The sequence below is a fragment of the Heteronotia binoei genome, chromosome 1 (genome assembly GCF_032191835.1).
Source record: "Heteronotia binoei isolate CCM8104 ecotype False Entrance Well chromosome 1, APGP_CSIRO_Hbin_v1, whole genome shotgun sequence".
Classification (NCBI taxonomy): domain Eukaryota; kingdom Metazoa; phylum Chordata; class Lepidosauria; order Squamata; family Gekkonidae; genus Heteronotia; species Heteronotia binoei.
Genome location: NC_083223.1, coordinates 175,506,633 through 175,629,725, shown reverse-complemented (window position 1 = coordinate 175,629,725; position 123,093 = coordinate 175,506,633). Strand labels below are relative to the sequence as shown.

At 43.3% G+C, this 123,093-nt stretch overlaps 2 protein-coding genes across 7 annotated transcripts; one reads left to right on the top strand and one right to left on the bottom strand.

Moving 5' to 3' along the window:
* The first annotated feature begins 12,423 nt into the window (after positions 1 to 12,423).
* On the top strand, positions 12,424 to 58,718 carry DLK2 (delta like non-canonical Notch ligand 2). Of its 4 annotated transcripts, none has more exons than XM_060244392.1 (6): positions 12,424 to 12,443; positions 25,233 to 25,334; positions 43,537 to 43,600; positions 51,553 to 51,683; positions 55,732 to 55,876; positions 57,228 to 58,718. In XM_060244392.1, exons 2-6 carry the CDS (start codon positions 25,262 to 25,264, stop codon positions 57,982 to 57,984), a joined length of 1,170 nt encoding a protein of 389 aa, XP_060100375.1. In that variant the 5' UTR covers positions 12,424 to 12,443; positions 25,233 to 25,261; the 3' UTR covers positions 57,985 to 58,718. The 4 variants fall into 4 exon arrangements, with proteins under 4 accessions (XP_060100375.1, XP_060100372.1, XP_060100373.1 ...); XM_060244389.1 differs by lacking the exon at positions 12,424 to 12,443 and adding an exon at positions 12,483 to 12,877; XM_060244390.1 differs by lacking the exon at positions 12,424 to 12,443 and adding an exon at positions 24,479 to 24,520.
* Positions 58,719 to 63,055: 4,337 nt separating this feature from the next.
* Positions 63,056 to 110,236, bottom strand: ABCC10 (ATP binding cassette subfamily C member 10). Of its 3 annotated transcripts, XM_060244386.1 has the most exons (22): positions 110,163 to 110,236; positions 107,964 to 108,159; positions 105,602 to 106,970; positions 104,706 to 104,933; positions 100,810 to 100,966; positions 99,972 to 100,111; positions 99,749 to 99,828; positions 97,899 to 98,070; positions 95,094 to 95,192; positions 94,700 to 94,889; positions 92,923 to 93,000; positions 88,163 to 88,345; positions 81,584 to 81,716; positions 80,687 to 80,870; positions 77,745 to 78,088; positions 77,427 to 77,596; positions 76,610 to 76,770; positions 74,681 to 74,934; positions 73,408 to 73,553; positions 72,877 to 72,974; positions 70,890 to 71,002; positions 63,056 to 63,799 (listed from the first exon to the last, which is right to left on the bottom strand). In XM_060244386.1, the coding sequence occupies exons 2-22, from the start codon at positions 108,122 to 108,124 to the stop codon at positions 63,664 to 63,666; spliced, it is 4,596 nt and encodes a 1,531-aa protein (XP_060100369.1). In that variant the 5' UTR covers positions 108,125 to 108,159; positions 110,163 to 110,236; the 3' UTR covers positions 63,056 to 63,663. The 3 variants fall into 3 exon arrangements, with proteins under 3 accessions (XP_060100369.1, XP_060100370.1, XP_060100371.1); XM_060244387.1 differs by lacking the exons at positions 100,810 to 100,966; positions 107,964 to 108,159; positions 110,163 to 110,236 and having other exon boundaries at positions 105,602 to 105,794; XM_060244388.1 differs by lacking the exons at positions 80,687 to 80,870; positions 81,584 to 81,716; positions 88,163 to 88,345; ... (9 more) ...; positions 107,964 to 108,159; positions 110,163 to 110,236 and having other exon boundaries at positions 77,427 to 77,601; positions 77,745 to 77,916.
* Positions 110,237 to 123,093: the final 12,857 nt, after the last annotated feature.

Here is a 123,093-nt window from a genome sequence, read left to right as displayed (position 1 = left end):
TGAGGCCTCATGAAGGTGCTAAGAGATTTGGAAGTCTGTGGCCTACCACATCTAGTTATGCCCCTTGCCCCTCATGGCTAATATTATCATGCCAGGTGGGGTCCAGGAGGTAATAAATACCTTTCTGTGGAAGGATGTAGTTTTGACTGCTAAAGAAGGTATCTTGAAGAAGGTATCCTTGGACCCAAATTGCCTAAACAGTTACTGCCCAGTGACTAATAGTCCATTATTGGTCTTAAGAGCTTGGAGGAGATGCATTGAAGGAGATTTATTATCTAGATCCATTTCGATCTGGATTCAGGCCTGGCTTTGAGACAGAAACAGTCAGTCACCTTGACTGACCTTTGCCAAGAGAGTGATAGGAAGAGTGTGTCCCTGTTGGTTCAGTGGTGTAGGAATCATGCTCTGAGAAGCTGCTTGGTTCTCAGGTCTCACAAAGACCACAGACAGGAACGTGGGTGCGACCATGTGCCTGGCATACCAGCCTGGAGCCCCGCATTCCTCATTTTGTCTGAAGAGTCAAAAGGGCACAGGCATCTCACATCCATGTTCAACCACATTCTCACTCTTTATGCTGACCTTTGCAGTATTGACAGATTGATGACTGTATTGATCCTGTAAACAATGGTCTGTCCCCCTTGAACAGATGCATCCTGTTGTTTGTTTAAACACTATGTACTAAGCAAATACATAGCTTCAAGACAGGATGTATAAATGAAATAAGGGTTGGCTGAAAAGTGAGACCTTTCTGCTACCACAAGATACATGGGTCGAGTGATCATTCCTTCAAGTGGTGCCCAAACAGGGACAGCTCACCGAAGCAGGGACAGCTCAGCTCCCGGGACAAGGGAGAGCTCCTGCTTTCATTTATCACCTTGCATAGCCCAGCAGCTCAGCTCCTACTTATCAAACACCTGGCAGAGGCCCTGAAGTGCGCACTCCATCGTTCTAAACAACCCCTTTCATTTGGTAAGTATGGGTGGAAAGTTCTCTCAGGCTGAGCAGAAACATTTAGGTGAGTTAAAGTTTTTGATCCAAAAGTCCAGTGGGTCCATGACTTCTGGCCAACTTAAGACTCTGTTACAAGAGATCAGTAAACAATGCCCCTGGTACCCAAAGGGAGGTTCTCTTAAACTTCAGGACTGGGAGAAGATAGGGAAGATCTTTCACACAGAGCCCTGAGCTTCTATTAAAATTCTGCAAGCCTGGCATCAATGCAGGTATGCAGTAGAGAAATTTATGCCTGTTTCTAACCCAAGCCAGCTCTCCAAAGATTGTCCCCTAAAAGGCACTGGTGTCCAACTTGTGCCCCCTGCCCCTCCTCTTCTTCCTCCTCCTTCTCCCCCTCCTCCACCAACAGATCCACCTGTGGGCCCACCATCTAACACCCCAGGACGCATGGTCTGTGAAGTTTTGGAGAAGGAACTTGATCAGGCTGAATTGGAAGATGTCCCAGAATTGGCAGAAATGTTGTCTATTTGCCCTGTACATTTGACAGGGGAAGAGTTGCCTGACCTTTTATCAGTATGCTCAGTAACATATGCACAGAATGAGAATCGGCAACAGGTTGTTAACTGTACTGTGTTGCCCCACTCTGTCTTGAGTGAAATTCAAAAGGCTATCAGAGATATGGGCATAGGGGGAACCAATGTGCAAAGTCTTTTAGAAGGAATCTCTAATGGATACACTGTGATTACTTAAGACTGGAAAAATACGATAAGGATGATGTTAACTCCTGAACAGTATGTGGTATGGGATAGTGAATATTGTAATTTGGCTGATGCTCAAGGGTGTGGCTCCAATGGGTCTTATACTGCTGAACAACTATATGGATCTGGACAGTTCAGTACTATTGAAGCGCAAGCTGTGCTCCTTGTTGCAACTGTCTGTCTGTCAAAAGCCCTACTTAGACCTTATCAATTGTCTTCAGGCAGCAATCAGAAGACAGATTGATAATCCTGATGCAGCAGGAGAACTGATGATGAAATTGGCCAAGGAAAATGCTAATTTGGATTCAAAAAGAGCCCCGTGGTGCAGAGTGTTAAAGCTGCAGTACTGCAGTCTTGAGCTCTGTTTATGGCCTGAGTTTGATCCTGGAGGAAGCTGGATTCAGGTAGCTGCCTCAGGGTTACTCAGCCCTCCACTCTTCTGAGATTGGTCAAAAGAGTACTCAGTTTGCTGGGGGGGGGGAGTGTAAAAGACACACTTTAATTTGCAACAGTGCTTAGTGCAGCAGGCTGAAATTGTTACTATTCACACAGGCTTTCAATAAGACACCTTATATGCACTTAAATTGATTCATCAACTTCCTGGTGCATGTATCTCTCCAAATTGACCTTGATTTGATTGACTATATTTTTAATCTTGCAGTTTTTAATTTTTTGTTGTGAGTTACCTATTTTCTGTTACTCATAGTGAAAGCAATTTTAATCTTCCTGGTGTGATTGCTCAGGGTAATGCATTTGCTGATAAGATTTTGAAAGATGTTATTTCTCTATTTACACTGTTAAACTGTGTAGTTTGCAAACTAACATAAGAGAAACTGCATTGGATCAGGCCAACAGCCCATCCAGCCCAGTATTCTGTGTCATCCAGTGACCAATATATGTGTCAGTTTGGTGTAGTGATTAAGTGTGCAGACTCTTATCTGAAAGAGCCAGGTTTGATTCCCCATTCCTCCATTGCATCTGCTGGAACAGCCTTGGATTAGCCATAGCTCTGGCAAAGGTTGTCCTTGAAAGTACAGCTACTGTGAGAATTCTCTCAGCCCCACCTATCTCACAGGGTGTCTGTTGTGAGGGAGGGCAGAATATAGATCCAATGTCTTCTTCTATGCACACACATGCACATATATATGTATATATATACTGTGGCTAATAGCAACTAATGGACCTCTGTTCTATATTTTTATCTAGTCCCCTCTTGGGACTGGCTATGCTTGTAGCTGTCACCACCTCCTGTAGCAGTGAATTCCACATGTTAATCACCCTTCGGGTGAAGAAGTACTTCCTTTTATCTATTTTAGCCTGACTGCTCAGCAATTTTATTGAATGCTTAGTAGGAACCAAAAGCAATCGGCACACCTACCCATTTTTTTTCCTCATCACTAACAACTCTGCTCTGAACTTGCACGCCAGCCCTGCAAGGCAGGCCAAGTACAAACAACAGGCTTGTGCAATAAAGACAGAATACCAGCATGGCATAAAGACATGTGCTTAGAGCCATTTTCCTCATTCTCTCTCTGCCTTTAGAGAAGAAAAAGGAAATAAGCGGCGTTTCACTAGAACAATAAATAGCTTAGTGCTTCTTTGCATGGAGCTAAGGAATGTAACCCTTTGTGTTACAAATTGCCCTGAAAAGCAAAGGGCAACCTCATTTTTTAACCCTAGCTTTTTTTTTCATGAAAAAAACAAACACAAAAACAACACATTCTTGATCAGCCATGTGATATAGAATTAATTTTGTTTTTCTCTTGATAGAATCTCAAGTGTGTTCTAATATTTTCCAAAATTAAGATATGGTCTCACATGCACACACGCCAGCAGTAAAAATGGCCCTGGTGACTTCAAATTGCCCATAAAAGCATGCATCTGAAAAACTGCCCTCTCTGGAAACAGTAGCAACAAACGATGGTTCCAGACATACATCCTCCCTGCTGCAAGAACAAAAGGGGGGTTGATAACAGATTTTACTATGTGCCTGTTAGTTTTGTACATGCTAGGCAAGGCCTCTGTCTATATTTCTGTATTTCTTTTGCTGAATCCCATTTTACTTCACCTATTTTTCTGAATTTGTAGATTTTTGTACACAATGAAACATTTAATTCCAGCATGGCATTTCATGTAATTCCACAGGTCAAGCTATTGTGGAACATGCTAATCAGACATTGAAAGCCACTCTTCAAAAACAATTAAAAGGAGTGAAAATGAAAGTTCCTACCCAAATGTAGGTTCAGGAACAATTGAATTTGATCTTTGGGCTTATTAACTTGGCATGGTCCAGCTCCCCTTACAGGGGTGCAGGCATGCTGCTGTGTTTTCTCTTGCAGGTCTTTTGTGGGTTCTGGCATGTTGTATTCACCCAGCTAAAGATGGCATGGCATCAGGGTCTCCCAAATCTGATTCCCAATTTCAATCTCAGCTTCAAAGGAGAGATTGTGCAATGCCCACACACCCAGACAGCTCATGATATCACACGGGGAGATGTGAAGCGTCTAATCAAGCTCCACAAATGCTGGAAGAGGCTGGGCAAGAGCCATGTCCAGAGCATTTGGTGGTTGCTGTTTTTGCAACTCACAATGAAATCCATGACTAGTCTCTATTGTTTGTATTTATGTCTTTTGTCTCCTGTCAAGGCTATTAGTTTTACATTTAACATAGTTTTCTATCTTACTTTGAATTTTCCCAATTTTTCATTCATTTAAATCTGAAAATTCTTTTTGTTGTTGGTATTGAATTTTTATTTTCTGAAAAGAACAGTGTTTTACAATTCTACCTCACAATTTTTTGTTCCTACAAGACCTCTTTTCATTTGAAATTATAGCATGTGTTATAAAAGAACATCTGTACTCTTCCTTGGCTAAAACTACCCTCTCCGTGTGCATCTTCTCTCTTAAATCTTGAAAAACTAATACTTTGTTTTACCAGTGACCTAATTATTTTGTGTCGTGTTTCTCATAGAAATACCTTTTCTAGATTTTTTGGTAATTCATTAGGCAGAATTCCTGAAAACTCTTGGTCTTCATTAGAAATCTGGACTTTAATAATGTTCTGCATTCCTCAAATGTATATCTTCATTTGCTCTCTTAATGTCATTTAATAATTATGTTCCATCTATGAACTGTACAAATCAATCTTCCTATTTAGCTATTTGGTGAACCTCTTACCTGTGGAAAGAGGCATCTATATGCTTATCTATTTTATTTTATGAAGTTTCAGCCTCTCCATTATTTCAACCTTCTTCATCAAGGTGCATGTTTTAGCACCCTGCTTTATGCGTCAGTTTTGAATTATATCTTTGCACTGCCCCACACATCTCCTTGGCTGTGCAAGCTCCTTACTAGGTTTTCTCCTAAGTTTATATATATATTGCATACTTATTATAAATAGATTTAAGAATTATTTTGTGTGTTTGTCAAGGTGTATTAACCAGAATTTGCTTTTAGGATTTTGTTGTTAAAGTTTGTTGAAACCCATTCTCACACCTATGTGAGACCCACAGAACAAATTTTGGATGAGCTGGCACAGAGAAAAATTCTCTGATCCAGTTCTCTAATCATTTTGAGTCTGATCCCTCGTATACGTGTATGTTAAAGCTGGCAGTGTTCTATTGAGGCCTCAGTTTTGTTTTGTTTGTTTTTGAAGTTCTTCTTATTTTTGACAATTTCATATGTTCCAAAGCTATAGCAAAAGTTTTCTTCCCTTTTTGTGACCATTTTCATAATCCGGGGGTAATTCCAACTCTGGTAATCTCTTTTTGGAGCTCCAATCTTGTGTACAATTTCATGTTTTCTTTTTTAAAATTCGTATCTGTTGCAACAAAGTAAAAAGCCTCTCATGAATCTCTAGGTGCATGCTTTCTATATGGGTGTACACTAGCTTGAATCATGAGAAGTGATACATAGGTTTATATTGTGGATTTGTATTCTGCATAATGTATGGTGTACGAAGTTTGCCCTTTAACGATGGAAGGATAGAGACCTTGTCAAACTAAGACTCCATATGAGAAGGAGGAAGTCTACAGTCCAAAACAAGTGTGGTAATTTATCTAATGTGTGCAACCCTATCTCAACAGGGTTGAGCTCAAGTTATGGTAATTTGTGGATAGCCAAGAAAAGCTTTGAAAAGGAAAAAGTACCTATTATTGTTGCTTTGTTTGTTTCTCCAAGTATGTTTTCCAGACTCTTCCATATCTACCCAGAGGTCCTGAAAATTTCCTGGTCATGCCTCATTGATGTTGGAAGGAAGGCCTCCCCCAAAACCCCATCCAAACTGAGTTATGGAGAAAACGTATTTCCAGGGAAATTCCTCTGCCTAGCAAAAAGCTGGTTGACCCAGCTGATCACAATAGCAGCCCCACTGCCACTTCCAAGTTGTACTTCCAAATAAAAAGAATTCCTTTTGGCTGCAATAGAAACAGATTTTCCTGTGAAAAGATTGTCATGCATAGAGCACGCAAACTCTCCATGAATTCAAGAAAGAAGACCTTTTGTTAGACTAAGGGAGGAGGGGAACAAGGAATTATTCAGGAAATGGTTTTTGTATTGTAATAATGTAGCCAGTATGGACTGCCCATCTCTGGCCATGCTCTTACCTATGTCTGAATGTGTGCATCTTAATCACCTAGGCCACAATAAGTTGCTTGCCATAAAGTCACATGAATTGATTCAGTCTATAGCATGTCGCTTACATACGTCCCTTGCATATCTAATTAGGGCTAGTCCTTTAAAGGGTCTTGAGGTTATAAAACAGATGGTGTTATATCATAAATACTTAGCTATGATCAGGCTGTAAAAACGCCTTACTATATTATCACCTATTATCTATGGATAAAGTAGTTGGGGTGAACACGAGTGTGTAGATAGCCTGAAAGAAAATAAAAAAGAGTGGCATGTAGGAATCATGCCCTGAGAAGCTGCTTGGTTCTCAGGTCTCACAGAGACCACAGACAGGAATGTGGGTGCGACCATGCGCCTGGCATACCAGCCAGGAGCCCCGCATTCCACATTTTGTCTGAAGAGTCAAAAGGGCACAGGCATGTCACATCCGTGTTCAACCACATTCTCACTCTTTATGCTGACCCTTGCAGTATTGACAAATTGATGACTTTATTGAATCCTGTAAACAATAGTCTGTCCCCCTTGAACAGATGCATCCTGTTGTTTGTTTAAACACTATGTACTAAGCAAATATGTAGCTTCAAGACAGGATGTATAAATAAAATAAGGGTTGGCTGAAAAGTCAGACCTCTCTGCTTCCACAAGATACATGGGTCGAGTGATCATTCCTTCAAGTGGCTTTTGATACAATTGAACATAGTATCCTTCTGAAGAGGCTGGCTGGGTTGGGAGTAGGAGGCACCATCCTTCAGTGGTTTTGTTGTTACTTGACCAATTCCAGATTATGTTGGGGGACTGCTGTTAAACCCATGGCCAGGCTACTGTCAGAGGTTGGTTACAGGGACTGAATCAGCCCCTAGTGCTGAAAGATCCACACTGGTTATCCACTTGTTTCCAGGCACAATTAAAGACTCTGGGTTTTACTGCTAGGCCCCTAAATGGCTTGCTGCCATGGTACCTGAAGAACTGTCTCCTACCATAATATTCACAACCCGACCACTTAAGAGCTGCCTCATAAGCCCTGCTCTCTGAGACCCCACCTTCAGAGGTGAGGTGGGTGGTGAACAGAGACACGGCATTTCCTGTAGTAGCACCTCACCTTTGGAACACCTTCCCCCTTGAGGTTCACCTGGCATGTATTTTATTTTAGGTGCCAGGCTAAAACACAGGTTTTTTAAAACTCAGACTTTTAATTAGGGGTTTTAGCTTATCAGCTCTGTTTTATGGATGGTTTTCTGCTGCTTATGTCTAATAGTTTATTAGATTCCTGCCAAGGAATTGTTGATAAGAGCAAGGAATTGTTCTTAAGATTCCTGCCAAGAAATTGCTCCTATGAGTGAACACCTATAGCAATGCAATGTGTAAATGCATGATATGCTTACCAACCTTAGCACTATCTTAAAGAAGCTTATTCAGAAACAGGTCCCACCTGCTACCTAGTAAATGCATTTAGGATTGCTGCAGAATAGTTCATAGGGAAGCAGGGAATAATGCATTCTAACATTATCATTCCAACAGCACCTATGTAAGGGGAGTCCTGGCAAATCATTAGTACAGTTCCATACAATTGCACCAGTCTAAGCCCACTGACTCACTGGAGCAGCTTTGCATAGGACTGCACTGTAAGTGACTAGCCTCTCACTGTTGACTGATGTTTGTTCACCACTATGAATGGGAAGGGCCCCTGCTGTTTCATTTACAACTAAAGGCTGAAGCTATTTAGTCAGTATTGAGTCAGCATGCTAATTATAATATTTATCTTCCTTTATAATAATGGCACGATGAAATCCAACCAGCATCCCTCTAGAATCCAATTTATTATAGCCTTAGGGGACTCTTCTTCAACTAAGCTAGGTTAAAAAAAACCTGTAGAGCATTTAACACTCCTTTTAGCTTTCAGGAAACATGTCTAGAATGATGGCTGCTTGCTGCCCCCAACCTAGAGTAAGCAAAAGTCCATTTCTCACCCTTGATTTACAGCTATTCTACACAGTGGATGGGTGGTGCTTCCCCCCACCCCCTTGCTCTGGTATGGTGACTGAGATTGATCTCCAGCAAAGTTTCTTTGTGGCCTTGGTCACAGTTTAGGGAGCTTCAATATAACATAATATTTCAATTAGGTTTTCATCCTACTCTTCCATCACGAAGCTTGAGGTATTAATTTAATTTATTAATTTATGTTATTTATAGCCTTCCTTTCTCATAGGGATTTAAGGTGAATTACACATAGTGAGTCAATACAATCAGCAAAGTGGGACATTCACATGTCCAATGATTTAGGATTTTAGAAGTCTAGAACCATGAGAAAGAACTGAAGCATAGCATAAGTATTATAATGACTGGTTAAGTAGTACAGAGATTACATAATAGGATCCTACTACAATAAGCTATTCACAGCACTGTAGACCACCATCCCAATCATTTATCCAGATGAGTCTGTGAACCAATTTGTACAGTGCAACCCTATTATATACAACTCCTCCATTTTATTCACACAACAACCTTGTGAGGTGGGTTACGTTGTGTGAGAGAGGGAGAGAATAATCAGTCCAAGGTCACACTGTGAGCAAAGGAGAAATTTGAATCTAGGGCTCCTAGGCTCTTAACAACTATTCTAACCACCACAAGCACAATAACTCCTGTGGCCATAGTTGCAACTAGTATTACAGGAGATTTTAAGGACCTGCACATAGAACTGGGATTGAAAGATCTGAGGTGGGATGTGCAGAACCCCGGAACACATCTCTCCACTGCCTTGTGGACACCCTGGGGGAAATGTCACTAGTCTTTAGGCTCCTCAGAGGCAGAGCCCCATTTTAAAAACACGCCATACACACACATTTGAGAGGTTCTGGAGGGTTACTGACTAAAATATGCTACAATTTTAAAGTGTGTGTGTGTGTATAAATTAATTACTTTAAAAAGGCAATCTTAATGAAGGAAAGGACACAAGGAATTGGCCACAACCAAAGAGCAGTAGTTCTGTGCCCCTCTTATGACTTTTTGTGCCCACCCTTTCTCTTTCCCTTACCCTGTCCTGCCACACTGTCAAGCCAGATGTGGATAAACCTAAATTTTCTAGGAGTCTCTTTTCTCAAATTCAGTAACACAGGTGGGGTAGCCAACTATCTAGCAGTTAGTCAGGAGGCCAGGAAATGTGACTGCAATGGCCATAGGTCCATAGGTGTCTTCATGTGTAGAAGCAGCGATGACAGGGGTCCGTCAGCTGGCTGCTTCCTGCAGAGTTTGTGCATAGTGCAAAGATTCCATTCACTCTGTGGTAGGCTCACCCTATATGCAGGTTGAGGCTGGATAGCCAGTGTGTATGGAATTAAGGGTTTTGCTTTGCAGGTACTTTTATGCCATGTGGCTGCACTCCGCATGTGACACATCATGATCTGGATTACCTTGGTTGATCAGTGTAGGCGCTGGTGGTGTGTGCCTTTAAGCAAAAGCTTGAGCACAGTAACTTATTTGCAAGTCTACTGAATCAATTAACAAAATCATCCACCACAATCCAGCATACAGTGATAAACACCTCAATTCCCTCCCTTCTAACATGTATTAATTTACATAATCCTGACCACATTGTGCCAGACAACAGATTACACAGCACCATAATCTCATCTGTAATTCTTCCTATTTGAAAGAGAGAGCCAGTTTTAGCAGGCAGTCTTTGGGTCCAGGGTGACAGACAACAATAGGAGAGGGTTGCTGTTATGCTAGGCGGCAACACGTGCAAAGTTATATTTGAATAAAGCCAGCCTCTACAGGTTGACTGATGGCTGGAAAGGTGAAAATTATAAATGAAGAGCCAAAAGCTGTTCCATCTTTCCCTACATTCTCTCTCTCTTCTCCCCTCTTGCACATACACACACCTACTGCCCAGGGAAGCTATTTGTAAGCAATCCAGGGCATCTGGGGAATGAAGTACTGAACAAATACCAAAGCAAGCACATGCATGTGCTCACACTCTCACACACACACACACAAACAGTGTAGCAGCAGAGTCAAATATAGACCACGAGGAAGGAGAAACAATGGCAGGGCATTGGGTTACATTGCTGCAGGGCCAGCAGGCTGCTTGTGTTTGTTGCGGCCCTGGATGGAATGGGAAAAGAAGAGGGAGGGCATGGAACGGGGGTGGTAGGGAGAACATTTGTTTCAATTCATAAAGCCCAACTTGGCATTGGCTCTGCCTCTGTGTGTGTGTCTGCATGCACGCGCTCAAGACTGACCTGGAGTGTATGCCAATTTATGAGACGCTAATTTGAGTTGGCAGCTTAGTGTGGTTTGTGGTCTTTCTCCAGCTGGTTTCCGCTGCCCCCCCTTTCAGGATTAGTAGAGTAGGCAGAGAGTTTTTCACAAAGTTCCTGAGCAGCAAAGTGCTTTTCTTTTTGTACTGTGGAGTGTGTCTTAATGGAAGGGATGCCATGGTATCATACTGACTCCTTCCCTTTGCATTTGCGATGTACCACTGGCCCCTGGAGCAGGCTGCATCCCCCAAGAGAAAGGGAAGTGACATCAGCTGATTTCAGCATGTAATCTTTGTGCCTTGTAAGTGTAAATGGTGACAGCAGTTTGTAACGGTAGCCTGACAAGAAAGCAAGAAAGGACTATATCTTTGAACATGTTGTTGTGGCTGCAGCAACAAAGCTCTTCCTAATTATGACCCAACAGCATGTTAGTCTGAAAAGCCTTGATGGAGATATGACAGCAGTTAGAAAAAGCCACTAAGCACCAGAGGATCTTTCTAAGGCTCTTTGCTGTCTTCTGGGGGAAAGACCAGGGGTTCAAGAAATCTGTTCTTCTCTGTGTGAAACCTATCTGGTGTAAGAAAATTTCTGGAAACTTGGGTTAATGTACAGCTGTTCAACCTGTTAAAAGTTTCTCCCCCCCCCCACTTTCTCACTGCAATTTTAACGTAAGTTTTCAGGGCTAGACAAGAAGTACAGGTATTCATTTGTTCTTTCAGTAGCTGTTTACTTCTGATAAAATTAGCTGACCTTCAAGATCCAATGATGAACCAGATTCAAGAAAGAGCAGTAGAGACAACCCTTCACTCTTTTTTTAAAGACAAGTCCAGAGAGGAGACACAAGTCCCATTCTTTGTAGATGGTATGATACCAACTGAAATGGTTCTTCTGTAGCTATTTAAATTGCCACTGTATTCAAGGTGTACAGTTAATACTTTGTATTCAGTTAATACTATGTCTTCTGCTTCCATAATAAAAATAACAAGTTTTTACACTTTCTAAGATGTTGGTTCTAATCCTATTTTTCGTACAGAATTATTTATCTTTCGATTGGAAAAAAAAAGATAATTTAGGAGGTTTCTGAGATGAAACAATAACACAGGGATCTTTTGCTCTGTGTAACAAAAGAGGTCCCCCTCCCCACAGCTTTTAAGTACATATGATTCACTAAAGTGTAAAACTAAGGGTTTATGCAGGGCAGCATCCTGTCTTTCTAGTGGCTGTCAAACAGATGCCTTTGAGGAGTTCACAGGTGAGGAACAATGCTATTACCTATTGTCAATCCTACCTGTCTCTGAAAACAGAGACTGCATTTCCGTCTGCCATAAGTAGTAGACTTGGCAGACTTTTTTCTTTGCTCAATCTTTTAATAAAAGCTGTTGACACTCATTGTGATCACAATATCTTGTGGCAGTGAGTTCTGCAGGGTAACTGCATGTTAAGTAGCACTGCCTGTTGTTTGAGTCAGACCAGATACCTGTGCACTTCAGGGGGCAACTGGTATATTGAGGGTAGGTTGACCCTATTCATTCTGCCTGCATCGTTCACTATTTTATTAGCCTCCCTCACACTTGCCCCTCAGTTCTTTTTTCCTCCCAGAAGTCCTTGACACAGCAATCTCTTCCAGGATGGGCAGCCCTGAATTCTATCCCTAGCAGCAGCAGTGCGGAAATTACCAGGCCGAAACATGGGGCCAATTCAAGGCCAGATAAGAAAAAGGGAAAGGAGCTCCTGGCCTGATTGGAAGGAGGCGCCAATCCTGTTCCAGGTCCATGGAGAGGCGTCTCTCCTCCTGTCTCTGCCCCCCCACCCCACGCCCGTCCCCCGAGTCTGGGCTGAAGGCGTCGCAGGTGAGAGCCGAGCAGGGCTGAGCGCGCGCGGCAGGGGGTGGGGGGAAGAGGGCTGGTCCTGCTGCGGTTTTGGAGCCCTGGGTTTCCTGGCTCCCTCCTTCTCGCAGCAGTCGGGCTGCGGGAGGCGGAATGTCCCGGGGAGGGAGCAGGGATGTGTAGCCACACGCAGCCCCTGGCAGCCGGCCTGAGCGTGCACGGCAGCAGCAGCAGCAGCAAGAGAAGCAGCCGGAGGAGCGGGGAGGCTCGCAGGCAGCTCCGCCGCGCCTCCCGAACCCCCCGTGCCCGGGCAGGGTTGGGCAGCATGGCAGTCCCATTCTTCCTCCTCCTCCGCTCCCCACGCTAGACTGGGGGCAGCCCCCCCCCCGAGACCCCAGGCTGGCAGGCACGCCCCCAGGGGAGAGAAAGGAGCCATCGCCGCCGCCGCGATCGCCGAGGTGAGGACGAGGGAAGTTCTTTTGGGGGGAGGGGGGATACGAGATGGGAAGGATGTGCGCTCGGAAGGGAGGGCGTTCGGGGGAACCTGGGGAAAAGCGGTGGGGAAAGAGAGGGGGGTGCTGGAGTGGGAGGGAAGGTGGATTGGAAGGGAGGATCCAAAGCACGCGGAGGAGGACAGCTTGCGAAGCGCGGCGGCGGGAAGGGGGCAAGCCCATCTGCCCTACTGATGACCCTCTTGGGGCGCTCACCGGCTTTTTAGGGGAGGGGGTCTTAGCCCGGTGCCACCCCCACCCCCGCGCCTTCATTTTTGTGCTAGGTGGCAGGGGCTGCTGGCGGCTGCTCCGGGCTCGCCCTCGCACGAGGCTCGTGCGCTGCGGAAGGGAGCCGCTCCGTACCTGGAAGGGGGCAGCGATTGTGTGGGTGGGTGTGCAAAGTCAACGGGGGTCTGCCCTACCTTGGGGTGGGGCTCTCGGCGAGGAGGATGTCACTGATGTCTGGCGGCTGCGGCGGGAGCACGTGGGGTTGCGCCAAGCGAAGATTGGGGGGGGGGGGCGGGAGTGGCTTGCTCCCCCCCCCCCCCCACCGCCTCCTGCTTTAAAACACCTTAGTCGAGGGCTGGACTGGAGGCGATGTTTCTGGGCCAGGAATCTCCAGCCCTGGCTGGGATCTGCCTTCCTCGCTCAGGACTGGAACAGAATGCACAACAGTCGGGTTCGGGCAGGCGTGCGGGTTAGGTAATTCTAGGAGAGGAGGTAGGGGAGAGGCCTGGGGCCTTTCACAAGTCCTTCTCTGCATCTGCCTCTAAATAAAAGAGGGTGGGCCCTCTCCAAATTTAAGGGGCCAAAAACAAATAACTTTATAGAAACAGCAACCTATTTATTTGCTTACATCATTTATACCCTGCCTTCCTCCTCATTGTTCTCTGCTGCTCCTCCATTTTATCCTCACAACAACCCTATGAGGTAGGTTAAGCTGAGAGTGTGTGACTGGCCCAAGCTCACTCAGCAAGCTTCCATGGCAGAGGGGATTTGAATCTGAGTCTTCCAGATCATAATACAATACTCCTAGATCAGGGGTGTCAAACTCATTTGTTTTGTGGGCCAAATCTGACATAAATGAGACCTTGTCAAGCTGGGCAATGCGTGTCATAAAAAGTAATGCCAGGTAGCAGAGATATAAACTTCATAAAGGGCCCAGACAAACACAGTTAAAGGTTTTTTAAAAACTTTAAAAAAAATTAAAACATTAGCACTCTTTGGTTTTAAAGGTGCTTTCTTTGTATCTCTCCCATAGGATCTAGGGAGTCAGGCAAAGGAAGCTCTAGCTGTTTCCTTCCTTCCCCAGGGGACCAGGAAGGGCAGGAGGCTCAGCCAATAGAAGGAAGAGCTACTGAGCCAAGCTTGGCAAAGCAAGCTATTCTTCCTCCCCAAGGGAGCAGCCTCAGCAAATGGAGAAAATAGAGGCTGTAGCAAGCCTGGCAAAGCAAGCTATGAATCACAGAATCAGAGTTGGAAGGCACTTCCAGGGTCATCTAGTCCAGGGAAGTCAAACATGTGGCCCAGGGGCCGAATCCAGCCCCTGGAGGGATCCTAATTGGCCCCCGAGCAAGTAGCTGTCATCTGCTTCCTTCTCTCTTTCTCTTGCTTTCTTCAGCATCACAGCTTGCTTTGCAAGGCTTGCTCAATCACATAGGAGCTACAGAGCAAAACCTCTTTTTCTCCATTGGCTGAGGCTCCTCCCTTGGGGAGGAAGGGGGGGAAGGTAGAGCTTGTTTTTCTAGGCTTTCTCAATCGCACAGCACAGCTACTGAGCCAAGCCTCTCTCCCTTCTATTGGCTGAGGCTCCTCCCTCCCCTGTCCCCTGGGGAAGGAAATAAAGATCCACAGCTTCCTTTGCCCAGTTCCCTGGATCCCATGGGAGAAATACAAAGAAAGCACCTTTAAGATCAACGAGTGCTAACATTTTAATCTTGTTTTAAGTTTTTAAAAAAATATTTAATTGTATTTGTGTCCTTCATAAAGTTTATCTCTCTGCTACCTAATCTTAAATAGGTATACACATGGCCTAGCCCAACATGACCGGCCCAGCCCAACATGGCCTGACCCAACAAAATCTCATTTATGTCAGATCTGGCCCTCATAACAAATGAGTTTGACACCCCTGATCTAGTCCAACCTCCTGCACAATGCAGGAAATTCACAAATACCGCCCCCCCACCTCCAAATTTACAGGATCTGCATTGCTCTCAGATGGCCATCCAGACTCTATTTAAAAACCTCCAAAGAAGGAGGGCCCACCACCTCCCAAGGAAGCCTGTTCCACTGAGGAATCGCTCTAACAGGAAGTTCTTCCTAATGTTGAACTGGAAACTCTTGATTTAATTTCAGCCCATTGGTTCTGGTCCTACCTTCTGGGGCCACAAAAAAACAATGATGCAAAAGGAATCAGGAGAGAGGGAGAAGGAAGCAGATGGCAGCCAGTGTTTTGGAGGCCTGATAGGAGCCCCCCGAGGGCCTGATTCGGCCCCCAGGCCACATGTTTGACACCCCTTACATCCTAGACTGACACACTGACCTAGTTCTGATCACTACCCCACACTGGCTGTCTTATTTGCTTTGTAATTCATGGACAGCCATTTCACACATCATGGTATTGGTTATACATCAGTCATAAGTCCCTGGCATAAATCAGTCAGAATGCTGTATATTATACATGCAGTATAATATACAGCATTAGCCAATTCACACTACATTTTGTCAGACCAAGCCTAAAATGCCTAAAAATATAACATGTCAAGTGGTCTGCATGGTCAGGGTCAACAAGGTGCCATGACAATAACCCTGTTGGCTTGTTTTTTACCATTATGGTTAGTCAGATGTTCTTCTACAGTCACATAGTATTCCCCCGCACTTTTTTGTTGTTGTAGAGTCAGAAATTATGAGTATGAAATTATGGATACAGATTTGGTCATCATTGGAAGGTTAACCGCAGAAAGTTCTTCAGAAATTGGAATAACATCCACATTTGGGGATAAAGAATAGATTTTCCCTCTGTTCCCAAATACAACATCTTAATCAGTAATCAATTTGATCTTGTCTCTGTAGGTTTTCAATTTAATTATTCTAACCTTCTAATTCAGTATTATATCTACACATTTCTCCAATGTAGAAACATCCACAGATCCTCCTTAGCACTCACAATCACCTCTCTATTCATCCTCCAGTTTAAAAAGTAGAAAATTCCATTCACAGATTCTTGATTCTATAAATTTTTAAATTGAATATGCTGACTATTCCAGTCACAGATCTCCCATGACCTCAAATTCAGTTAGTTGACCAATAGCACAACCATATGATAACTCATGCATCCATATTCAACCTCACCTGCTGATTTCCAGTCTATTTGACCCAAGGAGATGATTAACTCACCTCCCATCCAGTAATTCAGAATCCCATTCAATGTCTTTAAAAAACAATAGACTCCATCATAATCTAATATCCCTTAAACAGTTAATAAGATTATTTCTATTGCAATATTGAAAATCTATTGCAAAATTGAAATGCTTGGGACTCTTTAGCTTGGAGAAACGTCGACTGCGGGGTGACATGATAGAGGTTTACAAGATAATGCATGGGATGGAGAAAGTAGAGAAAGAAGTACTTTTCTCCCTTTCTCACAATACAAGAACTCGTGGGCATTCGATGAAATTGCTGAGCAGACAGGTTAAAACGGATAAAAGGAAGTACTTCTTCACCCAAAGGTGATTAACATGTGGAATTCACTGCCACAGGAGGTGGTGGCGGCCACAAGCATAGCCAGCTTCAAGAGGGGTTTAGATAAAAATATGGAGCAGAGGTCCATCAGTGGCTATTAGCCACAGTGTGTGTGTGTATATATATAAAAATTTTTTTGACCACTGTGTGACACAGAGTGTTGGACTGGATGGGCCATTGGCCTGATCTAACATGGCTTCTCTTATGTTCTTCTGTTCTCCACTCGTGCTTAAGTAATAAAAGTAACTCTGAAGCATCCTTCAGTATGTATTGAGGTACTGAAATTGTTGCTTTAAGTACATTGTTTTGAGAGAAATAATTAGAACAAAATATTTGTATTATGATGGCATTGAACTCAAGAGGTCATGCCTCTGCTTTGGAGACTGTATTGGGAATGGAAGGAAGAAATAACCTTTTCAATGACATGTGATATTCAGCCAAGGTCTTAAGTTAGGACTCCTAACAGCTCCAGAGAGGTTGGCTGCCAACTGTTCATCCCTAATCCATAAATTATTTTATAAGATTCACAGGAATCACTTGGCCATTCCCTGATATGCAGCAGCTGTTCAGCTGCACAGAGCATCACAGCGCAACACTTCAGGGCAGGAAGTGAAAAAGAATCTTCCAACTCATTGGAACAACATTGGGAATTTGGGGAAGTTACAGAGTGTACTTAACTAAAGCACACTAACCAGCATACCTGAGACTAATGAAAACAATAGCCTTTAATAATCACATATAATTGAAAACTTGCCTGATATACCTTTGTAAATTGAATACATTCTGACTTTATCTCAGTCATTCACATCTCTACCTGCCTCTTCTTGGTGTATCTGCACTATAAACTTGTATCGACTGTGCAACTGCTATGAGTCTGACTTCTCTCAACGATTCTTGGAAACTGTAGTTTGATGAGAGTGCAGAGGACTCTAGTATAGATCCTTGGATGAGCTGCTGTTCCCAGGGTTCTTTGTAGAGAGGGAATGACTGTCAAGGCTGTATATGAGTAGGTAAGAGGCATAATATAGTTATGTCTTGCATGGGTGCTTTGAAAATCTTTCATTCATGTAAAGCAAAATTTCTGCTACATTACTTTAAAGCTCTTGAAACAGCAAGGTGTATTTGATTCTCCCTTGGTTAGGAGAAAACTTTTATTCACTTTGTCTTTAATTCTTAATTGATTGCCTCAACTTTATCTTTCATTATGGTCACAGACATATTGACTAACTGTCAATATTGTTAATCCTGCATAGCCAGATGTTGTGAGTAATTCATGAAAAGGATCCACAAGTTGTGTTCCAGTAATGTTGGAGCCTTCCACCACCACAGAGAGGCTTCTACTGGCAGAACACGCTACTTCTGCCAAAACAAAGCTCCTCATACAGGTGGGTGAAAGGCTACTTGCACTCCACCAGCCAAACAAAATGTTTAGATCCCACAGAACATCATTAAATTAGCTTACAATTATTCTGTGATGGATTTGAAGGCTTCAGTCATCTTCTAATATTTATTTCAGAATTATGATTGTCAGAAGCTTTGGCGGTTAAGAAAGCCAGTTTCTCCCCCCCCCCCTTTCACTTTGGCCAGAGCTCTAAAAAAATAAAACAGAAGATTAATGAGTCAATCCAGTGATGTCTTTACCTATGTGATGAGTCCCAATATATACTGCAAGGCTGCAACTCAGTGGGTAGACTTAGGCTTTCCCCAGTCTAACCTACCTACTATGTGTTTTGCCTTCTTTGGAAGAAGGGGAGGGACCATTGCTGAGTGGTAGAACATGTATTTAGCATGCAAACAAAGGTACAAGATTCAATTTCTGACATCTCCGTGAAAAATGATTTTAGGTTGCAGAGCTGAGAAATACCCGTGTCTAGTTCCTTGGAGAGCTGCTGCTAACTGGAGTAGGAAGGTTCCATGTTTTTATTCCACCCTCTGTCCAAGTTGGTCAGGTCAGCATACACAATTCTCTAATCCGCTATTTTATCCTCAGAACAACCCCATAAGATATGTTAGGCTGAAGAATGTGACTTGCCCAAGGTCACCCAGTGAGCATGAAGGCAGATTTAAACCCAGGCTTTTCTACTTTTAATCTGACATGTTGCTGCACCCAATTGGATCTTGATTCATTGTTAGATAAATCCATTGTCTGATTCCATAACAAATGACTTCATACTTCATCAGGGTAGGATACAAATGCAACAAATAAGCCAAAGCATCTTAAGAACCTGTTTTAGAAGGATAGATTATAGTGTCCCCCCCTCCCCCCCTCAAGGTGCAGCCAGTTTATGGCAACCCTGTAGAATTTTAAAGGCAGGAAACATTCATAAGTGGTTTGCCATTGCCTGCCTCTGCATCAGAACCCTGGACTTTCTTGGTGGTCTCCCATCCAAATACTAACCAGGGCCAACTCTGCTTAGCTTCCAAGGTCTGATGCAATCAGGCCAGCCTGGGCATCCAGGTCAGGGCAGAAGGATAGGTGGTGGATGGAAATGCAGAAACACTTCAGTTTGCTCTTCAGGGTGACAAGCTGCAACTCATCCACAATGTTTGGAGTTGTCAAGCGCCAATATTTCTCAATAAGCAGTCTTTTGTTTTAAATCAAAGCTGTTTTATTGTTAGAAATTCAGAAGCTGTACCAAGGACACAAGCCTTGGGAGTAATGACGTATACAGGGTTACACAGTTGCTATATAGCATATCTTCAAAGGTTAGATTACAGATGCATAATTGAGTCACGGGTTCAAAGATTGCTAAACACTGGTGACCTGCTCTATGAGCTTTTTCACACAGCCTATGTATTCTGGTATGGAAGCTGGTCAGTTACTGAACAGTAATGGGTTTCTGCTGGCATTTCAGACAGACCCGACTCAGTAACTGGCTGCTACCGGAATACTCTCACCTTTTCACACAGTCCCGCGGCTGTCCCGGTAGTGAGGCATGCCTGAGTCGTTATTAACAAAGAGCAGCTTTTTCCAGTTTTCAACCCCTTCTTCCGGGTTGAAATCGGTATGGGGCGCTGTGTGAAATGTCCAGTATCTAATCCAGGAGCAGATCTCTGGCTTTTTTTTTTTTTTGGAATGTCGCTGGGATCCACGTGTTGGAAGAATAGTTGAGCTAGTCTTTTAGCCATGGGTATTTGAGAGCATGGAATGAAGTGGGCTTGCTTAGAGAAAGTGTCCACTACTACAAGAATTACAGTCTTCCCCTGACAGGGGGAAGCTCTACGATAAAATCCAATGAGACTATTGACCACGGTCTGGTTGCTGTTTCCAGTGGTTGTAACAACCCTGGAGGCTTTCCCCCACGTCTCTTAGCCATCAAGCATATTGGGCACGAAGCAACATAATTAGAGATGTCTTTTTTCATAAATGGTCACCAAAATTGTCTAGTCACTAGATGCAGAGTTTTTACATATCCGAAGTGCCCAGATAGCTTGCTGTCATGACACAATTGGAGCACCTCTTTTTGGAGGCTCTCTGGTACGTAAAGTTTACTGTCCTTGTACCAGAAACCCCCCTCCCCTTTCTTTACCCCCTCGGGTATTGCATCTCCTTCCTTTTCCACTTCAGCAATCATCTTTCTCACCCCCCCCCCATTTCTCTTCCATTTTTTTGCACTTTGCTTATGAGTGGGTAGTTACCACTCCTCCTAATTGGCTGAGGGAGATGAGTGAATCGATCACCTCCTCCCTTTGGCTGTTATGTTGGGGACATCTGGATAATGCATCGGCAAGAAAATTCTTAGATCCCGGGATGTGCTTCAGTTTAAAATCGAATTTAGCAAAGAATCCCGTCCACCGGATCTGTTTCTCAGTCAGTTTCCTGCGACCAGTAAGGGCTTCCAGATTCTTATGGTCTGTTCATATTTCAAACAGGACCCTCGCCCCTTCTAGCCAAGAAAGTGTCTTTAGTGCGAACGTTACAGCAAAAGCCTCTTTATCCCACACTGACCAATTCCTCTGATCTTGAGAGAATTTTTTAGAGATGTAAGTGCACAGTTTTAGGAACCCCCCCCCCTCGTCTGGTTGCATGAGAATTGCCCCCACAGCGACTTCGCAGGCATCACATTGGACCACGAAGGGTTTTAATTCATTGGGGTGAATCAGGATAGGTTCGCTGGTGAACAACCTTTTTAATTTGTTGAAGGTTTTCTGACAATTTTCTGTCCAATTTAATTTTGCTCTTGGCCTCTGGACCTTTCCCCTTTGTTTTGAGAAGGTCCGTCAAGGGGAGCATGGTATGTGCAAACCCTTGTATAAAATTACGATAAAAATTTGCGAACCCGATGAAGGATTGGAGCTGTTTACGTGTCCTCAGGGGTTCCTAATCTAGTATTGCTTGTATTTTGGCGGGGTCCATTGCCAAACACCTCCCCAACACTCTGTAACCTAAGTAATCCAATTCGGTCTTATGGAATTCACACTTGGATAATTTTGCATACAGTTGATTTTCATAGAGGATTGCTAAGCCTTCCCTCACTAATTTCACATGGGAGGGGAGGTCGTTTGAATAAATAATTGTATTGTCCAGGTACACCACTACCCCTTGGTACCAATGTTTTCACAGGACCTCATTTATAAAGTTCATTAAAACTCCCAGGGCCCCTTGTAGCCCGAATGGCATGACTAAGTATTTGAATTGTCTCATCGGTGTGTTAAATGCCATCTTCCATTCATTCCCCTCTTTTATGCGTACCCGGAAGTAAGTGTCTCTTAGATCCAGCTTGGTGAAAATCTTTTCCTCTGACATGGTGCTTAATAAATCCTTTATTAGGAGTATGGGGTACGCATTCGAGGTCTAAATCGCATTGATCCCCCTAAAATCCGTACATAGCCTGAGCCCCCCCCCGTCTTTCTTCTTCCTAAACAGCACAGGGGCAGCGTGGGGGGCTGTAGCCGGTCTGATGAACCCCCGCTTTAAGTTCTTGTCCAGGAACTTGCGAAGTTCTGCTTTTTCAGCCCACTCCATGGAGTATAGTTTAGCTCGAGGGAGGCTCTGCCCTGGAATTAGTTCTATAGCACAGTTCGTATCTTGATGGTGGGGAAGCTCATTCGCTTCTTCTTCACTAAACACTTATTTAAGTCTCTGTACTCATGGGGAATTGATTTCACCTCTTCTATATTGAGGCATAGTTTTTAATTTGGGGGTGGTGGTTCCGGACCCCACTCCATGTTCCATTGGTGGGACTCACATCTCCCATCTCTAAAGTCTATGATTTGGTCCTCCTATTTTACGTTGGGCTCATGTTTGGCCAACCATCCTACTCCCAGGACAATGTCAAATGACGAAGAAGGGGCCACAACAAAAATTTCTGTATCCCAGTGGTCTTCTGTTCCCATTGGCATCCCTTGGGTTTGCTCCGTACAGAGTTGCCCCTTCATCCATTTACTCAAATTGTATGGGGTGTGGGAGTGGACTCGAAGGGAGTCCAAGAGCTTCTACTAGTTTGGGTGTGATTATGTCTCTGGTACACCCAGAATCTAGTAGTGCTCGGGCATGTATAAAAAGTTTGAGGCTAGAATTCAGTAAAGTCAGTGTGATGAAAAACAAGGTCCCAGTAATTCTCACCCTCAGCAGTGCCGTTAATTCCATGACCTGCTGCTCAGCACCTCTCAGTGCAGGTCACCCTCATTTCCTGCCGGCTCGTCTTCCCAGGCGTCTTCTCCCAGCTCATCAACAACAATGATTTCTTTCTCCCATGGGGTTGCCGACGCCAAGCTGCCCTTAGCGGGTTCTTTCGCTCTTCCCTCCACCTTTTTTGCCTTGGGTGCGCTGGTCTTTGGAGTGGGTGCCGCTCAGGGCAGTTGGCCGCCATATGGTTGGGGTCACCACACTGAAAGCAACATCTAGGGGTGGATGGTTTAGTTGTTCCCCCAGACTGACTTGCTTTCCACCCTTCTGCTTTTGCCCCCAGCCGAGACTCACATCCCCCCTTATCCCCTTGCTGTTGTTGACGCTGGAGAGCCACTCTCTTCATGTTGGTTTTCACCTCACCCACCAGTTGCAGCCACCCTACCAGTGTGGTAGGGCGAGCCTGTTGAAGCACTCGATCCAGTACGCTGGCATTCAGGCCCCTCTGGAATTGCTCTATCTTCCCCATGGGAGAAAGAAATCATTGTTGTTGATGAGCTGGGAGAAGACGCCTGGGAAGACGAGCCGGCAGGAAATGAGGGTGACCTGCACTGAGAGGTGCTGAGCAGCAGGTCATGGAATTCCACCCTTGCACCTTGGCCGCGTTGGCTCGGAATTCGGCTGCATACTCTTTCACAGCTTTGGGCCCCTGTTGTAGGTCCCTCAGGTCTGTGCTCGGGTCTCTTGCAAAGGATCTTCATACTGCATCAGAAGGGCTCGTAGGAACACTGCTACCATGTCTAGTTCAGGGCTCCTGGTCTCGTACAGGCTTATGTACCATCTCTTGGCAGCCCCCCTCAATTTCGAGCCTAAGTAATCCACTCTGTTAAATTCATCGGGGAAGGTGTGCCCCCAGTAGAACATAAAGCTATTGGCTTGTATTGAAAAGTATTCCACCTCTTTGGGGTCTCTATCAAAGGTGGCATCCAACTCACGGCCTCGCCCGTAATCTCACGGCGGTGGCTGTACCAGCGGCTGAGGTTGCTGGAGCAGCTGCGGCAGTGGTGGGGGGGTTGTGGTTGCCCCCCTCTGTGTGCCTGGTCTAGTTGCTTCCTCACCTCTTGGGCCATAAATGCATTGCTGGCTCACATTTCTTCTCTTAAGCCTTTGGCCATCTCTGCCATTTCTAACCTCATCATTTGGAGGAAGTCCCGTGGGTCAGGGTTTTGTTCTTCCTCCTCATCTGGGATCGGATCGGGGCATCACTCTTCCCGACCATCTCCACCACTTGCCTCCGAGGTGCCCTGGTCACTGTCATCTCCCATCCATTTGCGTAGGGGGGGCAGCGCCAAGATCGCCTCTCTCCGAGCAGATGCTTTGTCCATTAGGCTGGTGGACCTCCTGGGGCCCCAATCCGTTGGGGTTATAAACAGTCACTGTATGTGCAGCAGAGACCCTCGCCCTGCCGGCCTCCTAGCGTCGAGTACGTGTCACGGAGGTTGTCTCGGGGCTGTGTCGGGTCCTTGATCTTCGCCAATTGGTCATTCTGGGTTTTTGAGGGCTTCTCCGTTATCTGGAGCTCTCCGCCATTTGGGTAGAAAGTTTCCAAGTCAGTTACATCCCCAAGTGGGATTACTCCCAAAATGTCAAGCGCCAATATTTCTCAATAAGCTGTCTTTTGTTTTAAATCAAAACTGTTTTATTGTTAGAAATTCAGAAGCTGTACCAAGGACACAAGCCTTGGGAGTAATGATGTATACAGGGTTACACAGTTGCTATATAGGATATCTTCAAAAGTTACATTACAGATGCATACTTGAATCACGGGTTCAAAGATTGCTAAACACTATCTTTTTTTATTACTAAGGAATTTAGGCTATTAAAAACATCTTCCTTTCTCACACTTCTCTAGCAGAAGATAAGAGTTGTCTGTGTGAACCTGTGGGAGAGGTGACTTGAAAGTGGTACCAGCCACACTGTAGCATAAACATCCTTGGGCCAGATGGATTTATAACTTGCCCAATGGTTGTAAATAAGGGGGTAGCAGTAGAGAACTGGTGACCTGTTCTATGTCTAAGAAACAACCATGTTACAGAAATAGGCGCGCTTGACAGGAGTGCTTTAAATTTCAGATGGATGATATTCCAGTCCACCCCCAAATTTCAACCCACAGTAGCAAAGTATACTTCTGGTAGTATTCAGTACCTACCACATTCAAAGAAGTTGATCTTCTGCTCTCCCTTCCCTCTTGAGTATACCAAAGACACAAGGAACAACTTTATCAGAGGCTAGCAAATATTGTAAGGTTTCATTCTACAGCTTGTCCCCTACTAATAAATGCCAATTTATCAGCTGTGGCAGATGCATCTTCTGAACTGTAGCTTTTAATGCCCAGCAACAGACCCTGCAAATTCACAGTTCTAGCTCATTGGGCTTCTGTGTCAAGGAGAACAGGACAGGAACCTGAAAGCACCTGAAAAAGAAAATGATATCTGTATAAACTTTTGTTACTGTATTTTCAAGAAGAATGCTAACTCATTATATGAATTATTGTGTTTAGCATATGAAATTCTGTGAAAGCACTAAGGTAAGGAAGTCCCCCGTGCAAACACCAGTTGTTTCCGACTCTGGGGTGATGTTGCATCACGATGTTTTCATGGCAGACTTTTTTTACGGGGTGGTATGCCATTGCCTTTCCCAGTTATCTACACTTTCCCCTTAGCAAGCTGGGTGCTCATTTTACCGACCTCTGAAGGATGGAAGGCTGCGTCAACCTGGAGTCGGCTGCCTGAACCCAGCTTTCGCCAGGTAGCCGTCTCCAGGTTGACTCAGCCTTCCACCCTTCCGAGGTCAGTAAAATGAGTACCCAGCTTGCTGGGGGGAAAGTGTAGATGACTGGGGAAGGCAACGGCAAACCACCCCATAAAAAAGTCTGCCATGAAAACGTCATGATGCAGCATTACAGAAGTATTAATAAAGTACTGGTCTGACTTTGCCTTCCTGTTCTTCTAGGTGACTATCTCGGTGGGGCCACACTGACCATGCTCAGGAGCTTTTGTCTTCAGCTCATGTCCTTGCTTTGGATCCTAGTGGCCCATCACCATTTTGCCCAAGGTGAGGATCTCTTAAATGTTCCTTTGACTTCACTGATATGTAAGGTCCTACACCAAAGAGGAAGTAATGTGCTAATTGTCAGTAATTTCTTTGATTTCAGCCAGAAAGCATTATTGTCTGAGAGAAATGGGACTTATTTAGAACTGTGACAGGAAAATACCTAGGATTAAACAGAACCTGAGGGTGTAGGTGGCATGACTAGATTATCCATATGCTAGAGAATATGGAATAAAGACAACTGGGTTCATTATGCAGAGTGATTACAAGGATACCTTGTGCTTTAGAACAGATGTGTCCTACACCCTATGCTGCCCATCAGACAGGTGCATTGCTAGCACATAAGATGAGATGAATGGCCTCTAGTCTGTTTCCCCAGCTGGAGGAAATTTTAAAAAAACTATTTGGGGCAGGAGCATTTATTTAAAACATTTACATTCCACCTTATCTCCTCAGACTCAAGGTGGTCTGCATATGACATCAGTATGATTGGACTTTATATATTGTAGTATAAGGTCAGCAGGTCCAGAGGCTATTGTTTGCCAGTGGGTTTTTGTATATGTGTCTGTATTATTGACTGTGTCCCAATGTGAATTAAGGCTGAAATTTTAATTATGACATCAGGCAGGCTGCTAGCATGAAGGATTTTCTTTGATAGCAAATACTATAAGAATACCTATACAAATCATAAGGCTATAGCTCTTTCCTTATGCTAATGAATGCCTGTTCTTTATGATAAGAATTTAAAAGGCCAGGACGTATCATCTGAAGGGAAAATTCATTGCTGTTCTCACAGTTTTGCCTAGTGATGGTGCAGTCTTCTATGGAATTCTGCTGAGGGCCTAAGTAATATGTAACTGGCAGGAAACACTAGTATTATTTGTTGTTTGTCTAATCCAAAAACAACTTCAATAGGGGGTGAATCTGTGGAAACATGGTGTAGGGAGAGGTTGTTTAACTATTTGCCTATCTAATAAAGGAAGGAGACTATGACATAATACGCCTTTCTGAAACTTGGTGGGATGACACTCACAACTGGAATATTAGGATTCAGGGGTACAACTTATTTAAAAGGGACAGGCAAATGAGAAAGGGCGGAGGCATAGCAGTAAATGTGAAGAAGGTATATAGTGAGGAAATACGTGAATCGGAGCATGGCAGCTCAGTTGAGAGTCTCTGGGTAAAAATAAAAGGAGTAAGAAATAACAGTGATATTATTGTGGGGGTCTGCTGTAGACCATCAAGTCTGTCAGAGGGCTTGGATGAGATACTTCTACAGTAGATTGCAAAGTTCTCCAAGAGAAGGGATACAGTGATCATGGGAGATTTCAGTTACCCAGACATCTGTTGGAAGTCCAACTCTGCTAAAAATGAAAAGTCAAATAGATTCCTGACTTGCCTTGCTGACAACTTCCTTTTCCAGAAAGTGAAGAAGGAAACAAGGGGATCTGCTATCTTGGATTTGATTCTCACCAACAAGGAAGAATTGATTGAAGTGGAAATAGTGGGCACCCTGGGCAGTAGTGACCATGTGATTTTGGAATTTACAGTCTTAGGGAAGGGAAAAGCTATACATAGTCAGACTTATAGGTTGGACTTCAGAAAGGCAAACTTTGATAAACATAAAACTATGTTGGGTAAAATCCCATGGTCAGAGATACTTAGGAGGAAGGGGGTTCAGGAGGGGTGGAAGTTTCTTAAAAGCGAAATACTGAAAGCGCAAAAACAAACTATTCCTATGAGAAGAAAAAATGGAAAAAGCCTAAAGAAGCTGGAGTGGCTCCATAAAGACTTGAGAAATAAAAAAGACTCCTTTAGGAATTTGAGGGAGGGCCTTATAACCAAGGATGAATATAAACAAATCACCAGTGCTTGTAGAGAAAAAGTTAGGAAAGCTAAAGCTCAGTATGAACTTAGGCTGGCTAAAGATGCTAAAAACAGCAAAAAAGGGTTCTTTTCTTATGTTCAGAGTAAGAAAAAGAGCAAGGACATGGTAGGCCCATTGCGAGGGCAAGAAAGTGAAATTGTAACAGGTAATGAAGAGAGGGCGGAACTGCTCAGTTCCTACTTTTCCTCAGTCTTCTCTTCTGAGGGAAACGGTGCTCAACATGGCAAAATCTGAACATGTAAGGAGGGTATGAAGTTCCAACCTAAGATCAGCATAGGGGTAGTACATAAACACCAAGTTTCTTTAAATGAAACTAAGTCCTCAGGGCCAGATGAATTTCATCCAAGGGTTCTAAAAGAGCTTGTGGATGTAATTTCTGAACCTATGGCTATTATTTTTGAGAATTCTTGGAGAACAGGAGAGGTGCCAGAAGATTGGAGGCGGGCGAATGTTGTCCCCATCTTCAAGAAGGCGAAAAAAGATGATCCGGGTAACTACTGACCCATCAGCTTGGCGTCTATACCTGGAAAAGTTTTAGAACAAATCATCAAACAGTCAGTCCTGGAACATTTAGAAAGAATGGATGTGATTACTAAGAGCCAGCATGGTTTTCTCAAGAACAAGTCATGTCAGACTAACCTGATCTCTTTTTTTGAGAAACTGACTACCTTGCTGGATCAGGGGAATGCTGTAGACATTGTTTATCTTGATTTCAGTAAAGCTTTTTGATAAAGTTCCACATACTATCCTTGTTGACAAGTTGGTAAAATGTGGTTTGGATCCTGTTATCGTTAGGTGGATCTGTAACTGGTTGACAGATCGCACCCAAAGAGTGCTTGTGAATGGTTCCTCATCCTCTTGGAGAGGAGTGACAAGTGGAGTGCCTCAAGGATCTGTCCTGGGACCTGTATTGTTCAACATCTTTATAAACGATTTGCATGAAGGAATCGAGGGAATGCTTATTAAATTTGCAGATGATACTAAATTGAGAGGGGTTGTAAACACAGAAGAAGACAGAAACAGGATACAGGATGACCTTGACAGGCTGGAAAACTGGGCTAAAATCAATAAAATGAATTTTAACGAGGATAAATGTAAAGTTCTAAATTTAGATAGGAATAATCCAATGCATGGTTATAGGACGGGGGAGACTTGTCTTAGCAGTAGTCTGTGAGAAAAGGATCTAGGGGTCTTAGTGGATCATACGCTGAACATGAGTCAACAGTGTGATGCGGCGGCTAAAAAGGCAAATGCAATTTTGGGCTGTATCAACAGAAGTATAGTGTCCAGATCATGTGATGTGATGGTATCACTTTGCTCTGCTCTGCTAAGAACTCACCTGGAGTATTGTGTTCAGTTTTGGGCACCATATTTTAAGAAGGATATAGACAAGCTGGAACAGGTCCAGAGGATGGCGACGAAGATGGTGAGGGGTCTGGAGACCAAGTCCTATGAGGAAAGGCTGAAGGAGCTGGGGATGTTTAGCCTGGAGAAGAGGCGGCTGAGAAGAAGAAGAAGATGAAGAAGAAGATATTGGATTTATATCCCGCCCTCCACTCCGAAGAGTCTCAGAGCGGCTCACAATCTCCTTTACCTTCCTCCCCCACAACAGACACCCTGTGAGGTGGGTGGGGCTGGAGAGGGCTCTCCCAGCAGCTGCCTTTTCAAGGACAATCTCTGCCAGAGCTATGGCTGACCCAAGGCCATTCCAGCAGGTGCAAGTGGAGGAGTAGGGAATCAAACCCGGTTCTCCCAGATAAGAGTCCGCACACTTAACCACTACACCAAACTGAGAGGTGATATGATCACCATCTTCAAGTACTTGAAGGGCTGTCATATAGAGGATGGTGTGGAATTGTTTTCTGTGGCCCCAGAAGGTAGGACCAGAACCAATGAGTTGAAATTAAATTAAAAGAGTTTCCGGCTCAACATCAGGAAGAACTTCCTGACCGTTAGTGGAACAGGCTTCCTCGGGAGGTGGTGGGCTCTCCTTCCTTGGAGGTTTTTAAACAGAGGATAGATGGCCATCTGACAGCAATGAAGATCCTGTGAATTTAGGGGGAAGTGTTTGTGAGTTTCCTGCATTGTGCAGGGGGTTGGACTTGATGACCCTAGAGGTCCCTTCCAACTCTATGATTCTATCTGTTTCCCTCTTCCAAACTCCCCCTGCTATCTGCTTTTCCTCTGAAGAAGGAGGAAAGGAAAAGAAGGATATTTTCCACCATAGTTAGAGGGGTTAGAAGGGGAATTTGAATAGGAAAATGACTGGAGAGGAAACAGTTAATAATCTTCTCCTCCCTGGTTGTCCCTTTGTTTGTCTTTTGAGCCCTTTTGCTTTGGGTTAAGAAATTCTGTAGGAAAGAGTACCATGCAGCTAGGATATGACATGTTGTACCCTACAGTGCTGACGCTTAATTCGTTTGTTCTTTGGCAGTTGTCTCAGTTGTCCAATATTTTGGCTTTATTCTCCCTCCTGCCCCAGTTTTAAGGCCTGCAGTGACACCTGCTGGACACTCTAAGAAAGGCTGTGAGTCACATGCTCACATGTAAAAACAAAGGCTAGTAGAGGCTCCAGTAAAACCTATACCTCAGGGAATAAACTAATCTACACGTAGATTTGCTCAAATTTAATAGACTTAATCCTCCTCCTCACCTCAGAGCCATAGTCTGTGGGGTACCTAGAGACTAAAAGAGAATTTTCAGCACCCACCTAAGGGAAGCCAGGCCTAAAACAACAGCACCACCAACAAAACCCATCCAAGTGGATAATGTCGATATGCCATATGACAATGTGAGCCAACAAGCTTGCTTGAGACCTGAGTCATTATTCTCTGGGCAGCACACTGTGAAGAAACAAACAAATAAGGAGACAAAGAGAAAGAAGCCAGAAAGACTTCAGATGTTCATGGAGAGGGCAGTGGAAGATTCAGTCAGGTAGCCAGTTTTTAAACTGTTCCCTCTAACGGTCTGGTTAATAGTAGTTTGATCTGCAGCAGTTAACTCCTTGCCATGAAAAGCTTAAAAGGCCTATTTCTGCATATTAAATCTATATTAGAGTGACAGGCTGTCCCCTCTCCCTGACCAGTTGGCAACCATATGGAAAAGTGAAAGGGAGACACCATGGTGGAAAACAAAACAAGGGGGGGGGGAGGAAAGGTCCCCTGTGCAAGCACCAGTTGTTTCTGACTCTGGGGTGATGTCGCATCATGACGTTTTCACGGCAGACTTTTTACGGGGTGGCTTGCCATTGCCTTCCCCAGTCATCTACACTTTCCCCCCAGCAAGCTGGGTACTTATTTTACCGACCCCGGAAGGATGGAAGGCCGAGTCAACATCGAGCGTCTGCCTTAACCAGCTTTCGCTGGGATCAAACTTAGGTCGTGAGCAGAGAGCTCCGACTGCAGTACTGCAGCTTTACCACTCTGCACCACGGGACTCTTAAAACAAAACAAACCAGTCTAGTAATGAGAAAAAGAAGGGCAGGTTGGCCTGCAGTATGGCTCACTTACAGCCTTGGAGACATTTAAATAAATAAACAGAAATTAATACCTTGGAAAGGCTGTAATTCTCATCTCAGGTGGAGGAACTGAAGGTTGGTAGCTTCCAAGTGAAAGGGTAGAAGAACCCACTCATGTTTCTAGATTGCTTCTCTGCTGTAGCCTCTTTGAGAATATATGCTTTGCTCTGGTATACTAAGTGGCAAGGGATTCTCCTGTCTCTTTTCCTCCAGATTATGCCTATCTCTTTAGGCTGGGCGGGGGGGCAGTGTCTCAGCAGGGCATGCTTTCATGAACCCAACAACAGTCATTCTTGTGTGTAGTCACAGTCCAGGCATGGGTTACTCCATGGGTTACTCACAAGCTCCATGGTGACAGATCGCAGGCTCTGTGTGTCGCTCACTCTTGCATCACTGCCATGATTTTTTATTGCATTTTGTTGCTGCTGTTCAGTTTGGTTTTATATTTTTATTGTTTTATGGTTTTGATGACATAAACAACTTTTAATAGTCCTTGGGGCAGAAAAGTGGCATGCACATTTTCAGAAATAAATGCCAGCACCTCTTAACTAGAAATTAAAGTTGAGAAGGAGAAATTAAAATTTTTATGAGCTTGCATGCCTACTTGATTTACAATCTTATTTCTTTAGGAGTTAACACATTCCTCAACTCCTTAGTGTAATGGTGTTGCTAGGATGTAGCAACTTTGCTGAAGTGCAGGTAGCATTGTAGTGGAGAAAATACCTGTTTGTGGAGGGAAGGGGATTAATTCAGGTGTTCTATGTTCTTGTAGTGGAGAAGGGGAGTGTGTATCCCTGACAAATAAGTTGATCACTTTTCACTTACTTTTTCTTTTTAAAGGGTTACAAATTATCACTCAGAAGATAAAATGTCTAAGGCTTCAGTCCTAAGGCCATTTTCCTGGGAGCCACATTGACATGGGATTTACTTCTGAGTATGAGTACTCAGCTTGCTGGGGGTAAAGTGTAGATGACCAGAGAAGGGGGACACGATATCTGTCTTCAGTATCCCGAGTTGCCCTATTTGCCCCATGAAAGATTATCTAAAGATACAAAGTGCAACTTTGCGGGCCGTCTATTATCTCGTATGGCTAGGGTCTTGGACCTAAAAATTTTAAATGGTTCCCATACTAACGACCACCCTGGGGAATACACTTACTGGTCTGGAACAAGGTTAAGCGTAATTGATTACATCCTTGTTTCAGGGAACCTAGTGCCATGTGTTGAATCATTCAAGGTGGCTACCTACTGTGGCAGCGATCACATTCCTCTTACCCTGAATATTGTAATCCCCAGTCTTCACCCCCGCATTGAGGATCGTTTCCTGAGGAATAACGAATTTGGGGGGCAACATGTTAGGATTAAATGGGACGATCAAAAGAAGAAATATATGCAGGAATTTCTTGAGGAAGAGCACATATCTAAATTAGCAAATGGCATCAGGCTTTCGGAGGAGGGGGGAGAGATCATCAAATTATATGAGGATCTCATTCGGCATTTCCAATCCCCATTAGAAGGGCAAATATCTAGTTCAGTAAGGAGGGGAGGGAAGAACAACGGTTGGTTTGATAATGAATGCTTGATGGCAAAGAAGGAGCTTAGTAAAATCTATTTGAAATATAGGGCGGATCCAGAGGCAGTTAACAGAGAACAATTAAAACAACAGAAATCTAGATATAAAAGGTTAATTGTTAGGAAGAAGAAAGAGGCAAAAGAATTAGCGTGGCTACAACTGGGACAGGCCGTCAAATTCAAAAATCCGTCATTATTCTGGAAGTTGGTAAATAGCGGTTCTGGTAGACTCTCCTCACAGGTTACTAATACCATTCTTCCAGAAGTATGGGAGAACTATTATATGGCACTGTATGGGACATCAGATGAGGTGGTTTCCTCCCCGGAGGATTGTCAGGAACTGCCAGAGTGGCCTCCGGTTGAGCCTTCAGAAATAAAATCTTTAATTGGAGCCCTGAAGCCTAATAAAGCTCCAGGACTTGACTTAATCCTGGCTGAATTAATTAAAGAAAATGCTGACTGGTGGGCTCCAGTACTTGCCAAATTATTCACTGAAATAGACAGGACAGCGAGGGTACCTACGGGCTGGGATACTGGAATTATTGTACCTATTCATAAGAAAGGAGATAGAAATGACCCAAATAACTATAGACCCATCAGTCTCTTAAGTATCCTAAACAAATTATATGCCAGCCATCTTAAAGAGAAACTGTGGGAGTGGATTGAGTGTAATAACATCCTGAGAGAAGAACAGGCTGGGTTTAGACCGGGTTGTTCCACTCTGGATCATTGTGTAGTATTAGACCATCTTATTTCCAAATATTCCTCTAACAGCACCTCTGCCCTATACGCTGCCTTTATAGACTTTAAATCTGCCTTTGATATGGTTCAGAGGGACATACTGTGGGAAAAATTGAGAGGGATGGGAATTGATCAGAGGCTACTGGCATTGATAAAAGCATTATATAGGAATACCAAGATCAGGACAAGGATAAATCCGAAGGGACATCTCACGAAAGCCATTAAAGTAGGGAAGGGAGTTAAGCAAGGTTGCATCTTGGCGCCACTATTGTTTAACCTCTTTATAAATGATCTGGGGGAACATTTAAGTGGTCCAGAGCTGCATGCGCCAAAGATTGCAGATAGGCATATCCCGCTCCCTCTATATGCGGATGATGCAGTGCTGGTCTCTAGGACCCCAATTGGGCTAAAGAGAGCAATGAAAATTCTTGCACTTTACTGCCAAGCTAATCAGGTTGAAATAAATTATTCAAAATCCAAAATTTTAGCCTTTGCAAATAGACCCAAGGTACATCATTGGGAAGATAAACGATAGGGCTATTGAACAGACACGCTGCTTTAAGTACCTAGGGGTAGTCTTTCAGGCCTCAGGGGCCAGGAAGGCACATGTGGAATATGTTACAACAAGTGCAGCAAAAAGTTCAGGAGCCATAGAGAAATTCTATTGGACCTCCAGGGGGCAGAACGTGGCGGCTGCAGTTAAGGTCTTTAAGGCCAAGGCCCTCGCCCAAATTCTATATGGGGCACCCTTGAGTATAACACCATATCAGCATCTCTGGTATTTAGCGGAGAAAGTGCAATCAAAGTTCCTTAGGCATATACTACAAGTCCCTCCATGTGCTCCCAACTCATTTATCAGAGTAGAAACGGGTATGGTCACTGTGAAAGCAAGACTGTGGATTGCTGCTATTCTTTACTGGTATAAACTAATGACTCAGCCCACCAGTTTGGCGGGGCTGATAGCAAGAGACGCGTTTGCGCCTCCGTGGATTAGAGAAATGGAGTCCAAGTTGGGTTATTATGGACTATCTAAACAATATTTGCTCAACATGGAGTACAATCTGGTTAAACCCTTTCTTAAACAGAGAATCTTGGATGTCGAAAGACAGCATGATTTGAATCAGCTTAAAGGTTATTTACCAGGAATAGAGGAGCTACATAAAATAACACTGATGCCATACTTGCATAATCTTGATAAAGTTGAGTATAGGAGAGCATTTACCCTTCTCAGACTTGATATGTTACCGTCAGCTATTATTGAAGGCAGATACACAGGACAACCATACGAGGAAAGATTGTGTATTTGTGGGGACAAGAAACCGGAAGATAGGGAACATGTATTATTCCAATGTAAATTATATCAGTGTATTAGGGCTGACTATATACTCCCGATCTGTTCCAGTGTCCCTGGGAGAAATATTAGATATCAGCTAGACAAATTATTGGCGGATAGGAATAAAAGAACCACTTTATGTGTGGCAAAATTTGCTTCACGAGCTATAAGTCTCCGGAAGCAATTCCTAAAGGAAATAACCAACTGAATGCCTTGGCTATGGAACCTAACTAGTATTCTGGAGGGAAATTATATCATACTGTGTATGTTTTATTCTGATTATTGTTTTACCTGATTGTATTTTATTAAGTTATTTGTATTTAATTTGACTGGTCTATGACCGTATTAAACTTGATCAGACCAGAGAAGGCAATGGCAAACCACCCCTAACAAAACATCTGGCAAGAAAATGTGATGCGACATCACCCCATGCATCAGTAACAATTCAATGCTTGCACAGGGGGACTATTTTTACCTTTTATACTTGCTTAGGGTTTCTTTCTTATTCATTTCTTTTATGAAGAAAAATCTAAAAGGTTACACTTATGAAATTCTGCAGGTCTGGGGTGTAATAGGGTGGAAATTTTGTCACGTCATCAGCAATGTTATGTGTATTATTTAGTAAAAATGTCCCATAAGTGCTCTTTTGACCCATCCTGTATCATTTGCTATATATTAACACAATTTTTAAAAACTTTGTTTCCTTCATACTGACAGTGCTTAATGGGGATAGCTCCTCAAAGCAGTTTAAAATTTGGGGTGTATCTATGCCACCCTTTAACCTCCCATATTAACACAATTGACTTACTCATTTTCATTTATTTAGAATCTAGTTGATATCCTTCTCAAACTGTTGCATTCCTTTGGTTTCCCGTTGGTGTCCCATTTTTAAGGTGTTAATTCATAGCAATGTTCAGTGCTGCCATTGCAGTAGTAGTACAGAGCTTTGACATATTGTCTTACCTGGTCAGTAGGTGTGCTTTTTGACATGCCTGGTGATGGCGTGTAATCTACTAATCTCTGCCTTCCCCTTTCTCCATTTGTTTCCTTCAGTGTCCACCTTTCTCTTGCTCTCTTCTAGCTTGAAGTTCTTTTTAAAATCCATTGTTGGTTTCTTGTCTCCAGTGAGCGGCTTCTCAGTTCTCACCACAGAAGTTAAGGAAAATTCCTGTCAATATTGACCCTTTTTGGATTGTTATGGTTCATCTTTTTGCTAGTGACAGCTACCTTGGAGAGTGGACAGCAGAAAGATAGGACTCTGAAACACTGTAAAAATAGCTGGCAGATGTGACGAGAGGCCACATAATCCAGTTAAATATACACAAATACCATATAGCAAATTATCAAAGCTTTCTAAAGAAAGCAAGAATAAAATTAACTGCCTGCCAGAAAACAGTTTAAAAATCTGCCCCTTATATAGGTTTCACTTGAAAAGTACAACCTTGGAAGCCTTCTAAAAGGCCAACATTGTTGGCACTGTCTGCACTGACAAGTGTGGTCTAATTCACACATTACAGACTTCACAAAGGCTTTTACAAAACTTCTGAGTTCGTGTGAAGGGCTGAAGGTGAAGGTGATTGTTCCTGATTGATTAGAGCGGCTGTGTTCCCCACCCTCTTTGCATTATTAAGCTGTGCCTTGCCAGAGGCGCGAGTCGAAGGGCGCAAGCTAAAGGGCTCCTAGCCTGGGGGCTGTGTAAGGACCAGGAACCCAGATTCCTTATGTTCCCAATAAGGTAAGTTGACTCTCCAGGTGGGGAGCCACATAAACAAACAGGGTTTAAAGGGGGACTGCATATTTTTAAAAAGCTATCATGAAGGTAGAATGCCAGGAGGGGGGTGGGGGCTTTCCAGTGTTTTGCATTGAGTTTCACATGTATGACTATCTGCCCGCAGGACAGAAGTCTTGGGTGTGTGCTCGATGCAAGGAGCTCCTGGTCCTCAGGGAATGAGTTCGTACCCTTGAGGCTGAGGTGACTGACCTGGAGAAGCAGAGACAATCAGTTAGGCACTCACAGAATCTCTGCATCATTCTATCTCCATTCAACCGTGAATCTATATTAAAGGACCATGACCTGCTCTTGTTCTGGATTGCCACCCCACCTCAATTCCAGAAGGGATTTTCAGGAATTTGTTCATAGCTTCAGTTCCCCATAATTGATCTTAAAAAGCAAACCTAGGCTTCAGAATTTCTTCTGGGGTAAAGGTTCTATCCCTTCTTCCTGCAGCAGGACCTCCTATGCCTAGGAGGTTGCCAGCTTCCATGTGGGACCTGGAAATATCCTGGAAATATAGCTGATATCCAAACAACATAGATTTGTTTCCCTGAAGAAAATGGCTGCTTTGGAGGATGGACTCTGTGGCCTTATACTTTACTTCCTCTCCCCCAAGCTCCACCCTCCATAGGCTCCACCCTCAGATATACATGAATTTCCCAGTTCAGGGTAGGCAGCCCTACAGCCGCCCCAAGAATGTGGTTCTTCATGGCCATTTGAGTGGGACCAGGCCCAACCTTCTTAGGGTTGTTAGCCTAAGACTGGCAACTGCACCAGTTGAATTATTACTCTCACACATAAAGTGTGTAAATAAGCATTTAGTGCAATATAAAACAATACATGCAGCAAAACATTAGAACGCACACCCTCTTATCGTTCCCCCAGTCCGTTTTCCCTATCAAGGCGTCGCCTTCTGCCATTTTTTGCATTCTGGACCTCAGGTGGAGTTGGAGGCATCGTTCTGTTCAATTTCTCTTAGAGAGAACAAAGACCGTATTTCCTGGATTATTTACGGTTTCATAGGAGTAACCCTATGAGGAGTCTTCTCTCAGTGCTGCTTTTACTGGAGCCACAGTACACTGAATTCATTCATGGGCTTCCCCCATTTTCGGGGCCTCTAACCCACTGGTACAGGGGGAGCCCCACCCCTGAAGAGCTCTGTTGGCACCCAACAAGCCCAGCACAATTACATCACCTGGAAGTGGCATAATTGCACCGAGCTTGTCACGCGATTATGTCACTTCTGGGTATCATCATTGCACCACACATGTAAAGTGCGCACAAGGACAGTCCCCCCACCAGCAGCCAGGTAAGACCTGGCAACCCTACATTTAACCAGTCAGACACTGGGCTGACTGGTCTGTAATTTCCTGGTTCCCCTCTGGATCCCTTTTAAAAAAATTGTTGTCACATTTACTACTCTCCAGTGTTCTGGTATAGAGGCTAAATTTGGTGATTGGTTACATATATGGGTTAGTTGGCAGATCAGCTATCTCTCACATCTAATTTCCTTAAGAACTCTCAGGTGTTTGCCAGCAGGACCTGGAGACTTTATGGGTTCTAAATTTCCCAAGTTGGTCTAGAACTTAATTTCTTGTCAGTCACTTCAATTTGGCTTAGTTCTTCAGATACCCTTCCTAAAAATAGGGGCTGTGGTATGGGAACATGCCCTACACTTTCCACAGTGAACACAGAAGCAAAAAAGTCATTGAACTTCTCTGCCAATTCCCCATCTTCCTTTAGCAATCCCTTGATTCCTTTGTCATCCAAACATCTCACTACTACTCTGGCTGGTTTCCTGCTCCAGATATATTTTAAAATATGTTTATTGTTTGTCTATATGCTTTTAGTAACCCATACTTCAAAATCTCTTTTTGTATGCCTACTTATTGACTTTTTTTTTTTGCCAGAGCCTGTGGTCCTTCCTGTTCAATTCATTGGGTTCAATTCAATTCCACATGCAGTCTTTGTTTTAGACTTGGCAGTGCCTTTCCAAAACTGTGGAATGCCTTCTGTATGGGCTTCAATTAAAACAGGGGTGGCGAACTCATTTATTATGAGGGATGGATCTGACATAAATGACACGTTGTTGGGCTGGGCCATGTTGGACCAGGCCATGTGTGTACCTACTTAAGATTAGGTAGCAGAGTTATAAACTTTATAAAGGACACAGACTTAAAGCACTTGTTGGTCTTAAAGGTGGTTTCTTGGGATCCAGGGAACTGTACAAAAGAAGCTGTGGCTCTTTCCTTCCCCAGGGGACTGGGGGGGAGGGGGAGAGCCTCAGCCAATAGAAGGAAGAGAGGCTTGGCTCAGTAGCTATGCAATTGAGAGAGCCTGGAAGAACAAGCTCTGCCTCCCCACCTTCTTCCCCAAGGGAGGAGCCTCAGCCAATTGAGAAAACAGAGGTTTTTGCTCTTTTGCAGATGGCAGCCAGTTGCTCAGGAGCCTGATTTGGCCCCTGAGCTGCATGTTTGACACCCTGAATTAGAGGTTTTAAATAGCTTCCAAGCATCCTCTGCTAGGGATTTGACCCTGTTGTGTTTCACCTTCAGCTTCTTTTTTACTATTCCCTTCATTTTTGTAAAGTTCTGTCTTTTGAAATCAAATGTTACAGTTTGGACTCTAGGGGTAACGTTCCAGGACCTGAATGGTGAACTTAATAGCATTATGATCACTGTTTCGAACTGGTATAACAGTGTCTATATCTCTCACAAAGTCTTGTAACTTGTTCAGAACCAAATCCAAGATCACTGTCCCTCTGATTGATTTTGTGATCAACTATTCTAGAGCACAGTCATTTCTGATGTCTAGGAATCTAATTTCTACAGCATGATTAAAGCACAGGTTTGCCCAGTCAATGTGAGGATAGTTGAAGTCTCCCAATATATAATATCTGCTTTACTCACCTCCTTTAGTTCCTTCTCCATCTCAAGATCAGCCTCAAGGGTTTGATCAGGCGGGCGATAGTATATTTGTCTGGGGTGGAAGTAATGGTCCTGTATGAGCCTTGTAGAAAAGTAGCTACAAGCCAAGATTCAGTGCTCATTAACCTATCACAAGATGTAGGGGGCCTGGAACCTCTTGTGCTCTGTAATTTGAGCACTGCACTGGGGTCTTGCTGTTGTCCAGCTGTGAATAATGTAAGAAAGCTACAACAGAAACTAAGGATGAAGAAGAAAAGACACACATCTACAAGCACTTGCTGCTGAGAAGCTTGCTGTACCTTTGCAACAGAACTGAAACCTTGAAGAACTCTGCACTGCATGCATCAAGCAGAAGAGAACTATGAATTCATTGCCCTAGAAACTGATTGTGCTAAAAGTTCTTGTGATGTATTAAAAGATAATGCATGGCATGGACAAATGGATGCAGATGAAGTATGCATGTTACTCCCATTCTGCAGACGCTCCATGGGTTGCTCATTTGTTAGTGAATTAGTCAGTTTAAGGTATTGGCTATCACATACAAAGCTCTTCATGGTCTTGGCCCTACAACAACAACTCTGCTCATGTAAGCAGGGCCTTCTGCAGGTGCCAACCTGCAAATGGGCAAAATCAACATCTGCCTCTACACCTGCTTTCTCCATTGTGTCTTCTGAGTTGTGGAATGGTCTAAAGAGGTCAGGAAAACTCCCACTCTCCTGGCCTTCTGCAAACTATGCAAAACTGAAATATTCGAGAGGGTTTTTCTGTACAGGTAAGAAGGCTGCACCACAAAACATGAAGTATCTGCAGAAGTGGCTCATGAAAGCACATAGCATACCACAAATTTTGTTAATCTTTAAGGTGCTACTGGATTCATACAAAATGGTTCACAAACATTCTTGTATAAATGATTGGGACTTGTGATCTGTATTGCTGTCATAGGTAGGGTTGTCAGCCTCTAGGTGGGGCCTGGGGATCTCCTGCTTTTACAACTGATCTCCAGCTGGCAGAGATATGTTCCCCTGGAGAAAATGAAAAAAACAAAAATAGACTGTGATTAATTAATTTACAATATAAATTAATTTCAAATTATAATCTTATTCATAAACAATGACATAGATCACAAATTCATTCCAGATTCAGTGCAACAATATACACATTACTGTATGTTGATACAAAGTGCCTCATATTAGTCCAAATAAACTCATTCCATTACTAATGTGCTTATGCTGTGTCTTCTTCCATATATTAAATTCAATTAGATTAAAATTTTTCAATTTATACCCCACCCTATCCCGCAAGCGACCTCTGGGTGGCTTACAACATTAAAATCTTGTTGTTCAGTCGCACAGTCGAGTCTGACTCTTTGCAACCCCATGGACAAAGTCATGCCAAAGTCCTGTTTTCCACCATCGTCCAAAGTCTGCTCAAATTCGTGTTTGTTACATCAGTAGCACTGTCCAGCCATCTCATCTTTTGCCATCCCCTTCTTCTTTTGCCTTCTGTCTTCCCCAGCATCAGAATCTTCTCCAGTGAGTGCTCCCTTCTCATTTGGTGGCCAAAGTATTTGAGCTTCAGCTTCAGCATCTGACCTTCCAAGGAACAGTCTGGGTTGATTTTCCTTAGGACTGACTGATTGGATCTTCTTGCAGTCCAAGGGACTCTCAAGATTCTTCTCCAGCACCACAGCTCAAAAGCATCTATTCTTCTGCGCTCAGCCTTCCTTATGGTCCAGCTCTCACAGCCATACATTACTACTGGGAATACCATCACTTTGACTATACGGACTTCTGTTGGCAGGCTGATGTCTCTACTTTTTATTAAAATGCCCAGGTTTGCCACAGCTGTCCTCCCAAGGAGCAAACGTCTTTTAATTTCATGGCTACACTCACCATCTGCAGTGATCCTGGAACCCAGAAATGTGAAATCTGTCACTACTTCCATGTCTTCCCCTTCTATTTGCCAAGGTGTAATGGGGCCAGATGTCATGATCTTAGTTTTTTTGATGTTGAGTTTCAAACCTACTTTTGTGCTCTCCTCTTTCACCCTCAACAAGAGGTTCTTTAGGTCCTCCTCACTTTCTGCCATTAGAGTGGTGTCATCTGCATATCTGAGGTTATTGATATTTTTCCCAGCAATCTTAATTCCAGTTTGTGCTTCATCCAGGCCAGCATTCCGCATGATGTACTCTGCATATAAATAAAATAAGCAGGGTGACAATATACATCCTTGTCAAACTCCTTTTCCTATTCTAAACCAATCAGTTGTTCCATATCCTGTTCTGACAGTTGCTTCTTGACCCTTATACAGGTTTCTCAGGAGACATGTGAGGTGGTCTGGTACTCCCATCTCCTTAAGGACTTGGCACAGTTTGTTGTGATCCACACAATCAAAGGCTTTTGCGTAGTCAATGAAACAGAAATAGACGTTTTTCTGATATTCCCGTGCTTTCTCCATAATCCAGCAAATGTTAGCAATTTGATCTCTAGTTCCTCTACCTCTCTGAAATCCAGCTTGAACTTCTGGTAGTTCCCAATCTACATACTGCTGAAGCCTAGCTTGTAGGATCTTTACATGACCTTGCTGGCACATGAAATGAATGCAATGGTGCAATAGTTTGAACCATTGCACAATTGCACTGAATAGTTTGAATAGTTTGGCATTACCCTTCTTTGGGATTGGAATATAAACTGATCTTTTCCAATCTTGTGGCCAGTGTTGCGTTTTCCAAATTTGTTGACATAATGTGTGCATCACTTTAACAGCATCATCTTTCAGGACTTTGAATAGCTCAACTGGGATACCTTCATCTCTGCTCACTTTGTTGTGATTAATGCTTTCTAAGGCCCATTTGACTTCACACTCCAGAATGTTTGGCTCGAGGTCAGCGATTTCACCATCATGGTTGTCCAGGACGAGATCCTTCTTGTATAATTATTCTGTGTATTCTTGTCACCTCTTCCTGATCTCTTCTGCTTCTGTTAGGTCCCTACCATTTTTGTTCTTTATCATGGCAATCTTTGCACAAAACATTCCATTGATTTCTCCAATTTTCTTGAAGAGATCTCTTGTCCTTCCCATTCTATTATTTTCCTCTATTGCTTTGCCTCATTCCTTCAGGAAGGCCTCCTTATCCCTCCTTGCTGTTCTCTGAAATCTGCATTAAGTCGGGTGAATTTTTCCTTTTCACCTTTGCGTTTCGCTTTCCTTCTTTCCTCAGCTATTTGTAAAGCCTCATCAGCCACTTTGCTTTCTTGCATTTCTTTTTCTTTGGGATGGTGCTGATTGTTGCCTTCTGTACAATGTCACGAACCTCCGTCCATAGTTCTTCAGGCACTCTATCAACTCTAGTTCCTTAAACCTATTCTTCACCTCCACTGTTTATTCATAAGGGATGTGATCAAGGTCAAAGCTGAATGGCCTAATGGCTTTCCCAGTTTTCTTCAGTTTAAGCCTGAATTTTGCAATGAGTAGCTCATGATCTGAGCTGCAGTCAGCTCCAGGTCTTGTTTTTGCTGACTGTAAAGAGCTTCTCCATCTTTGACTGCAGAGTATATAATCAATTTGATTTCTGTGTTGCCCATCAGGTGAGGTCCATGTGTAGAGTCGCTTTTAAGGTTGTTGGAAAAGGGTGTTCGCTATGACCAGCTTGTTCTCTTGACAAAGCTCTATTATCCTTTGCCCGGCTTCATTTTGTTCTCCAAGGCCAAACTTGTCAGTTGTTCCGGTTACCGTTTGACTTCCTACTTTGGCATTCCAGTCCCCTATGATGAGGAGGAAATCTTTTTTTGGTGTTAATTCTAGAAGGTGTTGTAGATCTTCAGCCTCTTCTGCATCAGTGGTTAAAATCTTACAGAAACATTAAACAAACCACATTCAGACTAGACAATATCATGATTACAGAATCTGTAAAATTACAGAATTATCAAAGTAGTATTCAACATAACTGAAGCACCTAGATGGTAAGGTGCTAATAAGGTGCTGGGGGAAGCGATAACTTCAGGCGACACCTGCTGGATCAATTAAAAGCCCGGTGGAAGATAATTTTTAAAAACTTGTAAGGGATGCCCCAAAACCAACTCTGACATTGCTTGCTAGCTGATTAGCATGTTTCAGTCAACCTTCCTCATGGAGGGGTAGAAAGATGTCCACAATATTGCAGTTTCCAACCACTGGAATTCTTACGCATGGCACATCAAGCACAAATCTTCTTCAGTGACACTGTTGAAGAAGATTTGTAAAATATACCCACTGTAGTATGTTATAGTAAACATACAGCTTTCAATCAGGGCTCCAGTGACTTCTGTAGCAGCATGTCTGTCCAGGTAGGCAACCTTGCCATAACAGGATATGACATTCCAGTCAGGCGCATGCTGATCTCAGTTGGGGGAGGGGTCTGCCTGCATGTGTGCCTCCAATATGCATTAAGTCCTGCTCTCCACTTTGTGCTGTAGGTGATGACTGCAGTGACCACTGTAACTTGGCCCATGGCAGCTGTGAAGAGGACGGCAAATGCAGGTAAAATTATGTTTTGATGAATGAGTTATTCAGATACTGCCTTGCTCCACACCCTGTGAATTCTGTGCCAGGCAAGCCGAGATTCAGTGCTCATTAAATTCTTCACATGATTTTTATAGCACTTCCCAGTGATATAAAAGTGCCACATAGAACACCTATCAAATTAGGTGAATTCCAGAGTTTTGTAATTAGGTGTAATAGGCTCTAAAAGTATATTCATTGTTTTTCTAAGATGGCACATGCTTCTAAAACCACACATGACTGATCTCGAGGAGCAGCCGCTAGGAGATATGGCTTTTTAATGGCTGTTGTTTGGTGCTGTCATCAGCATGTTGGGCTGAAGACTTGAGAAGATTTACATTCATCTATCATTTAGATCCTATTAAATCCTGGAATGCCTGGTGGGTTTGCTGCCTGCAAGACAGCTTAGTATTATCAAAGAGATATCAGAAAAATAATGTGCTGCAAGATCACAGCTGAGAAGATTTGAAATGTATAAGGTTTTTTTGCCTTTTCTGTGTTGCATTTTTGGAAGAGGCAAATCATTCTAGAAACCCAGACTAGGGCTGGAATTGGCATTTGAAAACTCTCATTTATTATTCTGACACTGGTGGAGAGCCGGTTTGGTGTAGTGGTTAAGTGTCCTTGAAAGGGCAGCTGCTGTGAGAGCCCTCTCCAGCCTCACCCACCTCACAGGGTGACTGTTGTGGGGGAGGAAGGTAAAGGAGATTGTGAGCCGCTCTGAGACTCTTCGGAGTGGAGGGCGGGATATAAATCCAATATCTTCTTCTTCTTCTTCTACCTACAACTAGATGATTTTTAGGGCCCAAAATTGCATTTTGGAGCGTGATATGCATATCAATTGGTTACTTCTGGCACTGGGAAATTGCTGGAGAAAGCAGCAGTTATAAAATCTCTCCCCTTCCACAAAAAGCTATGGACATGCACAACACCAAATGCATACCTAAAGTCTGTATAAATGACAATCACTATGTCATAGGCCACATGTATGCATTTTTCAAGACCCCTTATGACAATTTTGCATCAGTGTCAAGACCCAACCTGGAATTATTTTCTATAAGTCTACGCAGAGAGGCTCATACTTGAAAAGCAAGCATTACTGGTTTACAATAGTGTTTTTCAACTTTGTTGCAGAAAAGCCTGAAGCTTTCTTGGTGTACCTCTTAGGTTCCTTTTATGTGGACCGTTAAACTCACTTTGGCTTCATGCATCTGAGCAAAACAAGCTTTTGGAGAACCTGAATTAAAGCATCATTAATTGCAGGAGGGCAATGATTTATCCTTCAAATGCATGAAACCTTTAAAACAGAGGTATCAAATTCATTTGTTACAAGGGATGGTTCTGGCACAAGTGTCACTTTGTTGGGCCAGGCCATGCATGCCATAAAATGTAACATGAGGTACTGGAGATATAAATTTTATAAAGGTAATTTCATATGTCAAATGGCAATAGCAGGTGAATGACAATAGCAGGCTTAATTGGATTAGGTGTGATATGTAAAGTAGTAGACATGAAGATACCAGTGTTGTGAATGAGACCAGAAACCTAGGTTTCAGTTCCATCCAGGAGGATTCAGTCCAGGAGGATGCAAATAATAAATGGATATTAGGCTGACATTAGAAACCACAACATTCAGTTGCTGACCTAAGAGCAGCAGTGCTGTTACAAAGGAATTTCAAAGGATTAGAAAGAGCGGCTGCTGAATTGCAGTTGATAATGAAAGTTAAAACAATGCATCTTCCTGGACTGCATTGAGACCTAGTTTTCTGTCTCATTACCAATGTGTGCTATTATCATTTAGCACCTGAAATCACTGCACTCTATAAGATATAAGAACCAGTCCAAGTGTTCTAATTCTTAATCAGAGTCCTTTTGAAAAAAAAAAATCCAGATAGGAACAGAGAAATAATAAAAAAATACTTTTCAGAATAAGCTAAAATGTTTTTTTTAATGTACATTATGCTTGTCAGAAGATTCTACCAACCCACCCTCCCTCTGAAGAAGTGTGCTTATACAAAAGCTTATACCTGGAATAAAATGTTGGTTTTGAAGCTGTCATCATGGGACTCCAACTTTGTTTTCTCTCTTTCTTTCTTCCCCAAAAGAGAAGAAAGCAGAGGATCTCTCTCTGTGTGGGTGGGTGGGTGAGAGAAAGTGAGAGAGCAAGAGTGGGGCTTTTCTTTGTATCTCTCCCTCTTGAAGCAGGAAACAACCACAGAGTTCTCTCTCTGCATCTGTGTGTGTATGCACATGTGTGTGTGAAAAAGAGAGGGAGGGAGGCAGGAGGCAGGAAACAAAGAGCCATTGAGGGAACTGGGGGGAAAGTAAGCTACCATGCAACTGCAGCAGCCAGCAGCCCTGGAAAACGAAGGAGAAGGAAGTTGCTTTTGGGGGCAGATTTGAGCCCTGCACAGGCCAGATGCGGCCCATGGGCTGCATGTTGGACACACTTGCTTTAAAAGAATGCATTTGCTTTCAGAAGCCCAAGTGGGTTAAAGAGCCTATATGAAAGGCACCTTAGAAGTTGCTTAGTGAGAAGATCAGTAATAGTAGGCAAGCTTCATTGCCTGTGATCCTCCCCTGCCATGTACAGCTATGGAGAGATGTTGCATACAAGTTGTGGTGGGCTTTCCTTTCATATAGGTCCAGTGCTCCTGGACAGAACCTCCCATGACCCTTCTGTCTGATCAATAGACAAAACAGTATGAAAAGGAGTAGTTGAAGGTAGAAAGTATGAAAAACTTTGTTTCTGATTATAACCACTGAAGTCCTGTTTATACCCATACAGTTTTCAGTTACACTTGTGAATGAGAATCTCCAATTTGCCTAGTAAGTGCTTAGCTTCTTTAGTTTGTAAGGCCCCAGGGCAGAGGTGTCAAACATGCAGCCCGGGGGCCGAATCAGGCCCCCAGAGGGCTCCTATCAGGCCCCCAAACAACTAGCTGTTGTCTGCTTCCTTCTCCCTCTCTCTTACTTCTTTCTGCATCACAGCTTGCTTTACCAGGCTTGCTCAATCGCACAGGAGCTACAAAGCAAAGCCTCTCTTTTCTCCATTGGCTGAGACTCCTCCCTTGGAGAGGAAGGGGGGAGGAATAGCTTGCTTCGCTAAGCTCTCTCAATCATACAGTAGAGCTACTGAGCCAAGCCTCTCTTCCTTCTATTGGCTGAGGCTCCTCCCCTTCCTGGTCCCCTGGGGAAGGAATGAAAGAGCCAGAGCTTCCTTTGCCTAGTTCCCTGGATCACATGGGAGAGATACAAAGAAAGCACCTAATGAGTGCTAATGTTTTAAGCATGTCTTATTTTAAGCTTTTAAAAAATCTTTGTGTTTGTGTGTGTCATTTATAAAGTTTATATCTCTGCTACTTGGCATTACTTTTTATAACCCACATGGCCCAGCCCAACTACTTGGCATTACATTTTATGACCCACATGGCCCAGCTCGACAGAGTCTCATTTATGTCAGATCTGGCCCTCATAACAAATGAGTTTGACATCCCTGCCCTAGGGTGTATGGCAGTTGTATTCCATGCATTCTTTCCCTTGTTCTCACTTGTGAGAATGGGCTGTGATTCCTCTGTAGTAAGGAAAATGCACTGTGTGCTTGTTTAGAATCCTACACTTCTTTATTGCTACTTTCACATTTATAGTTCAGGGCTGGGCCATGCTAGTCAAAACAGGTTCCAGTGCTAAGCCATTCATCTAATTTCTGCATTTACAGCATGCTGGTAGGTAAGAGTTGGTCAAAGAGAGGCTTCAAAGCCATCTCTGAGGGCTAATCTACACCACTCATTGTTGCATTGAAAGTAATATGCAGTGCAAGTGCAGTCCTAAACAGAGTTACACCTCCTTCTAAATCAATTGGACTTTGAAGGGCATAACTCTCCTAAAGATTGTTCTGTTTGCCTGCCGTTCTTGTGAATGAAATGAGATGAGAAACTTAAATTGCTAAATAGCAGCCATGGGGGCCCCTTGATTCAGACTGGGGACATGGCACCAAGAGACAAGTGTTTTCCCAGCCTCACATTGGTCATGGGAGCTGCTATATACACACAGGGTGCTTTCATGTTGCCTCTATATTTTTCCCCGATGGGGCAAGTATGAACCCTAGAGGGAGGGAGATTTGAAGTTGAGAAACTTGTGTGGGTGGATATATATAAAACCTCTCCTGGTGCCACAGCCCTACTCAGAACACACACACATGCACACCTGGTGGGTGCTATTAGTCCTGGAAAATGTGCTGGTAATTCATTCATAATCTTCTAGCCTTTTCTCTGCTGATTTCTGCAGATTCTTGCAAAGAATTCTGGACTCCTTGGACAACGGTGTGGTTCTTCAAGACACTTCTTGTGGTCTTAAGCAATAGTACAGTCTCAGGATCATCTTAACATGGATTAGTTATGCCTTAACTGTCAAGAGATCATGAATATTGACTCGTGCTTTGAAAATTTAGTACGCATTGGCAGACTCAGGTGTTTCTAGTACAAAGAAGAATAAATCGCACATCATTAACAGCAGCCAAGAAGATACCACAGAATTAGTATTGTTACCATGCAGTTCAAGCACTTTAAAGCAGTGAAAATTTCTCAATCTAAGATCAATTTAATACAAAAGAATAGGGACAGAAGTTGTGTGTTGGCCTTGGTCACATGGTCATCCAGTGTAGATCAGGTTAGTCTGTCTGGGGTCTGCCTTGACTTTCTGATTTTTGTCTCCTCTGGATGACTCAAAAAGTTAATTATATACATGGTGATATTTTCCCACTAGATTTGTGTGTGTGAGGTGTTTTGGTTGTTCCTATTGCAGTTATGCAATCAACAGCATGAGATTGAGCATCTGTTATCCTTCAAGAAAGTGCAGCTGTGCATTTTTCTTTGGCGCAAAGCCGATAAATTGACATTTTACTAGCGTAACCTTCGGTATGTTAAAGCATCATTATTTAAGCTGACTAACTGTAAGGCCCTGTGTCACTGAATAGGGTATTGAACAGTACCATCTTGGTGCGTACTGCTGCTTTGTTCTCCCTCCCAGTATGTTCTCCATCTACACAAAAATAAACAGCAAAGATTGTTTTAGTTCTCTGTGTCTGACTAATTTCAAAACCCAAAAGTAGCCAGCCCCTTAACTTAACAGTTTAATGTAGGAATGCCTAGCACTGGCACAAACCTATTCCCACTAAAAACAGTTTGGATATTACTGAGATGGACAAGTAAACACATTTCTTTTCTCATTTCAGCCATCAATTGTCGATGATGTGTGATTTTCCACATCAAATGTTGAATGTCACCTGTAATAAACCCCTATGGCAGACATAGCCAATGAAAAAGCCTCATTTTTCTGATGGTCTTTACCTAGGCATCCCAAATCCCCCGCTTGGCCTGGAGACCCCCGGTTTGGAACCTTCTCCCCCCGCTGGACAAAAATCTGGAAAGCGGGGGGGAATGGTGACCCTTCCCACCCAGCAGCTTCTCGTCCCTTCCCACCCTTGAGGGCAGCCCAGCCAGCGGCTCCAGAGGCGACGGCGGTGCCGGGCGTGCCTCACTCCCGGCTGGCTGCCCACCACTGCTGCTAGAGGCGAGCCACAGCGCTTCCCTAGGGCCCTGCCTCCTGCCTTGCCCTCGCCTTTGGTGGCTGGAGGAGCACCGGTCAGGCGTTGCGGGCGCGGGGACCAAGCGGAGGCCTCCCTGCAGCCTTCGCTGCTCAGCCAGGCCCGGGGGGGCGGGGACTGGAGAGAGCCAAGGCACCGGGAGTGGAGTCCGGCTGGGAAGGCAGCACGCAGCCGGGCTGGCCCTGCGGCTGGAAGGCTCTTGTTGCGCTGAAGAGGGAAGGCGCGGTGCCCCGGCCGGTTTGGAGAGCCTCGGTAAAGGGCGGCGGGGGGCCGGGGAGGTCAGCTCCAGCCAAGATGGGAAATGCCTAGAAATGCGCAGGGGGGGGGTGCTTCAGGTGGAGAACAAAAGTCCTCCTCGGCTGGACCTAAGCCCCCCCCCTCCGGGAATCTGGACTTTTGGAATTCTTTGTAGTTCTAGGGAACTGCCTGCATGCCCTCACTGGCTGAAGATTTCTACAGTTGGGCGGCGGGGGGGGGAGAAGGGCTCGGAGGAGAATATTCCCTCTTGGGTGGTGGGGGTTGCCAGCTGGGTGAAGGGAATTCCTAGAGATGTGGGGGGGTGGGAGGCTGTTTTTTGAGGTAGAGGCGCCAAAATTTCAGTATAGCATCTAGTGCCTCTCCCCAAAATACCCCCCAAGTTTCATAAAGATTGGACCAGGGGGTCAAATTCTATGAGCCCCAAAAGAAGATGCCCCTATTCTTCATTATTTCCTATGGAAGGAAGGAATTGAATAGGTGTGCTATCCCTTTAAATGTGATGGCCAGAACTCCCTTTGGAGTTCAATGATGCTTGTCACAGCCTTGATCTTGGCTCCACCACTAATTTCTCCTGGCTCCACCCCCAAAGACTCCTGGCTCCACCCCCAAAGTCCCCAGATATTTCTTGAATTGGACTTGGCAACCCTATCTTTACCCACCCATCTATCAAATTTAGATTGTTTTCTTACAAAAGCCAAGGGCAATAATTAAAGAAACAGGGAATGGTAGTTGGGGCCACAAAATGATGGCGCTTATGGTCTCCTGTTCTTAAAGCCCTTCCTCTTGCCCCTCACCCTCATCTGTATGCCATGACTTTTTGTAAGAATTCTCGTGGTGTTCTTTTGAAGTCATACTCCATATTATTCCAGAAAAAACTGAATGGATTTTCTTTCATGGTCTATCAAGGCTCGTGGTCAGAAATTTCAGGGTGAAGGATGTCAATACACTGGGCAGGCTAGGGTGGCAAGGGCCCCATCATCCTAAACCCTGAGATTTGTTGGATAACACAGAATGATGTTATAAGTAGGAGTCTCGCAATGTGTGGGGTGAGGCCAAGTTACATCGAATTGGCTTATAGTTTAATGCAGATGATAGTAGCTGATGCAAGTAATTGCAACTTTGTAAGTGATGTCAAAGTGGCTAGTAGTTAATTATTAAATCCAGTTACTGTGGAGTGGAGGCAGTGGTCCCCCACCCCAGCCACCAATCAGCTGGCCAGTGAGGGCCTTACCAGGAGAAAGAGAAAGGCCCAGGCCACTCAGTAGTGTCACAAAGGAATTGATGTCATCAAGACAACAACTTCTGGGCAAAAGCTCTATGGTTAAAGCTGGTTTCACCACAGAGTTCCCCCCCCCCAAAAAAAATACCAGAGCATCACCTGGAATTCACTGGCGTCTTAACATCACTTCCTGTGCAGTGCTAGTGAAGTGGCCAGGGCCTTTCTCTTTCTCCTGGTAAGTCTCCCCCATCCCCCGCCAGTTGCAAGGAGTGATCTGGCAATCCTAGGGCTGAGTGAAGCTGAGTGAAGCTCCTCTTCTGGTCCCAGTTACCGAGGCAAATTTCCTACTGCAAATGTAGAAGGCATTCCCTATTAAAAAGGAGAGAAATGTCTAAGAAAAAAAGCAAAGGACCCAGGAAGAAAAGGTGATGGGATAGAGCAGAAAAGAATGAATTTGGCCAGGAAAGGATTAACTGACTCGGCTTCAGTGAATTTATTCCTTCCTCATCTTCCCTCCTTCCTAGGCATTTAGGACAAAAATGACCTGCACCTTTCCCCTTTTATCTCTGCAATAAAAATGATTAGAACTTGATTTTAAAAAATGAAAGTAGAAAATTCAGAAGAGGGATATAATATTTTTTGGAAGGGTTGCTCACCAAGGTTCCCTCACCCTGTAACTACAAGCATTTAACACCTTATCTAGGAATTGAAGCTGATATATCTAAATGAAATCTGAATGCAGTGACCTAGAAGACATTATACCTGTGATACTATAAAATTCCTTCCTTTTTTGCACGCTATGTGGTGGTGCTTTTTCTACATGCCTTGACCTTCCTTGTTCTTTTGCAGGTGTGACCCAGGTTGGGAAGGAAAATATTGTGAACAGTGTGTGAGGATGCTAGGCTGTACCCATGGAACATGCCACCAACCTTGGCAATGCATCTGTCAAAATGGCTGGGCTGGCAAGTTCTGTGATAAAGGTAGGTTACTCCAGCTGGACAGAAGGATCAGAAAATCATGTGTAAAGTCTGCATGAAAAAAATATATCAATGTTTACAATGCAAAAAGACAGTTCTCAATCTGAGTGTTCTACGTTATCATATGGACTTCCGAGGACATCCAGGGGCATAGACTTTTCAATTCCTGGGGGGGGGGGGGCTGGGGCCCAGCCAGAGGCATTTGATCCAGTGACATCATAGGGAGGAGCCAGTGACATCACAGGGAGGGGCCTCCATTATCACTACCTATGAATTTATGGAGAAGCTCCCTCTCCATAAATTTAGGGAGCATCCCCCCAACAATGCTGATGGACTGGGCCAAACCCAGGAAAAGGTGGGAGTTGGCCAGTGGTTATAGTGGTATCTCAGAGGTCTCTTGCTGTATCCTGTTTTTGAATTTCACTTTTAGAATAGTCACTTTAAGATCTGCAAATATACATATCATGTGCTCATAGAATTGGATCCCCTGATCCAATGTTTTTGAAACTTGGATGGTGTTTTGAAGAAAGGCACCAGATGCTATGCTGAAAATTTGGTGCCTCTACCTCAAAAACCAGCCCCTCCAGAGCTTCAGATACCCACAGATCAATTCACTACTATACCCTATGGGAATCAATCTCCATAGGGAATAATGGAGTGTCCAGGAGACATTTCCCTTCCCCCACTGTTTTCTGATGACTCTGAAGCAGGGGGAGGGCCTCCAAACTGAGGGATCCCCCGCCCCCAACTGGGGATTGGCAACCCTATGCCTAGGTGGTAAACAATTGTCAATACACACCTACTTGACCCAATCTTTAATAGTGTGGTCATTTTGAGAAGAAAAAAACGGCTTGCTGGGGCCATTAATTTTCAAAAGGATCTGGTTCACATAAATGAATGTAAACAATCATAGGCTTGAAGAAGACACAAAATATCTATCTGCCAAAAGAACCCCCAAATATTATAGCAATATGTATGCAACATAGCAATACAGTGTTATTCCTCCCCCCAATCATTAACTAGTTGAACAAAGTTTGAGTCCAGTAACACCTTTAAGACAAACAAAGTTTTATTCTGTTTTAGCTCAGTTAGCATTTGTAAGAAGCTGGGGTTGTAAAGTCAGTAACACTGCTAACTTCTTTGCAGTCCAGAGGGAAAATCACACATAGACTCTACCACCCCATTCATGCCTTTGAAGATAATGATCTCTCCTCCTTGAAAATTTAAATTGGAAGCCCCCAAGTCCTGTGTTAGTTGCCCGAAGGGGGCTTAGCCCCCACCAGGAAAATCCAGGAGGGGCTCAAGCCCCGGAGCCACCGCATAGTTTGCACCTATGGACATGTCCCACAATCTCCTGAGAGTTCTGGGTGGGTTGTGTGATTATTAGAGTGGGAGAGGGTTAAGTGGAATGTCAGAACATACCATGGATTCTTCTGGATTAGATGAATGGTCCATCTAGTTCATCATGCTGTTTCCCACAGTGACAAACTAGATGGTTCAGTTACCTCCAGTAGCCCCGTGGTGCAGAGTGGCAAGCTGTTGTACTGCAGTCCAAGCTTTGCTCATGACCTGAGTTTGATCCCAGTGGAAGCTGGGCTCAGGTAACCGGCTCAAGGTTGACTCATCCTTCCATCCTTCTGAGGTTGGTAAAATTAGTACCCAGCTTGCTGGGGGTAAAGTGTAGATGACTGGGGAAGGCAATGGCAAACCACCCCTTCAATAGTCTGCCAAGAAAGCATCCTGAAGTGACATCACCCCATGGATCAGTAATGACCTGGTGCTTGCTCAGGGGACTACCTTTACCTTTATAAGAACATAAGAGAAGCCATGTTGTATCAGGCCAATGGGCAATCCAGTCCAGCACTGTCACACAGTGGCCAAAACCCAGTGTCATGGGTGCTGGGGACCCTGCAGAGTAAGTTGAGCCTGCACCAGTGCCCCTGCCTCCTGCTGGAGAAGATCCCAGCCCCCCTGCCTCGCCCTCTCGGGTGGCGCGTGTGCGTGACCGCCTCCGTCAGGACCTCAGGGATCGGAGGAGGGCGGCACGCTCACAAGCAAGACGCTCCCTGAGCCCTGAGTTTTGAGAGGATTCTGGCCCTTCTAAGAGCAAGGATGCTTGAGTTGCAACAGGATCCTGGCTGCCTCTCTGAGCCAGCAATTAGCCCAAATGGGCAACAGCCAGCAGAGGGCTATATAGCTGTAGGCTTTGGGAGGAGGCTTTGTGGAAGCAACTAGTCATCTCCCTGACTTTCTAGCATCCACTCCGGCTTGACTTTGGTTTCTGGACTCCCTGACTTTGGCTTGTGACTTCTGGACTCCCTAACCTCGGCTTCTGGACCTCGGACCTGCGATACTTGTACAGTGATTTGGATTTGGCGCCTCGGACCCTCCTGCTTACTGGCTACAGACCTCGGACTGCCCCTGGACTTTGCCTGACCCGGCCCCAGCCGTGACACCCAGGTGCCATCAGGAGGTCCACCAGCAGGGCCAGAACTCCAGAAGCCTTACCATTGTTGTTTCCAAAGCACCAAGAATACAGAGTATCACTGCCCCAGACATAGTCTTTCATTTATTCCATGTTGCTAATAGCCACTGATGGACCTCTGCTTGTTTATCCAGTCCCCTTTTAAAGCTGTCTTTGCTTGTAGCCATGTGGCAGTGAATTCCACATGTTAGTTATTATTTGGGTGAAGAAGGTAGAAACCTCTGACTTGGAGTCTTCCTGGGCTCCTGCTTACTCCGTCTATGACGTTTAAATGAGAAGCCATCTGAACTGCTAGGATGTCATCTGCGCTCCTCTGCTCTGACATAGCACAAAGTTGACTTTGTTGGTTTTGCACTTCTTGTGGTTCAGATCATGCAACTGACCTACACTGCTCTATTTTTTCTTGCCTATAGCAATAGGCATCGGATAGTCAAGCCAAGTCGTACCTCTACTTTCTTAGGACAGTGTCTGACATGAAGTGGAGGGTGAGGTGCTGATATAACTCTCTGATACTGGTTGTCAGCTGCATCTTCACTGTTTGATCTGTTGGAACTTTCTTTGTTGCTTCTAGCTGACTTGGAGCAGCTGCATTATTTGCGTAGGGACTTCATCAGGTTTTTCATCATTCTAGTGAACTAATTGCCTGAACAGAAGAGTGATAAAGCCTTATTAGTAAGCAGCAGATTAGGTAGGACTTCCTGTTTTCCATTACAAGATATTCCCCTGTGAGTTAGGTGGAGAAAATAATCAGGGCTTTTTTGTAGCAGGAACTCATTTGCATATTAGGCCACACACCCCTGATGTAGCCACTTCTCCTGGAGTTTACTAAGTGCCCTGTAAGCTCTTGCAGGATTGGCTACATCAGGAGTGTGTGGCCTAATATACAAAGGAGTTCCTGCTACAAAAAAAGCCCAGAAAATAACCAAATAGCGAAATGAAGCTACTTTAAATTGGTGGCCATATTTTCCATGCCATGGGGACCCATGTTAAATCAGGATGTGGCCCACCTTTGCATCCCATTCCAACAGCTGAAGATCAGTGTACTAAGCAGTAGTCAGTGTCTGGGATCTGTTTAGGGAGGGACCATGGCTAACTGGCAGAGCATCTGCTTGGCATGCAGAAGGTCCCAGGTTCAGTCCCTGGCATGTCCAGTTAAAAGGATCAGGTAGGTGATGTGAAAAACCTCTGTCTTAGATCCTGGAAAGCCACTGACCGTCTTGAGTAGACAATATTGACTTTGATGGACAAAGCGTTTGATTCAGGATAGGCAGCTTCATGTGTTCTATGTTTGCAGGTAGGTTCTATACCTTCTTGTAGCAACTTTAATTAACTCCCATTCCAGATTCATCCATTAGCTGTTCAGTACTCAACAGACCCAGTCGGGTTGGCATGGCTTCCATCTCCACTGTGGCTGGTAGCTCCATATTGTAAGTTTTTCTATCTCAGTTGCATCATAGTTTTCTTCTCTAAAGCCAGTCTGTGAAGTACATAGGGCATACATGCCATATGTATGCATGGCAAGAGTATCTTCACTTTTAACCTTCAGTCACTCCTTTTTTTCTCCAGATGTGCATATCTGTGAGCACCAGACCCCTTGCCAGAATGGAGCCCAGTGTGTCTATGACCGAGATGGAGAGTATTCCTGCCTGTGCCTTGAAGGATTTCACGGAAAGGACTGCGAACTGAAGACAGGGCCATGTGAAAAAGCAGGGTAAGAGATTGTAGTAGAAATAGATGGGGATGAGCAGAAGAGTTTCTCAGACTTGGGCTACAGTAAATTCCACTGCTAGAAGAAAATACTGCCTGAGACAAACATCTGCCCACAGGGAAGTGTTAGTGTACATTCAGAGGACAGTCTTCCCCTGCAGTACTTGCACTGGCACCTGCAATTAGGACTCACTGCTCAGTTTCTCCCTTCCAACACAGGAGTGAAGGCTGGGCATTTTAGTATTCAGGGGTGCAAAACACCTTACTTGTAGGGAAACCATAATGGTTACTGCATCTTTTGGGTCTCCAGTTTGGTGACTTCCTGCCGTTCCATTTAGTGTGACCAAAACCATTTGAGGCAGGACTTCTGCCTCTTTGGCTTCCATGTAGAAGAAGCGATTTCAGCGGCTGATTCAGGAGCATTATACGCTGTTGTGTTGATGTTCCCAAAAATAAAATACAAACAGCTTTGGCAGGGAGCATTCACTTTCTTTCCCCAAACTGGAGCCAGGCAAATCAAAGGAAAAATGAGAGATCAGCGCCAAGTTCATCTGCATCTTTCTTTAAGGCCTCAGGGTGAGGGAAAGTCTTTGAAAAACCAGGAGGTGCATCCTGGACCTCAGCACCATAAATCAATACAAAAAGGAGGTAGGCTGTGCATTCTCTGGCGGTGCCCCGTTGTATCGCTAGGAAGGAAACATGTTAGCATCCTGTTTTCTGGCCCAGTGAATATGTACCATTCTATCGATCTGATGTGGGAAGTCTTTCTGTGAAGTTGCTTGTGGAGGCTCAAGTTGCAGGAGGCTGGGCTTGTCTTACAGAATAATGATCTGACAGCTTTTGCACTGTAAATGATAAAACACTACACAAATCATAGCTTTAAAAAAATAAAATAGAAATGTATATATAATATTCAGCCTTGTATATAGTACAATGACACCAGGTTGGTGAAGTGGTTACATTGTAACGAGCATCTGGGACATCTTGGTTTGAATACCCACTTTGCCATGGAAGCTTGCTGGGTGACCAGTCACACATTCTCAGCCTAACCTACATCCCAGGATTGTTGTGAGGATAAAGTGGAGGCTGGAAGAACAATGTCAGCTGCTTTCAGTTGCCGTTGGCTAGAAAGGCGAGATATAAATGAAGTAAATCAATAAATAAAACCCAGTTACTCTAGTGGCAGCTGTAAAATCTATAAGACCCACAGATTCTGCTCCAATAGCCTCCTGACAGTTTTTATTTTTAAACTAAACATTAATGTTTAGAACAAAACTTCTACCAAGGTGGATTTCACCAGCAGAATATAACATGGCTTGTGCAGGTTTTGTTAAATGTCTGATCTCTGATTTCAGATTTCCATGCAAAAATGGTGGACTATGCCAGGACAAAAATGGCTTTGCTAGCAACTACACCTGCAAGTGCCTGGCGGGATTCATTGGTTTGCACTGTGAAATTGATGTCGACGACTGCCTGATGCGTCCCTGTGCCAATGGTGCCACTTGCCTTGATGGCATGAACCGCTTCTCCTGTCAGTGCCAGGTGGGCTTTGAAGGACGCTTCTGCACCATCAACATTGATGACTGTGCCAGCCATCCGTGCAGAAATGGAGCAAAGTGTTATGATCGCATCAATGATTTTGATTGCTTGTGTTCTGATGGATTTGTTGGCAAAACCTGTGAGCTCCCTGCTCCAGAGCCAACTCTGGCCACCACATTTCAACCTGACCACAATGGTGTTGTGAAAAGCACAACTGGCAGTGACCTTTGGACGACTCAATCTGAGCCAGTTAGGACTGTGGTTACTGAGAAACGAATCACTAACAACAGTGAAAAACCAAATGGGGGAGGGCTGCTAATCTCTGTAAAAGAGGTGGTGACACAGCAGGACTCTGGGCTGAGTCAGTCACAATTGATTTTAGTGCTGGCATTTGGGCTGCTCACTGTCGTGCTGGTCTTGGTAACTGTTTTGTTGCTGCTGAAGAACTGGCAGAGGGGGCGCCGGAGGTGCCAAAGCCCTGCAGAGTCTACACGGAAACTTCAGGACCAAGAGTGTCAAGTGGGAATGTTAAGTACAGTCTTGATAGAACCCAGGAAAACAACAGAGCTGTAAGGACCCAGAGTTGGACCCTGGCCAACCTACATACACCCATCAATGAATCCTTCAAACCATGTCCTGGAGCCATTCTGGCTGTGTATCTCCAAAGTACTGAAGGGCTCCGGTAGAACTTAAGTTTGTGAAACAGCAAGAAGGAAGGAGGATTCCTACAGGGTAGCAAATCCTTGTTTGAAAACAAGAGTCCTTGAATGTGTGCAGTTTAAGGCACTAGCTTGGTGACACCAATTTACAAAGAGAGCCAAAGGAGATGCTGGGTCACGATAACCTGGTGTTGGAAACAGCAAGCAAGAGGGAAGTATTCCATCCCACAAGGACTAAAGGGAGAAATGAGACCAAGCACGCCAGAGCAGATTGTAGGAGCCAAAACTGTCTAAGCCCCTGGGCATCTAGTAACTCTTGGACTTTGTCGTTGGAGATGTTGTGTGGCCTATCTATTTACATGAGGGGGCTTAGACACTACTCTTTGTATACCCCACTGCTGAAACTCTGGCATAGACAATCTGAGATTCCCGTTGTGGGTAGAGGTTTTCAGTCCATTTCAAACACCATGAGCTCAGTGGAGGGCCTCATGGTTGCATGAGCTGGTTTGCTGACTGCACTGATTATCCAGGCTCATATCTTGCCCATTCTGTCCTGCACTGTGTCCTTTCCCCATGCGGTTACAAATGTTTGGTAGCTCTACAACTAACATGTCTTACCCTGTCTTATATCAAACCATCTCAGCAAGTTTGTTACCTTCATTACCTCAGCATGTCAGTCTCTCAGCTGTGGTGCCCAGGAGGAATGGAAGCAGACACAAAGCCAGTACCCTTTGTTCATCTCAACTGACCAGGTTCTTCCCAGATGCCAGAATGGAAACGTATGTGTATGAAGCTGAAAATTGCAGCTTGGCATATTCAGTAATAATCCCAGTTCCATTGCCTTACTTGTGCTCTTTGAAAACAAACATGAAAGTATCTTGGAGAAAACATTAGAACTTTCTGTACCACTTGAGGAACTTTAGTTTCCACAAACAGAAGTAAGATTTATACTAACTCTAGCTCCTGTGGCAGCTTTTATGGAGACTGAATAATGTTCAGCTATGCTGTGTTTGGGATTTTCCAGGAGTCTGACAAGCACCCTCATGCCCCATCCCATCTTTTTGTGCTGTTGATGCTTGTTTGGAGCCATTGGTTTCCTCCATCACCTGCTGCTTAAACTTTTCTTTCACTATATGTTAGTGAACATGATTTTGTCACAGACTGAATCAGATTGAGTTACATGATGACAGTGATAGCGAAGAAAACTGCATTACGCTGATTGTGAAACCCCAGTCCAGCTGAGCCAGACTGCATTTTAATGCACACTGGAATGTGCATCTAATGCAAAACAATAGAGTTTGGATGGACAGCATTGACCTTTGGACGTACATTCTGATTATACATCGAGTGTAGTTACTGTCTGCCCATACTGTATTGTTTTCTGTTGGCTCTCAGTTCCTTGCGGGTAGTCAAATTAGGTATAGATAGAATTCAGAATGCGCCTGCTGACACTGGGAATCACTAACTGCACAGGTCTCCATGTGTCTACCTTGATATGCATAGGCTCTGAACATGCAGTCTATGTCATGCAAAAATATACTATGCAGATTGTATGTTCAGAGCCTGTACTCATCAGAGTGTACATTATCCTCCTGAACAGACGTTATAATCAGTGTACAGAGGCTAGGGGTTGAGTCAGCATCTGCAGTCCCAAACTCTATCACCTCCATGTGTCTATTTCTATCCAGTATGACTCATAGGTCACTTGGCTTCAAAAGTTTTTCTGGAAAGAACAGAGCAGGATTTGGGGGTTCAGATTGTTGCCCTGGCACAGTAGAATGGACTGTTGAGCCCAATAGGCAAAGGAGACAAATTCGCTTTCTCCCCATCACTTTTTTCACTTCCTTTTGAACCCCTCTTCTGAAAGATCTAAGAAAAAGGATGCTTTTTGAGTGGCATGAATGTATATATGGAATTTATCCCTCCCTTATTGCAGCTCAGCTCTAGAAAGATTACCTTGCTTTCAAATCAGCCATTACATCATTGTGAAGCACACTGAGTTCTAAGGGTCAGTTGAGGGAGGCCATTTGCATGGGAAATAGAGCCCATTCGATAGTGTTTGTTCTACTTCAGATTATTCACATTCTCCATGCTGGAAACAAGAGGCCTGTCTCTTGGAATACTCTCTGGTTTGAGTCTTGTGTGTAGAGTTTTCTCATTCACTAGCACTAATTTTTTCCCTCGCCTTGTATTAGAAATTCATGAGCACCCCACTTCCATGGCCTAGTAACTACCAGATGTGTGATTGGAAATATGAGTCAAGCAAAAAAAAAAAAAGGAGGGAAGAAGAGGGTGGGGTAGGATAGGGTGGGGATTTGACCAGAAAGATTATTTTTATAATACACAGTTGATGAATGATGTAACTTTATAAAATAAAAACTAAAATAATGGAATTATTGCCTTCCTGCCCTATTCTCAAGACTTTAACACACCTTGAAAATATCACTTTCCACTTTTAAATAAAGAGAAGAGGCTTTCTTAGTTCCATATTTGGGGAGAATGAACCACTCTAGAGAAAGTGAATGGAAATTGCCTCAAAGATGTAGAGTCCCCAAATAATATGAATTTGGAGGGCAGAGGAGTCATCATAATATGCCTCCACATACAAAGTGCTGTACAGTATTTCAGTTGGAATGTCAACAGTTCAGAAAGCAGTCTAAAGAGAGACAGTGACTCACTCCATGGCTAAGTGGGGATGTTAACTTACATCTCTCTTTACTGATTCTAACACTGTACAGTTTGCAAGTTATTGTGATAGCAAGAGGGCAGTAAAGAAATAGCCCTATCACAAATGGAAAGCAAGGGTATCTGCAGTATGCTCATCTATTCAAAGCTTTGTTCAGAGACAGGAAGATTTTCAGTTCTGGCAGACTAGTCCTAATGCATGTAAAACGTCTGTGTTCTTCCTTCCCCAGAGTGTCAGCCTCTGTGTAGACATATATATCCAAGACAACTGTTCCTAGCTCAAGGGCTACCCATACAAGTTTCTCTAGCTCAGGTGGGACCCAAGAAGTACTGAAAGGGCTTAATATCCAGTCTATTCTAAGTACGTAGAAAGTATCTCATCTCTTGTTGTTTGCGTGTGTAGGGGGAAGAGTTGGATGAGGAACATATTACCTTAGGCTATATGTGCTTGTAGCCTTAAGTATGGGAAACAACCAAGAATGAAAATATATACTGTATGGTATTGTTTTTTGGTGTGGATTCCACTGTCTCTTCAGTGTGCCACAATAGCAGGGTATGAGTTCAGCTGACCAGACATATCAGAGGTTTTGAATCAGTGACTCCTTTACCCTATGCAAATATGGTTTAGGACTACTAGGTGTTTTTTCCCTTTGTATAGCATATATAAAAAATAGATCAACAGTCTTCAATGTTTGCAATTGACTCTTGCAGTAGCAGTAGTGATACTTGTCCATTAAACCCTGCATTTCATTCCCATCTCTACCATGTGGTTATAGGAACACTGGTTATCTTTAATGGGAAGCTGCAGTATCCCACACTCTATGAATGCAGGAGGAATGAACTGCACAAGAAGTCAAAATGACAGATGGACTATGCTTCAAGTAGAACATTTCCTGTTCCTCATTTTCAGAGAATCAGTGCACTATAGTATAGCTTAGGATATGAGCCACAAAGCCCTTGGTTTAACTCTTATCTCTGCAATGAAATCACTAGGTGAAGTTAGGCAAACCACATTCTCAGCGTCAAGCCCCTCCCCCAAATTTGAAATATAAAACTAACACTAGTCTATTTTACGTATTTGTGCAATATGGTGTGAATGGGGATGATAGACTAGATGGAGCACTGGTCTGAGTCAGCAGGGCACTTATGTTCTTACTGAAATAAGAAATTAAGCCCTTTGTTCAAAGTTTTAATGCTTCCATTACCAATGTTTTAAAGGCACTGTTCAAAATCAAGATGTGGCAGCTGTATTCCAGGTGCTTACATAGCAATGCCTGCATGCACACTGCAACGTCTCCATCCTCTTCACAGTTACTCCCAAAACAGTAACTTGGTTTCACAAGAAAACAAAAACTCCCAATGCAAACATAAAGTGACCTTCTGCCTTACAGCCTGGATCTTGGAGGGTTTACAAACTCAGATTAAGGGTGGGGTGGGGGGAGCAATGGAGAATAATACAAGGCTTGGTAATGAAATAATGAAGGCTGTGTACAGTAACAGCTACAAATAACTGAAATGCCATAATGAGAAAAGCTCGAATCTTCACCCAAGTAGCTATACTTGCACATATCTGCTTATTTTTGCATATTTTATTCAACTTCTGCTCAACATAAGAAAAAGCCATGAGCAGCACTGCTCCCTTCAGATCTTCTTCAGCACCTACCCCCTGCTAGTTTTTTGAAATTTTACCAGCATTGGCCCTGAACTTTTGTGTTTACTTTGCAGGTTTAAAGGCTAGAAGTTAGCTTCTGGGATTTCTTTTGAAAAAATACAAGCTGTACCCTGTACTCTCACTTCTGTCTTGCAGTTACCACATCCACAAAGCCTTACTTATAAAGGCTGAGGCCAGAGAGAGTGTCCAGACATAGGAAGTGGCAGGGGGACAACAGCAGAAGGGTTTGAGTAGCGTGAAGGGTGTGAAAAAGCCAATAAGCATTCTCCAGTCATGTAAGTTTGGTGAAAGGTTTGTTGCTATTTCAGCTCCAAAGAACAAGAGAAAAAATGAGTTAGGTGATATCTTTTATCAGAGTTATTTCAATAAATTCCCCTGAAATATTTGCATCAAGTCCAGACAAGTAGACAACTCCAGGCAGGGAGAAAGATGTGCCAGGAAATGAGGAGTCAAGCAAAACTGCTTGAGGAACACATTACTATTTTTTCCTCAGAATTACTGACCCAGATAACACAAAGATGAAATCAGAGGGGCAGGGGGATTGTCCATTGGAAAAGTGAGGAGAAAGGGAGGAGTCCTAGTATTAATGAGTGGCAGTTAGTGCTGAAGACTCAAAAGAAAGACATTCTTAAGAAAATCAATTTGTTTTATTTATTTTAAAACCACCACCTCATTAGAAGTAGATACACATTTGCCTGAATTCTTGTGTAAAAGCCATTTTTTATCCGTATACACACTTAACTCATCTCCTAATTCCCTTCCCCTATTCTGCCTAGGAACAGCTCCGTCTATGGTACAGAATGCATTACCTACTGCCAGCGTGGTATAGTGGTTAAAAGTGACAGACTTGAGTTTGATTCCACATTCCTCCACATGAAGCCAGCTGGGTGACCTTGGGTCACTCACAACACTCTCAGTCCCGTCCCCCCCAAGAAAATAAGTAGCTTGGCACCATGGTGCATGATACTAGAAGAGTCAAGGCTGCCAGACAGTCTCCAGATCTCCTGGCTATACCACACATAATGCCATACAATAATTATTAATATTCCTTTTGTCAAGGAAAAAATTTCTGCATACACTCACAAGTAACAAGCAAGATGCCCAGCATAATGTGGAGTACATGTACCCCTAAGCAAGGGGTGGAGACGACTGGCAAGGGAAGGGACCACACTGCAGAGGGGATGCCTCTTAAGCATAAGGTACTGATTGCCATGTCTTCAAGAATCTACAGGGAGGTCACTGCTGCCCACTGTGCAGGAGGTGCTGAAACATGGAGTTCTGCTTCTTGCTGAGAACAGTGGGGGAATCAAGCTCTGCAACCTTCCCAGCATGCATTACCAGCACTCGGTCTGAATCCAAAATGGTGTTCAGTCTGGTAGGAGAAAAGGCAACAGATTAAGCAGGGCAAGCTTCATGTAGTAGGAAGGGCGGAAATGTCAATTGCTTCTCTCTTTTATTACAATAAAAGTGGGGCATGGGAGGTAACTCCCTGCTAGACATAGCCATTTTGCCACAGGCATCTAATACAGATACGTAACTGCCACCTGATTTTTCAGAAGCACAGTTTTCATAAACAATGGTTGAGGCAGTAAAAATAGGCCAACAATCGATTGTGCATTTTGTAAATTAACCTCGGGTTCACCAGCTTCTGCTTCAGAAACTCCTGGAGAATGAGAAGAGTGATGCCATATAGTTCACCCTTTGAAGTGGCCATCTCCTCCAGGGAAACTGATGTCTGCTGTCAGCTGTAGTTCCAAGAAAACTCTAGGTCCTACCTTGAAGCTGGTAACACTACTCAGATACACAAAGGAAGTTTACCACCTCATCAGATCAGAGGAACTACGCCCAAGGCTCAGCTTCAGATGTATTGCTGAGAAGTACTGAAAGACTAAAGCGTCCATCTTGTGTGTGCACTCTTATTTATATGCAAGTCCCACTGAATTTAATAGTGTTCAGATTCTTTTCTACAACATCTAATTTTGGGGGGTGGGGAGGGAAGCACTTAGCTGTCTACCAGCACTACAGAGTTTAAAGCACAGATTTCCTGTTTCTGGTTATTCTGTAAGAGATCAATTTATAAACAAATGATCTGTACACACTCCTCAATCACAGTGCAGAACTCCAAGGAATCTCACCATTCAGTTTAGGGTGTATTCCAAAGGAAGTTTTGGAGTAGGATAAATCAAATGGATTTCTGTTTAATGCAGTCTGCACACAGTTCTATTCTACGTTTGTACATATACAAATGCAGTGGAACTCTTAACTAAAAATACACATTTGTTATAGATTGCAATACTGTTATTCTAATCCAGATTTTATCCTTGAATGAACTGCCCAATTGTACTGTACAGAACACAATTATTTTCTTTGCTATGTTCAAGGAATGATGGATGCAAGGAATGATAGATCCGGAGGTTACCTAAGGATAAAGCAATCTGTAGTTCAAGCACATAACAGTACAGCTGGGGGGAGGTGTCATAGTATCTCTGAGGAAGGCCTGTTTTTTCGCCCCTTCCTAATAATACTCTACCACACAAAAGACTGTCCATTTTACAGGGATTGCACTAGAATTTTAGTATTTAGGGTGATCTTGAGTCTCTTAGTAATGCTGGTTTTCAGAGATGTTGTTAAGAGGCTGCTTTATAGCAGACAGCTTTTGTTTGAATTGTAATTTTTTGCTCTGTGTCTTAATTTATTGTAACACACTAAGAGGAACCATTTTTTGGACAGACAGGTGGGATACACATGCTTTAATAAACATTTTTGCTCCAAATGAAAACAGGTTATGTTGATGCAGACAAAACTGAAATCCAAAACCAGAACTATTTGTAGAAAGGCTGTTGTTACAGTAAGGTTTGCTGCATCCTTTTTAAAAGATACCAGTCACTGCTGGGATTAGTGTAATTCCAGCTGAACAAAAGGTTGTTGCAACTGAATTAATAATTGTAGAGGCTGACCATAACGACTCTGCCCCATCATGTAAGGAAGACACTCTTCCAAAAAATATTGCAAACACTTTAAAGTATCATTTTCAGTATCTTTTTTGCCACTTGTGTACATATCCCTTTGTGGAAAGCGCTCTGAAATCAGCACATATCAGTGCTGCGATATTACCAAAAATTTGAGTCCAATAAATGTACCTGTTGCAATGCTAGAAATATGGCCCTACTTAGGGAGCTGTGTTTGAAGTCCATTTCCTTTCAACATGATTTGTAGAAGTCTGCCAGGAAGCATCTGAGTATATTGCCAAATTGCACTTGAATACAACAGAATTCTCTGCCAACTTCCTGCATTGTTGTTCCCAAACAGCATTTAGCTGAAAGATCTGTCCTTTGTCAGAGGCATAAGTCTATCCCTTGCATGTCATTGCAAGTCTTGCTTGAGATGTGTTTTGCCCTGATTTGGTAGCTTCATAGGCATGTTAAACAATATTTGTCTTTGGCTATTATGAAGACAATTACTCCAGCAAAATGCGCATTAAAGCCACAACTCTGTGCAAAGTTGGATAGCTTCGTTCCCACTGAATTCACTGGGATTTAAGCAGCCTGATTTTGTACAAGACTGCAATTTTTAAGTAAGCTGGGCTCAGATGTGCAGCTTGCACAACTGCAGTATTCATTTTAAGAAAGATACACAGCTTCTAGTGAATAGCTTTACTATCCTACAAGAACATGTGGCAGACTTCACCTATAAGAGAATTAGTTTTGAATTGCCTCTCCATTAATTTATTTTATACTAGTATGTCCTGCTTCAAGCCTGCAGGGCAGGTAATGTTAAAATCCAAACGCACTAGTGATGATGCTCAAACCAAGCACACCATGCCCTACCATCCTGATCTATGGTGGGCCCCCCAAGGACCCAGCCCCCTGACTTCCCACCTAACCCAGATCCCCCAACTTCCAATTTTTTATTTTATTTATTTGTGCTAATTGCCACAGCAGCAAGCCTTGCATCACTCTCTAGGTCCAAATTCTTGGTAGGGAGAGAAGTGGGTTATAATATTTCAAATGACTCAAAACACAACAACCTACAAAGGAAAGGGAAAAAAACAACAAAATATCCTTGGACTTTTCTTTACTTCTTTTTTTATAAAAAGGAATAATCAGATTTTGCAGTCTGCAAACAACAACTTGGAAACAGGAGACTTTCTCCTCCCCCTCTCCCCCCTTTGCTTTTCTGCAGCATTTTTCCTTATTCTCTCTGCAATAAGGCACTCCTTGGGCCAAATCAAAACCCCATATGCTTTGCATTATTATCCTCTCCAGCTGTAATAAACCAGAAAATGATGCAATAAGAGCGCAATCCAGGGTGGGGTGGGGTGGAAAGTCTTTTGGAAGCAGATGAGCTGGTACGTGGGCGCAGGAAGGGTTTACGCCGACATACGACCAGCGCTGCCAGAGCAGAGGGGAAGTACATGGACGGGGGGGGGGGGCTGCCCAAGGGCAGCGGCGCCTGAGGGCGGAAGTGAGGCGGAGCATAACGTTCAGGCGGAGGAAGGGGTGGAGTTGGGCACACAACCAGGCTTAGGTGCCTTCCTGAGCAGTTTGGCCCATGACATGCCCCCCGAGAGGCACAATTTTACGCCCGCAAAAACAGCAGCGTGCCCCATAGGCACTCATTGAAACCAAAAACAAAGGTTGCCGCCACCGCTGTGGAAACCCCTTAGAGAGTGGCGTGACTGTCTTGCCAATCCCCTTGCGGCTCGGGCTGACGAGCCCCCTCCCCATCACCCAATCGCCGTCTCCTCCCTCCTAGAAATACTTCTGCTCTGGCCTTGCACAACTCAGTTGTTAGGGAAAGGAGTACATGGCAGGAAGTTCTGCCAGCGAGCTCCCGGCCATACGGACTTAAGAGTGAGGGACAGGCAGACACGTTGGTGACGGGTTTCACACTTCACGGTTGCTTTGACAGTATCTTTGCCTTGCGAGGGGGAGAGAGAGGTCTCTCTCCTGGGGCTAACTGCTCTTGTTTCCAGGTCTCCACAGGAGGCTCTGCATGTGAGGACTGTTGCCCATGGCTGGGTAAGTTCCACTGCCCCCCCGCCTCCCCCTCCCCTCGCTCTTGACCGCTCGGGTGTGCAGCGTCTCTGGCATATGAACCAGGCAGTGGGCTCCAGCAGAGGGCATCTGCTGACCCCGCTCCCATGCTGATGCCTGCTCCTGGTCTGCCCTCTGCTGCATTCCCAACCCCTGGCAGGGCATGGGGCGTGTGTGTGTGGCAGCTGCCCTGTTGTGGGGAGGTGGGTCAGAGACTGTCCCTTTAAGAGAGCGCCCAGCTGAAACGCAGCCCGCTATTCCAGCCACCCCCCCCTGCAGGTGCTCTTGATCTCTGTCTCCGTTTTGCAGGTGGGACTCCAACACAGAGGCTTCCGCATGTGCCGCTTCACCGCCCCCCCCCCACTCCCTCAGCTGCGTCTGCCTGCCTCTCGGAGCGGAGCCCCGCCCACTGCGAGACTGCCCAGCATGCAGCAGGGAACCTGTCACACTCTGTTCTGGAAAATTAAAGTCTGAACTGTGCCCTCTGTTGTCTCTCCCGCTTGGCATATGCTGCATGTTCCCGGGGCAACCCCCCCCCCGTCAGTGGCTTCTCCGAGGGAGTGCCTGGGAGGGTGGGCAGACTTGGTTCTTGGGAGTGGGGATTGGGCTATAAGCCGCCCCCCTGCCCCCCACGTGGCTGGACAGGGGAGGGGGGTGCTGCCCTTCAGCCTGCCTGGGCTGACGGCCTACCCAACCGCACAGGGCTGTTGTGCGCTGGGCACTTGGGGGGGGGGGGTTTGCTGAAGTGGATGCATGCCCAGCGGCTCGCACTCTTGAGTTCTGTGGCCCCCAGGGGAGGTGTTCCTTGCACATAGCAGGGGGCGGCAGCAGGTCAACACCAGGGGGGATGCTCTGGGTGGTGGTGTCTTTTGGACTTAGTCTGGCCACTCCCAGACCCACATTCCAGCCGCTGTCTAGGACAAGGAACTCCTGCTCTTGGCACTTCCTGCTTCTCGGATCATGCCCCTGGCCGTCAGTCTGCCATTGACAGAGTCTCTGACAGTGGGAGGGAATGGGGGGATTGACGGCCTCTCAGGTGCAGGCTTTCTGCCCCCTTGCCCAGTCCCGTGCAATGGGCTGGCCAATCCCATGGTCCCGCACAAGCCACCTCAGCGTGCGCCTGGGCAGAATCACCATGGTGACAGGTTCTCTCTCGCTTGTCGGGCCCCTCTCCCCTCTCTCAGCGTGGCATACCGACTCCCCTTTGGAAGACAATGAGCGGCGCCGTAGATCCACCCACGCCCGAGTGCCCACCCCCCACTTATGTCTGGATTGGGCTGCCCCTGACTTGTATTTATTATTTTAAAGTATAAGCTTAATGGGTGCCCGACCAGAAAAAAATTTGGCCCACAAAACAAAAAATCCCAGCTACAGCCCTGATCCTGATCACTAGGAATGCCTGTATTTTTGGGATTCTAGTTTTGGGATTCTATAACTAGTTTACATGCTGTTCCTGCTGAACTCTTTCAGCCTCTCTAGGACTGTAAGTTTTAAAGATAAAGTCTGTCATTCAGCACTTAATTGCTCAGTCTTGCTCTTTCGCTTTTCACAGAAGTCCACCAGTTCTAAATATGGGGCAAAATACTGATAAATATCAATAAAGTCAATTTGAATACTTCTAATCTGTTTTCCTCATTAAAAATGGAATTCTAGGATCTCTAGGAATATGCATGGTATCTATTTCAGGTTAAAGCAAAACTCTCCAGTCTATACAGTGTATATATACACAAAATTAAAAACTGGATGAGTACAATAGACACAAAAATTGTATTTTTAAATGTCTATATGTATCACATCAGTGTGCACAGCGATGCAAACCACATTGACTCAGACATACAGTGAACTACTACAAGACTGTAAAACAAACCTAACACTAGCCAGTTTGGTGTAGTGGTTAAGTGTGCAGACTCTTATCTGGGAGAACCGGGTTTAATTCCCCACTCCTCCTCTTGCAACTGCTGGCATTATGGGTCACTGCTGGCACTATGGGTCAGTTCTTGCAGTTTGTCCTTGAAAGGGCAGCTGCTGTGAGAGCCCTCTGAGTCCCACCCACCTCACAGGGTGTCTGTTGTGGGGGGAAAAGATAAAGGAGATTGTAAACCACTGAGTCTCTGATTCAGAGAGAAGGGTGGGGTATAAATAGAGTTGCCAATCCCCAGGTGGGGGCAGGGGATCCCCCGGTTTGGAGGCCCTCCCCCCGCTTCAGGGTCATCAGAAAGCGGGGGGAGGGGAGGGAAATGTCTGCTGGGAACTCTGTTATTCCCTATGGAGATTTATTCCCATAGAAAATCATGAAGAATTGATCCACGGGTATCTGGGGCTCTGGGGGGGCTGTTTTTTGGGGTAGAGGCACCAAATTTTCAGCATAGCATCTAGTGCCTCTCCCAAAAATACCCCCCAAGTTTTAAAAAGATTGGACCAGGGAGTCCAATTCTATGAGCCCCAAAAGAAGGTGCCCCTATCCTTCATTATTTCCTATGGAAGGAAGAATTGAAAAGATGTGCCGTCCCTTTAAATGTGATGGCCAGAACTCTCTTTGGAGTTCAATTATGCTTGTCACAGCCTTGATCTTGGCTCCACCCCTAATGTCTCCCTGCTCCACCCCCAAAGTCTCCTGGCTCCACCCCCAAAGTCCCCAGATATTTCTTGAATTGGACTTGGCAACCCTAGGTATAAATCTGCAATTCTTCTTCTTGAGACAGCAAATATAAATATTAGATTTTCAAAGTAAATGCGACCCATATTACCCTGATGTAAAATTTGCAAAGCATGTGATCATCCAGCTTAGGAACTGAGCATTTCAAAATAAACATGGCCAAGATATATTTCATTTCCACATTTTGGTCCCTAAATGCTCCTGGATAAATTTTACAGGGATTTCCTCAAAAGTCTCACCACACTAGTGAATAGTTCCTAAAAGTGCTTTGGATTTGTAAATTCAAGCCATACAGCTGGGGTGTTCCACCATCTGACATCCACTGTGGCTTATTGTAGCAGATAGTAAATAGCCTGTTGAGGAAGCTGACAGTCTGAGAATTAAAAGGAAACTAATGTACTGCAGTCGGAGCCCTCTGCTCACAACCTGAGTTTGATCCCAGCAGAAGCTGGTTCAGGTAGCTGGCTCCAGGTTGACTCAGCCTTCCATCCTTCCAAGGTCAGTAAAATGAGTACCCAGCTTGCTGGGGGGAACTGTAGATGACTGGGGAAGGCAATGGCAAACCACCCTGTAAAAAAAGTCTGCCGTGAAAATGTTGTGAAAGCAATACCACTCCAGAGTCGGAAAAAAAAATGACTGGTGCTTGCACAGGGGACTACCTCTACCTTTTTAATGTCAGGCAAGGCAATCTCTAAATAACTGAATAACACACTGCTTTGCCTCTGTGTGGAGACTTGAGAACAGTACCTGATGAGAAAACAAAACCGCACCTGTGAGCGATAGTTAGCACTGTTTTGTCTGCAAATCGCTGGCGGATGGTTTGCTGGAGCAATTTGTCTGTCTTATGATCCACGCTTGCAGTAGCCTCATCGATGCACAGAACCTAACATTGAAAAAAGTGATTTTTAAAAACATTATATAAATGCAGGAAAGGGTTTTTAAAAATATTATGTAAATGCAGGAAATGAAGGAAGTCACACAAACACAGTTCATGGTCCCTCAGCTCATTTCTACAATGCATTGAAATCCAGTCACTCAAATAGATAAGACAAAGTATCCATTTAGTCCAGCATCTTTTTTCCCACAGGGGCCAGCCAGATACCTCCAGGATGCTCACAAACCGGGCTTGAAATTCTTTCCTGTTGCTCATCCTTCAGAAACTGGTATCCAGAAGCATTCCACTATTGAACATAAGCATTTCATTTTCTATGTTGGTAGATAGCTGCTGATGGACATTTCTTCCGTGAATGCCTACACCTCTTTTAAAGCACCCCAAACCAGTGGCCATCACAACATTCTTAGTTACTAAATTTAATGTTAGTTGAGTATTGTGTGAGAACAAACTCACTCCCTCCCAAATCAATTTCATTTTGAGACTACACATTACAGTGTTATGAGAAATGGAGAAAAAAATTCCTTCATCCACTTTCTCTGCAACATACAGTTTTATAAGCCTTTGTCATGTCCCTTTTAAAGCATTTTCAAACTAAATAGAAATCCAAATGCTTTAGCCATATATGGTTGCGTTCTAACCCCTTTATTATTTTACCAGCTGTTTTCTACAAATTTCCCAGCTTAGTGACATTCTTTGAAAGAAACGTGAAAAAATGCAGTTTTTCTTTGGAGGTTTGAAATTAGCAGAATGTTTACTCTGAGGTTTAAAAGTTGGGTTTTTTTATCTCTCGGCAGAGAACACGCAGGAAGAAGGGAAGTCAGTTCAATTGCTTTCTAGCCTATTTTCATACAAATGCTAATAAGCCTAGACAACGGGATGGTCAAGCTCTCTCCCCATCCCTTCCAATCAGGGAACAGAAACTTGGAGCAATTAAGGCTAGAAAGTCTTCAGGAAGAAATTTCTGGAGATTTCAGGAAAACCTTCCTTGACCTGGCCTGACTGGGTTAGTGGGAGGGGAAAGGGAGATGATAAAAACTCCTTGCAAAGAGGAGGTCTCTTTCTTTAGTAACTCAGGTAGCCATTTTACTATGTGTTTGCCTAAAGAGTTGGAGAGAACTTCAAGGTAAAGACACATCTGGAGATTTGCAACTCCCAAAGATACCTGTCCTATATTTTAACACCTGATAGGGCATGTATAGAGAGAGGTTTGCATTTTACCCATTTCTTCTGAATCCCTTGCTTGATCTGCAGCTGTGCTAAAAGTAAGCTTGTGAACATTTTCTTTTTAATAAATACTTTATAACTTTTGATGCTGGCAGTGTTCTCTGTACCACGGAGACCTCCACCATTCTGGATACACCATTTTAAAAGGAGTACCTGGGGAAAGGCAAGCAGTTGGCCAGAGGCTATTCCTCCAGGGGCATACAAGACAGTAAACTGTCCCCGTGTTTTTATTTTATTTTTATTTTTTATTTACCTTAGATTTGTATGCCCCCCACTCCGTAAATGGACTCAGGTGTTGACCAGGTGTTGGACAGTGGGAGACACAGAGGCAAGGCCTCAGAACATGGAAGGGAAGCTGAAAGTCCTGACCCTCCCACTGGTCAATTCTATACAAAGGTCCGGTGGTGGTGGTGGGTTACCAGAGAGAGAGAAAAGCCTCTCCAGATGTTGTGAAAATTCTGGAGGGCAGGGTGCAATAAGGCCTGCAAGCCAGAGCAGAACTGTTCCACCACAACCAGAATCTTCTTAGTTCTCATGTCTTGAAGCAGGCATCTTCCCCAGTCAACAGGCAAAGCCTGGCTCAAAGCAAATAGTCTTTGCTGTGTCTGAGCAACCTAGTTTGAAACAACAGTACTCACCTTGGCCTGGGTCAGCAGAGCCCTTGCTAGACAAACTAGTTGCCTTTGTCCCACCGAGAGACTTTTCCCTCTTTCCCCCAGTTCACAATCTAATCCACCTGTACAAAGCAAGAAAGTAAAGTTGCTTTTAGGGTAACCAAGTTCAGTTATCCCAGTCAAGAGCCTGACAGGATTTGACATTTGCATCTGCTAAGCATTGGTCCATATGAATCTGACATTTCAGAAAGGAGAGACTCAGTACAAGCAAGAAGCGCTGGAATACAATGAGGTTTCAGCAAGAAACAAGTAAGCTGAAAGTCCTCTGTTCATTTCCCAAACCTTTCACTGGTTTTAAGACTTCAGTTAATCAATCTTGCCAAACTCTGTTAACAATGACAGCCATTTCCACTGGGGCTCAACCATCACAGTCATTGTAGGCACCGGCAGATTTTCTCTGTGGCTTTCAAGGCTACCAGCTCCTGAACTTTCAAGCCCATTTCCCCTTAGCAAGCTTGCTCTCTTCCCCTTCCACTCCCCACAAAAGGGACTCACCCATCTCTGTAATCACTTCCTGCAGATGACACTGCTCCAGGACTTGGTACAGGTCAGCATCTGTGTATTGCCCCTGAGGATCCAAGTTCTCACGGATTGTCCCACTGAATAAGAACGGGTCTTGGGGGATGATGGCCAGTCTAGACCTAGAAGACAGAACAGAGCAAGACTTGCTAGGCAGAAACAGCTTAGGGAGACAGCCTTGCCCAACAGCATTACCTGTCTTCAGTTCAAACAGCAGAAGAAATGGAAACACTGGACCTATAACACACATGCAGAATAACTGTGGAGTTTAACCCATCATGACTAAACTAAAGAATGCCTGGTCAGGACTACTACTAATTAGCCCCATGACAATGGCATTCCACCAGAACCCGTTGAAAGTAAAAGAAGGGTTTTCCAGTATGGGTGTGAAAGTTGGACAATAATGAAGAAAGTTAATAGGGAGTCAGTAAATTCTTTTGTTTTACCTGGACCACCAAAAAGATAAATAAGTGGGGGGTTTTATCAAATAAGTGGGGGGTCAAATCAAACTTGAACTCTCCCTAGAAGCTAAATGACTAAACTGAAGCTATTGTATTTTGGTCACATCATGAGAAAACAAGCATCTCTGGAAAAGACAATAATGCTAGGAAAAGTTGAAGGCAGCATTAAAAGAGGAAGACCCAACATGAGATGGGTTAACTCAATCGAGAAAGCCACAGCCCTCATTTGCAAGACCTGAGCAAAGCTGTTAATGATAGGACATTTAGGAGGACATTACTTCATAGGGTTATGGGTGGAATTCTAGCAGGAGCTCCTTTGCATATTAGGCCACACACTCCTAATGTAGCCAATCCTCCAAGAGCTTACAAAAAAGAGCCTTGTAAGCTTTTGGAGGATTGGCTACATCAGGGGTGCATGGCCTAATATGCAAAGGAGCTCCTGCTAGAATTCCAGCCCTGCATAGGGTCAACATAAGTTGGAAGTGACTCAATGGCACTTAACACCCTCTCCCCTTAAAAGTCACTTGTTGTCCTGACCCCGATAGCCCAGGCAAGCCCAATCTCATTAGACCTCAGAAACTAAGCAGGGCCAACCCTAGCAAGTACTTGGATGCAAGACCTCCAAGGAATATCATGTCCAGGATACAGAGGCAGGCAAGCAAGCCACCTCTCTGAAATGTCCAAACCCCACTAGGGATCACCAGAAGTCAGTCATTACTTCCAGTGCGTGCACACACACATGCATATCCTGCCCCCCCCCACCAAATTAAAAAGTTACATCTCCTTACCTCAACTCCTTCAGGCTAACAGAATGGTTGTCGATATTGTCCAGAAGAATTCGGCCAGCTGTAAGCTCCACCATTCGGAAGAGAGCCAAAAAGAGAGTGGATTTGCCAGACCCAGTGCGCCCAACTATCCCTATCTTCTCCCCAGGATAGACAGTAAAAGTCACCCCATCCAGGGCATTGGGTAGCTCAGGCCGATAGGCCAGGACAACTTGTTGGAACTCTATGTGACCTCGATTTGGCCAATCAGATGCAACCTTTAAGGAAGAGGAGTTCAAGTATGAGTATCTTCTACCTCCCACCAGTTCTTTCTGCAGGCTGTTTTTGATCTGGTCTTTTAGTGAAGAGTAATGAAATGACATCTCAACCAATTTGTGTGTGCATCAAATGTACTGTCTTGGAACATAAATCTTCCATTTGCATTCTGCTGATCAGAAGTTAAACAAAAACAACCATTTTGAGTAAGCAAAAAACTACTTAACCCATTTTTCCACTAGCTAATTGTCAGTTTGCCAGGTTACAAGGAGAACAGTTCATATTTAATGGAGGGTATATAACAAAGCAAAGGAGGGGAAGAAAAACAATTGCTTAGTTAGATCAGAGGACGATTTGGTTTTTCAATCCTTCCTCACTGGAAGGGATTATTAGGTTATTTTTTACATTGGGAATTTGTTCTTTCAAGCAAAGGAAATAAATTAGAATTATAGAATCATAGACTTGGAAAGGAACCCCCAGGGTCATCTAGTCCAACCCCCTGCACAATGCAGGAAACTCACAAACACCTCCCCCTACATTCACAGGATCAGTATTGCTGTCTAGTCATCTAGCCTCTGTTTAAAAACCTCTAGAGAAGGAGAGCCCACCACCTCCCAAGGAAGCCTGTTCCACTGAGGAAGCGCTCTGGCTGTCAAGAAGTTCTTCCTAATGTTGAGCCAGAAACTTCTGATGTAATTTCAACCCATTGGTTCTGGTCCTACCTTCTGGGGCCACTGAAAACAATTCCACACCATCCTCTAGATGACAGCCCTTCAAGTACTTGAAGATGATGATCATATCACCTCTCAGCCGCCTCCTCTCCAGGCTAAACATGCCAGCTCCTTCAACCTTTCCTGGTAGGACTTGGACTCCATCCCCATCCCCAACTTAGCCATGAATTGTCCGAACTGGCAGAAGACAACAATTATAAATACCAGTGGGTTCGGCAACGAAACACCGTTTGCTCTCCTGGTGAAAGCAACATCAGGATGGGAAGAGGCTCCCCTTTGAAAGAAACAAGTTTGGATGAGCCCTGTCTTCAGTCCCCACTGGGATGGGTTGCACCTTCCCTGGGATGCTCTTCTTCACTAAAGGAGAACTATAACCAGGGCAGATTATATAAATACCACTGTGAGTCACTGAGACTGGTGGGCAACCCATGAATAATGAGTCGTCCTATACTTGGGGTCTGCAGGAAATATGTATTTGATAGCTCAGTTGATCTGATTTGCTGAGTTTCAGTTTGCTTTATTACGGTCCATGACCAAATACACAGCACAATGCCGGCCAACAACAACCACATACAAATTGTAAAAATCAAGATGGACCTAAATAGGTAAAACGTAAGATATTTAAAAAATAAATGTGAAAATAAAATATAGGACATTAATATAAATAATGAGATATGACAAATAATACAGTAGTGGTCAAACATCTTCTAGCTTAATATAGTACATATAATAAAAAATTAAAAAATTATACAGCTCCAGAAAAAATATTAACTAGAATACACTGGTTAAAATTACAATCTGTTACCTCAACATTAACTTGTAAGAAACATAAAATGCAATTTGATTGCATGGGAACAAAATTTGGCAACTTTATGCATGGTCTCTGTATTTATATCAGTTAATTTGCTGAGTACTGACAAGTAGAAATTGTACAAGGAGGACTTACCTGGAGAAGTCCATCCTGAGGTTCTATGGGGATCTCTGTCGCATATTCCTCTGCCCGTTCCACACTCACCATCATGGTCTCTGTTTGTGTGAAGCTGGTGATAAGCCCAGACAGCAAGGATGTGACTGACAGAGCATAGGAAAGGGCTAGGCCCACAAGACCTAAAAGGGACAAAAAAGGAGACCCACAAAAAGCATCAGTGAGAGAAGGTACAAACCGCCTATTCTGAAACAAGCCGAATGTTGAGACAATGAGTGGTGACTCAGCTCCTTCTGATAGGGTACTGAGGAGTGACTATCACTTTGAAGAACCTAACATTCTAAGCCCTCACCAGAGTTCCAGGCAAGTTTTTCAAAAATCCTCTTTGGTATCTTAGAAACCAACTGGATCTGTAAAGTTCCAGAGGTGCCATTTTAATGTGGAAGGGGCCAGAGATTGATGTTGCAAATTTGGGAGAGGCAGAAAACTACAATACTCTGAGATGAAAGAAGACTGACATAAATGGAGGTGCACAGCCTTAGGCATGCATAGAGAATTTGAGTTTCTGGCTCAACATTAGGAAGCACTTCCTGACAGTTAGAAGGGTTCTTCAGTGGAACAGGCTTCCTTGGGAGGTGGTGGTTTCTCCTTCCTTGGAGGTTTTTTTTAAAAAGGCTAGATGGCCATCTGACAGCAATGAAGATCCTGTGAACTTAGGGGAAGGTATTTGTGAATTTCCTGCATTGTGCAGGGGGTTGGACTAGATGACCCTGGGGGTACTTTCCAACTCTATGATTCTAAACATGGATCCTAGAGAGTCCAGTGTCAGGTGGCTCACCTGGATTCCCCAGTTTCCTCTGATGCTGGATAATAGCAATCACCGCAATAGCTGTAACAACAGCAACTCCAATCATCTGAAGCCTAATGTCCAACCACTGCACGGCAGTGTTGCTGGCAAAACGGCAGCGTTGGTTGAGCTCCAGTCGCAGCTGATTCTCTGTCTCAAACCTAGACTGGATACAGTCCTGAGGTTAGCATCAAAACAGTTCTTTTGTAGCCATTGCTACCCCTTTTGCCATTCATCACAAGACCCTATCTTCAAGCCAACACTTCCTGTGCATGTCTAGATCTTCCCTAGCTGAAGAGCAGAACTCACCTGCCTGTGGCCCTGGTAGCCCGAATAGTGCTGAGACCTGTCAAGGTTTCTGAGAAGTGAGTGTAGATAGGTGACAGAGTGAGACTGTAGAGGCGTTTGAGCTCTCGGGAGGTGCGCCGGTAATAGCGTTGAATGGAGTAGTAAACAGCTGCCAAGGGCAGCAAGACTAGGCCAATCCAAGGTAGCCCATAGGTGATCATCACTAGCATTCCAAGCAATCCAAACATGTTGGCCAGGAAGATGTTCAGAATGAAGGGCAGGCTATCATCCACACAGTACAAATCAGAGGAGAAACGGTTAAGGATCCGGCCTGTTGGTGTACTGTCAAAGAAAGTCATTGTGGCCTGTCAATGAAGAATCAAGAGCATGCGAGTCACAGTGGGCTGTGACACACTGTATAACTGTAGATGATTTCACACATTTAACCTCCACCAGAAACAGTAAGCATTTCAGAATGTGACAAGTTCACAGGGATGTTTTCCATGCAAGGACACAAATAGAGATCCCTGTATATTATTAGCTGTGCAATCCTTGTACACAAAGCACAAAATACTTATACCTTCTCTTATGATGGAGTTCTTTACACCCTCCCCCCACAAAAAGACTGAACTTTGATGGAAGAATAATACATGAAAAGTAATACACCAGTGCAGCTACTCACCTGAAACAATGTGCCTCTTAAGTGTATAATCTGAAATTATCACACCTTATTAGGTCTCTAGAATCAAAGCTGAGCAGAAAGGGAACCTAACCTGCTTTCACCTTCCAGTTTGTTTGAAACCAGCTGATTTGTACAAATTTGAAAATCTCTCCCCAGCTACAATGATAGGTCTCATTCTGGTATAAGCTCACAACCGTATTCCGGCCATGAAGCTTACTGGGGAGTGAGGAAGAAGGAGACCTTCGACAAGTTACTGTTTCTCTTTAACCTCGATTCACATAGAATCATAGAGTTGGAAGGGAGCTCTAAGGTCATCTAGTCCAACCCCCTGCACAATGCAGGAAACTCACAAACACCTCCTCCTAAATTCACAGGATCTTCATTGCTGTCAGATGGCCATCTAGCCTCTGTTTAAAAACCTCCAAGGAAGGAGAGCCCACCACCTCCCGAGGAAGCCTGTTCCACTGAGGAATCGCTCTAACTGTCAGGAAGTTCTTCCTAATGTTGAGCCAGAAACTCTTTTGATTTAATTTCAACCCACTGGTTCTGGTCCTACCTTCTGTGGCCACAGAAAACAATTCCACACCATCCTCTATATGACAACCCTTCAAATACTTGAAGATGGTGATCGTATCACCTCTCAGCTGCCTCTTCTCCAGGCTAAACATGCCAGCTCCTTCAACTTGGTCTCCAGACCCCTCACCATCTTTGTTGCCCTCCTCTGGACCTGTTCCAGCTTCTTAAAATGTGGGGCCAGAACTGAACGCAATACTCCAGGTGACGTCTTACCAGAGCAGAGTAAAGCAATACCATCACATCACAGGATCTGGACACTATACTTCTGTTGATACAATCCAAAATTGCATTTGCCTTTTTAGCCACCGCATCACACTGTTGATTCATGTTCAGTGTATTATCCACTAAGACCCCTAGATCCTTTTCGCACATACTACTGCTAAGACAAGTCTCCCCCATCCTATAACCATGCATTGGATTTTTCCTACCTAAATGCAGAACTTTACATTTATCCCTGTTAAAATTCATTTTATTGGTTTTAGCCCAGTTTTCCAGCCTGTCAAGGTCATCCTGTATCCTGTTTCTGTCTTCTACTGTATTGCAACCTGTCCCAATTTAGTATCATCGACAAATTTAATAAGCATTCCCTCTATTCTTTCATCCAAATTGTTTATAAAGATGTTGAACAAAACAGGCCCCAGAACAGATCCTTGAGGCACTCCACTTGTCACTCCTCTCCAAGAGGATGAGGAATCATTCACAAGCACTCTTTCGGTGTGATTTGTCAACCAGTTACAGTAACAGGATCCAAACCACATTTTACCAACTTGTCAAGGATAGTATGTGGAACCTTATCAGAAGCCTTATTGAAATCAAGATAAACAATGTCTACAGCATTCCCCTGATCCAGCAAGGTAGTCACTTTCTCAAAAAAAGAGATCAGGTTAGTCTGACATGACTTGTTCTTGAGAAACCCATGCTGGCTCTTAGTAATCACATCCATTCTTTCTAAATGTTCCAGGAGCGACTGATTATTTGTTCTAAAACTTTTCCAGGTATAGACGTCAAGCTGACAGGTCAGTAGTTACCCGGATTGTCTTTTTCTCCCTTCTTGATCATTGTGAGGAGAGAAACAAAGAGATTTAAAGCACTTTCTAGTAGCATTGGCAGTTCCAGGTTAGAAAATACCTGGAGATTTGGCGAGTGAAGCATGGAGAGGCTAGGGTTTGAGGAAAGAAGGCACTTCAGCAGGGTGTAACACCATAGGGCCCACCTCCAAATGGCCATTTTCTCCAGGTGAATTAAACTCTATCACCTGGAGATCAGTTGTTATCCTAAATCTGCAGCCACCACCTGGGGGATGGCTATCCTATTTTCTAGACCCAAAAAAGATGTTATAGGAATAATTAACTAGGAGTATTTTTTTTTTTTTGCAATAAGCCCCCTTCAGTGGTTCTCTCATACAATGAGGATACAGCCCTGCAAATGAAATGCAAAGGAGTCCCTGTGCTTCCAGTGCATAGTAGAGATATTCTCATCAAGACATTTCCCTCAGGGGAACTTTTGGGTTCAGGTTAGCAACTTGGTACAGAATTGCTACTTTTCAGTTAAAGGAAACCTCCCCAAGGAGGAGCCATAGCAATAAGCAGGACTTGGATACGCTGAAAGACAAAAATAGACACGGGGCTAAGGAGAAGCTCCCTTTCATTGCCAACTTGATGCTCTTCCCTAGCAGAGCATCCAGACCAGTCTGACAGACATTTACCTTCATCACTCTCCTGAGCAGTCGATTGTGAATGACTGTAGCAGCACGGATGGTGCCATAGGCAAAGAGGAAGGCCCGCAGGATAGTGAAGACAGAGTTTGCCCCAGCAATGCAGCCATACACAGTCAGGTAAAACTTCACATCCAAAGTGCCATTTGAAGGAATGGAGGCCAGAACTGGGGAACTGAGAGAAAGACAAGTTAGATTAGCTAGAGCAGGCAGCTTGCCAAGCCACCCTTTTCCCAGCCTCCTGTCCAGCTCTTGGGCTTTCAATAACACTCAAAATCGATGGCAGATATCCCCATACAAAGTCTCCAGGAGCCATGGTCCTCATTATATCCCTCCTGCTGTGAGTTTTTGTCAGTCTAGAAGACCAAGCACTAACCACCACTCAGTACAATACATAAGCCTGCGTGCTCTGAACATGCTTCAGTCATCAGTAGGCAATTCATCCTTAGGGCAATTCTTCCATTTTTCTTCCCTAGCTCAATTTCTCCCCAGGGAACTTGTATCCTACCTAAGGCCTGCTGCTCTTTGGGCTGACAGAAAAAACATGGCTTTATAAGGCAAATGATCCAGTCTTTGTTCAAGTGATATTTGGGAGAAACCAGGGTCTTTTTGGTAGAAAAAGTCCAGCAGGAACTCATTTGCATATTAGGCCACACCCCTGATGCCAAGCCAGCTGGAACGGTGTTCCTGCTCCAAAAAAGCCCTGGAAGAAACAGTGTACTTTTTCTCGTGGTTTAGTGAAGTTCTTAATGAGAAAGTTAAAGAAATCATGGAAGGTCTTTATTTCGCTAGAATGCATGGTTCCAATTCTCTATATATGAAGCATCTCAATCCCATCTGGTAAGTCAGCTCTTAAATTTATCTTTTAACTTATCTCCACATACATACATGAGTCCCCCATGGGAGAAGAGTAGCAGCTGTGGGGAAGGCAGATGTGACAAGCTTCTGATAGACACATTCTCTGCATGGGGTAGGCTAGAGATCCAGTTTGACAGCCACCAATCAGACACATTTCTGGAAGCTGCAGAAATGTACAAACATCAGATCATAACTTCTCTTAGGACACATTCATGTAAATTAGGAAGTTAAAAAACCCTTCACTACAAGGTGACTCTTGTAGTTTATGAAATAACCATACTCACTACTCCTAGTTGGTCAGAATAAGTGCTATAAGATGCAGGCATGGCACTAAGGGTTCTGGAGTCCCTAGGCAGATGACCATTCTTCCGCCCCCCCGTCTCTTTCCGAACGCATGAAGCGACATCATCGGGCTGCTGCGCTACATGTGAGCTCTCAGCCCGACCCTCCCCTGCTTCAAAGGGAGCCAGCTGCTCCCTTTGAAGCAGGGGTCAGGCTGAGAGTCACGGGAAGCGTCTTTGGGTGTGGGGAGGGAGGCGGGGGAGGCAGGTGTGGGGCAGTGGGGAGGTGGCGGGCAGTGGCGGTGGGTGCGGGGAGGTGATGGCAGGTGCAAGGAGGTGGCAGAAGGTGGCAGCGGGCGCAGGGAGGAGGCAAAAGGCAGTGGGCACAGAAGGTGGCAGCGGGCGCAGGGAGAGGAGGCAGCTCATGGGGCCCCTAGGCCAAGTGACACCTGAGGCTGCCGCCTACTTGGCCTACTTTAGCCCTGATATGATGTGATTGAGTTATTACCTCATTCTCATGGGAATTTAAGAGGGGAAAAAAATCTGCTGACTTTTCTATGAACAAGTGCTCATGGCATGGGAAGCAATCTCTTCCAAAATTACTCAGAAAGGTTTTGGAATATCTTAAGAAATGCTTTAATTGTATCATAAAGACCCCAGTCCATCTATAGAGCCTCAATTCCTGGAGCAGCCAGCATCAGGCAACATCACAGTTATCCCTTTTAAAAAAGAGCATCAATAAAGGATCCAAATGGCATTTTATACTTCACAACATTCTCAAAACTCACATTGCCTTGGAAACTCTGAGTAAACCCATCTACTTGATAATCACAGAAGAAAGCTTGAATGACCTCTAAGAGGCAGCACCTTCAGATGGAGTCCAGAATCCTGTCCTTAGAAACCCAAACCCTAGACATAGGTAGGCAAACATACATATATAGTTTCATAAAATGTATACTATTTACATACCCAATGAACTTGTTTTTTCATTTGAAAAAACGTCAGGAGCCATAAAAATGACTAAGAAAGTAGAAATGATTTACAAGGGAGACATAATCAGTGTCACAACACACAGGCAGACAGTGGCTTGAGGCGAGCGGTTAGCTGAAGAATGAGATTGGGGGCCAGTCCAAGGGCCAAGTACCAGATTAGGATGTCGATATAAACATACTGAGAGGCAGACCAAAGGTAGAGCCTAGCAGTCCAAAACCGTTTTTGCACACTGCTCACTTCGGAGTCACGTCCCTCTTCACTGCACAGCGTCTGCTCGGATTTCCCACCATCTGCACCAGAGGAGCAGAAAGAGTCACGGCTTCTGCATCGCAAACGGAAATCACTAAAACCCAGTTTCCATTTGCGACGCAGAAGCTACGGCTCTTCCTGCTCCTCCAGCGCAGATGGTGGGAAATCCGAGCAGCCACTGCGCAGTGAAGAGGGACGTGACTCCGAGGTGAGCAGTGTGCGAAAACAGTTCAAGAGCTGGTTACTGGTGAGGTGTCACAAATCCAAGGTTTATAGGCAGAAGTTGTCCAAGAGGTCACAACAGCAGAGCATGGTCCAGTTCAAGAGTAATCAGGATGCAAGGTCAGATCAGGTCAGGTGTAGTGGTCACTGGGTCAAAGGTAATCTGACTCATTACTTCCATACCTGGTTCATCTTTTGCTTCCCTAAGTCACAGCTTAGCTGCATCAGGCCAGTGCATGGGTGATCTTCTTGACTTGTTAACGCTAGATGACTCTGGGCTGTGAGCCACGCACTTCACCTCCTTTCAAATAGTTCATGCCATGCCCTTCGCCACCAGCATTCCAGTGGCTCTGGGGGCAAATGAGGTGAAGCAGCCCATGAGACCTTGTCTGAGCCTGGATCCAGGGTCGGCAAGGCGTCACCCTCTGCTGATAGCTCCTTAGTTTCTAAGGACCAGTCCTCTGTGACTGATTGTGAGCTGGGACCCATTTCTACTGTTTCTCTGATCCTTTTATCCCTGACAGAACTGGCCTCTTTGGGCTGATCCACCACAGTCAGGGGTCTAAGGCAAGTGAATGGTACTTGTGCCATCTTACATTATGCACACTAGAATCCCTACCTCTACTGCCAATTTCTGTATTTATATTTAAAAATTAACAATGTCCATGTTCTTCTGCAGGAATGGTTAAAATCTTGCTTTTAAAAACTGCTGTAAACCCAGAATCTTAAAAATGCAGTTGATTTTATATTTTATTTCTTTTGAGTTAAAACATCGCTGCTTCCACACAGAGATGATACTCTCTGTAGCTCTTGCTGCTACAGAACATAAGGACCGTAGATCTTCCTCAGACTTTCCTTACCCTCAACCTCCAAAGCTGCCATTCCACCCCTACTACTGGATGACTTTTTGGAAAGAAAACTGGAAATAACTCAACTGCTACAGAGCACTAACATTACAATGGTCTATTGCCACAATTCCTCTGAATTCACAGCTTTTGTTTATTCTAAGTTAGCCTATAGCCCTTTTTTGTGTGATTATATGATGCTCCAAGAAAAACAAAAACAGTTTGGAGGTCAGACTGGAGCAGAACCTCTGTATGAAAGCAACCAAAGAATCTTGAGGCATCTTGAGGACTAACATATTTCATAAAGAATAAGCTTTTGTGAGATACAGCCCATTGAATCAGATGCACAACGTGAACTCGTAGTTAGACACACACAGAGATCTATATCTACAAACATCCACAAATCTCCTTAAGAGAAAGACCTGTGAGGACTTGTGGGAGAGGTGCAGTTCCTCCTCACCAGGCTTTTTCAGATAAGTTTCTTTTTGTTATTTTTGTTATTTTGAGTTTTCTTCTTCATGTATAATGTTTTGTCGGTTTTCTTTGACCCACCCACTTCTACCCATCTCCAGCCTGCTTTTCAATGACTGGGCTGTCAGCATCATAAAACCACTCCCTCTCCTCTCCCTGCCCTGAAGATGAGTGTTTTTATATTTGTTTTTGTTTTTTAAAGGTAGTAAAATATTGATATACCATTCTAATCAGGGTTTTTTTCGGCAGCAGGAACTCCTTTGCATATTAGGCTACACCCCCCTCATGTAGCCAATCCTCCTCTAAGCTCTTGGAGGATTGGCTACATCAGGGGGGTGTAGCCTAATATGCAAAGGAGTTCCTGCTACAAAAAAAATCCTGATAGGTTTAATGGGTTCTCTGAATTCCCAGCTTTCATTTAGAAAAAAAGGTCTCTATCTCTTTCCCCTCTCAAAGATACAAAGCTCCACAAGGCAAGATGCTAGAGAATTACTTTTTTAAAAAAAATTGGGAATTCAGAGAACCTGTTAAACCTATTATAATAATACATCAATCTATTGATATTTTACTTATGTTTATTTAAAGAATGCAGCCATTACAATAATATAAACATGCACAAAAAATAAAAAGGGGGTGCCATGATGCTGCCAATGACAACACCTCCCCTTGAAAATCCTAATTATTAAATGGATGTGCAGAAGAAAATAAATGGACTCCATAACAGTGAAAATGCAAAATTTCAAAGATACGTGAAAGAGTCATGGCTAGGCTGATTCAAATGCTGGTGGATCAACTCCCAAGAAGCTGAGTAAGTTGAGTATGTGAAGAAGCCCCTATTTTCACCAAAGTTTCCCCTCACTGCTATCAGCTCTTACTAGCTGTGATTCGCTCCCTCCTTGATCCAGCCACCACCAGTTTTCATAGGGCATTTTAGGTTGCTAGGGTAAGCCAAAATATTGCCTGATCTTTGAAGAAGATGAAGAAGATATTGGATTTATATCCCACCCTCCACTCCGAAGAGTCTCAGAGCGGCTCACAATCTCCTTTACCTTCCTCCCCCACAACAGACACCCTGTGAGGTGGGTGGGGCTGGAGAGGGCTCTCACAGCAGCTGCCCTTTCAAGGACAACCTCTGCCAGAGCTATGGCTGACCCAAGGCCATGCTAGCAGGTACAAGTGGAGGAGTGGGGCATCAAACCCGGTTCTCCCAGATAAGAGTCCGCACACTTAACCACTACACCAAACCGGCTCTTTGCCAGTCTGTGCCATCTCTTAGGGTTGGCTTTTGGATTTTGCACCCCCAAATTAGCATTTTTTGTAAGTCAGGTTTTTCTGACAAACTGGGTTTGTAAGAACATAAAAGCCATGTTGGATCAGGCCAATGGCCCATCCAATCTCTGTCACACAGTGGCCAAAAAACCCCAAGTGCCATCAGGAGGTCCACCAGTGGGGCCAGGACACTAGAAGCCCTCCCACTGTGCCCCCCCAAGCACCCAGTGGTGTGGCTGGCACCATTATGCAGATGTGGCTATCTAGACAGATTTGCTATTAGATATAGTCAGGGCTTTTTTTGTAGAAAAAGCCCAGCCGGAACTCATTTGTATATTAGGCCACACTCTTGACATCAACATTGTTTCACACAGGGCTTTTTTTGTAGAAAAAGCCCAGCAGAGTGCAGATTAGGCCACACACCCTGACAACCAACCAGCTGGAACTGTGTTCCTGTGCGTTCCTGCTCAAAAAAAGCCCTGGATATAGTATTCTTGTGTGTACATTCAGAGAAAGCCTTTGAAATGCAAATAAATTGTGCTATTTCTGTGCAAAATTATACAACATGAGCACAGTGCTCATGTTGTATAATTCTTATAAATAAACTTCTTGAAATTCTCAAGTCCCTGTTGGTAACCTATTTTGTACATATACTTCTTCAAAGGAGATTCATCTGAAATTCCAAGTGATTGTCATCTTCTCAGGACTGCAATTTCAAAAGATCACAGTCCTCATAAGACTTGTTTTAACATTGCACAAAGGAGGATGCCTATCAAATCCCACAGTGAGAATGTATTTTTCCAATTTGTATTCTGTTAGCACAGTCAGGGCTTTTTTCCTGGAGCAATGAGACAGAACAGAGTTCCAGAACCTCTTTGTGGAAACAAAATTCTCAAAAAATGTTTAAAAGTTCCTGAGGGGCACCAGGGAAGCATGATGTCACTTGTGAAGTCACAACAAATCAAACTTAATACATAAAAAATAAGTTTTAAATGAGTAGATGCCCAGTAGCAGCTTCAGGTGAGCAGGGAAGCAGCCTGACAGCACAGGGGACTTGTTGCTCTTGCCAAGGGTGAGGCACAGGCTGCGAGTCTGGGGAAAGACTGGGGTAAGTTTGGGTAGCAGAGAGAAAATCAGCTGCAGCCCACCCGACAGAGGCTTTTCTTCCCTGACAGCAGCCATTCAAGCCATTCCGAGAAGAAATGCTCAAGGAACTGTCTTGGATTGGCACACTCTCAATACAATAGGTATTTCCTCCAATGAGTGTGAAAGGGGACCTCCCTCAACAGTCTTTGTTGGACCTTCCTTAACAGTCTTTGATCCAGTATGTTAAAACATGGTTGCTTCAAGGTCACCATTTGGCACCAAAAGCAAGACCAAAAAAGAACTGCGGAATTTGGTGACATGTCTAAAGTTTGGAAACTGCTTTAAAGTAGAGGTAAGACTGTAGTGCATGAAAATAATCTTGTTTCAAAGAATCCTGTGTGTGTTCTCCCTTCATTTCCCGCTTGAGAGTTCTGGCACCTCTTTTTCCAGAAAAAAACCCTGGGCTTAGTACATGGAATTGTACCTGGAAATAGGCTGGAAGCCAGTGTAGACACTCCAGGGCCAAAGCCAGGATTTTAAAAGTCAGGGGGCACCCTTTTCCTTTCATTGTGGGGCTTCCTGCTTCTCAGAAGCTTTCTGGGATAGGGGCAAAAGCTGGAGGCTCTGAATGTAGCCAAGTCCAGGCAGCCAATCATAAAACTTTGGAGTCAAGAACCTTGTATGCAAGCAGGGGGGTTTCCTTCCACCTTCCTCTTCCCACCCCAGCACTTTGCAGCCAGCAGCTCCATCCGTCCCCCCTCCCTGGCCCATTCCACATGGTTTCCGCCACCTCCCTCCTCTCCACCTGCTGCTTTTGCTGCTGCAGTGCACTGTGCTCTGCTCAGCACTCCCAGCTCTGGCTGCTGCTGATGGTGACTTGCTGGCTCAGCCATGGCAAAAAAAGAAAAGAAAGCAGGTTGTGACCCTGGAGGGCCCCCTTGGAGGTCAGGGGGCCCTGCCTGGAAGTCAGGGGGCAGTGCCCCTACAGGCCCCCCACCCCTGTGGCTACAGCCCTGAGACATTGTAACATATGTTGGGTTGGAAAAGTCTCAATTGATAACTTGGTTGATATTTTCTGAACCAATTCTGGTTTCCAAAAAGTCCTTTTAAAGGTAATCCATCTGAACAGAATGTAGAATTTATAGGATCTAGCAGAAAACCCGAGAAAAGCAAAAGCAATAACTAGTGTCTACCTTGCATCAAGAGCAGAGAGAGGAGGACAGACAATGCTAGGCAGCTGCCCACAGCCAGCCAATATGCTCTATAGACATGGAAGGCCACTGCCCCTTCTTTCTTCTCTTCCTCTTGCTTGAGAAAGCAGTTCGGTTGCTCTTCTTCAGGCTCTATATCCTCCTCTTGGACGTCTTCTGTAGGAGCTTTGAAAAGAGAAACAGAACTGCAGGTCACAGGATGCAAGCAGAGCTCCCTGTTGGATCAGAGTAGGGAGATTCCTTTGGAATCTGTGCAATGCGTCTCTTTGTTTTATAATACAGTCCAAGCCAAGCTTTAATGTGGATACCAAACACATCCAGACACCATTCCTTCCCCCCAGAACCTTCCCCAGTGCCTCCTGGGAATGACCCTTGGCACTTACCGTGAGGGGTCCTTCTCCTAAGAGGATAGGAGGACATCTTGGATGTTTCCCACCATCCAATCAGGGAGGCAGGAATCTTAAAGTCTTCCTCTTCCTGTGGCTGTGGGAACCACCCCTTGCTCAGTTGGGGTGACTCCAAGAAGCAGTAAAAGAACTGTCATATAGAACCACTCAGAAAAAACTAACGATAAGCCAACTAGTAAACAGATAACCCAGGGGCCTGACTACCAACGTTAACGTTGGGAATAGGTAACAGTACCTGGAACAGTAAGCATTAGAATAAGTGCAAAGAGAAGTATTTTCAACAGATAGGGCGATAGAAGGGAGGGCAAGATGTCCTCCTATCCTCTTAGGAGAAGGACCCCTCACGGAAAGTGCCAAGGGTTGCTCTCCCTAAGAGGCAGAGGACATCTTGGGTGCTCCCAGAGCAGTATGTTAGTCATGGGGGGGGGATTGCCCTATTCAGGCAGTACGTGCTGCAAGATTCGTCTGCCAAATGCTCCATCTGCCGAGGCATATGCGTTCAATTTGTAGTGGCATACAAATGTGGAAATGGAAGACCACGTAGCTGCCTTACACACTTCTTCGACAGAGGTGTTCTTGTCAAAGGCCGCATTGGTCGCCGCACTTCTGGTCGAATGAGCAGTAATCCCTAGGGGTACCTTGAGATGCAGTGCCTTGTATGCCTCTGCTATGCACTGTTTTATGGCATAACTGATGGCTGATCTGGACATCTTCTGACCCAACCTGGGAGCTGCTATGTTGATAAACATAGAATTGGACTTACGAAGAAATTCTGTTCTGATCAGGTAAATCTTGATTGCCCTACGCACATCTAGAGTATGCCATGCGCGCTCCTTGTGGTGCTTGGGATCCGGGCAAAAGGATGGCAAATTAATCTCTTGGCTTCTGTGAAATTTAGAAGAAACCTTCGGCTGAAAGGTAGGGTCCGGGTAGAGAACAACCTTGTCCTTGTGAAAGACACACAGGTCCCTTTTAACAGATAGAGCTCCGAGCTCGGAAACCCTTCTAGCCGATGTTACTGCCACCAGAAAAATAGTCTTCGTACACATCATTTTCAATGGAACCGACATTAGAGGTTCAAATGGTGGGTTAGTTAATGCCGAGAGCACTGGATTAAATAGCAAGGTAGGAAAATGATGAACTTGTGGAGGAGAACTCAGAGAAGCCCCTCTAAGAAAACGTTGAATATGAGGATGGGATGACAAATTAACCTCATCCACCTGCTGAAGCACGGAAGACAGAGCTGCAACCTGACGCCGAAGGGTAGCCGGTTTCAGACCGGAATGAAGACCGTCCTGGAGAAATTGGAGAATCTTTGGGATTGTAGAATGTAAGGGATCCACACCCTTTCTTTGACACCACCTTCTCTTGTATAGCCGTATAGTTTGTCACTTCTCTTGTATAGATATCTGAACCATGCGCCTCTTATGTAGCTGAGGAAGACCAGCGCCGTTTTCTTCTGCTCGTTCGCGGTTTGCCCCTACAGGGCACGTTGCCGGTAGCCACCGCAAACCTGTTGGTCCTGCCGGCTCTGGAAGGCTTCCCATGATCGGCCCCACACCAAGCGTCTGACGCGGGGCAGTCTTCCAGGAAGTCGTCTCTTGGGCGGGACGCCATTCGGTCTCCTCTTTGCGCTGCAGCTTCTTTCCTGAGGCTCTAGGCCGCCGCAACGCAGTTCCCCCTCAGAAGGTGAGGAAGGAAATGGAAGAACAAGAGGAGAAAGGAGAAGAGTGGGGGAAGTAGGAGTTAGTTAACAAACGGAAGGTAAAAGAGGAAGGGGTGTGTGTGTGTGTGTGTATATATAATTTTTTTAAAACAAATTTTTACATAGAAGTTAATAGAAAAAAGGATAGGAGCCTATCCTAACAGCTTGCTCTCCCTGTCGAGGCAGGAAAGGAACTGAGCAAGGGGTGGTTCCCACAGCCACAGGAAGAAGACGACTTTAAGATTACCGCCTCCCTGATTGGATGGTGGGAAACACCCAAGATGTCCTCTGCCTCTTAGGGAGAATATAACTTGCCTTCGGTAAATACACGAAGTATCAACTCTCTACTTCTAAATTAGTTGCTAGTAATCACAGTCCATTCTAGACAAGCTTTTTTAGTGCAATTCATTGCACCATTATATTGCAAATTCAGGCATATGTTGTCAAGGATGTACTTCTGTCGCAGGTTTATGGAGTTTTCAGTATTTAAATGGTAATATTTTGCTGCTGGGAATATCTCTCTATCCCCCTGGCAGCATATGAATACATTATTCAGTGTTTATGGGATGCATCTGTCATGATATCAAGAGGATCTATTGGTTATGCTGGCAACATCACTGCTGCCTAGTAAGAAGGTCCATGCACACACCCTGCTCTGCCAACAGCACACCATTTTATGATTTATTCAGTTAAACTAAAAAGGGAAAACAGTGACAAAGCGCTGCAAAATTGTCCTTTCCCCTAGCAATGTCATCCCTTCATGTTATGAATCTGCTCTTTCTGCCATGAGCTGCAGGGAAGAGCTGAGGACAACTATGACTAGTGTTGTTCTTAATGATGCAATTAGACTAAATGACACAACTGGACTAAAGCCAAAAGAGCATTTAGTTTTTGATGCAAAAGGAAAGTCTAAAGCTATTTGATGCACATAGTAGGAATGCAGAACATGAGAAGTATTTATCAAGGTAAGATCAAAATCATAACAAGAAATTGAATGTTTAAACATTGCAATCCTGGAAGTGAGTGACTAAAGTGGACTGTATTAGGACATTTTCAGTAAAAAAATTATGAAGTATTTTACTTGGGGATTGACAAACTCTGAACAAATGCTGTAATAGGCAAGTGAGATGTAGCACAGTTGAACAGTTCCACAGGGCCTGCAAGACCACCCTTTTTAAACTAGCACATTCGGACTGCTAAGAAAATCGGTAATCAAGGATCCGCCAATGCGGTCTAAAGATCTATACCGCAGTATAACTGTATTTACTGGATTGGTTTTAATTTAATGTTTTAATGTCTTATTGTTTTATATTGTAAATCTAAGGTTTTATTTACTACTGTATGTTTTTATGGAATGTTGTTAGCCGCCCTGAGCCTGCCAAGGTGGGGGAGGGCGGGATATAAATGAAATTAATAAATAAATAAAAGTCAAGGGCTACAATGCAAAGTCTGATTGAATAATATCAATCAGACTTCATGGAAAGCCTATAAATATAACCATCAATTGAGTTTATGCCCCAACTACAGGTACTGATAAGGAAAAAATTGAAAGCTTTTATGCAATTGTCCAGGAAGGAATTGATCACACACCTAAACTAAGACGTGCTGATAATCACAGGTGACTGGAATGCAAAAGAAGGAAACAAAGCAGAATTAAATACTGATGGAAGACTTGGGCTAGGAGCATGAAATGAAGCAGGAGAGCAACCCATAGAATTCTGTTGCAGGACCGGATCTACATTTTTTTGAGGGGGGGGGGCAAAATTAAAAAATGACGCCCCCTTTTGATCAATTCTGTCTTATGGTCTTAGAATACAATGGACTCCATACCCAATTTGGTGCCCCCCTCTCCATTGGCGCCTGGGGCAAGCACCCCCCTCTGTCCCCCCTAGATCCGGCCCTGTTCTGTTGACAACAAGCTACTTATTGCAAACTTGTTTCAGGCAATCTAACAAATGACTGCATATGTGGACATCACCAGACGGCCAGAAATCAAATAGATTACATCGCTGAAAGCAGAAGGAGAAACTCTATTCTCTCTGCTAAAACAAAACCAGGAGCTGACTGTGTACAAACCATCAGTTCCATAAGATCCAAAACATCAAAGGGAAATTTAAAGCACAGTTAGGCATGCTGAAAGATCAATATGGAAATACAATATGAAAACAGGACAAAATAAAGAAGAGATGGTGCTGGAGTTTTCCAGATACTGTGAATCACCAAAAAGAAAAATAAATTATATCAAATCAAACGTGAATTCTCCATAGAAGCTGAAATGATAAAACTGAGGTTACTGTACTTTCGTCTCATTATGAGAAGATAAGAGTCACTGGAAAAGATAACAATGCTAGGAAAAGTTGAAGGCAGCAGGAAAAGAGGAAGACCCAACATAAGATGGATTTACTCCATAAAGGAAGCCACAGCCACAGTTTGCAGGACCTAAAAATGGGTGTTAATGATAAGGTCGCCATAAGTTGGATATGACTTGATGGCACTTAGCACATGCACAGTTCTTTGGAGGCTGGGCATTTCCCAGTGCAGGAGTCCACATCTCTCCTGAATTTTTGCCCAACTGTCCTTGATTCCATTCAGTCATACCAATGTACTTCTGAAGGTACTAAGATACTGACTTTTGTCCTTCTTTCTCTTGTCTGTCTCCGTAAGCTTAGGGGCTGCTTCTATCAGTGGCAGAATCTCAGCTGGGGTTCCTAGAAAAAATAAGAGCACAACTATGTTTTGCAGAAGCTATCAGAAAATATGTCAGCTGCAGTTCTGTATCACCTACCTGAGGCTTCAGATTCTGGGCTGGACTCAAACTAAATTTTCTGTTAAATGAAAGACATAACTTTTCTGTCTCTTCCTTCCAATACAGCCTGTTGACCTCCCCAAAAATGACGTTCCTGGGGAGCTCAGTGGGCCACAATAGGGAGGCAGAAAGGTTCTGATCCCTTGACAGAAGTTCTTCTGTTAAAGAAAGCCAAAGTTTGGATCCAGCTCAGTGGCATTATTTCTCTGTATACCAACATAAGAACATAAGAGAAGCCATGTTGGATCAGGCCAATGGCCCATCCAGTCCAACACTCTGTGTCACACAGTGGCCAAAAATTTTTTATATATACACACACACACTATGGCTAATAGCCACTGATGGACCTCTGCTCCATATTTTTATCTAAACCCCTCTTGAAGGTGGCCATGCTTATGGCCGCCACCACCTCCTGTGGCAGTGAATTCCACATGTTAATCACCCTTTGGGTGAAGAAGTACTTCCTTTTATCCGTTTTAACCTGTCTGCTCAGCAATTTCATCGAATGCCCACGAGTTCTTGTATTGTGAGAAAGGGAGAAAAGTACCTCTTTCTCTACTTTCTCCATCCCATGCATTAACTTGTAAACCTCTATCATGTCACCATTTCTCCAAGCTAAAGAGTCGACATTTCTCCAGTCGACATTTCTCCAAGCTAAAGAGTCCCAAGCGTTTCAACCTTTCTTCATAGGGAAAGTGTTCCAGCCCTTTAATCATTCTAGTTGTTCTTTTCTGGACTTTCTCCAATGCTATAATATCCTTTTTGAGGTGCGGCGACCAGAACTGCACACAGTACTCCAAATGAGACCGCACCATCGATTTACACAGGGGCATTATGATACTGGCTGATTTGTTTTCAATTCCCTTCCTAATAATTCCCAGCATGGCATTGGCCTTTTTTATTGCAAATGCACACTGTCTTGACATTTTCAGTGAGTTATCTACTACGACCCCAAGATCTTTCTCTTGGTCAGTCTCTGCCAGTTCACACCCCATCAACCGTTCCAGTCTTGTAAAATTTCTGTTCAACTCTTGCCCTTTCTCACTCCATGAATACCTATTTGGAATCCTCCTCTGCTTTATTCATACAGCAGTTTCCTTCTCCATAACCTGGTTTGTTCATCTGCATCATTCTGTCCTCCCTTGTCCCTTATATACCAGTTCCCAATTAATTCTGATTGCTTTAAACCTTATTTTCTAAGTTTCCATTCAAACTTTAACATATTGTATTTGTAACTGGCCACAAAACCAACAGGACCCAAAAGTGGCACCAGTAAAAAATTGATATTAATAAGAAAACAAATACATTAAAAACAATTGATCCACTGAAGTTGATTAATTAAATCATAACCTCTTCAAAACTTTCAATTACCGCACTGAAGAGGCTCACAGCACTGCAGGGGCTACTCAGCATGACTCACTCCTAGGCTGTTTCAACTTCTCAGTTGACCCCATAAAATACTACCTACTTGATATGAAAACAGCCATCTCCTTCACCCTGTGAATAATTCCCACTCTAAGGTGACAAGCCAGAACCCAAACTTGACTGGGGGGGGGTGGGCAGAGAGAGAAACAAAAGCAACAGAAGGCACAAGGTTATACCTGTCTTGAGTATTCTCCCACTGTCCATCAGCAATACAATATCCGCATTTTCTAAAAACTCGGTTCTGTGAGTGCAAAGAATCCTAGTCTTGTTTCTAAGAATTCCTAGAATACACTTTTGCATAAGGTGATTGGCTACATCTGCATCGACAGCTGCCAGTGGGTCATCAAGAAGGTACATGTCCTTTTCCTAAAGAAAACAATAACACAGATGTAGCCAGTATTGCAAAAGGATGGTAAGAAATCAACAGAAAATATCCCTTTTCCTTCCAATTATTACTCTCAAGAGCAGAACCCACTGACTCTTCAGGAAGACCCTTGGAGATCTTTATGTTCTCTTGGTATCAGTTTTGTATCTTGCTCTCTTCTCCTGCTGACCCAGTCCTTTATTTACCTGGTACACAGCTCTAGCAAGTGCAATTCGAGCTTTCTGTCCCCCGCTGAGGGTCACTCCATTCTCACCTACTTCTGTCTGATCACCAGCAGGTAAAATCTAAACAGACAAAATAAATAAATGCAACAGCATATCATTCTGCCTCATGCCATCTTAATAAAAACTTTTTTTGTACACAGTTTACCCTATCCAGAACTGTACAGAAACAAGAAGAGATGGAAAAGTAGGAACCAGGACTCCCAAGTGATTCACAGCTGTAATGCCAGTCACCATGGACACTGCTAAATGTCTGCAAAGAACCCCAAAGGATTACACATTATCCAGCATTGCTAAGAATCAGGCTATGTACAAGTTCTGGATTTTCTTCCAAATCTATGAAAGGGAGGGAAACAGACACCATCCCACTGTGTGGCACCTGGAGGCACTCTTGGTATCACAATGCTTAGGCATGGAATGTGAGGTGACCACTGCTCACAGGATAATGTTATAAGCTTGAAGTAAAAAGCGTTTTCTTTTTTTTCCAGCTCTGTTCAAGCTTCAGATCTCAGAATGAGCATTAGACCAAGTCAACATACACTGCAAGAAAGATGCTTCTCTCTCAAAAATCATGACCTCTACCAAGCTTGGATATCAGAATGGATTATAAATCTAGATGAGAGGAATTTTAAATTGGAAATAGTGGATACTAAGGAACAAAATCACAATTACATATGCATCTAAGTCATTAAAAGCTATTCAAAAACAAGATGGTAGTCATGCAGTGAGAGATGGATTGCTGAGAATATGGTTTCAATGCAAAAACAGAATAAGCCCACCTACCTCTCCACTGACAGTTCCAATCAATGTCTACTGTGAAGCAATTACCAGGAAAAAAAATGATCACCTAACATGATCCCATGACAAGACATGGAAGAATAAAATATTGGCAAGATATACAAAGTGAAGGAAAGATCATCCAATGGCTGCCATATAAAATGCAATTAATAGCAAAAGGAGGCCATTTATGACAGAAAATGGCTTATGAACAAATGATCACAGGTGATCTAAAACATCTATTAGGAAAAATATACAAAATGCTATCACAATGCAACACAGAAACAGAACAAGTGAAGGACTGTATGATCAAATAGATGAAGAACTTTGGAGAGAATATTACTATGTCAGTGGGAAAACTTAAGGACAAAAGAAATCAAGTTCACTGAATCCCAAACGCTAAGGGAGAACTAGTATAAAATGTTCATTAGATGGTACATCATACCCAAAGAAACTGCAAAAGCAAACAAGAGTTACAATGCCAGCGGTTGGAAATGCAAGAGTACAGATTCAACCTTCTATCATTTGTGGTGGTCTTGCAACAAAGCCAAAGATCCACAAAGAGATACAAAAGATATTAAAAGCTAACTTTCCTGGTGAATCAAAAATATGCTTTTAAATATATTACCATCAAATGTACCAAAAATTCATAATGAACTATTTAGATATATGGTGATGGTGGCAAGAGTGGTATATGCTTCTAAACTGAAAGCGGAAATATGCTCAGAATTGATCAATTGGAAAAATAAATTAACTGACTACATGACAATGGCAAACCAAACATCTTACTTGCACAACAGACCAGAATCTGAGTCTCAAGAAAAATGGAATGTATTTTTTGCATATATTGATCAAAATTAGGCTAGAAAGTGTTAAAGACTAAAATAAGAATAAAATGATAAAACCCAAAAGGACTAAGAGATAGAACTGAGCAACGTATGTTTATAATGTTTATACTTACAATGATCTAAGGTCAGAAATGTTAGGAATGAAAATGCAATTATATGCATACCGGACCAAAACTAAAGTATATAAATAATTTATATGCAACAACATAAGATCTGTTTAATAATTTTATAGACAGAAAATGTTATTAGTCACAATTTATTTACTGATGATTATAAATGATAGTTGTTTTTTCAACTTACTGACTTCTATGCTTTTGACTGCTTATAAATAAATAAAATACTGTGGTATTTCCATTTTATGTTTTTCAAAATCGCTGTCTCTCAAAATCATGACCCCTCCCTAAATAAAATGGTGTAGTTAATTTAAAAGGCCACTTCAAAAGAAAGTTATCTGCGCTTAAGTCTCAATCAGTCAGTGAGGCAGGTTAACTGAATTAAATAGTGGCTTAAACAGAACAGGCTTTCTTTGGGTGGGGGAAGCTATGTACAGAAATATACATACATAATACAGAAAATAAAACAGAAGAACCTCAAGGACTAACAACATTTACTGCAGAATAAGCTTTAATGAGTTAGAGTTAGTCACCTGACGCATCTGCAGCAGTTACTTACACTCAAGAGTTACAAGCAGATAGACAGATAAGTGTGAAAAAATGTTATAAAGAGAAGTCAGTTTGAAACAATAACCAAAGATAAATCAATCCATACAGAGTGGGTGAGGACCACTTCAAACTATAGAAGATGCACCATCCTTGATTACATACTGTGTTGACCATACCCTGCAAGGTGGGGGACTGTGGCTTAGTCGTAGAATATATGCTTTGCATGTAGAAGGTTCCAGGTCCAATCCTGGCATCTACAGTTAAAACAATCAGGTAAGCAGATGATGTGAAAAACTCAACCTGATACTCTAGAGAGCTGTTCCCACCTAGAGTAGACAATACTGGCTTTAGAGACCAACAATCTGATTCAGTATAAGGCAGCTTTATGTGTTCTTGCCCCCATCTCCTACAGTCAGGAGCAGTCCTCCTCACCTACACTGCATGGATTCACTAAAAAAATTTTTTCATTGTAGGGCTCTTACATTCAAGTCATCAGACAGAGCACAGGCTTCCACTACTTCCTGGTAAAATCTGGCATCATATTCTTTCCCAAAGAGAATGTTTTCACGGATGCTAGTAAACTGGATCCAGGGCTCCTGTGTGGCTAAACCAAATCCGCTTTCCAGATCTCCAATGTAAAACAGCTCACCTTGACTGCAAGAATCCAGTAGACAAGCATCAGGATGAGGACACAAAATACCCTACAGATTTGTTTCATTAGAGTGTGTTTAGGAAAACAAGTGTAACCAGTACTGTATTTCTACAAAGGCTGGTGCTGAACTAAACTTCCATGCCCAAAGCCATGCTGCCTCACCAGGAATCCATGTCCTTAAACCTCAGCAATGTGAAGAAAAAGATATTCTGTAAATGCTTGGAAGCATTGGAGTAGATTCTACCTCTATCCCATCACTATCCTACCGCTATCCCATCAATGAACAAAGTTTGAAGTCTTCCTCCAGTCTCAGGATCCTTCTTCCTCCCACCTAAGTGATTTAAATTGGAGGAAGGTTCCTTAAGCTGGAGGAAGGCTCTTAGAATGATAGCTGGATCCATTTCACTACCTATCACATTTTTCTCACTCATCCTCCAAAGAGCTCATCAGGGAGGCTGACATACTCCTCCATTTTATCTTCACAATAACACTGTGAGGTAAGTTGAGAGCAAGTGACTGGCCCAGTCATCCAGTGGACATTATGGCTAAATAGAAATTTGAAGTAGGTTTGGGGAGGGATGGTGGCTCAGTGGTAGAGCATCTGCTTGGGAAGCAGAAGGTCCCAGGTTCAATCCCTGGCATCTCCAAAAAAGGGTCCAGGCAAATAGGTGTGAAAAACCTCAGCTTGAGACCCTGGAGAGCCGCTGCCAGTCTGAAAAGACAATACTGACTTTGATCGACCAAAGGTCTGATTCAGTATAAGGCAGCTTCATATGTTCATATATTTGCCAAAAACCTGGAGGAAAAAAGTGTCCCTGAGACCAGGGATGTGGCGCCCCAGGCAGACTCACTGTCTGCCATCCCCCGCCACTGGGGGCCCTAGGCGCACGCACACACCTCAGGTCGGGTTGCCGCTCCCCTCCCCCTCCCTTCCCTTCTGTGGCACCATGCTCCAATGCCCTCTCACCCACCCCCTGGAGCACTCAGAGGAGCACTGCTAGAATCGCCCCTACCCTTTTAGACATGGCCCAAGCATCTCTACACTCTCACTTGAGTGAGTGCTTGATGCAGCTTTGTACCCCCTCACTTCTGGTGGTTCCGAGGTGGGAGTGAAGCTTCATTGAGTGCTCTCTCAAGAGAGAGTGTGGAGATGCCTGGGCCATGTCTAAAAGGGTAGAGAAGATTCTAGTGGCGCTCCTCTGAGTGCATGGGGGGGCAGCGGTGGAGTGCAATGCTGCAGAAGGGAAGAAGGGAGGGAGGAGGCGGCATGGTGATGGTGCCATGGGGGAAATGCAAACTAGGCATTTGTCTTGGGTGCGGGGAGGGAGGGAGAGCCCAATTCAGTGACCCTCTCCCAACGCCCTAGGCAAATGCCTAGTTTGCCTAGTGGGCAAGCCAGCTTTGCCTGTGACAGAGACTCAATGGGATGTTATTGGCCAGATGTTGTTCACCTCCATGACAGAAAAAGCTTCATTTGCCTATTTCTACAAATTAAGCCTTTATTAAGTGACAGGACATTTTTTTTCTCTAGTCAGCTGGCCACCTGAATTTGAACCCAGGTCTTAATACATATTTCTAGGTCCTATCCCTAGCAATAAAAATAAGATCTGGTGAGTCCTAATTCAAATTAAGCCTAAAATTTAGCCAATGGAATCATGAAAGAGAGCAGGTATTATTTACCTGTTGAGTTCTCCAGTGATAGCTGCAAGCAAAGTGCTCTTCCCACATCCAACCTTCCCAGCAACTCCCACCAATTTGCCCTATAGAATGAAAGAAGCACCAGCACTTTTACTGTTGAATCCCAAGTTTTACAATTCATCCAGAATCTTTGACTCCTCACAACTTTTTGCATGAAGTGACCTGGTTAATGCTCTTCCCCATACCAGTGTGCTTCCTTGCTCACCTTTGCCACCATAAGATCCTCAATAAATAGCTGCAGACTTCCCTTAGGCCCATGTTGTTCAGCACCATCCTTGCTTGATGGTGACCAAGAAAAGGTAGAATGGTGCATTTCCAGGGCAGAAGATGGGTCAGAGGGGCCAGCTGCAACGGAAAAGAAAAGTGGCATAGCTACAGTTAATCTTTCCAAAGGCCAAGCGGTGCATTTGGGATTTGTGAATGGTACAGCGTGCTTCCTGGGTCAACCAGACAGATCCAACAGCAGTCTCCAAAAATAGGCTATGCAGATAACACTGAGCTCTAGCACATCTCATTTACAGTAATAACTTTTCATCTGCCTTCTATTCCATTCAGCTGAGGTCAATAAGCTCAGGTTTGAAAAATACTTAGGAGTAATACCCACAGCAATACTCTCAAAGGTGGACAGACAAGAAAGAACAGCTGAGAGAGATGAGCATGGCAATCCTGTGAGAACAGAGACCTGCCATCCTGGGCAAAGTGAACAGAAGGCTCTACTGCCAATTTGGAAGTCTATAGACATAGGACTTGTGTTTCTATGCTATAGTTCCATGCCACACTCTCCAAAGCATCTTTGAGGCAGTTTCCATGGAACATCATACCAAAAACAGAACATTAAACAAAAGCCACAAAAAGGCAACACTAATATTCAAACAGTAATGACATTGTAAGAATGTCAAAGCAATATTTGAAAAACTCCACAAAACCCAGAGCATCCTATTGCTCCTCTCATGGGTCATCCTTATGAACACAAAGTAGCTCTGTTCCTATTCTGATGACCCAACCCAACTGCTTATTCACTTCATTTCCTCTGGCTTCCATACCTGTGCTGTAGTAAGCATCCAAAACCTGGTCTTTGAGTTCAAGGAAGTGTTGGATTCGATCCAGAGATACTTTGGCTTCTAAGATACCATTCAGCACCCAGGGAAAATTATTGAGAGGAAGAATGAGCATCCCAACAAGTGCCAAGGCTGTGAATACCTGTGGTTAAGACAGAAAAACTAATGGGATTCAGCACAGACATGTGAGGCCTAATAAACAAAGTAGCATTTTAGCACAATTAGTTAAATAGGAACCAAAGCGTAGAGATGGACAATTCTCACAACAGAAGAAAGTATTCAGTGGGGATAGATACCACAAGGACTGGTGCCATTTAATTTGTTCATAAATGGCATGAAACTGAGGCTGAGCACTGTAACGACCAAGTTTGCAAATGATACCAAATTATTCATGATGGTGAAAACCATGTGGGTTGTGAAGAGCTCCAAGAGGAACTTCCAAGGCAACGACATAGCAAATAAATGAGTGCAAGGTGATGCATACTGGAGAAAAGCATCCTAATCTTAAATATATGCTGATGGGGTCTGGTGATAGCTAGGAGTAAAGAGATCTTGGAATCATGGTGGGTAGCTACAAAAAATGTCAATTCAATGTGTGGCAAATTCCATGATAGGAATTATTAGGAAAGTAGTTGAAAATACAATGGCCAATGTAATTTGATTTATAAATTAGAAAATGTAGATGCCACCTGTCAGCTAAAGGAAAGTAAGGCAAGAAGTGACAGGTGGATGTAATAACTGTATGTGATCATAGCATGGAAAACTGTGGCCAGATCACACTTTCTCAAGAAATAGTTGGAGCTATAATACCAGCTGAAGCTGATTAAAAGGTGCAGCACGTCATGGAGATAATTTATTTTATTTTATTTTGCAAATTTATAGCCTGCCCTTTCCCAAGATGGACTCAGAGCAGATTACAATACAATAAAACAGTTAAAATCACACCATAAAACAGTTAAGAATTAAACAGTTAAAACCATTAAATAAGAATGAAATGTGGCGCCAATGATATAAATATCATTCACAGATTGAGACACAGGATGCAGTCAGTGCAGGGAGGCCAATTAGATGGTGTAAGGATGCCTGCCTGCCTCAGCCAAAAGCCTGGTGGAACAGCTCCGTTTTGCAGGCTCTCCAGAATGGTAGTAGATCCGGTAGGGGCTGAATCTCCTTGGGGAGCTGATTCCATCAGGTTGGGGCCAGGGCCAAAAAGGCCCTGGCACTGGTCAAGGCAAATCAGACATCCTTTGGGCCAGGGATAGATGTTGGTTGGCCAATCATAATGGCCTCTGGGGCTCGTAAGGGGAGAGACAGTCCTACAGGTATGTAGGTCCCAGGCCACATAAGGCTTTAAAAGTCTGAATCTCCAACTGTAGTCAGGATTCCCCAGCAGCCTATTCTTCTGGGGGAGTGCAACTCCCTTCAGGATAGGCTGACTTCTCAGTCCTCAAGTGGCTTTGTTATTGAACAATAAGTACCTTAATGTAGCCTGATCTAAGCTTCAGTTTACTAGCCCTCATGCATACCATTATGTTCCCCAGACACTATTCAGGACTTCTAAAGACCTATCAGGCCAGAAAATGTCTCTAGATAAGCTGCATCCTCCAAGGTCATCTGAAGTTGTATAGCCTCCACCCACTCAAGCACCATGTCCAAGAATGAAATGTTGGATGATCTCCCGCTTTTACAACTGATCTCCAACTGGCAGAGATCAGCTCCCCTGGAGAAAATGGCTGCTTTGAAGGGTGGACTCTATGACATTGTACCATGCTGAGGCCCCTCCACTCCTCCAATCCCACTCTCTGCCAGATCCACCCCCAAAGTCTCCAGGTATTTTCCAAAACCGATCTGACAAGCCTAAAACAGACTGATGGAGTACACCAGTAATAATGACTAAAGAGAACCACTACATTCAGAGACAATAAACCTCTGAATACCAGCACTCCGTATCTGGTGTGTGCAGGGCTTTTTTTTTTTTTTTTTTTTAAAGAGATGCCAGAATTCTCAAGAGGGAGATGAAGAAGAAACACACGCATGTCCCTCATGAAGTTTTAAATTTTTTTTTGAGAATTTTGTTTCAAGTAAGAGTTCTGGAACTCCATCCCACTGTGCTCTTCCAGAAAAAAAAAGCCCTGGGTGTGTTTGGGGAGGGAGGAGGCTATGGTCTCTATCCTTTTGTGTTGGCCCTCAAGGCCAGCTGGTTAGCCACAGTGTGAGACAGAATGCCAGACTAAGGTTGTGATCACATGCACTAAATAATGCACTTTCAATCTGGATTTTGTTAGTACCCACACAGTAAAATCCAGTTGGAAAGTTCATTGAAAGTGGATTGGAAAGTGCATTATTTGGTGAGTGTGATCACAGCGTAAATGGACCACTGGTCTGATCCAGGATGACTTTTATGGTCCCAGAAGCATTTCAAACACAGATAGCTCAACAGAATATACTATGTGTTCTCTCTACTGAAAAATATGCACATTTCACAGCAAGGACACCCAAATTCTGTGTTCAGAACAATGCAAAGTACATTGATTCGATTCCACAATAGAGTTTACTATTGGCAATGGCAATGGCTATGGGGCCAAAGAACAAGAAGGTGAGTGGGACTAGAGCAAGAAGGGGGGCTGGTACCCAAATGAGATGATGTAGGATAGTTAGTTGTGTAGGGCATAGAGATGTTAATTTCTGGCCTCTGAAAACCTATTGTTTCTTAGAGTATGAATAAGAGCAGATAAACTGAGATGGTGTATATGTCATGTAGAATTTTGTGATGTGCAAAATCAATCCACTTGATACTACTTAATTTAACAAAGTTCTATATATTGAAGAAGAAGATATTGGATTTATATCCCGCCCTCCACTCCGAAAAGTCTCAGAGCAGCTCTTATATATAACTTAGAATTTTCAATAAACTTATCATGTTTAAAAAAAAACAAAAACAAAGGAGTCCCATAGCAGAGTGGTAAGCTGAAGTACTACAGTCCAAGCTCAGCTCACAACCTGAATTTGATCCTGGCAGAAACTTGGTTCAGGTACCCAGCTCAAGGTTGACTCAGCCTTCCATCCTTTCGAAGTAGGTAAAATGAGTACCCAGCTTGCTGGGGAAGGCAATGATAAACCACCCCATAAAAAGTCTGCCAAGAAAACATTGTGATGTGATGTCACTCCATGGGTTAGTAATAACTCAGTGCTTGACAGGGGACTACCTTTACCTTTTTTTATATGTTGCAAACACAAGTGCTAGAAATATCTGTTTTATGCGGAGAAGGCAGATATTTAGAGAATGTCACATTCTGTCCTATATGTCATATTCTATAACTGGAAAAGGAGGAGGAGGAGAAGACTGGATTTATACCCCACCCTTCACTTGGGAGTCTCAGAGCAGCTTTCAGTCTCCTTCCTCTCCCCACAACAGATACCTTGTGATGTAGGTGGGGCTAAGAGCTCTTTTGAGAACTGTTCTGAGAGAACTTGTGACTGACCCAAGGTCACACCAGCAGCTGCACATGGAGGAGTGGGGAATCAAACCCATTTTCCAGATTAGAGTCCACTGCTTTTAACCATTACACCAAGCTGGCAATGAAGCTATGGTTATGTTAAAGCTAGCCACTAGACTAATTTCATGTAGAAGCTGCATTTAACTTCCTGTAGCAGCTGCATTTACCATATGAGTTAAGCGATGGGTTTCACTGTTACAAAGTCTTGAGAAAGGAATTATTTCAAACAATTATTGTTTTGCTTGTTTGGCATGGCTGTACACTTTCAAACACAAGTAATCACAATTTCCAAAATATCACATGGGAAGCCATTTTCAAATGCTTTCTGAAGTATCTTGATGTGTAACCCAAGTAGAAGTGTCCTAGAACAGCCGCATCTCCTACCTTGGTAGCAGAGAGCTGATGTCCCAACAGAACATACGTGATGAAGATGAGGATGGAGACAACCACAGGTAGTGCTGCCCAGAGATAGACACACACAGCATCCAAGTATTTGATAGCTTGTAGAGTTTTCAGCTCTTTGGCTCGGCATGCATACACTCTAGCACCAAAATGCTGCTCCCAGGTATAGAACTTAATCACTCGCACGCCACACAAGAACTCTGTCATCAGCTGTAAGCAGCAGACAGTACAACATAAGAGACATAGGCATCTCTCTCTTAACACAAACTCCAAAGTTAGGTCAGGCCATAAATTACATACTAGAGAGAAAATCTGAATCATGCTCCCTTCTTTTATGATGTCATATCAGTGTGCACAACAATGACTGGAGCATTTCTATTAAATTGCTGTAGCCCAGTGGCTCCCAAATAAATTGTATTCAGATTCTCTGAAGAATCCAACTAAGTTTTAAAGCCGACCATGCTCCTTTCCTAGCCACCTTAGTGTGCAAAACTGGGACCCTAAGATGGTGGGGCAAGTGCGCGGGGGAGTGAGAGTCTGTAGCTGATCCCATGCTCACAAGGAAGTGATTGTACACAAGTTGGGACTGGGTCCAGAGCACTCACACCTGCTGTTTCAACATGTGTAATATATTTTGTAGAAAGCTATAACAGGTCCATCTTTGTTACAAAAAAAGGGAGTATGATTCTGCCTTTTATTTCTGTTGCACAGTATTGCATTGGTGATTGACCAGTACTGTTAGCTCACTACTAATAGGTAAATCATGCAGACTCCATTATACAAGTTCACTGTCACAAATACCTAAAAAAATTCAACACATAGCTATTCCAGGAAAAATCAACAGTGAGCTTTGGAAATGCACAATAGCCCCACCTCACCTTGACACGTGTGTCCTTGTGCTTCAGCATCTCCTTGTTGTTCTCCATGATCCGATTGGCAATAACTTTATTAATGGGAACAAGCAGCAGAGCTAGAGCCAGCCCTCCAAAGAAGGCTATGCCTACCTGCTGGTATAGGAGGTAGAGAGTGATGGCAAACTGGAAAGGAAGACTCCACAGCTCATGGAAACTGAGGCAGAAATTGACCAACCGATCAGTGTCAGTGCTCATAAAGTTGACAATCTCCCCGGTGGTGAAGCTAGCCAGGCTACTGCCACTCACCCTGATAGCCTTCTTGTAGACAGCAGAGATAACTGCTGTGCGCACCATCAGCATCATCTTGTTTACCTCATAATTGAACTGATTCCTCATGATGGCACCCAAGAATGAACCAGCAAAGAGTCCTAGTGCATATAGCACTCCATGGCTAAGAGGTTCTTGGTGCAATTCCATAAAACTCACCAGCAGGTTTAGGAGCAGGGGCCCTGAGAATGCCAGCAGACTGCCAGCCAGCTTGAGAAGGCCCAAGGAATAATAGTGCAACCCAAAAGTTGCATGCAAGACCGATAGGAGATTCACATGTTTTTGAATATTCTGACGATGCTCTGGTGATGAGAATCCATCACTTTTGGCAAATAATCGGTTTGTGGAAGATGTAGTCTCTTCAACATCTTGTCTGAAAGCTGCCTTTTTCTGCCAGCAAGAGAAGAAGCATTCACAGACTCTAACTGCCTGGAGTCGTCGAGGTAGCTGATAGATATCCTGAGGTCGATTTAACATCCACTGATAGCCACGCTTCATAAGAGGATTCATCCAAGCATAGGAGAAACGTGAGAGCCAGCTCTCTCCATCCTCTGCCACTCCCTGCCATGCGGGTACAGAAATCCCTGAGTTTGTCGTAAGAGGCTCATGCTGCCAAGAATCATTGATACAGAAAAAGTCATGCCTTCTAGACATGGGTATAATGTATCCAATTATGTAGAAAACCAGTGTGGTCAGCTGCAGGCAGAGGATAGACACTCTGAAGACAGTGCCAGGTTGGAGGTGCTGAATGTCCATCTCAGTCTGACAGCGCCACACCAGAGTGATAATGAGGGAGGGAAATGGAAAGAAGGCAAGAATCAGCAGTGTTGCAGGACCACGGGTGAAACTACGTGGAGACCTGTAGAGAGCAAGCAGTGCCAAGCTATGAGTAAGCCATGCCAGTGTGGCTACACTGCTTGCCAATACTTCTAGGTACAAGGAACCAAATTCTCGTTGCCATATGGCTACTGGAATTATGTCTAGGACAGATAAGCCAAAAAGGATAAAAGATGCAGCAATCCTGCATTTCCAACCAGGTCTGTGGACATTCTCAGAATCCAAAGACCTAGCAAAAAGAGAACAGCACATTTTAGATCGGAGCCTCTCATCCCTTTTTTTAATGTCCTTTCACCAGTTAGTCTTGGACAACTCTATATCTCATTTCCCAGTCTGTTAACTTTTGGGGTGTATGCAAAAATTACCATACTGTTTCAGGCCATAGTTGAGGTATCTGATATGCTTGCAGATTTGTTCATTAGAAAATATGAAAGATTAGACTCTGCAAACATTCATGCTTACAATTCTGTGAATTAGGCAGATCAAGTGAAGGTGGGCAGGAAGGGCTGTATCAATGCTTAGTTCTTGTGGCTCTTTCTTACATGCCCAGGGAAATGCTGATAAACACTTTGGGGTCAGTAAGCAATTTTTCTCCAGGCCAGTTTGGCCAGAGATCCTGGAGATTTTTGTCATCTTCTGGGCATGATGCAGGCATCACTGGGGATATTGATGGGGGGCGGGGAGGAGGTATTTGTGAAGTTTCTGCATTGTGCAGGGGGCTGGACTAGATGATTTATTCCTATAAACTGTCATAGAATAAATTGTGCAACAAAATCTTACATGTTTCAATGGGACTTGCTCATGAGTATATGCTTTCAGGATTACAACCTTAGCAGTTAGAAAGCCAAACAAACTGCTAGGACTACCCAAGAGATATTTCAAGGAGCATGTGTTATTTCTCAACATAAATCATGGCCCATAAATGCAACCTCACTTACAGTGAATGGGATATTCCTATCACAAATTCTGTGACATACAAAAGAAAAAGTTTGAATCCAATGGCACCTTTAAGACCAACAAAGTTTTATTCAAGGTATAAGCTTTCATATGCACACACACTTCTTCAGATATCTTAAAGGCACCACTGGACTCAAACTTTGTTCTCCTGCTTCAGACCAACATGGCTACCCACCTGAATCTGTGATATACAAAGTGTGTGTTAAAATATATGTGCCTAACTGTATGTGGGATTTAGCTCACATATCTGGAGTGTCATTAATACCTTGGTGTTCCTATGTAGCAGGCACTGACAATAGCTAAGATTGCATGAGGAAAAGCATTTAGAATCAGCTGGTTGAAACAATGTCCAATATTGCCATGTTCCCATACAGGAAGCGGATCTATCCGACTCCTTGCACACAGATCAGCCAAAATTTCCTCCATCCTCCTCTCAGGCCAAGGGCAACAGCTACGAGTTTCTAAGGAAAAAACAACAACAACAAAATCAGGTATGGAAAGAAAAACTGCCCCGGTGGGAAAATTCTTTGAATGAAAAGTAAAACCTTTTTTATCACTGAATTTCCTTCTGCTTCATAGAAAAGGACTGCAAACTGAAATGCAAAACAGCAAAATAATTCTATTATCAAACTACTACTTCTGCTGCAAAAAAAAAAAAGATTGTGAATTAATTCCAAACTCATTTCATCAACAAAATACCTTATGTGATCATTTTCTGTAAAAAGAGGACAGGAAACAGTGTTTCGTAACAAAAAGAGAAGCATCAACTTCAGTTATTAGTGAGCCATGAATACTCTCTAAATTAAATAAAAATATGTGATTTTGAGAACTAAAAATAGTAAAAATCGATGAATGCGAAAAGGAGTCTGATCATGGTTATGACAGAATTTACAATGAGACATTCCCTTATATTCCCTTATACTGAATAATGTTAAGGAATTGAGAATTAGTTTGCTCTAGAGCAAGATTTAGAGACTACTGTGTAAGGTGCTTTAGTTGCTGTTCCTATTTAAGTTGTTTCAAGGCATTCCTCAGTCAGTTCATTGCGTTTCTGGGTCCATACGAAAACACTATAATTGGTCCATCTAAGGCAGTACCACCTACTCTGACTGGCAAGAGTTCTATAAAGTACCCACCAGAGAAACATCTTCCCATTGTCTATAACTAAAAAGCCCTTACCTGGAGGTCCTGGGGATTGAATTTGGGATATCCTACATATACTTGTAACCACAGCACAGAGGTCACATTAATTGCTCCACATGGGGGGTTGTTTCAACAGGATAAGCTATTTGTGTGCTCCAGCTATGAATTAGAATCAGCTGGTTTTACTGGGTTTTTTTTTTACAGTTTCAAAATAAGTTTATTGAGATATTCAAATGGTAACATTGCATATTGAAATAAGAGCATAACTTACAAGAATCAGCTGTTTTTGACTGTGCTTACACAAAAATATTTTGGAGGGCATAGTAGCATAGTGAAAACAATCCATCCTGCAGAGAGAGCTATTGTGCATCAAAGGCTCATAAGAGGTAGCATTTATCCTAGGCAAATCATTTAAAGCAGCTTCCATGTGGCCACATCTTATAGGCCTGGCATATGCATACATTAACATGAGCTGGACCACTTCAGAAGGCAAAAGAGAATCAGTTTTAATGCACTTTGATTAAAAAAACTCAAAGAAATTCTGCCCTTACAGTGGTAACATCTCCTTGTCAATTTTTTTAAACACAGGGGACCATTTAAGAATGTGATCCCCTGCCCTGACCCAGATAGCCCAGGCAAGCCTGATCCCATAAGATCTCAGAAGCTAATCAGGGTCGACTTTAAGAACATAAGAGAAGCCATGTTGGATCAGGCCAACGGCCCTTCCAGTCCAACACTCTGTATCACACAGTGGCCAATAATTTATATATATATATATGTGTATATATATATATATGTGTGTGTGTGTGTGTGTGTATACACATACACACACTGTGGCTAATAGCCACTGATAGATCTCTGCTCCATATTTTAATCTAACCCCCTCTTGAAGCTGGCTATGCTTGTAGCCGCCACCACCTCCTGCGGCAGTGAATTCCACATGTTAATCACCCTTTTATCCATTCTAACCCAACTGCTCAGCAATTTCATTGAATGCCCACGAGTTCTTGTATTGTGAGAAAGGGAGACAAGTACTTCTTTCTCTACCTTCTCCATTCCATACATAATCTTGTAAACCTCTATCATGTCACCCCGCAGTCGACGTTTCTCCAAGCTTCGGCAAGTACTTGAATGGGAAACCTCCTTAAAATTCCAGCAGTCAGGAGGACAGGGGCAGGCTTTATTCAGTCACCTCTGTGAATATCTTCCAGGTCTCCAGTAGGGGTCAATCACCAGAGGTCACCATGACTTGCACGTGCATGCATGTGTGTGCACACACACAAAATATAAAAATACCAAAAGAAAAGAATCTGATCCCCACCTGTAATCCAAACCAATATGGTCTTTTCCTACCACTTCAGAATACTGCTGCATGCATACAGCGGGCCATGAACCTGCACAGAGGATGGAATGCATAATTATTTGCAAAACAGAAAGCTAATATTTGCTTAAAGTAGAAATGCAATTCCTATCTGACAATTAATTTTATGGTCTATGCTTTTATGCCAGGCTAGATTTTTAATGCTGGATTTTAACTAATATTCTTTAACAACATCATCATCATGTAAATCATTTGGAAAGGTTCCTGGAAAGGCAGCATACATTTTTTCTAAATATATAAACATATCTACCAGCCTATTAAAATAAATTCACAACGAAATATTTCAAAAATCAGTGAAATAAAATGACTGAACCATTAACTCTGAAAATATGTGAATCTGGCAACACACAAGAAAATCTTGCCAACACACTTGCAACATGCACACGAACGTATAAAGCCCTTCATTTCATTTTAGCCTTTTCCCCCCAAGCAAAATATCTTGATGGTATTTGCCCAGATTTGAAAGTTTCACACAAATGTTTTCTCAAGTGTTACATTATTATAATCTTCCCAGGTTTAATATTTCCAGCTACTGCTTTCATTAAGTATTACGGCGCTTTTGAGCATGGCATAGAAATATTTCAGACTATTTAACTGTTGTTAGCCACCCTGAGTCCATCAGGGGAGGGCGGGATATAATTCTGAATATATATATATATATATATATATATATATATATATATATATATATATATATATATATATATATATAATATATTATATATATATGTATGCCTACTATGATCCTTCCAGACTATTGGGGCTCAGCCTGCATAAAATGCTTCTGTCTCCCAATCAGGGAGGAGGGGGGTAATGGTTGCTGGAGTCTCTAGTGACAGAAACACTCCTGCACTTTCCTGGTAGCAACCTTTGACAAAATAGATTTCGGCTCAAAGGTGGCCATCTTGCTTGACGTAAGAGCCACAAGGAATAAACGGCAGATGTTTGAGAGCAGCAAGACATGAACAAATATTACACACATCTTTAAAAACTCTTACTACTTTCTTGGAACTGAAAGATAAAATACATAGGCATGCACTTTACAACATGACCATGCTAGAAGGCGAGTTTTTATTTTTATTTTTTAAGCTGGGAACAGCAGTCCCCATAAGACCAACAGGGAAAGGTTAGGGAATTATTTTTGGCACCAGTGGGAGAAGGAAACACACATGCACCATATAAAGCACTGACCACAGTTTGCATTATTATACATCGCTCTTTGCTTTGACACCAAATTTAGTAAATACAGCTCCTACAAGAGCTATAAAACTAAGGGGGAACCCTGTGCCACCATCTTTAATTCCATCCCTCCTTCCAGTGGCTCTCTTGGCTCTTGCAGTCTCTTTCCCTGCTCTAGGTCTTCGGGACCTCTGTGGTGGTGGAGAGAAGTTTGCAAGCCTGCCTATTTCCCCCTCGTTCCCCACTTCACACAAGGCAGAAATAGTTGCCTAGTGTGGGTCAGCACTCAGAGGCTGATTGAGGTCCAGATGCTAAGCATGTTTACTTGAGAGTAAGCCTGCATTAAGTTCCTCCAGGAGCCACACAATATGTGTAAAAGAGCCACAGTTTGGCCGCTCTAGCTCATGCTGGAACAAAAACTCGCTAATGTCAGAAGACTTCTGTTTGTTCTTCCCAGGTCCCAGACCCTGACTGCAAAAATCACATTATAAGACTCAACCGAAACGACATCCCCAAATTATTCAGAAATATTCGCTGCCTTGCCACCATCTCAGCTCTTCTTAAGTTATCCCCCAATGGAATCCAGGGGTAATACAGCGAGGATGTCATTTTCAATATTAGGCTTAAAACAACTATTGCCTTGCCATCCAATTCTTTATAAGAATACGACATTTAAACTGACAGACCGCTCAAGCGCATTACATATGCTCCTTCTCTTTCTCCCACATAACTTGAGGAGGTTTCTCTTCGCGTGCGGCGGGAATAAGACGTTGATTTTCACCGCAGAGAGGCAGATGCAAGAGATACAAAGGATAAGGGGCGAAAAAGCAGCGATAGCCTTCACCTGGCTCCTTCTAAAGCAGGAATTTGGTTTCAGCCCACTTATCATCTGCTTATCGCACGAGGAACCGGCGCTTCAAACCGGGTTCTTTGCTTCCGGGCCAGAAGCACCTTCCTTTCCCGCTAGCGGCCGCTGCTGTCAGGGAAGACCCTTTACAGGCGCCTTGTGTGCAATAATAAGGGAAGGTTGGCTTGCAGGAATGATTTTTTTTTTTTAATTACGGTATATTGTCCCCAACTGAAAGGCGCAAGATTATATGGAAGTGGACCTCTTTGGCATTTCTGATAATACGGTCTTGAGAATGGAAAAGGGAGTCTTCTCATATTCTTCAATATTGACTGGTTTACAGATATGTACTTTTCACTTGATGACTGCATTATCACACGATAATTCTCATATAGAAACTACTATCACCATTAACATTCTCTCTCCAATGGGAATCAGTTAACACAGTTAGCTGCCAGTCAACAGGTGAACAGAAATCTGGTGTACATAAATGTATTGATTATTTAAATGACTTATTACACCTCTGCAGAGACTTGCTTGAGATGGCTTTATAATAAAAACACAGTGCCAGAAGACCATTGAAAATAAATACTAAACAACCCATTACAAACAGCAAAAACAATCACTGAGCATCTTAAATGAATATTCATAAAAACAGTTCTCAACAGGGTCCATCTTAAAGATGCCGCTGGACTCAAACTTTGTTCTGCTGCTTCAGACCAACCTGAATAACCACCTGAATCTAAGCTCTCAAACAGACAATAAAACAACTAAAAAGATTTTTACAAACACCCTTCATTTGTAAAGAAATCCAACATGTACAGATGAACTAGTCTTAGGCACATTTATACATTCAGCAGAATTAAGTTTTTATGGTGGACTTCTCACAGCAGATGCCATAAGATTTTCCTTGTTTGAATGCTTCCATGTTCAAAATTAAATCCATGAATTTTGAGAACATGTCAGAGTGTTCAGTAAAAACTGGGTACCCTTTCATCCACTATCAGATCCACCAACAACATGTAATTTAGACTTAGAAAGGCGGGAGAAAGATACAGAGTGAAGCTGAGTAAGGGGAATTAACATTTTCCTCATATACTATCGATAGATAATTCCTCCCCCCATAGTTTTAGAGTAATTCAAACTCCTTCTTTACAGCTTCAGTCTAAGCATTTTTTAATAGGAAGGCAGATTCATATTTTATTATTTTAAATGCTTTATTTAGAAGATTCCCATGCATTATTTCTGTATTAAACATCTAAGTCAACTCACAAAATAATAAAATATAGAAAGCAATAAGATTATAGTGAAAGTATTTTCTAGGGGGGGGGTTGGCACTTGCTCATTCTGGCATTTGTTGTAGCATGAATACAAGAATGCAAAACACATTTTCAAATGCTCAGTGATATGAATTGCATGTGCAAGTCTATGGAGCCACATTTGATGTCGGCGACCCATGCCTCCTCAGGCTTTATGTATTTCCTGCAGGGTGAACAAGGGGAACATGCCCTTTACATCAAAATATGCAATAGTTCTCAGTCATATTAATTTAAATGGGATCTCCAAGTAAATGTGGTCAGATTGCAGATTGCTCAAAAGTAAGTTTCATTCCATTGAATGGGACTTACTCCCAAATAAGTGTTCATAGGATTTTTGCCTTCAGGTAGCCACTGCTGCCCAAGTGTAAGGTATCCTACACTTACTCATAGCAGCAAAACATCAACATCACTGATGTTGTTTCAGTTGCTAGAGAAAGTAGTCATGAGATAGCTTCCCCAACCGGAATGAAAGTGCACCTACTTCAGTCCCCCTCCTACACACATAACATAAAAGAATAAGAAATGTATTTCTTAAAAAATATTGGATTGTGGGTATACTTTATTGGGATAGTCAATTTCAACTAAAACCTTCCATGCTACAGGAGGTTTTAAGGAAAGTTGACTATCAAGTTCTTTTCACTTTACTTCAGTCTTTACTGCAAATTGATCTAAAATGCTAGAATCCTGGAACTCTCTAACATTCTCAAATATCAGCTATTCAGTTATGCTTCTCTCACTAAATATTACATCTAGAGAGGGACATATATCCTATTAGATCAAGAACATAAACATGTTAATCCTTCTGGTGAGTAATTAATGTTCCATTAACTGAATTTGAAGATTTTCTTTTCTTCATATGGTTCTTTCCCCTCATTAAGTGGGGTTTAAACTGTAAAAGACCCTGAGGCAGAGTGTATTGTAGAGGTCAGCAATTCAATACAAGCTTAGGGCAAAACTGATCACTTCAGGGGTGCAGTTTGACCTGTCCAGTTGGCGATCTAGAGGTGAGAGGTATAGGGAGATTGGAAGCTGTTGGAGAGGGACTTGTAGATATGCCATTTGAGGGATTGGGGGGGTGGGGTTGAAACCTTGGCCCACCATTGCCACTTCCTTCTCAAAAGGAGTGGTGGCAAAACCAAAACCAGTTTCTGGTCAGGAGTGTAAAAATCTGGAAGACCAAAATGCCTTATAATTCCTCAGTGGGGGAAATAACATATCCTACTAACATGAAAAAGTAACATATACTTACACAAGATCTTGACTGCGTTATAGAAGCTTAGGTATAGGAAATCCAGGCTGGTGGCTGAACACACTAGGAAGTTCACCAGTAATTACTAACTTTGTCTTGGAGTACTTTCAGCATTTTAATAGTGAAGACTCCTTTCGAATGAGACTTTGTTCTGTCCTTATCTTGTTTTCATATATTATGCAAGATAAGGAACTTCCATGTAGGATCAACTTTCCTGTATAAGACCAAAGTTTGAGTCCAGTGACACCTTTAAGACAAAGCTTGATTATGGGTGTAAGCTTCCGCTTGCATGAACACTTATTAGATACATGCATCTGATGAAGTATGCATGTATATGAAAGTTTATTCCAATAACCTAGCTTTGTTGGACTTAAAGGTGCCACTAGACTGAAACTTTGTTCTATTACTTCAGACTAAAGCAGCCATCGTCCTGAATCTATCTTCCTATATAAGCATGTTTTCTCAAAAGCAGGTATTTACTTCCTATGAAGTTTGTTTAGAACTGCAACCTAAATAAATGCAATTTAGGATTTCCTCCCATGGTTGGTTCTACTTTATGGAATAGCTTTCTTGAAGTTGTTAGGAAGGCTTCTCCAGTGGTTAGATTCCAGAAGGAGGAGTTATTTCTTATTTCCCTCCCAGTCTCGTTTGTTAGTTCTTATGGTTTTTAATTATATATTGCAATTTTAAAAATTATCATTGGAACCTGCCTTGAGTCCAGTTTCTGAGAAAGATAATCTGCCTAAGTTCACAGAATCAGCATTGCTGTCAGATGGCCACCTAGCTAGCCTCTGTTTAAAAACCTCCAGAGCCTACCACTTCCCAAGGAAGTTCTTCCTAATGTTTAGACAAAAACTCTTCCGAGTTAATTTCAAACTGTTGGTTCAGGTCCGAACCAGGGCTTTTTTTGTAGCAGGAACTCTTTTGCATATTAAGCCACACACTCCTGATGTAGCTAATCCTCCAAGAGCTTACGGGGCTCTTAGTATGGGGCCTACTATAAGCTCCAGGAGATTGGCTACATGGGGGGGGGCTAATATGCAAAGGAGTTCCTGCTACAAAAAAAGCCCTGGGTCCGACCTTCTGGGGCCACAAAATAAAACTCGGCACCGTCCTCTATGACAGCCCTTCAAGTACTTGAAGATGGCTATCATATCACCTATTAGTCATCTCCTGTCTAGACTTAACATACCAAGCTTCTCCAGCTTCTTCTCATAGGACTTGATCTCCAGATCCCTCACCATCTTTGTTGCCCACCTCTGGACATCGTCCAGTTTTTCAACTTAAATTGTGGTGCCCAAAACTTGAATACAGTACTCTAGATTAGATCTAAACAGAGCAGAGTGAAGCAATAGCATCATTTTGTGTGATCTAGATACTATACTTCTGTTGATATGTCCCAAAATCGCATTTGCCTGCATTACCTTGCTGATTCATGTTCAGCATATGGTCCGCTAAGACCCCTAGATCCTTTTTGCACATACTGCTGCCAAGACAAGTCTCCCCAAACCTATAAGTATGCATTTGATTTTTCCTACCTAAATGCAAAACTTTACATTTATCCCCATTAAAATTCATTTATTTGTTTTAGCTTAGTTTCCCAGCCTGTTAAGATCATCCTGTATCCTGGCTCTTTCTTCTGCCATATTTACTATCCCTCCCAATTTAGTATCATCTGCATATTTAATAAGCATTCCCTCTATCCCTTTATCCAAATAATTTAAGATGTTGAACGCGTTTGCATTGTTTGTATTTATTTTCAGTATCCTTATGAGACTCCTTAATTGTAAGCTATGATGCTAGTTAGGCTTTTAAAAAGCTTTGTAATACTTAGAGAATGTTCTTGACAATCTTTTGAAACAGTGTCTGTACATACCTGGCACTTGGGACTGAGAAGAGTAGAGCCAGGGCTTTTTTTTAGCAGGAATGCACAGGAACACAGTTCTGGCTGGTTTGGTGTCAGGGTGTGTGGCCTAATATGCAAATGAGTTTCTGCTGGGCTTTCTCTACAGAAAAGCCCTGTGTGAAACAATTGTAACACCAGGGGGTGTCGCCTGATATGCAAATGAGTTCCTGCTGGGCTTTTTCTACGAAAACAGCCCTGAGTAGAGCCATGGTTTGCAGAAATTAATCTAGAACTGCATAACCTTTGGTGTAAGTGAACCCATGTAGAACAGTAGTTTGAATCTTCTTCACCTACCCATCCCAGGTGCAGTGTGTTGGTTCACCTTTTTTTCTGGCACAGCCAGATCTGGTTGTCTGCTTCAGAGAAGCATTCTGTGTACATAAGCTGATTAGTTTGGGTAATCAGACTAACTGTTATGTATTTGCTGCGTTGCGTATGTGCTGTGCTCACTGTTAGTAGGCCTGCTATATATTTGCTGTGTTAGTAGGCCGGTGCTTGAAGCATGCTTCCATTTCTCTCCAAGATCCTGATGCCTGCATTCAGATTGGCCATTTTCTTAGAACCGGCCAATCGTGACATGAGGCATTTCTTCCAGGAAATGCAAATGAAGGATCTTGGAGAGACCAATAGGAAGGATTGCTGCTGACTAAAGGGGGAATGTTTAACTCAGCCACATTGTATATAATGAGTGAAGTGCCTGTGCTGTTTGTGACTGATTCTTCTTGCAATAAAGTGTTTTTCGTTGATTCAGGGCTGGTTGAACTCACTTTATTTTACTAGCTTTGGGATGTATTAATATGGTTGGATTACTAATTGATTTGTTAATTCTTTGAGAATTATGCAATTTCTCAATCCTTAATTGTTACTAATAGGGTTTAAGGTGAGTAGCAAGGGGGAAAAGGCCATTGGAGATTATTTATTATATAGTGTGATACAGTGATATCAACACATTAAGTGTAAAATATATTTAAACTCCACTAAAATCACTAATCTTAAAACACTTAATGTGTAGCTATAAATATATTCTCTTTTTGCCCAGATTCAGACTGTCTCCAAAGCTCTCCAGAATAAATCTTTCACTAGAAAGCCAGGAGATAAGAAACCCCCAATGTCTTCCAAGAAGCTTTTCTAGAAGCACGGGATAACTACTGAATGGGGCCAAAGTGAGGCTGTTGCAGCTATGCCCTAGAGGAAGAGGGCACTAATAACAGATAATAATAATAATAATAATAATAATAATAATAATAATAATAATAATAATAATAATAATAATAATAATAATAATAATAATAATATATTTTATTTGTATCCTGCCCTCCCCGCCTAGGCGGCTCAGGGAGGCTAACAACATTTTCTGCAATAAACTATAGATGCAACTAACTATAGATGCAATTGTTATGCAACTAACAGTAGATGTTGGGAAGAGCAAGTCTGCTGCATGGGTACATGTAATGAAAAGTGGTCCTTCAGGCTTGTGGGTTCCAGCTCATATAGGGCTTTAAACAGTAAGCAGCAACACCTTGAATTAAACCCAAAAATGAACAGGCAGTCAGTAAAAGGACCTCAGAAAAGAAGTAATAGGGCCCCAAGAAGTGGCCATAGATAACAGGTTGCCCAGTTGTGGGCTTCACTTTAACACACAATCCTAAGGATGTAAGACCAAAGGTCTGTCTAGTTTGCTCTCCTGTCTTCTGTAGTGACCAGATAGATGCTATAATCCAGTGTTTCCCAAAGTGGGTGATATTGCCCCCTGGGGAGCGCTGGAACAATCCAGGGGGACGGTAATAGCCTTAGGTGCAATCGGGGGGGGGGGTGGAGGCGGTGAATAAAAATAAGGGAGCGGTGAAAGCATAAAGGAAGGAGAGGAGAGGGTGGGAGGTGTCAAAACATCACATTTCTGGGAGAGGTCCAGAATTTCTAATTTAGAGAAAAAATAGAGGGTTCCTTTTTGTCTGCAGCTTAGTGCGAATTCACCCAATTAGACTAGTAATGAGGACCAGAACTCCTTCCAATTAAAATATAAGAAGGATGCAGTTTATTTACAAGACAGAATAAAAAAATAGTGTACAGACAGATGCGAAAGACAGAAACAAAAAACATTACTAGTCTATCCTAGCCAGTACTTGCTACAGCTAGCAGCTTCTCAAGGTTGCTTGCAGTTTCTCTCTCAGCAATACAGTTCAAGTCAGGACAATGGAAGCACTGAGGCAATTACACAAACTACTCTAAAGAGTTGCAACCTGTAGCTTGCTCCTCACAAGGTTTTCTGCAGAGTAGGTGGGTAGGCGACCGCCTAGGGTGCCACCCTGCCAGGGGGCACTGCTGGGCACCCCCTTACTTCCCCTTCCCTTGTGGCATGATTGCGCCAGCCAGCAGGCAAGCTAAGAGCCCCAGGCAGTGCTGCCACGCTGCTGCTTTTCCTTGCAGGGCAAACATTGCCTGAGGCTTCCAAGGAAGCCTACAAAGAACACCCAATTTTACCACTGCCTGCTGCTTTCAGGTTGAAAGCAGCTCAGCAGGGCACCTTCCCATTGCGTTAGTTGGAGCTGACAAGGGGAGGGTGGATAATAATTATAAAGAAATTTCAAAAATTCTCTGTGTATGGGAATATTACTACAGTTGATTTTATAAAATAATTTTAGAATTTCAAGCTTCAAAGTCTTCTTTACAACATTTTTGTTTACTCTGTGTGCAAATATGTCACTGCATCTTTTAGTCCACTTCTTAAAGCTGGATTTCCAGGGGGGCGCTGACTAACTTTTTTTTCTGAAAAGGGGGTGTTAAGCCAAACAAGTTTGGGAACCTTTGCTATAATCCCATAAGCAGGAAAAGAAGGAAATGACTCTTTGCTGCTGTTGCCCTCCTTCAGCAAGTAGTACTCATTGGCATACTGTCTCTGAGTATGAAGGTTGTATTTATCTGTAAGGACTGATACGTAGATGGCAATTTGTCTCAAACTGGTACTATTTTGTTTTGAAATCTGTTATGTATCAGGGGTGCTATAATGGTGGTGAATAGCAGTCTTTCAGTATTAGACATCCTGATTCTTGTCTTGCAGAGTGTATGAGGTCCCTCAAAGTTTCTGTGCTAAAGGACTGGGCTGTATTGATCTTGGGCTATATATCAGGAGTCCTGGATCCAGTGTAAATTCAGCATTTTTTAAACCCAGACAATAGACATCAGCAGGACTTTTTTAATAGAAAAAGCCCAGCAGGAACTCATTTGCATATTAGGGCACACCCCCTGACATCGCCATTGTTTCACTTCCAGACCTTTTCTACAAAAAAGCCCACCAGGAACTCATTTGCATGCCAGCCAGAACTGCATTCCTGTGTATTCCTGCTGGGAAAAAAAAGCCTTGGATATTAGTAATAAATGTTAATATAAGAAATATTATAAGAAATTAAAATCATACGATGACAGAAGGACTATCATACAAGTATAATAAGTAAAAAAGATAGATCCAGGTAAAACAGATAGTTAACTTTGTATATAAAGTAAATTGAAATTAGTAAACAGAAATGCTATAACCAGTGACCCAATGTCTGGATGAATTATAAGAGCTTCATAAGCAGACACACCAAAAAGTAGAGACAGCTTTTCAGAAAGTAACAGAGCTCAAGAAAAAATACCTGAGAAAACTTCAGATACTTGGGCACGGGAACGTATTCTGACTTTGGACTATTGAAGCCATGAGTTGTGCCTAAAGTTCAGAGGGTTCACATCAAACGCTGAGGCTGAAACAGAGCTGACTATATGGCAAACTGGCTAGCAGCTGCACTAAATCTTGAAACCAGAATTACGCCCCTCCTGCAGTGAGCTTATCACACTGGCAAGGTATGTGAAGAATCCACTTCATCATCATATACCAGAGATATACTGGTAGAATTCAAGGATCTTTGAACACGACAAAATATTCTTGCAGAGGCCAGGGAGAGGGGCAGTTTGGACTATCAGGGGTTAAAGATCCAGGAGTATCCTCATCTCCCTCCTGAGTTCTTAAAGATCAGAAGAGATCTTAAAGGCACGACAGCTAAACTAGACTTAGGAATAAGATACCATTGGTACCAAACGGACAAACTTTGTGTGCAACAAGGTTCAGCTTATTATACTGCCCACAATTCTGCCTCTGGTGAATTATTACTGATTGCTTTAAATTCCTCCCCCCCTGCATCAAGAGTAAACAAGAGGAAGAAGCACTCTTCCCCTACTCCAGTTAAAGCAAGTCGTGTATGCACTTCTGAAGATCATGGAGATTTTGAGAAGAGTGTTGACTCCTTTTAAAAAATGAGGTTTTGGGTACAATTTATAATGGAAGCATAACTCTCTGATACTAAAGAGTGGTGGGACTGTTGTAAGTGTCTGGGCATGTTCCCCCAAGGTATAATCAGCTCATGGAAGGTGGAGTCTTATTCTCCTCCAGTCCTTAAATTTTAAGGTCTCCAAGAGCTGAGCTATATATTATATTATTTGTAGCATAACTTAGCTCTAATTTGATTTGAAATATATAATGTAAAGCTAATATAATGAGCTAAGATTAACTTGTGAATTTTATAAATTATATTATTTAATCTTTGAGAGAATAATGAAGGAAGATGAAGATGAAAAAAAAATGAAGATACAATGTTTAAGAGATATTAAGTTTGTACAGTGTAAAAGACTTTGTTGGAGTTAATTTTTAAATTCTTCCTTTAAGAAAGAAAATGCAAAAAAAAAGTAAATTGAAATTTTTATAGGTATATGGATATAAATTAGGATACTTGTCAGCTAATAAGAAATTGAGCTCTTTAAACTTGGTTTGATTAAGTAGGATTATCACCAGGTTAATGCTATTTTAATGTTTATTAGTGGTCTTTCTCTAGAGAAAAGCGGAATATCTCAAATTTCCACAAAGTAGAATCTCTTATAGCTGAAGCTCTAAGATTTTTAAAACATACTAATAGAATGTTTTGTTTATTTTTTATTTTATTTTACAAAATTTATATCCTGCCCTTCCCTAACGGGTTCAAGGCAGCTGAGTTACCATTCAGTTCTTATCTAATCTGTCAGATTCTCAAAATGCATTTGTCCTGTCTTCTGTGTCTGTTTCAATCAGAGTACATTCTCAGATGTGTACATTCTCCCTCTCTGTCCACTGGGTTGCTTCTTTTATGAAAAAACAACAGCATTGGCTGGGGCTAATTAGAAAACACTTTCTACTGCTTCTCTATAGGACCAGTCTTTTTTCTCGCTGCTATAGCAGACAGTCATGGCTTCTTTTCTTGTCTGCTTCATCTGGTTTAAACTAATTGGTGAGGATGTACCTGCAGGCTGGGAGTGCTGAGGCTGTCCAAGGTACCTAAGAAATGGTGTAGGGTCCATAGCAAAGAGAGCCTTCTTGTTTCACTTTCAGATGCTTCTCCTCCTCTTCTTTACCACCTGTTCTTCTGGATGGAGGCAGTAAGGGTGCTAAAACCATCCTACTCCCTTATGAAGTAGTCTGCATTGCAAAGATATGACGCTTTTTTGTTCCAATGGGTAGCTGGTTCTTGCCAATTAGCTCTGGGGGCCCCAATGGGGAAGTGTCTGGGCAGCCATCTGGCATTCTTTGCACAGTCATGAAAGGCTAGAAAATAGATCTCTTTGGATTATGCATGGGATGGAGAAAGTAGAGAAAGAAGTCCTTTTCTCCCTTTCTCACAATATGAGAACTTGTGGGCATTCAATGAAATTGCTGAGCAGTTGGGTTAGAACAGATAAAAGGAAGTACTTCTTCACCCAAAGGGTGATTAACATGTGGAATTCACTGCCACAGGGGGTGGCGGCATCAACAAGCACAGACAGCTTCAAGAGGGGAATGGATAAGCATATGGAGCAGAGGTCCATTAGTGGCTTTTAGCCACAGCTTATTGTTGGAACTCTCTGTCTGGGGCAAGTGATGCTCTGTATTCTTGGTGCTTTGGGGGGGGGAGCAAAGTGGAAGGGTTTCTAGCTCCACTTGTGAACCTCCTGATGGCACTTGCAGGGGGGGTTGGCCACTGTGTGACACAGAGTGTTGGAATGGATGGGCTATTGGCTTGATCCAACATGGCTTCTCTTATGTTCTTATGTTATGTTCTTAATGTAGTAGTCAACTATAGTTGTATCTATGCTGAGTCCCCTTTTTCCAAACAAGACTCAACAACAGAGGGGCAGAAAGAGATGAATGCGCAGATCTTTAATCACATTAATGTGGGAAGGAGAAACAATCCTTTTCACCCCCTTCATCCATTCTCCTTCAATGCTCAGCTGTGCTCCCCTCCCTCAGGGGCTTTTGGAGTACCCTGCTTTGTGACATTCTGCTTTTTTATTATTCAAATTTTATGAAGTTTAACAATTACAACAACAAAAAA

What these genes read in the sequence shown, in the direction of transcription:
- DLK2 (XM_060244392.1), top strand. Translation starts at nt 25,262, where the DNA reads ATGCTCAGGAGCTTTTGTCTTCAGCTCATGTCCTTGCTTTGGATCCTA. An exon ending in TGGCAAGTTCTGTGATAAAG is followed by an intron (nt 51,684 to 55,731) that starts GTAGGTTACTCC and finishes TTTTTTCTCCAG; the next exon opens with ATGTGCATATCTGTGAGCAC. An exon ending in GGGCCATGTGAAAAAGCAGG is followed by an intron (nt 55,877 to 57,227) that starts GTAAGAGATTGT and finishes CTCTGATTTCAG; the next exon opens with ATTTCCATGCAAAAATGGTG.
- ABCC10 (XM_060244386.1), bottom strand. Translation starts at nt 108,124, where the DNA reads ATGGAGGAAATTTTGGCTGATCTGTGTGCAAGGAGTCGGATAGATCCG. An exon ending in ATCAGCTCTCTGCTACCAAG is followed by an intron (nt 100,967 to 104,705) that starts GTAGGAGATGCG and finishes TCTTAACCACAG; the next exon opens with GTATTCACAGCCTTGGCACT. An exon ending in CAAGAGAAAGAAGGACAAAA is followed by an intron (nt 88,346 to 92,922) that starts GTCAGTATCTTA and finishes CTCTTTTCAAAG; the next exon opens with CTCCTACAGAAGACGTCCAA.